General features: G+C 37.9%; 4 protein-coding genes across 11 annotated transcripts; 1 reads left to right on the plus strand and 3 right to left on the minus strand.

Moving 5' to 3' along the window:
- Nucleotides 1–12217: 12217 nt before the first annotated feature.
- LOC111024453 (patellin-3) lies at nucleotides 12218–15904 on the minus strand. The gene is made up of 4 exons (XM_022302148.2): nucleotides 14627–15904; nucleotides 14422–14546; nucleotides 14035–14170; nucleotides 12218–12639 (listed from the first exon to the last, which is right to left on the minus strand). Exons 1-4 carry the CDS (start codon nucleotides 15818–15820, stop codon nucleotides 12382–12384), a joined length of 1713 nt encoding a protein of 570 aa, XP_022157840.1. The 5' UTR covers nucleotides 15821–15904; the 3' UTR covers nucleotides 12218–12381.
- Nucleotides 15905–49382: 33478 nt separating this feature from the next.
- LOC111024672 (uncharacterized) lies at nucleotides 49383–49928 on the plus strand. Its single transcript, XM_088123142.1, has one exon. It carries the CDS (start codon nucleotides 49383–49385, stop codon nucleotides 49926–49928), a length of 546 nt encoding a protein of 181 aa, XP_087979268.1.
- A 6161-nt stretch (nucleotides 49929–56089) lies between these two features.
- Nucleotides 56090–114066, minus strand: LOC111024677 (RING/U-box superfamily protein). 8 transcript variants are annotated; one of them, XM_088119101.1, is made up of 15 exons: nucleotides 113909–114066; nucleotides 97736–97886; nucleotides 93534–93631; nucleotides 91948–92006; nucleotides 91756–91847; nucleotides 91550–91673; nucleotides 90868–90954; nucleotides 82599–82695; nucleotides 68081–68188; nucleotides 65831–65931; nucleotides 65546–65611; nucleotides 65373–65460; nucleotides 64399–64459; nucleotides 57771–57834; nucleotides 56090–56545 (listed from the first exon to the last, which is right to left on the minus strand). In XM_088119101.1, exons 1-15 carry the CDS (start codon nucleotides 113967–113969, stop codon nucleotides 56420–56422), a joined length of 1383 nt encoding a protein of 460 aa, XP_087975227.1. In that variant the 5' UTR covers nucleotides 113970–114066; the 3' UTR covers nucleotides 56090–56419. The 8 variants fall into 8 exon arrangements, with proteins under 8 accessions (XP_087975227.1, XP_087975228.1, XP_087975230.1 ...); XM_088119104.1 differs by lacking the exon at nucleotides 56090–56545 and adding an exon at nucleotides 56683–57042; XM_088119107.1 differs by lacking the exon at nucleotides 56090–56545 and adding an exon at nucleotides 57055–57504.
- A 10891-nt stretch (nucleotides 114067–124957) lies between these two features.
- Nucleotides 124958–125637, minus strand: LOC111024674 (uncharacterized). Its single transcript, XM_022302422.1, has 2 exons — nucleotides 125299–125637; nucleotides 124958–125143 (listed from the first exon to the last, which is right to left on the minus strand). Exons 1-2 carry the CDS (start codon nucleotides 125635–125637, stop codon nucleotides 124958–124960), a joined length of 525 nt encoding a protein of 174 aa, XP_022158114.1.
- Between the last annotated feature and the right edge of the window lie 17404 nt (nucleotides 125638–143041).

Genomic DNA, 143041 nt, shown 5'->3' on the forward strand with positions numbered 1-143041 from the left:
ACTAATTAACCTGAGGGACTCGGGGCGTTACATTCCATGAGTAGCTAAATTAATTTTTCAACCTCCTACGAATGGTTTAGTCATCTATTTTAAATTACATTTATCAGTGAGCACGACGTATTACGCTCTCTTTGCTTATCTTGATTGATACAATTTATCTAGTTGATTTTCTTGTTGGCCACTTGTTTAAATCACACTAGTTTGAGTTTAATTCTGAGAAGGTTAGAGTCAACGGATATCATCAAAGGTAAAACGGGAAGTTACTTAGAAATAAGAACTAAAACAATATCCTAGACATAGGCTCTCTTACCCATTAAACGTAAGTTGACATTTAATTCATTTAGGATTCTAGAGTTGCGTAGTCATTTGTAAACACTAGCCTAAACTTCTAAACAAACCAAAAGCGGTATGGAATATGAGTTGAACCAGTTTGCATAAATTGAACATAATTACGGGCACATTTGATAGGTGTAACTCATCATTTTAGAACTAAACAGAAGTAGGGAGTTAGCCTTTTAAATTCTATTATTTTCGTGTGTTTTTCGTGTTCAACCAATCTCACCAATTTTTATTCCCAAACTCAATTGCTCATTCAAGCGGTTTACAAAATCAATTCTTAAATAAAACTAGCTAGTCCCTGTGGAAAGAAATTTGGAATATTTCCAAATTATTACTTGTAACAGTGTGCACTTTCACTTACCTTTTAGCTATTAAGCTGAGGCGCAAATAGTTTTACGATCGAGATTTGAAATATTCTCGCTCGAGATCTATAATAAGCAGCTCGATTTGTTTTGCTCGTGAATTCTCGCCCGAGAAATATGGAATCTTCACCTGAGAAGTTAGATGTATAATTTTGTATATTGTTATGATTTTAAGAATGTTGTTGGTTCGTCATGCAGGATGTCTCGCCTCTTTGTTAGCTATGGTGGTATGTGGAATGAGTCACAATATGTCTATGAAGGCGGGTGGAAGTTTCGATGTGGACGATAGTATAACATATGACGAGCTCATAAGTGCTATGTTCAGACTTATCCGAATAGATCCAGACCAATTCAACATCTTGGTATACATTGTGTATACAAGTTCAATTTGCAGTACCAGGTTCCAAAGTATTATATCTTCAATGACTATAGCTTTCGATTTTTTTTAAATGGCCCTCCACATCTCTCTGAAGTCCTATTATATATATATGTCATACCGAAGGAAAGACATGGTAGTGGTAGCTAGGGGTGTACAATTGACTACCCAAAACCGAACCGACCGATCGTAACCGATCGAACCGACATCGGTCGGTCGATTTTTGGTAGCGTCGGTCGGTCGTCGGTTTTTGAGATTCCAAAATTTTCGGTCGGTCGGTCAGCGGCATTAAACCCCTATAACCGACCGAACCGACCGACATAAACATAAAAAAAAACCAAATTTTTTATATTTATTTATCTAATATTATAATTTATATATATTTTATAAAATATTCAGTTTTACAACTTTTACAACTTTTAATTTCTAGGGTTTTCATTTTCATTTTCCCTCCCTTTTTTCTTTGCGTCCCTCTCCTTCTCGAATCTCGGCTTCTCCTCTCCATTTTTCCTCTCCTTCTCCTTTTGAATCTCGCCTATGTCACCCTCATTGTCGCCGGCCGCAGCTCAACCTTCATCGCGACGGAAATCCCACTCAACCCCCCTCATCGCTGACGCTCTCTCCCTCAGTAGTCAGTACCCTCGCTTTCCGACGCGATCCAAACCCACCGGCCACCGGCGGTCCGGCACGGCGGCACCCATCACTCAAACTAGAATCGGAATCGGTGTAAGTTTTGATTTGATTTAGTTTTTTCTTTTCAACTTCGAACAGCCACCAGCCGGAGAAGGCAACGATGTTGGAGATGGGTAAGAACAGCCACGGGCGAGAAGAGTGATGAAGGTGGGTGGGAAAAAGTTAGGGAAGGCAACGATGGTGGGATTTGGTTTTGTAATGATGGCCGCAAGTGGTTTTCCAAGAAAACAGGTAGTTTTCTAGTTTTGTGCTTCTCTGATTTTGCTAACTATTGGGAGACCAAACTTGTGTTGACCACTTTACTCAACCCACGCACTGGCCTTTCTAGGTTCCAATCAACTCGGACTTTTTCCTTGTAGATTCAATTTCAAACTCATGTTTTCAGATACATTACTTTACATATTTATATTTATATATGAAACTGGGTATAGAATGATTTTTGTTTCGGTTGTTCTATCTGTTTTGTTCACGAATATACAAACTTTGGAATATACAACTTCTACCTGTGGTGTCGTGTGTAGAGAAAGAGAGATAGATTAACTTTATTTAGTTTTAACAAAACTTTTATATATTTGTATTTTGTAGGGTAAATATGAATTCTATAGAACATGGAATGACGATCGGAGAGAAAAAAGTTGATACTATCAACTTAGATCCAATAGAAGATTGTTCTTCAAGTCCAAAAAAAAGGAAGCGGAAGAATATCAAGAGCATTGTTTGGGATCATTTTGAGAAGTTGAAAGGTAATCCTTTTAATCCTCAAGCTAAATGCAAATATTGTGGAAATATGTATGCATGCCATCCTAAACGTAATGGGACAGGATCTTTGAAATTTCACATAGAAAATTGCAAGAAGTATCCTTACCAAAAGAAGAGAGATCCAACCCAACAATTATTAACTTTCAAAAATAAAGAAGTTGGTGGGGGTGTAGAATCTGATTCAAAACTTGTATGTGACTTATTTGATTTGGAGAGTTGTAGAAAAGCTTTAGCTGAGATGATTATTATAGATGAGCGGCCTTTTAGATTTGTGGAGGGTAAAGGTTTTCGAAGATTTATCGATAAATCAATAGGTTTGCTTGAGCCTAGGTTTGTTATTCCATCCCGAGTAACTGTGGCTAGGGAAGTTCTGAAGATATATTTTAGTGAGAAACAACGTTTGAAAGACATGTTTAAGGCACAAAAATATAATGTTTCTCTCACTACTGATTGTTGGACTTCTGGACAAAATATAAGCTATATGGTATTGACTGCTCATTTTATTGATTCTGATTGGATTTTGCATAGGAGAATTCTTAGTTTTAGTCCAATTGAGAATCATAAAGGAGATACCATTGGTAAGACTGTTGAGAAAAATTTGAAGGAATGGGGGATCGAAAGAGTTATGACTTTGACGGTTGATAATGCAAGTTTGAATGATAATGTCGTTTCGTATCTTATCAAGAGGTTCAGTGAAGGTTTGTTATTTCAGGGTGAATATATGCATGTCAGATGTTGTGCGCACATATTAAATCTTATTGTGTGTGATGCTTTGAAGGAGCATAATATTTGCATTACTAAAATTCGCAATGCTGTTAGATTTGTGAGGTCTTCTCCTGCACGTGCTTTGAAATTTAGAAAGTGTGCTAAAATTGCTAAGATATCTTATGAGAGATCTTGTAAGAGTATTGTTTGTCTTGACGTTTCTACTAGATGTAATTCTACGTATATGATGCTTGATGCAGCTACGAAGTTTGAAAAAGTTTTTGAAAGGTTAGAGGATGAAGAGTTTGCTTATGTAGTTGATTTACGTCCTAGCAAGGAGGATTGGGCGAATGCTAGGATGTTAGTTAAGTTTTTGAAAGTCTTTTATGAGGTCACTCTAAAAATTTCTGGATCTTTGTATACTACATCGAATCTGATTTATCATGAGATTAGCACAGTTCAAAATTGCATACATTTGAATTCTCTGAAGAGTGGAAATTCAATTTTTTGTAATATGGCTAAGAGCATGCAAGCTAAGTTTGATAAATATTGTGGAAATAGTGAAAAGACTAATGTTTTGTTGTATATTGCAATTGTGTTGGATCCATGTTATAAGTTGAAATTCTTGTCGTATTGTTTCAACAAGTTAGGACCAGAAATGGCTAAATCCATGACAGATAACGTGGAGTATGTTTTGAGGCGTCTCTTTGTCAAATATAGTCTGTCTTATGGTAGTAGTGGAAGTGGTAGTCCATCAATTGTTGCTTCACGTACCTATACTACTAGTACAGACTTGGATTCAGAGTTTGATGAGGGCTATGATTTAGGGTCTGATTTTTCAACTAAAGAGACTACAACTTTTAATAACGACTCAGAGATTGACATGTATTTGTTAGAATCTCTTACTAAGAATGATAGTAAGTTTGACATACTTAAATGGTGGAAGCAGAATGGTTGTCGATTTGAGATTCTTAGCAAAATTAGTAGAGATATTTTAGCAATTCCAATCTCGACTGTAGCATCTGAGTCTACCTTTAGTACTGGAGGACGTGTAATTGACTTTTCACGTTGTTCATTGGCTCCAAAAACAGTTGAAGCTCTCATATGTTGTCAAAATTGGTTAAATTCTGAGCCGATAGATGTTGATATTCATAAATATGTAGAGGGGGATTTAATGCTTGAAGAAGGTATTTATTCTACTCTTTTCATTTTTCTAAATGTTTTCTCTATTCAATTTTAACGTTGCTGTCTATTTTCTATTTTAATATAATTTTACAGGATTCAGGGCCATTATGGACGAGGAGAAAACCATTGAAGAAGTTGAAGATCTTTAGACTATTTTCACTTTTTAAATTTGAAGTTTGAAGTTTTACTATTATTGTACTTTAACTTTGGACTCTTTAATTTAGATATTCACTTCAACTTTTATGGACTATTTCATTTTCTATGGATTTTGAAATCAGATTACATTAGAACTATTTATTCGATTCTCATTATATTATTTATTGAAGCTAGTTTCGAAATTGGACTATGAAATATGGATTAGGATTATTATGGATTTTCAATATGAATGGGCTTAAAATAAGAATGGGCTGAATATGGATTTACAATAGGAATTGGCTAAAAGAACGGAAAATATAATAAAAAAAAGTAAGGGAAATATAATAAAAAAAAGTAGGGAGAAAAAAAATTCGGTGTGGCGAAAATCGACCGACCGAACCGACACTTTGGTCGGTTGGTTACATGTTCAATGGTCGATCGGTGGGTTTCCCATTTCTGGAAACCGACCGTTGGTCGGTCGGCGTCGATTTTTGCCCAATAACAGACCTGACCGACCGATGTACAGGCATAGTGGTAGCACTTCACAAAATCGTATAATTCCAGGAACCGAAGCATTTCATTCATTTCCACACCAGTTAGGGCAAACCATTCCATATTATGTGCCATCGGTTCCTTTTGATTCCACACTCTCGGATGTTGGTTCATCATGCTTTGTCCCATCAATAACACCGTTGATGGACAATGTGATCCCATGTAACTTGGGTGATGACGAAACAAAGTGTTGCGGTCAATGAGATGATAATAATTAGAATGACGTGGAGTATGAGGCCGAGGATGATGAGAACCACGATACTGAGTTCGAGAACGATGCTGATGTTGACAACGAGGAGGAAGTAGACCCAGGGGATGTAGCTGCTCCATCTTCTAATCCCTTGATCGAACTACACATCATTAGTACGAATGCACCGTGTGCAACTGGTCAAGCTTCTTGCTCGAGGAAAATCACTAGGATAGGTGATGAAGTTGGTTTGTCAACGAAGGACATTGCGGTAGATAGTACTTTTCGATCGAAAGACGAATTACTGATCAAGCATCTTTTCTAACCTCACAACATGTTCATCTTTTTAATGAAATGCTTTCCTTTGTTCTTTGTTTTTGTATCATGTCGATGAGGATTCTTAAGGGCATGAATAGGTTAGATTTCCTAGTTTTATGATCAAGCCATGAGTCATTTTCCATTCTTTTTGTTTTGGTTATAAAACTGTGTTATGCTTCTTTTTGTTTTGAAACCTTAACTTTTTCATTGCTTTGGAAGTCCTTGTCCTTTTTGTGCCAAAATTTTGCATCTCTCAAAATTTCTTTCCCCAGTGAGGACACTGCTTCGCTTAAGTTTGGGGGGGACGATGTGTGTCTTTTTGTTTTAAGAAAGAAAATGCATTTTATGTTTTGAAAAAATAGTCAAGAAAGAAAATGCAAGCAATAAAAGAGTCATATGCAAGAAAATTTTTTCAGAAGAAAGCGTATGAAAAAGAGTCCAAAAGAAGAAAAGCAAGTCAAAAAAGTGTCGTGAGTGAAAATAAGAGTGGGGGAAAGAAAAATAAAAGTGAGAGTAAGAAAAAAGAGTAGTAAGAAATATGAGAGGAAAGAAAACGCACTTACTTTTTCACGAGTCCCACTATAGACATTCATTTTCTTTGAATGGGTGGCATTAGCATCTTGGAGGGTAGTAGCCTACATATTAAGGTGACTTCGTGAAAACCATTGTGGACATCATTTTATGCCGGGTTGCTACCTAACAAGTTTCTATGAGTGGCTATGGTTTGAAACCTATGTTAGTGTGTTGAAAACCTCAGGGGCTAGTAGCCGGTCCACGTGATGTTAAAAATTTTGAATCAAAACGAAAGTGTGCATATTCCATGGTTTTGTAAAAGAGTTTTGTGTTTTAGAAAAGAAGAGGATTTAGAATCGTTTTTATTTTCAAAACAAATGATGGTTTATGGTTTGTTGGCTTGAGATTAAAGTTAGAACGTTTAGCTTGTGGAGCCTTTCCTGAGACTTATATGGTTCATTAATTTAGAACATTTGGATTGTTGATCATTCATATTTCTAGCATGTCGATTGTTTTAGATTTGTTGTCGCTGTTTTTGCTTGAGGACAAGCAAATGGCTAAGTTTGGGGGTGTGTTAGGGTTGACTTTTTACTGCAGAAACATGTATCGGTAGTCCTGTTTGACTATGTTTTTGACCCATTTTCCATTATTATTTACCAAAAATGACCACATATTCTTAAAGTACTACATAGATTATTTCTGCATAAAAGTCAAACTATGGTACTTTAGGAAAAATATGAGATAAATGCGATCAAAGTTGGAAGAAAATAACAGAATTATGTTTTTGCATAATTGCACCCGGCGCATTTTTGGAGGGCAATTTGTCAAAACTCACGTTTTGATTAATGAAGGGCAAGGAGGACATTTCCCACATGTTCAAAACCATGAGTCCAAGTCCAAGTGAGGTGGTTAGGTGAATCTCAACCCTTTTCCACCTAAAATGGAGGGGAGTTTCAACCAACCTATGGTGCTATAAAAGGAAGTCATCCATCTCTCAGCAAATCATCCCTTCCAAGCTTCATTTCATCTTCTTTTAGATGCTATCTGGTTGTAGAACAAGTTTTTAGGGTTTATGTTCATGTTCTAGTTGTTCATTTCTTCGTTTTTCACGCTTTTACCTTTCGTAGTGCTTTTAATTCAAGTTCTTACTTCCGTTATTTGTTCATTCTACTATTTTAAAGTTCTTTAACGAGTTTCAACTCCCCTCATGCTCGAAAGAGAAGAGGGTCAAGCTAGAACTCCTTGTACGGCTTATTTATTCATTTAAATTCAATGAAAAATACTTTCTTTATGTTTCTGTGCATTTACTTTCATTTAATTCTGTTCTAAATTAGTTATCAACCTCCTTGTGGAATGCCTTAATCAAATGATTTGATTTTCAACGCGCTCGGGATTTTGGCCAGATTGCGCCTGACACTTTTTTGGGTTGGTTTCTAAAAACTTCTCTTACGTCTTTTTTCCATTTGGCCAGTGGTAACTTGATTTATACACCAAAGCCCAACCTTGGGAAAGGTGAGTTAGGTAAAATAATAGGAAACCAATATGGGATGTGACTTAGGAATAAGCGCATAAAACATGGTCCTAGGCATAGGCCCTCTGACCCATAATGCAAATGAGTTGGTAGATATTTTCTAGGATTGTAATCACACATAGGAACATGATTGTAGGTTACCCAAAAGCGATAGTGAAATAGTAGAACTCAAATCCCAAGAAAAGTCAGGAATTGCGTCTGGTGCATTTTCCCAACATAATGTGTTTTCCATGTTTTGCATCAAAACAAAGGTAGGAGACAAGGAAGTTGAGTTTCATTAAATTGCTTGTTAGTTAAAACCCCAAACAACAACATTTCACCACTATATTCTTCCTAAATCACAATTGCATATTTGAACCATTTCACTACATTACTTGATTTTGAAAAGCAACAAGTCCCTGAGGATTCGACCTTGGATTACTTCCGAGTATTACTTGTGACCGTGTGCGCTTGCACGAGTCTCTAATCTTTTTAAAGGTAGAGAAAGTCCCAACACTCTCTTTGCTTATCTTGATTGATACAATTTATCTAGTTGATTTTCTTGTTGGCCACTTGTTTAAATCACACTAGTTTGAGTTTAATTCTGATAAGGTTAGAGTCAAACGGATCTCATCAAGGTAAAACGGGAGGTTACTTAGAAATAAGAACTAAAACAAGATCCTAGACATAGGCTCTCTTACCCGTTAAACGTAAGTTGGCATTTAATTTATTTAGGATTCTAGAGTTGCATAGTAATGTGTAAACACTAGCCTAAACTTCTAAACAAACCAAAAGCAATATGGAATAGGAGTTGAACCAGTTTGCATAAATTGAGCGTAATTACGGGCACATTTGGTAGGTGTAACTCATCATTTTAAAACTAAACAGAAGTAGGGGGTTGGCCTTTTAAATTCTTTTATTTTCGTGTGTTTTTCGTATTCAACCAATCTCACCAATTTTTATCACAAACCTGATTGCTCATTCTAACAGTTCTCAAATTCAATTTCAAAAGAAAAACTAGTCCCTATGGAGACGAACTTGTAATATTTCCAAATTATTACTTGTAACAATGTGCACTTTGTACTTGCCCTTTAGCTATTAAGTTGAGGCGCAACTACTTTGACGATCGAGATTGAAATATTCTCGCTTGAGATCTACAATAAGCATCTCGATTTGTTTCGCTCGTGAATTCTCGCTTGGGAAATATGGAAACTTCACCCGATAAGTTAAATGTATAATTTTGTATATTATTATGATTTTAAGAATGTTGTTGGTTCGACATGCAGGATGTCTCGCCTCTTTGTTAGCTATGGTGGTATGTGGAATGAGTCACAATATGTCTATGAAGGCGGGATTATAGAAGTTTCGATGTGGACGATAGTATAACGTATGACGAGCTCATAAGTGTTATGTTCAGACTTACCCGGATAGATCCAGACCAATTCAACATCTTGGTATACATTGTGTATACAAGTTTAATCTGCAGTACCAGGTTCCAAAGTATTATATCTTCAATGACCATAGCGTTCGATTTTTTTTAAGTGGCCCTCCACATCTCTCTGAAGTCTTATTATATATATCTGTCGTACCGAAGGAAAGACATGGTGGTGGAAGCACTTCATAGAATCGTATAATTCCAGGAACCGAAGCATTCCATTCATTTCCACACCAGTTAGGGCAAACCATTCCATATTATGTGCCATCGGTTCCTTTTGATTCCACGCTCCCGGGTGTTGATTCATCATGCTTTGTCCCATCAATAGCACCGTTGATGGACAATGTGATCCCATGTAACTTGGGTGATGACGAAACAAACTATTGCGGTCAATGAGATGATAATAATAAGAATGACGTGGAGTATGAGGCCGAGGATGATGAGAACCACGATACTGAGTTCGAGAACGATGTTGATGTTGACAACGAGGAGGAAGTAGACCCAAGGGATGTAGCCGCTCCATCTTCTAATCCCTTGACCGAACTGCACATGATTAGTACGAATGCACCGTGTGCAACTGGTCAAGCTTCTTGCTCGAGGAAAATCACTAGGATAGGTGATGAAGTTAGTTTGTCAACGGAGGACATTGCGGTAGATAGTACTTTTCGATCGAAAGACGAATTACAGTTCATACTCTCAGTGTTTGCAATGAGATTGAATTTTGATTATCGCATGAAGAAATCTACAAAGAGTTTGTACACTGTTGGATGCTCGGAGGATGGATGCAAATGGAGTCTGCGTGCAAGGAAGATTAAAGGTTCGGATACCTTCCTTATTTCTACGTTCTATGAGGTGCACAGTTGCATACGTGAGGTAATGAAATATGACCACTAACAAGCTCGAAGTCGTGTGATAGGTCAGATTATAGAGTCCAACTTCGAGGATGTAAGTCGTCGTTATAGGCCGAAGGATATTATTAATGACATGCGAAAAAATTATGACGTTAACATCCAATATGAAAAGGCGTGGCGTGCGAGAGAAAGAGCGTTGGACCTACTACACTCTCCTGCGTAAATATGACGAGGCGTTGAAATCTGTGAACCCGGACACGGTTTTTTCATTAAAGCTAGAAGATGATAAATATTTTCAATATGCGTTCGTGACCCTAGGCTACCACTACAAGAATTTATTGTTTTCCCAACTAAATTGTTCTCAACATTAAAAATAACAGAGAATCCACGTTTAGCCTGAAATCGAAAACGAGACTCACCTTCCACCACCTCAAACCACCATTTTACAGAAATCAAACCATATAACAGAGAATCCACGTTTGTTAAACCCTAAAACTCACTTCTCATGTTTACAACGGGAAACAACAAATCAACCAACGCAAACAGCGGTTCAGAGTATAAATCCACAGAAAGCCCTAACTAAAAGCATAAAATTGGGAAAATGTTTAGCTCGATTTCACGAATGAGACGCGAAAAGACAAGCTTTTGAAACTCACAACGGAAGGATAAGTGGGTTTTTAAGCAAAAACAAAATGGGAAGAAAGGAACCGAAAAGGAAGAAGAAGAAATCAAAAAGGAAGAAGAAGTTGAAACGCACGACGGAAGGAGAAGAGAAAGAGAGGGAAAGGAGGGCAATAGTTGTTTTTTGACTTGAGGGGCATAAATGTAATTTCAGTTACTCTTAAATTCATTAAAATAATGTAATAGGTCATTTAAAACAATTTTTGAGGTTTGAGTTGTTTGAGCAAAAAGTTCTTCCACGAAGGTCATTTAAGTCCATTTCCCTCACCTTCTTTATTGTGTTTTTTTTTTTATTTTATAACCTAAAAATTTATCAAACTCTAAATAGAAAAAGCTCATTTGTCACATAATTTATCAAATTGACAAGTTTGCAAGTCATATTAGTAGTTAACAGTCTAATCAATGTCAACTCAGTTCAAGGACCATTTGAAATCATTTCACAAACCTTAGGGACCATAAATGTCTCTTTTGAAACCTCGAGGATCAAATAGATACTTAACTTAAACTTCAGAGATCAAAACTATCTTTTTTAAAACTTCAAGAACTAAATATACACCTGACTCAAACCTCAAGGACCAAAAGTGTATTTTGCCTTAAATATAATATAAAAATTATGAAGGTTTAATTTAAAATTTAAGAAACATTAAACGAGAAATAATTGTCAAATTCTCGTATTTGTTTTTTTTTCTCTCAAAAAAAATAATAAGACATCGAAATAGTTATGATACATAGTTTTTTTCTTTTTTATTAAATAAGAGTAGAATAAAGAACAAGAAATGAGAAACGAGACCACAACATAGGCTCAATGAGCCTCCTTTGGACAATCACAAATCTCTAACAGAAAATTTGTCAACTATTTGTTCCAATACAAAATTTTAAAATAATAAATTTGTCTTTATCATTCTTTTTCTTCTCTTTATGAGAGTAAACCTTATAAATTGTCTCCTTGTATTTTCTTTTACTCTAATCCCTTGCTACTATAAAATATGTAAGGAAAAGTCTTACCATTATTCACATCAAAGTAAATTTATCAATATAATATAATTTAGCGGGTTAAGATATATGTATCCAATCATGAGATTGAAAGTTTGAATCCCCAGCCCACATGTTGTACTAAAAAATACTTTTAGCCCTCCAAACACTCTAAAACTACCGATAAATACAAGAATACAAATTTGAAGTAGAGAAGAACATGCATAGATTTTCAAGAAATAATCTAAACTTGAGATAAAAAGTATGAAAAGGAGAAGCAAGGTAGTAAATGTCGTCATCTTAATTGTATGAAAATATCGATAGAAATATTGATAAAATATCGATGTCAATGAATATTTCTATAAAAATTAGAAAAACAAAAAAATCGTAACAAACATTTAAATTGACAAATAAATATTTTTCTATTTCTAAATAAGAAAAATTATTAGTATTAATATACTGTATATAATAATGATATTTTGTTGATATTTTTCATATTTTATCAATTTACCTATTATATACATGTCAAACCTATGAATACATGAAAATATCGATACACTTGTTCACATATGTTTAATACCAGGAGGATAATAGATAAATAAATTAATAAAATTAATAAATAAGAAAAAAAACCCCAAAAAACATGAAGAAGCATGATTAGATTACAATACACCCATGAGGAAGAAAAGAAAAGGCATTGCTCACAACAAGGAATATAATAAATAATATAAAGGGAAAATGAAGTGTTTTTTTTTTTTATATATATAACAAAAGGGTTGTGAATGTTGAGGAGTTTGAGAGGATTTGTTTAGGAGGAGAGAGAGTTGGTCTTGAAGCGGTAGAGGAGCTTCTTCTTCTTGGAGGTGGGATTGTCTACGGACAGGACCACCTTACCGGCCTCGCCCGCCTTGAACGTGTTGGAAATAACCTGCTCCTTCGAGGTGGACCCCACTTTCCTCGCCTTGTCTATGATCACTGTGTAGCTTCCCTCCGCCCCCGGCACGAACTCTGCGCCGTAGCTCACATCCCATCCCACCACCCGCACCTCCCACGTCACGCCGCACGCCTGTCACATCATATCCAATTTTATTACATTACAACATTATTCTTATTATTATTATTCCTTTTTTTCTCCATCTCACCCTTAAAAAAATTTCTCTAACCATATAATATTCCCTACACAAGTGCATATAGTTTTGTTTTCCACATCACTTATTTATATAAAAATACATGTTCCTAATTTACCTATTATTTAGCTAACGTGGAACTTTTATTGCATTTCAAACAATCATCACCTGACCAAATTAAGCTTTATAGTTTGTAAACACAGTACTTCATTTTTTTGTCAATCTATATAAAATTTTGGTAATATTTTTTAAGAAAGATACTAAATCATTACAAATTTAAACTACAACTACAACAACTAAAGTGACTAGTTCATGACTTAAATTGTTATAAATTTAAAAATATAAAGACTATATTGTGGCAAACTATAGGTTAAAAGAGTAAGTTTTTTACAACCTAATTAAAGTTTATTTGGATCAAATTTGTTAACCTAAATTAAATTATTCGGTTCTAAAGTTTAGCTCTCTCTATAAAAGAAAACAGATAAAACAAAGTACTGAAGTTTGGAATCTAAATCATTAGGTCAAAAGAAGCATGGAGACCAAAAGTTATTTTTTTCCAAAAATTCATGCCATGCTGTCTATTTATCTAACCAGAAAATGCCTATAGGACACAAATGTTTGAAGTTACATGCTAAGAAATTGAGTGATGGGTTCAAATAATAAGTTATTAGTGAACATTTTTAAAATGAATTTTATATAAATTAAGAAAACATTTAAAGAATGAAGTAAACTAGAAAGAGAGAGAGAGAAAAATAAAAAGTGAATCATCCAAAGTAGAGTATGATTATTATTATTATTATTTTTAATAATCAAATGTTAGAGCTCTGCACTCTATAGGCAGAGTACTCTAAAGTAGATTTAAATTTGACCTCTAAATCGATATGATAACAAATTCAACCAAACTGCATCGTCCTATATGAGTAAAACTATTTAAAATTTGAAATCATAGGATGCCCCCTTCTTCCCCTTGGTTTGGATTTTGATAGAAAAGTGGACCACCACCACCCAGTCAAAAACAAACAAAAAAGAGAGAGAGAGAGAGAGAGAGAGAGAGAGCAGAGAATTTCCATTCAAAGTCTCTTCCTTTAAAATAAAGGGAGAGACATTGAGACAGACATGATGGGTCATTTGGGGTTGGTCTGTCATGTCCAGAGAATCCAATGAAAATGCACACCTTTCAACAAAAACCCACAGCAGCACAAACATTTTCAAACATTGCACAGCCAGCAGTCAGCACATCTTTTTTGGTTTTTTAACTTTTACTTCATCTTCACTCTTCTTCCCATTGAATGTCATTTCAAATTTAAAAAAGAACAAGAAGAAGCATCACCAACCTGAGTGACAGGATATTCTACGATGTGTTTGGCTGCTGGCTTTACTGTAATTTCTGTGACGCTATCACATGTCTCGAATTCACCATCTTTGCTCATTCCTCCATACTTCACAGGCAGCTGCTGCGCTGTTATGTACCTGAAATTGAAACCCCCACAATTATTTAAATCAATTTCCACCTTGCTTTTAATCCTGATTTTTCTCCAAAATTTTGGTTTCTTATTCTAATTTTCTATTCATAAATCATAACTAAAGGCAAAAGGGTTATATCAGCAGCAAGGATCCAAACAAAAAGTACGATTCTGCCTGCATCCAAATCAAATAAAGAGTTTGAAATCACATAATTTTGGAATCAAACAAAGCACTAATCCAGAGAAGAGGAGTACTACCTCAGAAGGGTCTCTGCAGATTTAGAAGGGCCGGCGAAGACGAACTTGCTCTTGGTTCTATGAGTCAGAAATGGACTAATCATTCGATTCACAGCTAAATACCACCACGGGACATTGATGAACACCTAATCAAAATCAATAATCAGTAATCAACAACTAATTACATAAAAGTAATAATGATGATGATTATGGTTGAATTAGGGACCTGTTTGGCTACGAATTCGGGGTAATTGTCCTGGAAGATCTGGAGGGCGTGTTTGGTTGCCTGTCTGAGCTCCCATTTTCCGAGCCCTGGCGAGTTCTTCAGATCATTCACCTGAACAATGGTGCAGATTCCACCAGGACTGAAATCCAATTTCCTAATGCTTTTCTCCAAGAACTGAATCCTCCACCGGAGGAATTTCTGCCGCTTCTCCTCGTCGGAGAACGTCTTCTGGTACAGCTCTCTTTTCTGAAACTCGCCGTACACGTTGTAGCAAACCGGATGGCCTTCCTTGTCGGAGCCGTGCATAAACGCCACTCCCTCTAAATCGCTCCCCAAATCTTCCTCTAACAGCTCCTCGATTTTGAACTCCTTTCTCCACTGGATCGTGTTCTTGATCATCGCCAATGCTTCCTTAACCTTGAAATCCCTCGCTCGGAGAAACTTCAGCAGAACGACGTCGCTTCGATCGTCCGCCAGTAACGGTATCCCCCAGATCGAAACCTCCTCCGGCGGAGTGTTGGCCTCCGCGTCGACTACGCTTTCCTCTTTCTCCTTCTCCGCCGCTTCCTCCGCTGGTACGCCGGAGGAAACTGCCACGATGGTCTCTTCAATTGCTTCCACTGTTTTCGCTCCGTCGTCGTCCACGGCTTCGGTTTTCACCGCGACGACCACTTTCTCCGCTGCTACTTCCACCGCTTCGTTTGCTGCCTTGTCTGCTTCTTTTTCTCCTTCCTCTGCACTCGTTTCGGCAGTTTTAGTTTCCGATTTCGGCGGCTCTTCTTCTTCGGAGCGCTTCTGTGCATCATCCGGTTCATCTGTCTTCTCCGCCACGGCCTCGGACGGAGCTTCCTCAACTTTGGCCGGTAATGGCGATCGAACTGTGAATTCATGCTTTCTGAGCGCTTCCTGAACGAGCTGCTTGAACTCTTCCAAAGCTTTCTTCTCGGAATCGGGAAGATCGGCGAGTTTAGTGCTCTCCTCCTTGAAGGAATCGGCATCCGCCGCGACTTTCTCATCGTCCCCGGGCTTCAAAACTTCAGCGCCCGTCACAGCAGCTTCTGGCTCAGGTGGAGAAACCGGCTTCAATGGATCCTTCTCCGGCGGAGGATCATCGTGGGCCTTCTCGGGGAGGGGAACATCGGTGATAACAACTTCTTGGTCAGCCATGGATGGTGCGGAAGAAGCAGAGAGCATAGAATAAGGACTAAGGAGGAAGGGGTTTAGGAGAAAACAGAGAAAATGTTGGTGGCGGAGATCGTGGGATTGAGACGCAATTTTAAAGACTGGGTTTCGTGCTGTAATATGTAATATTCTATCATTGAAATCTGAAAAAGAAATTAAAAAATAATAATAATAATAGATTTAAATACTATTTCGATACCATCCTCTTTTTTGGTTTGTTTAATTAAAAAGTGAATATTTTAATTTTTTAATTTTACTTTTTAATCTTATTTTTTCTACCTTAATTTTAACACAGACACCACACTCCAATGTAACCATAATTTTATATCAAAATATTTTTGTTAGGAGTAGAATTTATTCTAAAATTTTTCAAATAGAAATTAAAATTGTCGTTTATTAAAAGTGTATGCATCGAAACTAAAATTTTAAAATATAGAAAATAAAATGAATTCAATACCAAAATGAAAGAACAAAAATACTCAAAATACACGGAAATAATTAAAAAAAAAAAGAAAGAAAAGAAAAAGAAAATGGAGGCGTGTGGGTGGTGGGGGAATTAAGAGGATTATTGGGGCAGATTAAGGCGGGGCCCACTGAAAGAGGAGTTTTTATTTTATTTTATTTTATTTGCTGTCATTTGGATTTCGGAGGAGTGAGTCCACAATGTTTGCTTTGCCATAATGACAATGGTGCCGTTTTACAGAAATCTTCGCCGAATCTGCCGCCACCGCATTCTCTTCCTTTGACAGTTTTACAAAACCTTTATTCTTCCTTTTTCCTTTTTCCTTTTTTTTTCCTTTTAATTTAAATATTATTGTGAATGTATTTAAATTTCTTCGACGTATGTTCAGGAAAATAAATGGAAAAGTTTACAGATTTAGACTTTTAATCTAAATTTATTAATTAAGAATGAAAATATAACAAAATTAAATAAATAATTTATTTTAACCTTCTATGAAATCATGCAAATTTCATTTGATGGGTAAGCTTTTTTTGAGTAAAAATACCATTTGATATCAAATTCAAAATCATGAATTACCAAACAAATATAAATAACTCAAAATCCTGAGTTACCAAAAAAGCCTGAGCTAAGATCTTGTTGGAATTTGACCTTCATTAGCAAAATTTTAACACTAATTTTATATACCATAAAACCTTTAATAACCTTTAATTTTAATACAAATTTATGACTACATTTTAAAAAATTTAATTAATAAAGTATCGTTAAAATTATAATAAAAATAAAAATAAATTAACTATTAAAAAAATAGTCACATTTTAAAAATAAATTAACTATTAAAAAAATAGTCACATTTCAAGAACATAGAGACTAGAATAGACGTTTTGCAGGTAGAGTTTAAAATAAAATAAAAAATTGAAAATACATAACTCAAAATCAACCTTTTGAATATACCAAAATAGTTTATAAAATATATATATATATATATATATATATTACTAAAAAAAAAAGTCTATATATATTTTTTAATTTTTTATTTATTTAGATTATTTTTTTTCCTTTTTTGCCTTTACTTTTATCTATCTGGCTCTTTAGACGTGGGCGGGGTTGATGTGGGCCCAACAGTCACTCGTAAATCAAGGAAATTATTATTTTCCATTTTTAATTAAATTGGCTGTCACTTTTTTTTCTTTCTTTCTTTCTTCTTCTTTTTTTTTTTTTTTTGAGATGACAGGATTTCGGTTTTTTGACTTTTTGTTTTTTGGACATAGTATTTCCACTTTTTCTGTACTAAAAAAAACGATTTCCATTTAAAAAAAAACCCGATATAGCTGTTGGAAATTCTTTAGATTGAATCTTTTCTTATTTCCAAGTCTGTCAATATTTATGGACCTTATAAGAAACAATCAAATTGGTTGAAGGAAATTCCCCATTTGGCTAATTTAATCAATAGCAATCATGAACAACTTAAAAAAAATTGAGATTTGAGTTTTTTTTCTTTTTTTTTAGAATAAAAGTCCAAATAGGATTGGCAATATTCTCACTTATCTTATTTTTCTTAAATTAAGAAAAATCCAAATTTTGATAGCAAATGTTTTTTCTTCTAAAGTTCAAATAAGGAGGTGGAGTCATAATCTTTTTTTCAGAGCAAGAAAAGGATAAAATAGAATTATCTACTTTTTGAGGCAATAATATGTGTTTCATCTTCTAAATTATGTTATTAGGAGACTTTAAATCTCTTATTTGTACGAGAAATCATAATACTAATATTTTAAAATAATTGAGTCATGTTTGAGTTCATGGGTAACAATGCTCCCATCTTTTAAAAAATTCAAAAGAAGACAAGAAAAATTTGTTAGAACTTGACTTAAAAGAAAAAAACTAACGAAACTTTGTTTAAGAATAGTTTTCTTTTAATTAAGAAATAAAAATTATTATGAGATTCACATATTCTTTAAAAAATTAAAAACTACGATTATAATTGGGCTTCAATAACACAAGAATAATTTTTTTATTTTTATTTTAAGAGAAGTAGATACGTTGTATCTCAAATTTTTGCTTGGATTAACTAAGCTTTTTAGTGAGTCCCTTCGAGGGGTTGCTTTTAGCTCTGAGTTTGGAATTACGGTCGGTATTTTGGAGCCGAGTGAAATTCCTTCAACAAGAGGCCCTCCTCTCGGGCGATTACCCCTTTGTTAATAATCATAATCAATTCGCTCAATCTAAAAGCTAAAATACATTTTTAATTTCGAGGATAGGTTTCTATTTACAATACCTAAGTAATTTGTTCATAAAATTTACGAGATTGATATATTTGCGTTATTTTTTTTTCTTCTGTGTCATTCTCTTTTTCACTCAAATAAGAAATCAAAACAAAGTTTATTTCTTCGTATGCAAGTTATGGTCAGGAATAAAAAATGATGAGAAATCCATGAATATGCGTTTAAAAAAAAATCAAGTAACCGAGAAAATGTGTGTTAAGTCGTTTACTCCTGCTTGTTGTATTTTACTTATGGAAAATTTTTAAATAATTGACACTTCTCAAATTTTTTTAGTCAGATTAGTGCGAGTGATGAGAATTATTAAAACGTCTATTTTATGAGATAAAACATAGAAAATACCAAAAAAGAAAAAAACTTAGTGAGGTAAATATTGGTGGATAAAAAAGTCTAATTATATTAAAAATCTTAACTATTTATTTAATTTTTATATTTTTATACTTAAAAAAATAAAACTATGAAATTTTACGTGTGTTGTTTCATACTAGTAGTTCTAAATGGTCATTTGAGTTAAGTTTCCGTTTGTGTGACTAATGGAATAGTGACGTGGCAATGATGAGTTAGATATTTAATAATTTTATATTTGGTGTCCATTCTTTTTTCCATTTTCTATGTTATCTTTCTCTCTCTTTCCTCTTCCTCTCTTTGGTTTACGTTTTTTATGCCTCAATCAAGCACAACTCCACTTCTTCCTCTCAATCCCCGCAACATATGAGAGGTTAGGACGAGTGATAGTAATCTCGATGAAATTCCAACTCATCTTCAGTCCCAAATTGTAAATATACATGACATCACAAAAGCATACCCATCGAAATTGTACTTTCTAAGCTTCTCTACTAGACCGCCGTCCTGAGCCACCACCATAATTAAATATTACTAATTTAATAATATATATTTTTAAGTATTGGATAATTTCTTTTAAAGATAAGAGACCAAACTGAAAAGAGAAAAAAAAAGAGAATGGAAAATTTTGAAAATGAAAAAAAATGACACCAAATTAAAAATAATATAAAATTATTAAATATCTAACTCATCATTCCATTAATCACACTAATAGAAGTTTAACTTGAAATACCATTTAAAACTATTTTTTTAAAATGAGAGACTAAACTGTCATTTTTTGAAATATAGAGAACAATTGAAATGTATTCTCAAATTAATAAAACTTTACTCTAACAAAAATACTAATGAAAGTTACACGGCTGCTGTATTAAAAAAAAAAATTAAGTTTGTGATTTTTTAAAAATACGTACGTAAGGGAGTGAAAATACACCAATAATAATAATGATAATAATAATAATAATAATAAAATGTTAGGATGACAACCACATCACATTCAAAGTGATGCTAGGGTAAAAAGTGGATAATAAATTATCCTAATCTCTTTTGAGACAATAAAATTTAATTAATTGTACCTCTAACTTTGCGCCAAATTCTAAACTTTTGATCCATTAATATATAAAATTATTAACTTTTTGTCCAAAAAAAAAAATATATATATATATATATTAACTTTTAGATGAATTATTCAATTTTTTTAAACTAATAATTATTTACATTAATAACTTATAAAAGCACCAACTATAGTTTTCTTTCTAACTAGAAAAAGAAAATAGTTTTTTCCATAGATGTATGGGTTGACATGAGATATCCTGAGAAATTTAATATGTTATCTAAATATAATTTTATTGATTTTTGGAATCCGTACCATCTCTAATATTTATTTTTAATACTTTCTCTAGAATTTTTAGATGATCGACTCTGAATTTGTAAATCTTGTTTGATGATCCGCTTTTGGATTTATTGATTTTCTTCGATGATTGGCCTTTAAAGAATATATAATTCTAATTACGACTACATACAGTTTTATTAAACGACAAACTTTCTATGCCAACATAAATTTAACTTACCGATAATTGATATCTCTCCCTAATCAAAAGATCATGAGTTCGAATCTCCACTCCATTTATTATATTAAAAAGAACTTTCTATCAAAAAATATAAAAGAATAACATTTTTATTCCCATTAGTTTTAGAACTAAATTTGTTAACGTAGAGAATAATAAAAGGAAAAGAAAAAGTGGAATAAAATAATAAAATAATAATAATAAAGAAGGATCCATATTAGCGTTTTCCATGCGCATAAGGGTGGCTGTGCTGTGACCATGATTATCGCCTCCTCCAACGTTCACAGACAGCGCTGCCCAGTGGGCCCCACCATTCCAACGTTTCTGACCTGTGTCTTTGATGATGCAACCACGTCAAATCACGCCCTCCATTGGCTTGACCCATTCCCAATCCCAAAAAATTTCATACTATACTCGTATAATTTTATTTTTAATAACAATGGTGATGTCGTAGGTAATGAATATAGGAGTATTAGTATCTCTACGATGGTACTTCTCGTTCCAAGTGACTATACCCTAATTTAGATTAGGATAATAGCGTATCTACAATTTTAGAGATGGAAGAAAAAATTTCCAATAGAGTGAGGATGGGATGGCCCCTGTTTGGGGAAGGGAATACCCTGGACACGTGCATGACCCCCATTGGTGCTCCAAGATGGCTCATGAGTCATCCCAGCTCGGATAGCCGAGATGCCTGCCACCAACGCCGACGAAAGCTAAGTATGAGGGCCGAGGTGAACCTGGCCCAGGTCCGACCTACCGGGGAGCTCGGTAGGGGCCGATGTGAGCAACTGTCTGCGGCGTGATTATCGGGCGTAACCGTCGGTCCCGAGATCACCGGGTGTAACCGACAGTCCCGAGATTACCGAATGTAACCGTCGCGAGATTAGCGGGACCACCTCCCATAAGTAGAGGACCTCACTCCCCGATCAGGTACGATGATCTCTGGCTTCGAACTAAACTTGGAATCCGACCTATGCTGACTTGATCGTCGGAGTGCTCACCTTTTTGTGCAGGTCCGCCCAAGTGTTCAGGTCGGTCTGGAGGCCGAGTTCGAGCTACAATCAGGAACACACTGCTGTGCAAATCCTTGCATAAACATTTGGCGCCGTCTGTGGGGAACGACTGACAATCTAAGTCATCCCAATTCCTTTAAACCAACACGCGAGCGAACATGGTTCAACCAGCGAATTCAACCAATACGACAGATCGGAGGACTCTAGCTGCCAGCGATGCCCACCAGAGGGAGGTCGGAGCAGCGGCGGTAGAGGGGCAAGGTCACAACGGCCTAGCAACGGAACCCCTCCGTAGGTCGGCGCGGATCACCGCGCCTGCCCTACCGCCTGCGCACCCGAGGACGTCCAAGGCCACCCGTGGCCGAGGTGGGACCTCTAAGAAGGGCGCCTGGGGTCCAGCCCCGGCTCCAACAAGCGAGAATTTTGATGCGCTCCAGAGAGAGATGGAGGCAATGCGCACACAAATGCGCTCCATGGAGGCAATGTATAACGAAATGGTGCTGGCTACAGGCGCAGGGTCCCGATCTGAAAATCGAGTGACGCGCATGGACGTACGCGAGCAAAGGGGTTCCCACCTCGGCCCACTCGAGGAAGAATGTCCCGAAGACAACGAGAGTGAGGGGTACACTCGCCAGAGGGGAGACCTCCGTGAGCATCTCAACAGAAAGAGAGGCTCGTCTCTCCGAAAAGGGCAGTCACCGTCCCGCTCCCACAGGAGCTCCAACCAGCAGGCTGAATCTTCTCACAATCCCGCAGGGATAATCACAAGGGAGGAGTTCGACCAGCTGAGGGGGGAGCTCGATGCTCAAGTGGAGGCCTTAAAGGCCAAATGTGAGCAGAAAGACGATTCACTGAACGATGGCGACTTGGGAGAATCGCCTTTCACCTCGGACGTTTTGGAAGCACCAATCCCTCCGAAGTTCAAAGCTCCTACCGTGAAGCCTTATGACGGGATGAAGGACCCCAAGGACTATGTTGAAGTCTTTGAAGGCCTCATGGACTTCCAAGCGGCATCAGACGCCATCAAATGCCGCGCCTTTCAGATCGCGCTTACTGGCAGCGCGCGATTGTGGTACCGGAGACTGCCAGCCAGGTCGATCTCGACCTACTCTCAGCTGAGAAGGGAGTTCCTCGCCCAGTTCTCTTCTCGGCACTATGACAAAAAGACAGCGACCCATCTCACCACCATCAGGCAGAAGGAGGGGGAGACGCTGCGGGAGTATGTCACCAGATTCCAGGAGGAGCAGTTGAAGGTTGCACACTGCTCCGATGACTCGGCCATGTGCTATTTCCTCACCGGTCTAGCCGACGAAGCCCTCACGGTGAAACTTGGAGAGGAGGCCCCGGCCACCTTCGCCGAGGTGCTCCAGAAGGCGAAGAAAGTCATCGATGGACAGGAGCTCCTCCGAACCAAAACCGGCCGACCTGAACGAAAGATCGGCCGGGGCAGAAGTGGAAAAGATGGAAGGGCAGATCCCAAGTCCAAGGACAAAGGATCCTTCTCCAGTGGCCGAGCTGAGTATCGAAGGGCGGAAAACGGACCTACCAGGAGCCGACCTTACGAGCGCTTCACCCCAACCACGATTCCAATTTCCGAGATCCTAACGAACATCGAGGATTCTAGAATGGAAAAACTACTCAAGCGTCCGGAGAAACTTCGGGGAGCCCCGGAGAGGCGCAGCAAGGACAAGTATTGCCGCTTCCATCGGGAGCACGGCCACAACACGTCGGACTGCTGGGAATTGAAGCGCCAAATTGAAGATCTAATTCAAGACGGCTACTTCAAGAAGTTTGTGGGAAAGCCCGGGACCAGCTCAGCAGAGAAAGAGGAAGAGTGAAAGCGTTCAAGGACGCCACCTCGGCGCACCGACCGGCGGTCATCAATACCATTTTTGGAGGGCCAAGCGGGGGTCAATCCGGACATAAAAGAAAGGAGTTAGCCCGTGCAGCCAGACGCGAGGTGTGCATCATCAGGGAGCAGGGGCCGACCTGCCCAATCACCTTCGACGGTGCAGACTTAGAGGAGGTCCACCTACCCCACAATGATGCCCTTGTGATTGCTCCCTTGATTGATCATGTGGTGGTCAGGAGAGTGCTGGTAGACGGGGGCGCATCCGCTAACATCCTGTCCTTACCGACCTACCTCGCCTTGGGCTGGACGAGGTCGCAATTGAAGAGAAGCCCGACGCCACTGGTTGGGTTCTCTGGAGAATCGGTCATCCCAGAGGATTGCATCGACTTGCCAGTCACGCTGGGGCAGGACCAAACTCGGATCACTCAAATGGCCGAATTCGTGGTAGTTGACGGTAGGTCGGCCTATAACGCCATCTTTGGGAGACCCATCATCCACACATTTCGGGCCATTCCTTCAACACTTCATCAAGTTTTGAAGTATCCCACCCCCAATGGCGTGGGCACGGTCCGAGGAGAACAAACCGCTTCGAGGGAGTGTTATGCCGCCGCACTCAAAGGCTCATCGGTCTGCGCCCTCGAAACTCTCAGGGATGGGCCGAGGAGCTACCAGAGGTTCTATGGTCGTACCGGACCACCCAAAGAGAATCGACGGGTGAGACCCCGTTCTCCCTGGCCTTCGGCTCCGAAGCTGTAGTCCCGGTTGAGATCGGCATGCCATCTGACAGAGTAGAGCATTACGAACCCACAGCAAATGGGGAAGAGCTGCTCCTCAACCTCAACTTATTGGAGGAACGAAGAGCAATGGCCCAGCTACGCCTGGCGGAATATCAAGGCAGAATGGCCAGACACTACAACGCCCGCGTTCGACCTCGAACCTTCCAAGTCGGACATCTGGTCTTAAGGAAGGTCCAAACCCATGTGGGTACCCTTGATCCGACCTGGGAGGGGCCGTTTGAAGTCAAGGGAATAGTCCGACCTGGGACGTACATGTTGGCTGATCTGAAAGGAGACGTCCTCGCGCACCCATGGAACACGGAGCACCTGAAGCGTTATTATCCTTGAAATGCCGAAATGGTTTTCAATGGATTTGTAAAAACTGTTTCAATCGGAAATGTGATGATTTAATTTCATGATTCCGAGTTCGACCAGAAATTAAATGGGGGCCACGGACTCCCACACGGTCACATTCCAGCAGTCGGTTAAAATCCAATCCTCCAAAACCTAAGGGTACGAGGTGCGATGCCAAAACCATTGACGAACTTAAAATTCAAACCTTCAAGGTAAAGGGGCGATGAGAAAAGTTCAAAATGATCAAGTCTCTGAACTTGAGGGTATGAGGTGCGATATGAAGAACAGCTACGGACTTAGGATTTTTACCCTTTTAACGTTTCTTAAGTTAAGAGTGCGATGTTAAAAATCCAGAGTTGGTGCAATGCATTGAATACTAGACAGAGATTCGAATTCAAAATTTCAAGTATTTTTGAAGGCGTGACCTCAAAAGTACGAGGTGCGAGGTGACATTGGCTCTAGCTTAAAGAAAAAGCAAAGAAAGAAAGGCAACAAAATAAAAATGAACAAAGCTTCTTCATTAAATGGAGAGCAGAGCCAAGGCTTATAGACCTTGCAGCTTTGCCCTGACACTTCCAAACAAAAAAGAGAAGAGAAGAAAAATAGCGAAAAGCCTCTTGAAGGGTGGTCGCCTAAGAGCCTGCTTGAGGAGTGTCACAACCATACTAGTAGAGAGTAGGTTGTGATGCCCACGTAGTGTGCAAGTGTCAGCGACAAGCATATGTCGCCCATCGGGCCATGTCAAGGGCCGAGAGTGAAGTGCCGTGATGCGACCAAGGAGGATGGTGCATCACCTATCACACCATATGGATGTGCTCAAGAATGCCTAGAGAAGGCATATGCAGAATGCAAAGCGAAGGCAACGTCGGTGGTGTCGGTGACAAGCTTAACGGGGGCCAGTTGGGGCCCCGGGCCACGACCCTAGAAGTTGGGGTTTCGTCAAGAGTTTGGACGAGTGGCTTTAAAGTTAGATGCATATTAGTGAGATATGTAAGCACGCCAAGTTTCGTGTCAATCGGAGTTCAAACGTGTACTCTACGTTGGCGAGTGACTCCTCGCCACTTTCGACGTTCATGCCTGCCAAGTCAAGTTTGCCTTAGAATGTACCTTAGGGGGAGGCATGATGTTGGCTCTCCACCACCCCTGGGCCATGTCAGGGCCTAAGTGAGCCACCCCATGGCACATGCGTGTGTCATGGCGAGGGCGAGCGTCTACAAGACGAGTGTCTTGGGCGACTTCCATCGAGGATAGAAAACTCGAGGACAGTGTCGGGCGGCACGGGTGTGCCGGCATTGCGCCTCGGTCCATGTGTCGGAGGTTGCACCACGGGGGTCCCTATGCGGTACGGTATGCTCAAACGACACGACACGAGCGCAAGAGTCGTCGTGCCACGATAGTGTCCGGATGGCTGGATGTCCGGAAGGTCCCGATCATTAAGACAAGCACATGGGTCGGTTCTCGGTATGCGTGCCCAAGTGAGCAGTGAAGCCCGATGACATCCCGACGCTCGGGGTGACATCCTAAAGTACCGGTGGGCACCCGGTAAGTGAGAAAAAGCTAGTCTTGGCCCGGTAAGCGGCAAGACTCATCCCGGTTGCCAAGTTTAGTCATTCCTTGTCCGGAAGTTGGCAGGAATCATCCCGGCAGTACCCGGTAAGGCCGTTTAGCCCGTTATTGACTAGTTTCTCGGCAGGAATGGTCTTAGAGGCGTCCGATGGGCCCGATAAGCTAGTTCTGACATAGTTAAGCGACAGGAATGTCCCGGTCGTACCCGGTTGGCGTTTTAAGCTCGTTCTGGCCTCGTTATAGGTCAGAACTCATCCCGGTAAGGTCCTGGCTCATCGTAGGAGCGGGACGGTCGAGTGACCGAGAACCAAGATGGTCGAAAACAAGTTGCGACGTCGCGTTCAGAAGACCTTGGCCTAGAGTAGAGGCATGGTAGAGCCGTGGAACTTGGCCTAGTGTTGAGGCAAGCCGGCTAGAGTCGCGTTAGAGTTTAAATGCACGTACGGGCGACGTGCATTGCCGAGTCAAGTGAGAATTCCGCTGCAAGTGAAGCTCGGTCGAGGAAGAAAGAACCTCGCCTAAGGTCCGACGAAGCCACAAAGGGGCGCGAAAAGTGGATTGGAGCTAGAGTTCCTCGTCAGGCTGGCCATGGTCGAGCTTAGATCATGGCGCCACACGGTTGAAAAATGTACGACCGTGACAAGGAGCGCCCTCCTGAGTGGTGCCGACCTGGTCCTCTTCGAGATCGGAATAGTCAGAGTCCAGATCTCTGACATACTTATCCACCAACGCTTGGGGGCCAGGGGTGCCGCTAGGCCCAGACGCCCACTTCTCGGCATACCTCTTCTTCAGACCACCGAGATCGATCTGAAGGTCAAACATGTCGGAAGCAATGCCTTTCATGAGAAACTTGAAGCCCGCGTCAGAGAAGTCTTTGGCAAATCCATCGAAGTCGGGATGTTGCCTGAACGATTCTTCCAATAGGACTCCATTACTGAGACGCTCCTTCACCATCTCCAGCTCAGCAGTCGCGTGCTTCAGCTCCTCCTCCTTCGCTTCAAGCGCCTGGAGCATGTCGTCCTTCTCCTTGAGGAGTTGAAACTTCTCCTTCTCCAAGCCCCTAGTGATAGCATGGGCAGCTCGGAGCTGGGCCTTGCGTCTGTCTTCCTTCTTCTTCAGCAGCTCGGCCTTGGTCTCCACCTCGGCCTTCAAAATTTCCACCTCAGAATGAGCCTTCAGTAGCTCATCCTTCATGGTGGAGGAAGCGGCCTCCAAGGCAGCAGAGAACTCCTCTTTCTCCCTCGCTGCCAGAACTTCCCTCCCATCCAGCTCGGCCTTTACAGCCAGAGCCGATTGAATTGAAGCAACAAACGCCTGAGAAAAAACACCAAGAAAAAAATTAGACCGAGCTACCTGTTAGGTAAATTGAGCAAAAATGGAGACACCAATCTCACCTCAGCGGCGTAGTCGATGGTCCTCTGCAGAACGGACCCTGGGTCACTTACAAATTTGGAAGCCCTTCTTAGGCAGCGGTTCAAACTTGCAGCCGAGATGCGGGACACCTGGTCCCTCACCCCAGAACTTGACGGCTGAACTCTGAACCGTGCCGTCACGTCGGACGTCCCGCCCATCCTGGCTTCAGGGTCGTCCACCCAATCTACGAAGCCCGCAGGTAGGGCCCCACGAGCTCCGACCTCCAAGGGGGAGGTGGTCTTCTTCTTCTTCCTCCTCCGCTTCGAAGGGGCCTCCTCCCTCACCTCCTCGCCCAACGACGAGACGTCCACCGCCTCGGTCTGACCCCGTGGGCGCTTCTCCCGCGAAGGACCCCCAGAAGACTCCAGCTCGGTCACTGGGGCTGGATCTTCTGAGGCTGGCCCTGCCACAGCAGGAGTTGCGGGTTCCGAACTCTGGGCGGCCTCGAGAGCATGGGCTCGGCCCTTGGACATGCGTTTCATGCTACTCGCAAATCCGCAAACCATGGCTGCAAAACAAAGGAAAGAAATCAACACAATGTTAGAGGAAAAGGAGGGGGTAGCAAGCTCGGCATACCTAATTCGGAGTTCGGCCTTGAGGATTCAATGGGACGAACTGCAGGCTTGTAATCTAGAAGCCCGGACTCAAGCAGCAGCTTGTCGGTCACCAAGGTTCCGACCTTCCTGCCCCTCGGAAGATGCTCCTTGTAATATTTCAGCGTGTCGAAGGAGGCTTGAGTAAGCTCGGGGACCGGTCGGATTGATACGGCACAAAGACAAAGTCCGAGTTAGACCTGAGTGACAGGAAAGAAAATCACAAAAAGTAAGAACTACTCCGTACCTAGGTTCCCAAACCTAGTGGGAACGTCAAAGAAGGAACGACCTGACTCGTCCTTTACAAGCCATTCCCCAGAAGCGTAGAACCACTTCCTCACCCATCCCTTGATGGAGGTCGGCCCCTTAACTATACCTCCTGCGCCTTTCCTTGCGCACATATAGTACCGACCGGGCTTCTTAGCTATCCTTTTCGCTTCGAAGCACGCAAGGAGCTGGTCTACGTCCAGCAGCTCAGCCTCTTCGTTGCCCCGAGCTCGTAACCAAAAAAGGATGGCAAAAGCAAAAATGACACCCCACCCATTGGAGGCCACTTGAGCCGGAGCCAGCCCAGTTCGGAAAAGAAACTCTTGGACGAAAGGGTGAAGGGGAAGTCTGAGGCCATACTCAAACATCTTGAAGTAGAGAGTGACCCATCCCTCTGGAGGATTGTCAGCTCTCTCCCCCTCCTCCGGAATCCTAAGGAGGATGTTCTCAGGGATAGCGAACCCCCTACGAAGGGATCCGAGGTAGTGCTCAGGTATCCTAGAAGGGTATTCCAAACCCTGACCCGAGATGGAGGCATCGCTATCCTCCCTGTCATCGGAGAACCTAAAGTTTACTATCTCCTCGAGCTCGGACTCTAACCTACGAGCTAAATCCTCATCGGATCCTAAGTCGCTGCTAAAAGAGGACGACATGAAAACTATGTTCGAAAAAGAAAGTGAGGAAAGAGACCGACCTACCAAGGGTTCGAGCTGCTTTCAGATCGAACTCCAAGAATTCAGGAAGCGTAAGGTATGACCTGAAGGACTGGGGGTATTTATAGCTCGTCGGAAAAATTTCCCCACCGTACACGTGTAATCAACGAGCAGCTAGAATCCTCCGAAGATCCGAAGTGTCAGAATATTTGAATATTCCGACGATAAATCCACCGCAACGGTTATATTTTCCCACAAATAGGAAGTCGCCACGCGTCCAGCGCAAGTCGAATGAACTTCTCTGCCAGGTCGAAATCGGACCAGACAGAGAGGGGGCCAATGTTTGGGAAAGAGAATACCCTGGACACGTGGAGGACCCCTATTGGTGCACCAAGATGACTAATGAGTCATGCCTAGCTCGGACCGCCGAGATCACCACCGCTAGCGTTGACAGATGCTAAGTATGAGGGCCGAGGTGAACTTGGCCGAGGTCCGATCTACCGGGAAGCTCGGTGGGGGCCGAGGTGAGCTACTGTCAGTGGCGTGATTATCGGGTGTAACCGTTGGTCCCGAGATTATCGGGTGTAACCGACAGTCCCAAGATTACCGGGTGTAACCATCGCGAGATTAGCGGACTACCACCCATAAGTAGAGGACCTCACTCCACGATCAGGTACGATGATTTCTGACGTCGAACTAAACTGGGAATCCGACCTATACTGACTTGATCGTCGGAGTGCTCACCTTTTTGTGCAGGTCCGCCCAAGTATTCAGATCGGTCCGGAGGCCGAGTTCGAGCTACAATCAGAAATACACTGTTGTGCATATCCTTGCATAAACACATCTGAACTCATACCATCTACCTCCTCGACTTTGCCTAGTCGATCCCCCAGGAGCTTTGCCATATCTCTGGTCAAATACTCAAAAGGTATGCAGTGTATTTGAACCCAGAAGGCACAAAACCTAAAGTCCACGTCCAGAGGTTTGTCTGCAGCCGTTGGTGACACGAGAACAAATAGAGACTTATCAAAAGTCCAAGGACCTGAAGAAAGAACTCTTTTCTTCTCTACCATAGTCTTAAAAGCTATAACGTAGATGTTCAAACCAGCAGCCTCAATTCGAGTAGATTCATGAATTTTCCAAACCTGTTTCATTACAGACGCCAAAGCTTTAGCGCTTATCCTTTTACTTGTGTGAAGTTTACCAACCCCACAAAGTTGGATATTTTCAGCCGTCAAAATTGGTTGCTGATTGTCAACGATAAAGGTCTCTTCTTCTTCGTTAGTAAGGTTGAAATTTTCCCACAATTCTGTAATTTCATCCATCGTAGCCAAAGATAGAACCCCCTTTCACCCCACCAGAAAACACTAAGAATTCCATGCCTCCACACTCTCAGGTAGAGAGACGACTCTCAAGTAGAGAGAAAAAAACCCCTCAATTAATTTTAGAATTTAAGTATAAAAAAGTGTAATAAATATATATTAATTATTTCAAAATGAAATCGGGTCGAGACATGCATTTCCTATCTTTAGGGCCCGACCCTGCTGAAATTTTTGTCATCGTAGAGACATGAAAATACAAGTTTAGAGAGATGTAAATAAACTTTTGGAATATAAATTTTAGAGAGATAAATAAAAAGATTTAGAAAAAAAATTGTGAAATAAAAGTTAAAGACAAACGAGAAAAATTTTAGAGAAAAAAAGTAAAGTCGAGAGAAAAAGATATGTTAAATTAAAAAAAGAAATTATAAAAAAAGAGAAAAATTATAGTGGAATCAAATTTTGAGATAAAAACAAGATTCAAAATTTAATTTTAAGAGAAAATAAATAAATACAGAGATAAATAAAAGTTACCATGAAAGAAAATTGAACAAGAAAATAAGATATAATTTTCAAATAGATTATGAAGAGAAAGAAAAGTTATAAAAGACGAAATTTTAGAGAGACAAAAGTTAAGAAAAATATTAAATTTTTAGAGAGAAATGAAACTGATCTGTTAAAAAAAGAGAAAACTTTGGAGAGAGACAAATAATAATAAATATTCAAAATATGAAAATTTTAGAAAGAGAAAAATTAATTTTGTAGACAGAAATTTAGAAAGAACAAAAATTTAGAATGAGAAATAAATTTTTTAGTGATAAATATGAGAAAGAAGAAAATGGTTGAGTATTTAGAAGAAAAAAGTCAGATTTTGAAAAAGAGAAATCTGTTTTTAAAAACTATTATTTTTTTGAAATTTACGTAGAATTTCAAAATGGTTTTTGAAAAACAAAAAACAAGAAGTAGAATTGGTTATCAAACAATCCTGTTTTTAAAAAATTAAAAACTAAAAACCAAAAACCAAGAACGAAATGATTATGAAACGGGTCCTTAGGATTTTTTTCCCTCCTTCCCAAACAATTTGCATGCTTCATAGAAAATAAATTTTCCTACATTTTTTTAAAATAAATTAGAGATTGGTTTTTCTAATGTAGGATTTTTGCATATTTATCAAATTTTGCATATTAAGGAGAAACTTCTTTTAGTTCATTTTGTGGTCCTAGTTCACAAAGTTTTGGAAGAATGTCTATATTTTCTTAAAATCACAAATGTGGACTTAAACAAGATTTTGGAGAAGTCATCCGCAAAAAAAAAAGAAGATAAAATGAAAAATTATTTTAACTCAGGTCATCTCATTTACTCTCGTTGTTTGGGGGAAAGAATACCTTGGACACGTGGAGGACAGCCATTGGTGTCCCAAGGTGACCATGAGTCATGCCCCAGCTCGGACCGCCGAGATCACCACCACTAGCGTTGACAGATACTAAGTATGAGGGCCGAGGTGAACCTGGCCCAGGTCCGACCTACCGGGAAGCTCGGTGGGGGCCGATGTGAGCTACTGTCAGCGGTGTGATTATCGGGTGTAACCGTCGGTCCCGAGATTACCGGGTGTAACCGACGGTCCCGAGATTACCGGGTGTAACCGACGGTCGCGAGATTACCGGGTGTAACCGTCGCGAGATTAGCGGGACTACCACCCATAAGTAGAGGACTTCACTCTACGATCAGGTACGATGATTTCTGACCTCGAACTAAACTGGGAATCCGACCTATACCGACTTGATCGTCGGAGTGCTCACCTTTTTGTGCAGGTCCGCCCAAGTATTCAGATCGGTCCGGAGGCCGAGTTCGAGCTGCAATCTGAAATACACTGTTGTGCATATCCTTGCATAAACACTCGTCATTTTTGTTAATAAAGATTATAACAAAATTCATAGCAAATAGGACAAATCCATGTACGAAGGAAATGAACAAAAAAAAAAAAGGAAAAAAAGAAAAAAAACAAAAAAAAGAAAAAGAAAAAGTTGGAGTAATATGAATACCTTCAAACATGTGAATAATTTAAGTCTCTCAAGCATCTTTCATCTTTTTTAAGGACCTTATTCTTTCAATGGTCAAACTATTTCAATTTAGTTGTGTTATTGTAGTACCAACCCATGAATGAACCATTATATTGGGGCAAAACCAGTTGCTTTTCTAAACCTTCCCATTTTTGAGTCATGCACTCGAAATTTTTCACCTCGTATTACTTAGAAAATTTTTGAAAGTAATGAAATGATATTGAACTTTATAAGTTTTACAGCTCCATGATTCAATACCTTGTATTTACATCATCTGTGCTAGACTCTATATATCGACTCATATTCAAAAGCATGTTCACATCCTTCTTTCATGTCCTAAATTTATGCTTTCAATTTTCTTTTCCTTTTTCTTTGTCTTTCCGTGGAAATGGATCAATCCTAAATTCTAGACAATATTTTTGAGAATTTTGATAAGTAATAACTCGAGGAGTAATCTCAATATCCTTTATCTCTTTCAATGAGTTTGCTCAAGATACAACTTTATTTTCATACAAGCCGAGCATCAAGCATATGTGGATATCTTCAAGCATATGTGATTGAACGAATACTAGAGTTATAAGACGCAGTATGCAAATAATCAATTCTTTACATAATTGTATCCTATTTATCTTGTCTAAAAAACATGTCTTTGGCCGAGACAAAAAAAAAAGCAAAAGAAAAAAAAGAAGAAAAAGAGAAAGAGAAAGGTCAGGACAAGACTCATTTTGTATAATTTTGATCAATAAATGTAAGTGAATTGATCACTACCTTTTTGAGATGTCGAGATTTTTTGGACAAACTAAAGTTTCAAAAGATTGGTTTCATGCTTGCAAAAGATTGATCAAATTATTGGGGCAAAGTTATCATGCTCGCAAAAAAGTCATCAAGTTACTGGACAAAATTATTGAGCTCAGAAAAGATTCATTAAGTTGAAAGTTGTCTAGTCGTATCCTATTGATATTGAAAATCCAAAGAGAGACGAGAAAGAGCAATGAAAGGTTCTGATGCTTCAAAGTGGTAAGACATTGACCCTAACAAGTTCGAACACTACACTCCAACCATCGTACCCACCATATAAGTCATCATGGAGATTAGAGACAAGTACGTACAGAGGTGGCTGAGAAAGATTTCATTTTTTATTGAATAAACCGATCCACTTGCTTTTCCATCAAACATTTATTTTGGATTTCAATAATTATCGAAACAAAAAAAATCGACATATTTCATTTATTATGAAAATAAATCCTACTACTTCTTGTCCTGAAGTTTCCACGCTTGAAAAAAAACTTGGGATGTATCGCTCAAATCGGTAACGTCCACATATGGCTTTGTGAGAAGGACGGTGGACAGAAATGACCTTGTTGTACCTCACTCTCGTCTTCAATGGGGGCTGCTGTTTTTTTTTTTTTTGGGAGATTTTGATTCGAATCTAGGATAGGAGCACTACCAAAGTGTTTCAAAGAAGGGTTATCCTGACGTAGGTCTACTTCTGACCTAGATCAACTTAAGTTAAATGGAATCTCTGTCACTCTGCAACTGCTCAAAGAATATAAGATATGAAACTTCATACACCTTAAAGTTGTTCATAAGGCAGGACTAAAGATAACTTTTTTGGAGGTCCTGATACTCATTATGCCTAGTATTGAATAGACTGAGGTATTCACCTTATCAATATCTCAAATCAATGATGGATTTCTTTTAGTCCCTAAATGAGGCACTTGATTCAAACCGAACCTTTTGTCAGACTACTGTTCTCTTGTTTTGTTCCCTAAAAGTAATAGAGTAAGACATTGATTTTTCAATAACATCAACTTTTTTGATTACATGATGCACTTCTCTGAAAAACATTGGTGCACGTGTAAACGAGGTGCTTTACCAACTAGATAGTGATAACTCTCCTAAAGAGAGTTAATTGTGTCTAAAAGTTACATAAAAAATAGCTAAAGATAGTCTCATCTAGCTCCCAATTTTCAATGAGTTGTGCCTAATTTAGAAGATAAATCAATGTTCTCATATGGCTAAGAGTTTAATGTTAGCGCTCGTATAAATGATCTGATTTTAAGTATTTTGCTACAGCTTTAATAATGCTACAACATCGGTTCCATAAAGAGATAAAAAGCAGCAAGCTAATAGTGAAAAGACTTCTCAACAACATTTACCACAGTAACTGGAGGTTTCACCTGAGAGTGAAAGCTGGGTCTTACATGACTTGTTTTGTTGCCCTAAAATCGGAAGGAGGTATAAATGCCAACTATAAGAGAAGCCTCCACACACACCAAGACAATTCCATTGTTCATTTTTTAAGGAATCAACCCTCACTCCAAGAAAACCTCTCTAACTGTTAGAGAAAGTTAAGAGGAGAAGAAGACATTCATCAGTAGCTGAAAAGAGGCCGATAACTCTTATTGGGAGCTGATCTTCAGCTCCCTCTCTTCATTTTTAGCATCTTTGTATTGTTTTTATTCCTACATTTTTGAACCTCCTTATGATGTTGTATAGCTAAAAATCTTGTGTAAGGGGGAGATGTTGCGAACTCATTTTCTGGGCTGTAACCTTGTTGTTTTGCATTAATGATACTATGTTTTGAGTTGAAGTTGATGTATCACTCTATTTTCGATGTGCTTGATCACTATGTTGAAATACCTCTTTGATAACCTTTGGAAAAATGTATTAGGGAGTGAAAAACTTCATCTCAAGTTAGAGTCTACTTGAGTTTAGAGTGTGGTGACTTAGGGATAAGCATCACCTGGCTTGGTCATGAAAATTGTGCATGTATGCTGTTATTGTTTGTCTATGAACTTTAATGGTAGAAAATCTGGAGTGTTTGGAAGAAATCTAGTCTGTTTGACCACTGCATTGACTCCATTAATACTGCAACATAGTTAAGGTGGCCCAGAAAGAGTCGACGTTCTTTCCCCCTTGCACCCTTATTTTCATAAGAACTTACTTAGCGATTGTGGATGTTTGATAACTTTATCGAAAATTTTACTTGTGACCAATATAAGATATATATTTAAACAACTTTTATTTCGATGCATTTTAGCCATTATTTAGAAGAAAGATAACTTAGTTTATTGCATTGATTTCTTAAGTGAATATTGGGTGTTTGGGCATTTAGTCTCTGTGGATTCGAACTTTTTATTATTTGCTGCGACGATTGTGTATAATTGCACATAGAAGAATTGGTAGCATAATCAGTAGACAACAAGTTTTTGGCGCCGTTGTCGGGGACTAAATTGCTTTACACTTTGTATTTTGCTTTAAGAAATTCTGTGCTAGATCTTTGACCACTGTGTTGGTGAACTTTGAAGATGAATGCACGATTTGCAAGGGTTAGAATATTTGTTTGACAACAAAATTGAGCGCACATTCCACCAAAGAAGGAGAGAGCAGCGCCGCCAGTAACTGGGAATTAACCGAATGGATCAACCACCAAGGCTCCCCAACCTAGCTGTTGAGGAGCAAAATAGAGGAGAGATGGCTGAACCAGAAGCTGTGCCCTCTCTGAACGCCATTTTGTTGGCAGACGATGGAGATAGAGCTATTAGGGCTTATGCTGCACCCACAGTCCACGGTTTTCATCCAGTCATAATAGGGCCAGAGATAGAAGCTGAACGATTTGAATTGAAACCTGTGATGTTTCAAATGCTTCAAACAGTGATACAATTCTATGGGAACCCATCTGAAGACCCACATCTCCATTTAAGATATTTCTTGGAAGTAAGCGACTCCTTTAAGATGCAAGGAGTATCAAAAGAAGCATTGAGATTCTCATTGAGGGACAAGGCAAGATACTGGTTGAACTCTATGCAGCAGAATCCATTACTTCCTAGAATGACCTTGTTGAGAAATTCCTGATAAAATACTTTCCCCCAAGTAAGAATGCTAAATTCAGAGGGGATTATCAACAACTTCTAGCAAAGAGAAGAGAATCCGTGAGTGAGTCATGGGAAAGGTTTAAAGCTACTCAAAAGGTGTCCGCACCATGGCTTACCAAAATGCATTCAAATAGAAACATTCTATAATGGACTGAATGAAACAACCAGACTGGTTATTGAGGTATCTGCTAATGGAGCCCTGTTATCTAAATCATACACAGAAGCAGTGGATATATTGGAAAGAATCTCTTCCAATAATTACCATTGGTCAGACTCCAGAGCTATAAATGACGGAGGCAACTATGAGGCTGCTAGCAATACTGAGATGGCCTCTCTGAAAGATCAAATCATAAACGTAACCAACATGGTGAAGAACATGATTGCTGCTACAACATCATCCAATACCCCTAGATCAAGTCAAGTAATGACGATCTCTTGTTTTTACTGTGAAAGGTGATCATACTTATGACTCTTGTCCATGTCACAACGTCATCGCGACGTGGAGCGGCCGACGTCATCTTCTGAAAGGTCTCTTTTGAGATAAGGGTTTGGAGTCACCACCAATCATCTACGAGGTGTGATTGGTTACCTATTTTAAAAACTTGGTCTATGAAAAACAGATTTTGGTTCGGGAGTCGACTGAGCCTAGGGAAGGTGTTAGCACCCTACGACACCCGTCCGAAAACGGTATCACATTTTATCATAAATTATCCTATTATTTTATTTGGTCCAAGAAAAAAAAATATTTTTGTTTTGATTGAAATGCCCCATATTATATTAATTCAATTTTGTTATAAGATATGAATTAATAGGTATGAGTGACATGAAGATTATTAGAAAAATTAAGCACCTCGAGAATATTGGAGGGTTCCAATTCCCGTCATCGGAGTTTTCGAAATAATTATTTAGTAAAAGAAAAAATAATAACAAAAAAAATTTATTTTAGGGCACATTGATACTTGAATATGTGACTTGAGCGTTGACATTCAAACATCTCACCAATGTGCCAACACATTGGGATATATGCTATTTTTCCTTTTAAAATACAAACTTTATATTTTTGAATTTTGTTTAAAAAACAACTCTAAACGAAATTTTTTATTTAAAATAATTATTTAGTAAAAACAATTATAAAAAAATAAAATAAAATAATTTTAACTTGAAGCATGCAAAGACTAAAACTTGGGTCATATATATTAAAACCCAATCATCTTACCACTATACCAACACTATAAGATGCAAACATTGTACTCTTTTACAAAATCAAAACTTTCAATTTATTTTTTAAAACTAACAGAAAAAAAACTTACGAATTTTGTCTAGAAACAACTTTTTATTTATTTCTAAATTAAAGAGATTCTTTAAAAGAAAAAAACTTTCATTTAAAAATAAAGTCAAATTTACTTTAAAAAAAATTTATTTGCTAAAACTGATATTTTTGTTAAGATTCTTTTTCAAACCATAACCATTTATAAAAACTAAAAGATCATCTTGAAATCCTATCTTTTTATTTCCTCCATTTAAATCTCTGCAGAAGATAATTAAAAGCAAACTCAATGTTCGAAGAAAAAGAAAAAGTCAGACTTGGAGAAAGAGAAAAAAAAATTTACTTTTGCACTTTTCAAAAAAAATATTAAAAAAAAACTTACGTTTAAAGCTTTCTTTATTTACCTTAAAAAAACATTAATTTTAAAATAAAATAATTTCTATTTATTTAAAACTTCGATTTTGAAAGACTTACTCTCTTTAAAACTTTAATGTGCTATTAAATACAATGTTTTTATTTTAATTATAAAACTTAAAAAAAACATAAAAGTAAATTAAATTCAAAATCTACCTATTTAAAAAAGAACAAAAGAAAAATCTACCAATTTTAAATAAAAAGGGCCCAAAAACATATACTCAATGTATGAAATTTTTAACAAAATACAACCCCTAAATTAGCTCAAAAACTACCATTTATAACAAAACACAGATCATAAACCTTCAAAAATCAACAATGAAAACAATGAAAAACAACCTTAAATAATGGGGAAAAAGGATTCCAAAAGCAAAAGAAATCACAATGAAAATAGTGATTATAAAAACACAAACACAATTTAACTCACATTGCTTACCAACGTAGGAGAAAATGTGGATATAATCAATTGGGTGGAGGGAGATTGAGGAAGATAAATGGATGGTGATGAATTCTAGAGAGATAATGAGTGAAAATAAAGGGAGAAGCCTAGGAATGAGTGAAGGAAAAAAAAACTATTTTTTTCTACTTTATTCTGCACTCCTCTATGCTTGCTCTCTATATCCCTGCGTGCCCCCACTCTACAACTTCCCTTCCTCTTAAATAACAAAAAGTTAAAACGATAACATTTGAGAAAGTCAAGTAAAATTAAAGAAAAACGAGGAGGAAAATAAGGAGGAAGAAGAGAGGGTTTGGCGAAATAATTGAAACCATTAAAACAAATAAAGAAAACAAAATCTTTTAGTTAAAATAATTTTTTTTATTTCTTATTTAAATTTAAGTAAATAAAAACTAATTACTTTTAAATTTAATGTTTGGTAGTTATTTTGTTTTCTTTTAAAATGTGTAATTAAAAAAACAAATAGAAACTAAAATAAACATTTTTTAATAAGTAAAAAAATATATAAAATAAAGTGAAAAATAAAATAATACGATAAAATAAATTTTAAGCCGGACCAAATTTGGTGTCTACAGCTTGCCCCCCTTTGTGTATTCTTGCAGAATTAAAAAGATAGACAAAGACAAAAAGACAGTATTTGGGTAATGAAAATTTTATTAAAGCAAACCAAGATAGAGATGGACCCCACTTGACACTAGGTAGGATCTCAACATGCAAAGGACCTGTACTTGACACTGGCTTTAACCTCGATCTTGGATCGAGTTCTATTTAACCAATAGGAAATTAAAAGTTAACAGACCTGGCTTGACACAGGTTTCGACCTCGACTTGGATCGGGTTCGATTTAACAGAATGATAAAATGCCACGGACCTGACTTTAACATAGGCTTCGACCTCGACTTGGATCGGGTTTGATTTAACTAAAAGATAAAATGCGAAGGACTTGGCTTTAACACAGGCTTCGACCTCGACTTGGATTGGGTTCGATTTAACTGAAAAATAAAATGCAACGGACCTGGCTTTAACATAGGCTTCGACCTCGACTTGGATCGGGTTCGATTTAACCGATTGATAAAATGCAACGAACCTGACTTTAACACAGGCTTCGACCTTGACTTGGATCAGGTTCGATTTCATGGAAAAATAAAATGCGACGGACTTGACTTTAACACAGGCTTCGACCTCGACTTGGATTAGGTTCGATTTAACCGAAGATAAATGTTGATCACAAAATGACCATGCTTGCGAGCTCGACTCTGACGGAAGGATGAACTTGAGGTTGAACTGAAACGTGCTGAGCAGGACACGTGCAAGATAAAACACTCCGACGCCCAAGTTAGAAAGAATCCGAGTTGTATCTGAGAGAAAATACAGTGTTCGCATACCTAGGATAGAAGCAAATGGTTTCTACATATAGGCAAGGTCTTCGACATGACTTGACAAGGCCTCAACGACTCTTTAAGGTAAGCTGAAGTGATTTGGTTTACTTGAAAGCTCTTTACCTAAGTGTAAGAGATTCTTTTACACTTGCTAAGTGCATGAGATATACACTTGACGCATGATGATTAGACTAACAAAAACCACGTGTTCATGCAAATGCGAACTTCAAATGGTAGTATGGAGTACTTATCGTAGCGAAAGTCTGACATTCGAGCGAGAGGTCAGACCAAACTAATTCATCCTGGCAACCGACACTACACTGCGTATGTACCTATGCAGGTGAGGTGTTGGTTGATCCTAGAAACGACTGCAGCAGCGTGAACAGTTAACGACTGGAATGCTCAGAGATGATAAACAATGGGATATGAATGGAGGCAGTGGAAAACTGTACTAATATTAAATTGCATCCCCTTGTAAACGAAGAGCTCCTGCCAAATTAGCTAATGAAGATCGGGTACCCTGTCGTTGACAATTGAGTGTGGCCTATCAACTAGCTCTAACTCTAAAGGCCGAGAAAAAGCTAAAGAGATATGCAGGATGCTTCACGGGAAGCCGCTGCGCCACCTCTAGTGCAATAATCTCATGACGAATGGGTGCATCTACAAATGTGTATTGCCCCAATGTCATGAATGATGCTCCATTTTATTTTATTTTTATCACTTGAAAATGTGTGACAGCATATGATCTGTTTTTTATTTAGCTTAACCGATGAATTTGATCTTCAATGCATGATGCAATAATGTATATGCTTACTGAAAGCTAGAATGCAACATGTATGCATGATATTAATTTTTGTTTGGACAATGAAATGTGATTATGAATGCACAATGCATGATACTTAAAATCATAATCTAACCATGATATGAAAACTTTTTTTTTTTTTGAAAAATATGTATTCAAGTAATGTGAATGCATAATTTGTGAAAATATGGTTGAGAGAACAAGAAGTTTTTCCATACTTTGCAAAGATATTACTTTTTTGTCTACTCTCATTCTTCTTATTAGCAATTATTTAGCAAAGAATCAAATGAGAAAAGATAATGTCGACATTGGAAAAAACACATCAACTGTTCTTGATTTCCCTTGTTCATAAGGGTAAAAAGAAGCTATATGTGTGTTGTTTTCTAATGTTTTAAACTCGGAAACCGTATTTTAAGCTTATTATAGTATCCAAAACCTTTCATTTTAAGTTATCTTAGGTTATACATGCACATAGGACATTTTTATGTCATTTAGAGTTGATTTCTAATGGAAATTAGACTTTTGTGCAGAAAAATTCCGAGCTAGGTGCCTAGCGCCTTCCCCAATCCCGAGATTACCCTTAATGTAAAACGCACGTTTTGGTGTGATTTGAAGCCTTCCTAAGCTCTGCCACGTGTCTTCCATGCATTAAAGGTTGCCAACTCAACAACTACCATACCAAAAGGTGTTTGAAATGGATGACTCTCCACAAAACTCTCAACCTTCTAACCACCTTGAAGTTCCTATAAATTCAGCAACTCATTCTCTTCATTCATCATCCCAGAGTGATCATTTTAGCTTTAGACATTCCTTCTCAACTTATTTACGTTTTATCTTTTAGTCTTTGAGTTGTTATTGTTTTAAACCTTGTTTATTTCTAGTTCACCATTTATTTCTAGCTTGTTAGTCTTGAATTGTAAGCTTTAATCTTGTTTAATTAAAATTCCAGCAAGTTCTTTGTTACTCATCTCTCTCTCGTTCTCATTACAAAGTTGTAATCACTCAACCTTGAGGAATCGATCGAGTACTGCTCCCCAATCTTGAAAGAGAACGGGTTAGGGTCATTCGAGTTACAACTCCACCATTTCCAGCTTGTTTCAATTCTAATCATCTTTTAATCATGTCTTTTATTCCATTAACGTTCAATTCTGTTCTTCCTTTATTAGCATGAGCTAAATTTATTTTTCCCAAGCCCGGTTATGAATAGTTAGTTAAAATTTTTAAAACCCAACAAGGCGAAAGGTGTTCTTCTCCTCTTTTATCACTTAAAGTTGTTTCCATAAGTTAAAACTTGATTTGGCCAATGAATGTTTTAACCAAGCATCAATATTGAAAGGGTTGATATGTTTTCACAACTTTATTGATTTAACTTTAGAGAGAAATACTTTAGACATAAAGATTTCGCTCGGGTAGCCTAGATATAGGACCTCGACCTAAGGTTACAGTTGGTTTTTATTAAATTAAGTTCTTTTTTCTAATAGACATATTATGAATGAACTTAAACCTTCAAAATCACTTAGACATAAGAAAATGACGAAGTAAAACCGAATAAAATTTATGAGAGATGTATGGCGCCTAGTTGGAAAAAGTTTGCGTATTCTTAGCTACTTTGAAGTAACTGGACTGAGTTTATTGCATTGAGTTTTTAAATATCAAAACCAATACTATCCTTATTATTTGTCACCCCAAATTCAATTACAAAGTCACTGATCATTAACATTTCCTATAAAAAGACTTCATTTGTCCCTGAGGATGGATATTCGGAATACTCGTTCCGTTTTACTACTTGTGACGGGTGTACACTTGTGCTCTCATTTATTTTGAATCCAAAATCCCAAACAGTTCTTTTTTCCTTTTATTTTTTTTAATGAATGCTTTCACTCGATAGGGGATATACAAGGTAACTTCTCAACTATATCAGGTTTGGCGGGGAATTCTTTTGTAGAGGTAACTCATGTGCCAGTTTAGAGAACTATCAAAAGTAATTCATAGCATTGTACATCTTGCTTGATTAAACTGCTTCATAAACTCAGCCTTGTAGTTGACAAGAATGTTGGATACAAGAAAATAGATTTGCTTATGAACAAACAAGGATGAAAATCATGATTTTCCATCAAGCTTAACGATGAGAAAAGTCAGCGAGCTTCCTTTTTAAAGAATAGGAAACCAAGAATTCTTGGATATTTTGTCAAATCTCTTACGAAAAGAGAGTGGAATATATTTTTAAAAGCTTTGGTAAGAGATTAGAGTAGGATCAAATGAATAGAAGAGTAGAAATGACCCAATTTCTTTGGACAAATAACTTTGAGAATTGGTTGCGTAACTCCCCAAGAGTTTATCTCATGTACCTCACTCCTTTAAGCTTATCTGGAGAAATTTGATGAAATAATCTTTCTAACCACATGTTATTCTTCACGAAAATGTTGTTGTGGTCCACTTTGAAGGTAAAGACATTTTTAGCATTAGCTATGATGTAACAATCCGTATTTTCTAATATGGTCATTCTGACAAAATGCGGAAGCCTAAACAAATAAACACTAAATTAACGGAAAAACTTCTTTATTTAATTTGATACTATGACAAAAGATAAGGACAAGTCCAACTTTGAAACAAAAAAACCTACACTATAGTAAAGCCAAAGAATAACTACCAGAACTAACTAAGTTCTTATAAGCTAAAAACAATGGAAAATACTAAAGATTTCAACTCCTCATGCCAGAATGCTATACCTCAATCACTATTTGAGCAGTCACTTGAACCTTCATATGAAAACATTTAGAAAACAAAAAAAAAATGAGTACAAAAATACTCAATAAGCAATTTCCATATCGAATTTCAAAATTCATTTTCCTTTCAAAACATTCGTAAACAAAAATACGGACAGATCAAAACTTATAAAGTTCTTTAAAATATTTAATACAATTTTCAAAACTTTCAAAATAAACTAGATTTTCGGAAACAAAGTCTTCAAATAAGGTAGAATTTCTAGTCAATCAAATCAAACTTTCGTTCTTTCAAAACAAATTTCCATTCATTCAAGACAGACTTTTAATGATTCAAAACAATTTTCCATTCATTCGGAAGAAACTTTCTTTCAATCAAAACTTTCAAAATTCCTTCTAAAACATTTGGTACAACTTTCAAACTTTCGAATAAATAAATCATTCAAACATTCAAAGCAATCTTACATTCATTCATACTTTCAAAATCAGCGTAGAAGGTTGCATTATTTGGGTAGTCTACAGAACATATGTGGTTACCCGTTGGTAACAACAATCAATCAGAAGCTTCAATCAGAGTTGTTGAATTAATATCAACCAGAACATAGTTGTCGAATTAATATCGACCAGAACAAAGTTGTCGAATTAATATCGACCAGAACAAACAGAACGGTTACTTAAGTGTGAGGCAATGTGAGTGAATAACATACACATGAATCTTCATTCCCAAGGAATGCAAAACCACAAAAGTCTTCCCACAAATAAGCCAGAATATAAATCCATCAATTCCAAATTAGGCTACTACCCCAAATAAGCAAAACGTTTCTCAAAACAAAATCATAGCATATCCGGATAGCTCTATCAAATCAATCAAAATATCTTTCAAATAAAATGCAAAACAAATACTTACTTTTAATATTAAATTAATTCAAAACATTGAACTAATTTAAGACAAACTTTATCAATCCTCTAAAACATGATTTCAAATATTTCACAAATAAATAAAATATGAATTTCAAACCTTTAAATACTTTCAAATAAACATAATTTCAATTGCCAAATTAGTTTTCAAATCCATAATAAAACTTCAATTTCATATACAAGATATCAATTTCAAATCTTCCTATCAAATCGAAAATACATTTTAGTTTTTGAAGTTACATGACAAATTACTTACAATACTTTTCGAAGGGATACGATAAATCACTTACAATACTTTTCGAAGGGATATGATAAATCACTTACAACACTTTTCGAAGAGATACGGTAAATCACTTACCTCTCTCAGAAATCCTACGAATCTAATTAACTTATTCCATGATAGTTGCCAACTTAGAGGCCTAGAAACAACAAATATCCCAAATCAATCCTTAAATCCTATCCAATGATTTAAAATTCAACCAATTACTAACCAAATCTTATCTACCCAATTTTCCCATTCAAAACACTTTTTTATGCAAAATAATTAAGAAAGTATGGATTTGGTGCTACAAAACCAGATCTGAAAGTTGGGTTAAAAAGCCTCTAAAATCAACAATAACAAACTTTAAAATTACAAGAATTGGTACAAATTAATACGGACTAAATTTACAAAAAGTTTCTCAACAAAACAAGTTTAAAAGCCTTATAATCAACTGAAAATTTGGGAATTTTAAATCTGGAAAATTTTCTCTTTTATAAAATAAAACTTCCAAGAATTTTCCATAAAACAATTAACAATTTACTGATTTTTATAGAAAAATCAGATCTGAAAACTTTATAGAAAACCTTTAAAACTTGGTAAAAACATATATTTTTTCATGTAAAAATCATAACAACTAACTATAATTTATAGGATACAAATAAGTAAACTTTTTATGCAAAAAGAGTCTCAAAATAGCCCAAAAACAGTCTCATAAGAAAAAAGATTCAAACCAAAAGTTCTGGAAAATTTTTAGGGCAAAAAGTCTTTAAAATCTTTTATTTGAAAAAACAAAGACCTCAAAACTTTTCTCAATAAACTGAATTAAAGAACTACAGATCAAGAAGAATAAAACTAAAACAATGAGCAAGAAAAAAGCTTACCGATCTTTTGAGAGAAAATACCAAAATTATTCTTCTTTCCTTTTCTTTTTCTCTTGAAGAGCAAATTAGGTCTAACAGTTTAAGAAAATAAAATCTAGGATTTAAAGGCTTTTATAACAAACCCTAATGAATCCTTATTTAAAAAGGATAATAAAAAGATAAAGATTTAATAAAACTATTTCTTTTTATATTTTTAAATTCTAAGAACAATTATCTTTTAAAAATAATTTTTAAAACAAAATTTATATTTTTGAGAAAATAAAGAAAACAACTAAATAAAAAATAATAATTTAAATATATATATTTTTACATATTTTTTCAGTTGTTACATCTGAAGTGCCGTTCTTCACGGAAATATAGTTGCAGTGTACTTATTGAATGTAAATGACTGCTCCTTTTAGCCTTCAATTTCAAAATGAAGTTCTTTATGGAATGTTGTATAACAACCCACTTTGTGCAGTGAAGGACCCTCAAAATTGAAAGATTTCCTGCGAGAGAAACGAGACCTTCTTAGTTTGAAGACGACCTTTGTTTCAAAATTTTGTATAATACAGTTACAATTTTGCCCCAATGTAGAATTGCTTGACTTTGCCCCAGTTTGGAGATTTGTAAAAAAGACTTGAAGCCTTTGAAACTGATATCGTTGATCTACATTGATTGCCCCCATCATTAAACTAAAGTACTGTCATGGCCTTAGACGAACCTTTTTTTTGTATTTATCTTTCTTTTTTGGGCCAGACACAACCCTTTTATGAACAAAATAGGGTGTAATCACATATAAAATGTTGATCATGCGTAGTCACCTTTTTGCAACTCTAACTGTTGTTCCAAATTATGTCTTTGTTGCTGTTCCAGTAAAAACTGTTCTCAAACGAAACTCATCAAAGGAGACTAAGACCTTGAGACCTTGTCAGGTCGCTAACTTCCCAATTCTCAAAACTACTATCATCATTCTTGGAATCACTTCTACTCAAAAGAAGAGAAAAGACAAAGGATTGGGATAGGAGAACAATAGAAAGTGAAAAAAGGAAGTTATAGTAGGGAAATTTTGAGCAACTACAAGTACGAATTCATGAAGCAGTCAATCATAAGAGTTCAAAGTTCTCAACATTATGTGGATAAGGAGATTGCAACGAAATCTTTCATAATTTTATTTCGAGTAATATTTAGATATTCATCACAAAATTGTATGTGATGGACTGAGGAAAAGATTTTTTTCCAGTAAATGGTCAACTCTTAATGTTGACCATATTTACCATCTATCGGTAGGGTAGGCGCAAGATAGGTTAGACTCAAATCGGGATAGGCTCAAGGTGTTTTAACGTGCTGTTTTAGAATTTCACTTGAAAAGACATCCCTACCCCAGTATGAAAATTTAGTGGTTTACTGGTTTGCACATGAGAAGAAATAGGGAGGCTAACATAAAGCTGTTTTGAGTTAGGGTTTAGCCTGAGAACAAAGCTTGGTAAAATTATATCTCATTGAGGACCTTGAAGATATTCACAATTTTTCAAATTTTCAAATTTTTTTTATTTTTCATTTCTTTTTCACAACCATTTTATTATTATTATTATTTCACTTTTTTTTTTCATTTCCTCCAAGTGACTTACAATGATTGTTTGATTCTTGCTAAAGTCTCAAGTAACAAGAATGATAAGAGTAGACCATATTAAAAATATTATTGAGAAATTTCAAAACATGTAATTTCCTTTTTATTGACAGCCTTTCAAAGAAAACATTTTTTTTTTTTGTTTTTCAACCAATGATATGATATGAGTGATGCATGATTTGCTGAGTGACGAAATGCAAAGTGAAGAGCTATTAAGCCAGCTAGAGGATGAGCTAACTAGAATTTTCGAAGCTAAGGAAAAGGAAGCGAATTAGCTGATCCAAGATAACTTAATTGAAACCGTTTCTGATAGAATATACAAGAAAACATTTGAATCACTGGAATTGAAGGATAGAGCACAAGAGCCGCTACAACCATCTGTGGAGAACGCCTCCAAGTTGGAGCTGAAGGTTATGCCAACACACCTTAAATACACCTATCTTGGAGAAGCCGTGACATTGCCAATAATTATTGCAGCAGACTTAGCTGAAGAGAAAAAGTTTTGATTGATAGAAATGCTGATGAATCACAAGAGGGCCATTGGCTGGACTTTAGCTGACATAAAAGGGATCAGTCCAAGTTATTGCATGCATAATATCAATATAAAAGAGGGCTGTAAGATCTCAATTGAATACCAGAGAAGGCTGAACCCTGCCATGAAGGAAGTAGTCAAGAAAGAAATCATCAAATGGCTTGACGCTGGGATAATTTACCCAATAGTACACAGTGATTGGGTAAGCCCAGTCCAATGTGTACCCAAGAAGGGAGGGATCACAGTGGTGCCAAATGACAATAATGAACTGATTCCCACAAGGACCATAACGGGCACATTTGTATGGATTATAGAAAATTGAACAAGGCAACCAAAAAGACCATTTTCCACTACCATTCATTGACCAGATGTTAGATTGTTTGGCTGGGCAAGAATGCTACTGTTTCTTGGATGGATACAGTGGCTACAACCAAATTACCATAGCCCCTCAAGACCAGCAAAAGACTACATTCACTCGTCCATATGGTACGTTTGTATTTAGGAGAATGCCCTTTGGATTGTGCAATGCTCCAGCAACATTCCAGAGATGTATGATGGCAATCTTCTCGGACTTAGTAGAAACTGTGGTTGGGGTCTTCAAGGACGATTTCTCAGTCTTTGGAAGGGACTTTAGCTAGTGTTTGAGCAATTTGGAGCAAGTGTTGAAGTGGTGTGAGGACACCAATTTGGTGCTAAACTGGGAAAAATGCCACTTTATGGTGAAGGAAGAGATAGTGTTGGGCCACAAAGTATCCAAGAAGGGAATATAAGTGGATAGAGCAAAGATTGAAGTCATAGAGAAGCTGCCACCACCCAACTTAGTCAGAGGAGTTAGAAGTTTCCTTGGGCATGCAGGGTTTTATAGGAGATTCATCAAGGATTTCTAAAAAATATCTAAACCTTTATGCTCTCTATTAGAAAATGAACGAAATTTTGACTTTTCTTTTGATTGTTTGCAGGCTTTCACTACGTTAAAAGCAACTCTTGTCCAGGCCCCCATAATAACTGGCCGAAACTAGAAGGAACCTTTCGAGGTCATGTGTGACACTAGTGATTACGTGGTAAGAGTTATGTTGGGACAAAGGAGAGGGAAGCTAATTCACCCAATTTATTATGCCAGTAGAACATTGGTGGAAGCTTAACTCAATTACACTACCACTGAGAAAAAGCTGCTAGTAGTGGTCTTTGCTTTTGAAAAATTCAGAGATTACCTTATTTGAACGAAGGTAGTTGTATACACAGACCATGCAGCCATCAAGTATTTGCTCGCCAAAAAGGACGCCAAGCCAAGGCTGATTAGATGGTTGTTACTTCTACAAGAATTCCATTTAGAGATCAGAGATAAGAAAGGATCAGAGAACCAAGTGGTAGACCATTTATCAAGAGTGGAGCTTAAGGGAGCAGTGAAAGGACAGACGACTATACGAGATGCATTCTAGGATGAGCAGTTATTAGTGGTGACAGAAAAGAGGAAAGATCTGGAGCCATGGTTTGCTGATATGGCCAACTATGTGGCTAGTGAAATTTTACCACCTGACATGAAGAAGCAGCAGCTAAAACGGTACATTCATGACAGTAAGTTTTACTACTGGGATGACCCTTATCTGTACAAGCTATGCGAAGACCAAATTATGTGCAAATGCGTTGATAGTGCTGAAGCATCAATAGTGCTGGAGCATTGTCACTCTGCTCCTTATGGTGGACATTTGGAGGACAGCGAATTGCAGCTAAGATTTTTCAAAGTGGCTATTATTGGCCAACTGTCTTCCACGATTCACAGTTATATGCGAATACTGTGACAAGTGCCAAAGGGTAGAGAACATCTCAAATAAGTCAGAAATGCCTCTAAATTTTATCCTTTAGGTTGAACTCTTTCATGTTTAGGGGATAGATTTCATGGGATCTTTCCCTCCATCAAATGATAATCTCTATATCCTCATGGTAGTAGATTATGTTTCTAAATGGATGGAAGCAATAGCTTCTGTGACATGTGATGCGAAAACAGTTCTGAAGTTCCTGCACAAGAACATATTTATCAAATTTGGAACCTCTAGGGCAGTTATAAGTTACGAAGGATCTCATTTTGTTAACAAAGCCATGAGCTCATTGCTGGCGAAATACAATATCAAGCATAAAGTGTCCACCACATATCACCCTCAAACAAACGATCACGTAGAGGTATCAAACAGAGAAATTAAGGGAATTTTGGAGAAGGTGGCACATATCAGCAGAAAAGATGGGTCCTACAAATTAGACGATGCATTGTGGGCATACAGGACAGCCTACAAGACTCTAATAGGAACGTCCCCATATAAACTAGTTTTTGGGAAAGCATGTCATCTTCCACTTGAATTGGAACATAAGGCATTTTGGGCTGTAAAAAGGTTGAATATGGATCTATCAGCAGCGGGGGAAGTAAGGAAATTTCAACTGCTAGAATTGGATGAATTTAGAAGAGAGACATACGAAAACACAAAGGCTTAGAAAGAGAAGACCAAAGTTCGACATGACAAAAGGATAAAGCAAAGAACATTTGAAGAAGGACAGAATGTGTTGTTATTCAACTCAAGGTTGAAGTTGTTGCCTGGAAAGTTAAAATCAAGGTGGTCAGGTCCGTTTATAGTGGTGAATGTATACCCTTATGGAGCTGTAACTATCAAAGAAGAAGACACAGAAAGGGAATTCACAGTGAATGGGCAAAGATTGAAGCACTATTGGGGAGGAGAAGTGGTGAGGAATATGGATTCCCACCAGCTGAGGTCAACCTAAAGGGTTGTTAAGACATAATAAAAGGAGAAGAATCCTTGACTATTTGTTTCTCCCCTCCCTTTTAGTTTAATTCTTGTTTAGTAGGTTTAAAATTCCATAGTAGCAGTAGAAAGGTTTTGACTTGAGGCAATTTTTGTTTCAGGCAAGGGAAAGTATCTCCTGTTTAGTTGCTAAAAATACAAGAGTAGAACGGATAAAGTTGAGAAAAATGTGATCCACTTCGTCGATGCTGGAGCATAAATCAGAGGTTGCGAAAAATAAAGTTGGAAATTAGAAGAGGAAGAGCAGTTGGAGGAAAGAGAAAGCAATCATTGCTTGCAGAAGGCATATTTGTCAGAAAAGAAATCGTGGGTCAGAGTTTTAAAATTGAAATATTTTTAGGAAATTATTTCCTCCATGTTTAAAGAGTAATGAGGCACCCTTTTTTTAGGTAAGTAAAAAAGGGTGGGAGTTTTGAATTTAAAATTTTAAAGAAAAAGAAGGAAAGATAATTAAAGTAGTAGTTTGACATTATCTGAGCATTAATGAGGAGATTTGATACTGCATTTATTTAAGCAAATCGAATTTGTGAGAAAAGCATTATCACCAGCAAGATTGAAACCCTAATTGTGCGATAGCACTCCTTCCCCTCCCTCCCTGTTCCTTCTTCTCACTTTGTCCTTTACCCTTATCTCAACCCCAGGTCCCCTACAGCATCGACAATCCGTCAGCATCGCCATCCCAATATGCCTCGGGTTAAAGCGAAAGTGAAGAAAGGTAAGAAAACCACCCCCCTAAGAACTAACACCGTCCCCTTCACCGGAAAAAGTCACCAGAGCCAGTTCTAGAAAGTCCCCCCTAACCCGACCCGTTACCCGAAAACACCGCCCCAGAAAAAGAAATCCCTTCCTTGCCTAAAAAGAAGCCAGCCGCCAAAAGATGAAGTAAAGCCGCAAAAAGTAAGAATTCGCCAGCTCGAACAGACGATGTCGATAAGCTAGAACAGGAAAGAGAAGCCATTGAAGCTGACCAGAATACTGAGCACAAAGAAGTACCGCCTGCAGTTACAGAGGCAGAAGGAGACCCCGAGCTTGCGTTTGAGACCAGACGCAGAGTGGCCGATTCTATGAAGAGCTCTCCCAAGCAGACAGTTGCAATGAGCAAGTGGGCTGTGATAAGGATAATTTAGGGGAAGGCGGTGCAAACAAGGAAAAAGACGATGAAGGAGAGCTCTGGTTGATGAAGAGCAAATCGAGGAAGAAAGGGAAGAAGAGGAAGAAGCAGCTTCTGTGCCCCCAAGAAAATCACAAAGAAAGAGGAAGCACTCCCCAGTCATTGAGCCTGAAAAAAGGAAGAAGCCAAAACAAAAGACTGACATGCAGGCTAAGAAAAAGGGAAAAGAAAAGGTTGCTGCAGGGCCATCAGAGTTTTTACGATTTGTTGATGCTGCAGCGTCAGAAAGGTTTGAAAACCTCAAGGAGCGAACCTGCTAGGAGAAAGGGGATTCCCGTCTGACTCATCCATGCCCCCGTTTGTCTCCGCCACCGTCAATAAGCATGAGTGGCAAACCTTTTGCGCACAGCCCACGCCTACGATCGTCCAAATTGTCCAAGAATTCTACGCCAACCTCAACCCTAGTGACCTTTCCAAGGTGATGGTAAGGGATAAGAAAGTTTGCTGGAACGCAGAAGCAATCAACGAGGTATACAATCTCCCCAACTACTCTCATGATACCTTTAATGAGATGATGGTTGCTCTATATGAGGAGCAACTAAACAGGGCTATCAAATGCATCGGCGTAAAGGGCTCAAGATGGCAGCTATCAGCTAGAGGAGCGCGCACTTTTCTTCCGGCCTACCTTAAGCTCCAATGTCTGGTATCATCTGGTGAAAAGTAAGCTATTGCCCACAACGCATGATACCTCCATCACAAAGGAAAAGATGCTCCTCCTACTCTGCATTATGGAAGGGCTTAGCATCGATGTAGGGCAGCTCATTGAGAGAGAGATTTCAGAGGTTGAAAAGAGGAAGTAGGGCAACTTATATTTCCCCAATCTAATCACAGAGCTTTGTATCCTTTCGAGGGTCAAGATGGAAAACACAGACCAAACGCTAAATTTTTGGCGCCGTTGCCGGGGACTTAATTTTCAAAATCATATTATTTTTTTCAAATGAATTGTTTCATAGTGTGATTGTTGCATGCCTCTGTTCCTTGAGATTAATTGTTATATCTAACCTTAACGGGCCAATTTTTTTAGCATAAAGGCTTTCTTGCAGGAGTCCCTAAAGAGTTAAGGCAAGAATAGAGGTCAAGAAAACAAAAGAAAAACTGAAAAAGAGAAGGAAATGAAAAAATAAATACGAGGTTACTTGTATCGAGCCAACAACAAACAGGAGTGTTGGAAATGGAGTCTCAATTTATGTATAATCTTCCAATGGGAAGTAACATACCCATAGCTCCTGTGAATCAATTATGTTGTTTATATTGCGGTGATATTCGTCATTCATTGGAATATTGTCCATCTAATCCTTCATCTTTTTATTATCCAGGTCAACAAGGGAACCAAAAAGAATTCAACCATTATTCAAATCCATACAACCAAGATTGGAGGGATCATTCGAATTTCCCGTGGGGAGAGCTTCAACCTGAAAGTATATTCCATCCGTATGAGCATGCATTCCTACAAGAATTCCCGTCACAACCTCAACAGGAATACAATCAACCATGGATGCCAGAACAAACGCTATTATTGGAAATTTCTAGCCTTGAACAAACTATGATAAATTTTGTGGCAAGAACTGATGAAGTGTTACATAGGCTGCAGAGCCAAATTGAGCAAGCTAAGTGGCCGATGAGTTGAAGAATAGTCCACCAGAAGCATTGCCTACCAATATGGAAGAGCAAAGTGAGACATTCAATGAAAGGAGCTAGCTTGAAGATGACGAACTTGAGCTCCCAATAGACAATGATGATCCACCAATCCCTGAAGTGATAAATGAGGTATGAAAGAATAAGGAAGTTGAACCCGAGAAACCGATGGAGGTAATGGAGCATGAGCTTACAATGGACCTAAACCCGTCACCTCTAAATATTGGACCGCTTTACCCTTTCCCTCGATGCTCTTTAGAGATAACCCAATACATACAGAAGGAAGAGTTGACCAAACCTATCGAGGATCAAGTAAATGAAGAACTAGGAGAAGATGTGATAGGTTCAGATGAAGGATTCTACGTTAAAGTTTCATCCCAAATTCCAATTTTCAAAAATCAATGCATACAAGTCACCTACCCCTCGAGCTAGACCTTAAAGCATATTGTGCTCTGAAGGAGCGAAACTGTGACATGATAGTAGCAGAAGAGAGATCAAATGAGCTTGAGGAAATGAGTGAAAGTTGAAAGCCTCCAACGTTCTTGAAAGTAAAATCAATAGGAGGATTGAAGTTCCCAAGAAAATAAGCAAGGCATAAGGCAAAGAGCAGCAAGCATTATTCCATAAGAAGGAACAAAACAAGACTTAAATATGAAATGCCTAGAAAAAGTGCCACTTGGTGGCCCTTTTTTGTTTTTGTTTTACTCATCGGATTAATTAAGGGAGTTTTCTAACCCTTGTTTTGTTGCTGATATAATGTTGTTTTGTTCATGTGTGCTTAGTCATGATATTTTCTAGGTAGAAATATTTGCATAAGCTAGACAGCATGCTGAGATGTTTTGTGGATAACATATATCATGTTTAGTCTTACAAGTTAAGGTCATATAAGCATTAAAATTCTATGTACCCCAGGCACATTATCATACTTCATGCCTTGTGTGCTGCTGCTAAAACTACTGTCTATTTGTTAAGCATGCCTAATCATAAAAAAAAACAGTGAAAACAGTCCATTGGTCGTGTTGAGGGCATTTTTGTGCAAAATATTTTTTTGTCTTCTTTTTGCAAAATTTTTACATTTTCTTTAAGGTTTTTTTGTGTAGATTCCAAATCTAATTTTTGTTTTTGCATTTGAATTTTGCAGGATCAAGATCCGACCTTCGTCAAAATTGCGTCAGGCGCAATTTAAGAGAATTTGCGATTTTTGAGTTATGGATTAGGGCTTTCGTGGGCTTAATGTGGGTTATGTTTAAATGGGCTTTGGGTTGTTTTTAAATCAAAAGGAAACCCAATTTTAAACCCAATTATGTTTTTAATATGTTTTAAAACATAAAACAAAAAGCCCTAGAATTTGAAAACACCCCATTCACGATTTTTCACCATGATTTTCTCACTTGTTTTGAAATCTTCTCTCAAGAAATTTCAAAGAATCTCAAATAGGAGTGTGATAAGAATCTCAAAGAATCTCAAGAAATCTCAATGAGTTGGGTAGATACGAATATTGACCCCATAAATGGGAGTGTGATACTACCACTGTAGATTTGACAGTGAACCAAAAAATGGGAGTGCGACCAATGCAAACCACGGTAAATAATGCCATTGACCCCAAAAATAGAAGTGCGATACTATTGCAGACCATTATAGATACTGTCATTGACCCATTTGTAAAAGTGCGACACCAGTGTCGACCACAACTCACCATTAAGGTAAGGAGTTCAAAGTAATGATTCCAATTCACATTCATTCGTTTCCATCCAATTGCAGAATAGTCATATGCACTAATTTCATCCTTCATTACAAAGTTGATTGAGAACAATCCAACTATCATATAGACGCTCCTTGATACTTTATAATTTCGACATATGTGTATCTTTACCAAATATTATTTTGGGACATATACAACCCAAGAAGTTGACGCTAAATACAGATACAAATACCTTTTCATGGGAGATGTGAAGAATGGGAAGAGTAGGAAGAAATCCTTCAAAAGACAAATTAAGAACCCAATAATCTTATTTACCCTCCCACCTATGAATTTTAAATTTAAATGTTGGAAAAACTATTAAATTTCAAAATGTACATTAATAAAATTATAATAATTTTTTTTGTTTATCTAGTTTCAAAATTTAATTTCAAAACATAGAGCATCAATTTCTAAATTAGATTTTAGTGGTTTAAATTTCGTTCTTCATTATTTGATTAGTTACAATTCATTACCTAAGTCTATTTTTGTTAATTTAATTTTTAAATTAGGATTTAGTTGTTTAAAATCCTTAAAATTAAACAAATATACCTAATTTGTTAAAAAAGTATATTTATCTAAAATATTAGTCGAGATTCTAAAAAAACTCCACTTTAACCATTTGTGTAAATAAATATTAAAACACCTTATTTATTTTAATCATTTCCTATATTTAGCCTTCTCTATATGAATTTATAATAATATTAACATTCATTTTACATCAAATTACAAAAAGCTTGAATATTGCATAGAAGTTGTTAAAGGGCTCGGTCAACTTTTTATTTTCCATTTCCAATTTTTCTAAAATATAAACATTTTGTAACTATTCAGGTTTCTTATTTCTTATTTTGAAATAGTTTCAAAATTGTATAGGAATTTTAAAAACAAGTTTCTCGTTTCTGTTTTTAATTTATTCAAAAACATAAATAAAATCATTATTTTATCGTTCTTGTAACATGAGTAAATAAATACTAAAAAATAAATATAACATAAAAATTTTAGAAAATAAGTAACAATAAATGGGTACCAAAATATTAGGTTTCTTTTCTTTCAGCACAAATAAGAAAAAATAAGAAATAAAAAACAGTTTCCTAACACATCTCTATTTTTATCTATTTTCATTTATTTACAAGAAATAGAAACGTTACGATCCTAAATGATCATTCATGCTTTTGACCTCCCTTCCATGTCTCAACTTTCTTTAATTAGCCTTTAAATGAGGTTGGGAATCAAACGTAAAAATGTTGAGCTTCTATTTTAGACAAAACAAGAATGCAAAGGCAAACCCTAGTAAGTGAAGAAAAAATGAAATAACAAGGAATCTATGTGAAGGGCAACACAATGTTACATGGGCAGCCAATTTCCCACAAAGAGATGTATGTAACCATTTTTTAGCCAACATAAACATAAATGCCTAGAACATAACTCCAGTCTCCTAGGTGAGTCATAGAGATTGTCGATAACAGTTCAGTGGCTTCTCGAGAATATATACATATAAAATGTATACTTTAAACCATTTAAAAATACCAAAATGCTTGTAATTCAAAGATCACATGACTGAAGACTTTAGAAAAATATAATTAAAAGGAGAGAAATAAGTTAAAAGTGGAAACAGTTATTATTAACGGGATCTGGTAGGACGACAAACATGATTTCTCTTCCGAGCATGGTCTTCGTTATGGTGCTGAGTCCTACATGCATATCCATACCAACAATTTTCCCTTCCGGTTGCATCCCCTGGAAGAAGCTGCCACAGTCCACACAACAAAACAATGATTTAAGCCTCCTTGAGTGGAAGCTTGAATCTTATTCTAAAACACATTTTGTTCTCAAAATGCTTAAAAGCACAATAAATAACTCAAAAACTTTTCAATGCTTTCGAAGTTAAGCTCGAATAGTAAAATTGCAATCTTGATTATATAGGTAGATGATATCATCAAAAAAGAGATGATTTGAGAGAGACAATCTTACAAAGATCTAACTATTATGAACATTATCAAGTGATGTCTAAATAACCCTAACCCCATGTGTCAATTTCTTCTATTTGCTTAGTGTCTCCAAGTGTCGAGTTGACCCATATCCATGTGGAGAGGTTATTATAGTTGACAGGAGCATGTATCAAAGACTTGGGTGAAGTTAGTCTATCTTTCACATACTAGACCAGACATTGCACCAATGCTAGTAGTTGTCAAAGACTTGGTCATGGATAGTCGTCCATGAAGTTGTCGAGCAGTTGGCAGAGCCCTATATTGATGCTAGTTAGGGTGGAGAGTTAACTGATAAGAGATCTCAACTGGCTATTGCTCCTATTGTTGGAGCAAAAAAACGCAACTGTAGTGCAAAGCAGTGCAAAAGTTGAATATCGACGCACGTGCTCAAGCAATTTGAGAAGGAACATGAACTCAAAAGCTTTTGAAGGAACATTAAAAAATGTTTTTATTATAGTTGTTGAGACATCCATAAATGAATTAAATTTACCAAACCCATTAACTTAAGCTTTTGGGTCGAGTCGTGGCTTATTCATCTTTAAGAATAGCATCAAACATAGAACGGAATCCTGTGTATGAAGATAGAATGATACATGTAGAGATAGATCACAATTTCACATCACTGAGAAGGTAAACTCGTTCACATTCTCATCAATTACCAAGGACAAGCTTTGAAAAATCCAACTCCAAGCACTACTGAATCCTGTATGTAGTTCAACTTAAAGGGAGTGTAGATTTGTATTAAAAATATATTATCTTTAATTGAGTTAGTTGTTTATTCTAACTTGTTTAGTTATTTGTCAATCTTTTCTTTTATTTCATAATCAATATCGTTTTGATTGAGGAAATCTCTCTGACTATAGCAAGATTCTTTATTTTTTCATTTTACAGGGTATTACGAATTAAATATAGAATCACAACATTCCATGCAAAAAATTAAGAAAAATAAAGTGACATTGGAATTGCTACCAACATCGTACTCACATATTTTGGTGTTGAAATGCGAAACCAGTAGAGGAGAAATCCCACCAATTTGTCATAACACTCACTTCATTAGAAAAACAAAAAAATTGAAAGTGATTAGAACGCGTACTATACTGCACCAAGAAAAAGAAAAAGAGGCAAAAAAAAAGGATGCCAAACATAGCTTTAAAGTGGTACACAATACACATTTGAAATTAAGTATAATATATATATTTGCGGATTAGAATTTTATAACCTTCCTAATTCATACAGCTAATATTGCAAGACTCACAAAATCCCCAATGCACAATACGTTCCTAGTCTTATGGTGCACTACTTAGAAAAGAAAGCCAAGGTCGAGTAAGCCGGATGGCTAACTCATAGTTGCTGCATGGTGTCACAATCATGATTCAACAAAGTTTGCAATGCGATTTTGTGACACTTACCCTGCTTATAATCAAATCAACCAATTCGAAATGTTGCAACCAACAGCACAAGTAGTCTATTTTGCAATATCCACTTGCATTTCGAAAAACGGTTTTCAAAAACATGGTTGGAGAAAGGGTTTTCCATAATGAATGGAGTTAAGGTAAGTATGCTCTCCTCTCTCTTCTCTCTTCCCCCTCTTCGACAGCAGATGAAGCAAGCTTGTTTGGTCATTTCATCTTAGGAAATTTGTTTTCTTCATTGGTTTGCTTTGGTGGTGAAATCTTTGAGTTTTAGTTTACAGTAAGTTCTTCACCATGGATTCAAGGAGTTGTCGAGTTGCAAACAAGTCTTTTTTTCATCCATTCTTTGCCGAACAATTTTTTCAAGTTGGAAGAGTTTTTTGATAATCGGCAGTTTAATATTTCATTCCACAAGAGGCAGCTCATTTGGTTTGAAGAGCCTATTGTGGATTTGATGCAACATCCATTGGAAGCTAATTTTTTTAGACAAGCAAAAGGAGAATTCGGTTTTTGTAGACTTGTGAAAAGTTTTTAACAAGCAAGGTTGTTGTTTTGATTTGCATTTTGATCCCTAAATCAGGCATGAGAGGAAGAATTGTGGTCCTGTTAGACAAAAGAAAAGAGGATGGCTAGTCTTCCGGGAAATGATAAAGGTTTCTATCTCTCTTTCACTAAATAAGGCTGATATTCCGTGCAAGTCTGATTTTCAAGCCTTGGAGAGTTCTCAAAAGTCGCTTGAGTTGGTAGGTGCATCTATTCTCCGAAAAGATGTTGATTAGGGCTTTTGGGTTAGAAAAGAAAGGGGTGTGGTCAGAATGGACTGGAATTATTTGATGGTTAAAGCGCATGATAATTGGAAGGAGATAGCTATAGCTTTGAAAAACCACTTTAAAGTTGATTGTTTTGTTAATCCTTTTTATGGCCGATAAAGCCCTATTAAAAATGGAGGACAGGAGGGTCCTAAAATATCTGGGAGTTAAAGGAAAATGGAAGAGAATTAGTATCTTTCATGTGATATTTGAGAAGTGGTCAAATCTAAAGCATAGCAAACCTGAGTTTGTGATGGACTATAGTGGTTGGATTGATATTTTGAACTGACCTTTAAGTTACTGGAATCGTAGTTGCTTTGAAGCTCTTGGAAGTCATTTTGGTGGTTTGGTTGATTGTTCCTCTCAAACTTTGAATATGCTAAATTATGAATCGATCCGTATAGGAGTGAAGAAGAATTTATGTGGTTTTCTCCATACTGAGATTGAAATAAAAGACCCTCGTTTGGGAAGTATTTTTGTAATAGTAAAAGATTGTTGCAATTTGGAAACTGTTAGACCTCCAATTGTGAAGACTTATAGTAGAAAGGGTAAAGAAGTAATTGGAGGGTTGTTAGCCATAACGGCCAAGAGAGAGAAGGTACTAGCTACGAGTAGGGAGCGAGTAAGCTTTAAGGGAGGGAATGTCGTTAGGGAGGGATCATTCTTGTTTTCTGTGTTTTGTGGCTTAATAGCTAAGTCTGGAGAGGTTCCCCACCCTCTTGAATTGGTGGGTTGTCTTTTGTATTGCCTTCGGGCCTTATCGTTCATTTTGAGTAAAGAAATCTTGTGAGGTGATACCTCACAACTTGGTATCAGAGCAGTTTCAACCTGGGAAAGCGTCGGAAAATAACGCAGAAAGAGCTAGAGAAGAGGTGAGATGCTACCAAAAAGGATGTCGTTGGATTGAAGGACACAATTTCGGAGCTCAACCAGAAATCCAATGAATAGCGAAAATGACGGAGAAATTGCAGAAGACTTTGGAGGCGTTCATTACTGAAGTTACCAGGGAAATCGGTCACTGTTGCCGTCCTCCTCGATTGTCTGGTGAATTATCCGTACAGAAGGGAAAAGCTCAGATGGGAGAGATGCCCGAGAACAATCCGGGAAATCAGGGGAACGATCGAAATCGCTTCAATAAGGTAGAAATGCCGATATTCACTTTAGTTTTGAAAGGTATTTCACCCCATGGAGTTGATGGAATAGATCAACAATGATGGGCAATGGGTACTGTGAATGGTGAGTTTGTTGAATGGAGATTGCCAGTCTTTCTTCTTTTGAAAAAGGACTAAGGTTTTGTAAGGAGTGGGCACTTATGCAGTTGAGGCACCAAAGTACTGAGTGGTTGCTTCCAAAGCCATCCAAGAGGAAGACAAGCCATTTGAGAGTCTCGTATGAGAGAGGGTGTAGAATCCCTAGGGAGCATCAAGTTCATATGGGTAGGACATCGTTCAAGGTTTTGTTTTGATAGAAGACTTCGATACCTCTCATAAGTACATATGCTTTGAGACGTAACATGTATGGTGTCACAAGGTCAGGGAGGCTTCCTTTGATGAATTCAAGTGAAAAAACTGAGAATCAAATATAGATTACCTGCAGATATGTGAGTTGAATTAGTTAGAAGTTAAGATTATGTGGACTTAGTTAGAAGTTGTTCTAAAGTTGTTTAGATTTTGTGTTTAAATTTAGCAAATAAATCTCCTTTTTTGTGAGGGAAGTTAGGAGGTTATTCCTAGATTTTGTTTCCTCTTGTAACCTATAAATAGTGCCTCTATTCCTCATCTTTTATCAAATTAATTTGAGAATTTATTTCTTCTCTCTTTTCTCGTGTATGTCTCTCTGGTGTCTCTATCCTTAGTTTTTATGGTATCAGAGCTAGGTTTAGATTGACACCAGAATGGTTAAAACAGCCATGATGACTGATTTGCAGCAAGGGACAAGAGGACACGGATTGTGTTTAATTTTGCAACGGGTGCAAAGTCTACCCCAAAAGTCTGAGAGTATCCTTTGGCCACCAATCTTGCTTTATACCTTTCAATGGACCCATCAGCCTTATATTTGACAGTAAAGATCCATCGGCATCCTACCGTTGGTTTATCTTGAAGACGATCAACTACTGTCCACGTATCATTAAGCTTCAAAGCCTTCATTTCATCATCTACCGCATTTTTCCACTGTGGATTGCTCATAGCCTCTTGAATGGATTTTGGTACCTCATTGGCTTCCAGATTGAGAGCCAAGGTCTGAACTGCTGAAGATAAATGACTATAACATACATCGAGCAATTGGATGTTGAGTACACGATCTCACACCCTTCATAAGTGCAATAGGAAGATCAAGATCATTAGTATTGTCTTGAGGCACAAGGGTAGATTGTTCAGTACCTAAGGACGAGATGGATTCATGACTTTGTTGTTAAGGCTGTGGTGGCTCCACTCCTCTTTGAACCGTTTGTCGCTGAGAATAAACAAGAGTCTCAGGTTGCTTGTCACTTTGATTTGGGTTCACTTGATCATCTTCATTATTACAGGAAATAATAGGAATTGACTCTTCCATCTGAGTAATTGGGACGATCGGGATAGGTATTTTTGGCTGAGGTGACTCGGTATTTAGACCATCAATCTCGGGCATTTTTGACTGAGGGAACTCAATTCTGGTATTTAGATCGTCAATCTCCCAAAAATTTCCATCAAGACTACTTGTAATAGGCTCAGTCTCCCCCTGAGGGGAATTTAGGGAGAAAAAAGATTGAGACTCAAAAAATGTGACACCCATGGTAGTGTAAAATTTATTGGTGAATGGACAATAGCATTTATAGCCTTTTTGAGTAGGAGAATAACCAAGGAAGACACACTTTCTGGCTTTTGGCTCCAATTTGTGACGTTCATGATCATAAACATGAGTGAATGCAGTACATCCAAATATTTTGAGGGGAATTGTGAGGACAGATCGGATTTGCGGATAGATAGTGAGTAAGATTTCTAGTGGAGTGTTAAATTTCAGAACACTAGAGGGCATCCGATTAATGAGATAACAAGCAGTAAGGACAGCATCACCCCAAAAACGGTTAGGAACAGAATTGGTGAACATGAGAGCACGAGCAGTTTCTAAAAGATGCCTATTTTTCCTTTCAGCTATACCATTTTGTTGAGGGGTAATGACACAAGAACTTTGGTGAATGATTCCATTTGGTGTCGTGCATGTGCTTTTAGGGAGAGAAATTGAGATCGTATTCGATCCGTCGGAACTCTCATCCTTGCGCACATCAGTCATCAGACTTTTGGGGTAGACTATCAGGAGACATTTGCACCCGTTGCAAAATTAAACACAATCCTTGTCCTCTTGTCCTTTGCTGCAAATCTGGATTGGAAACTACAACAACTGGATGTCAAGAATGCATTCCTCAATGGAGATTTGGAAGAAGAGGTGTACATGGACCTTCCTCCTGGATTTTACATTGATAAGTATGATGGAAAGGTGTGTAAGCTGAAGAAATCTCTCTATGGTTTAAAACAATCCCCACGTGCATGGTTTGGGCGATTTTCAAAGGCTGTTTGTAAACAAGGATATACCCAAGCTCAAACAGACCATACAATGTTCTATAGGCACTCTCAAGGTAAGATCACCATCCTCATTGTTTATGTCGATGATATTATCGTCACAGGTGACCATCATGAAGAAATAGAGAGACTAAAACAGGCACTTGGAAAGGAGTTCGAAATAAAGGACCTGGGAACACTTCGGTATTTTCTAGGGATGGAAGTTGCAAGGAGCAGAACTGGTATATCTGTATGTCAAAGAAAATATGTACTAGACCTCTTGAAGGAAACCGGAATGCTTGGATGTAAACCATCTGATACTCCAATAAGTCTCAATCATAAGTTGGGAGAGAGCCTAGATGGGGCACCCGTTGATAAAGGGAGATATCAGCGTCTCGTTGGAAGATTAATCTATTTATCCCACACTAGGCCGGATATTGCATTTGCAGTGAGTGTTGTAAGTCAATACATGATGCTCCTACTGAAGAACAGATGGAAGCCGTGTATCATATTCTTAGATATCTTAAAGGAACTCCAGGACTTGGATTATTTTTCTGAAAGGATGATGATAGAAAGATTAAGGTGTTTACAGATGCTGATTGGGCAGGTTCTATTCAAGATAGAAGATCTACGACAGGATATTGTACCTTCGTACGGGGTAATCTTGTTACATGGAGAAGTAAGAAACAATCAGTTGTTGCAAGAAGTAGTGCTGAGGCTGAATTCAGGGCATTATCTCATGGTATTTGTGAGATAATGTGGCTGAAACTCCTTCTCCAAAAACTCAAGATCAGGTTTGATAGTTCAATTGAAGTCTATTGTGACAACAAGGCTGCAATTGCTATTGCACACAATCCAGTGCATCATGATCGTACTAAACATGTTGAGCTTGACAGGCATTTTATCAAGGAGAAGATTGAAGAGAAAATTATAAATCTGATGTATGTTCCATCATCAGATCAAGCTGCAGATATCCTAACAAAAGGACTCTTGAGACCCGTGTTTGAAAGGTTGTTGATCAAGCTGAAACTGTTCAATCTGTATAGTCCAGTGAGGGGGAGTGTTGAATTAGTTAGAAGTTAAGATTATGTGGACTTAGTTAGAAGTTGTTTTAAAGTTGTTTAGATTGTGTTTAAATTTAGCAAATAAATCTCCTTTTTTGTTAGGGAAGTTATGAGATTATTCCTAGATTTTGTTTCCTCTTGTAACCTATAAATAGTGCCTCTATTCCTCATCTTTGATCAAATCAATTTGAGAATTTATTTCTTCTCTCTTTTCTCGTGTATGTCTCTCTGGTGTCTCTATCCTTAGTTTTTAATGTGTCTCAACAGTTATCATCTCAGGTTTAGGATGTGATAGAGACATATCTGCAAGTAAGTCTATATTTGTTTACGTACATTCTATGGCTCAAATGTTTATGTGTTAAATATAGACTTAAAAGACACATATCTGCATACATATTCACATTCTATGTTATGTTTACGTACAAAAGGGTTCAAGGAAAATCCAAGAATGTGAATATGTATACACACATACGTCCGAACATATATAACTCAATCACAGATGAAAAGACATGAGATAAATACTACATTTGAATTTTTATACCTAAAACAATCAAACAGAAACAAAGGTAGGATTATTGAGCCATAGAATGAAACAGGTGAAGTTTTATGGGATGTGATTTTCTATTGCTTGACATCAAAGGGCATGCAATATAGACTGTATCGTCAAGCAGAAGAGAAAACAAGCAGAAGAGATAAACAAAGTCACTGTACTACTTTCAATATAGATAAAGATATCAATTTATCCTTTGATGAATTCAAGTGAAAAAACTGAGAATCAAATATAGACTCACTTGCAGATATGTGTCTCAGCAGTTATCATCTCCGCATGATTTAGAGGCATTCGTGTTCGATCTGATTTGCAATTTAAAATTAGTATATTAATACACTCATTTTTACTCAAAAAAAGAAGGAAAGAGAAGAAGAGGGACATTCTCTGACAACTTTTTCACTATTTTCTAATGAATAACAAAATCTGATGAAATGACAATCATGACAAGAAGAAGCAATAAATTTAAATGTCTTGAAATCTAGATTGCAAGTCATGATAATTGATATCTATCCTAAGATATTAATGTTCTATAATATTTTATGACTCTAAATTCTGCAGAATCGGTAATAGTCCAATAAAATTAGTAGAGAACTGCAGAAACTGAGCCTAGAACCCATGTTATTAAATTTAAGGGAAGAGGTTAAGGAAAAAGCAAGAACGGCATCCACTTCTACTCCTGCTTAAAACTTAAGAGTCAGCTGAAAATTATCATAGCCCAAGGATGTGTGAATGTGCAGGAAAAAAGGTTGGAGGGGCCTTAGACCTCCAATGTGTTTAAGACTGGTTCTAGAATTAATGTTTAACAAAACTGATGTAGTTATCTAACGTGTTTATTCGTTAGTTATGTAACCATGCTGTTAGTTTTTAAGTTAGTTAAAACCTCTGTTTACTCGGGTTTTAAGCTTCCGCCTACTAGTTAGCAGCATTAAGCCGTAAGCTCCCCAAGGAGTGTTGTATTAATTTAAGGCATAATATATTTCAGAGGTATTTGGGTTACATAAAATATTAATTTCGTTATAAACACTTTAGTAAAAAGTGCTTAATGACAAATCATTTTGATGTTTACTTCTATAGTCATAAAAGTGTTTCTCGGTCAACCACTGTGACCCTTTTTTCAGACCAGTTTATATATTTCAATAATAGCATTCTTATTTACTAATAAAAAAAATAGTAATACAGAAGAAAATATGTCTACAAAGTTGGAAAAGAACTTACCAATTTCTCTACTGTTAAACTTTACAACCCATTCAGAGATGACATCCTGCAATGTTCTTCCCATCTGAGTAATACACCTCTCTGTGATCTAAGATCAAAACGTGAGCCATATCAACTCTTTGTTAGCAAAACCGGTAAAGCTGCTTAATAAAAAAGTAGATGCAAATCTATACATCCTGCTCATGCTGATTATTTTCATGCGTTAGCCGTGGAATTATTGAAATGGTACGTCCAGAGATCTGCAATGCACGGCACTTTAAAGTATAAGAGAACCATCCAACTCTCGAACCATTCAACTCTCCAATTTAATCTGAACTTAATTCTAGATAATTACGAAGTAGAATGGGAAAAACAGATGAGGAACTTCATTTCAACCAGTAGTATGAGAAGAACAAGCTATAACAAGCTTCGACAAAAGCCTTTCAAAGAAGAAAAAGAAAACAAAGAACAGCACATACTGGTTTAAGGGTATCGGGATTGCACGTGGCATGAGTATCACTTCTATGTACCCTCTGGGCTTGCCAATATGCACCACAAAATGCTCTATCACATCCTAAACCTGAAAAAGGTTATTGTAAGTTTGGGCAAGAACATACTGTTCTCAATGCCAACACTACAATGTACATAAAAGCTGAAAACTAGACATACTAGGGATGGAAGAAGTCAATATGCAATACACCATCAATTCTAATGAGAACTCCAAGATTCTATCCAACACATCCCTCAAGCTAATCCATAGATATCATGCATTACAAATCCCAGTTTTGTTTAAGCTTCCTTGGAATGGAAACTTAAGCTCAGTAAATCTGTTGTAAAGAAATTTAGTAGTTCAATATTGGATGAAATGAAACGTTCAGCAACTTGAGTCGGCCTCCAACATGCTGCTACCTGATTAATTCAATCATTTTGAATTTAAGATGTTCTCATGGGCATACAACTCCTGGTACATGGAAATATATATATATACCCCTAGCTATCTTATACTTTGAAACATCCTTGAATGCTCAATGATAGGCATTTGATTTTGAAATATTTGCCCCTCTTTACAAGTCACCCCACCATTATCCACTAATGTATATTAAATCAAAAGTAATATTAATTAAGCTACAAATGATTCATTAAACTAATTACCATTACATTCATATCTGTAGTTCTTATTATTGAGAGAAAAATGAGAAAGTGGGGAAGTGTAAGTTTCATTCAATGATACTACATATTTATACAAACTCTAAGTCTAAAAATAGACTCAACTAATTCCACATGAAAAGCAACTACTCCACTAGCCATAAGAATAGTAACCTACCTAGTCGACTTGACTATACCAAAAATAACCCTAACAACTTCCTAGAAACTAGGACTTGGACCAGACAAATTCAAAAACTGAAAGAATCAAACTTGCAATTTGAGTTAACTTACAATATCTAAGGTTGATATATTCTCTCAATTCATAAAATATGAATACGTTGAACTGAACTTGAACTTGAACTAGTTTGGGCAAAGATTAAAGTATCTTACATGAAATTGAGATATTAGAATTAATTTAAAAGGCATTAATATGTTGAATAAAGTCACAAAAAATTTCTCACTTAATTTTGATTAAATATTAAAGTAATATGGAATAAAATTGATATATAAAGTTGAGCTTAATTTGGGAAATAAAACATAAGAAATCTATCATTTAGATCACCTATAATTTTAAACTAAACAAACACAAAGTTCACAGAATTACCATGCAAAACAGTTATGACCTGGAAAGTAAACATCTATGCTATCTGTACTTAAAAAATAATAATAATAAATGCTATCAATGTTGTAATATCAATTCTTGACGGAAATTCAAAAAACTTTTAAGAAAAACACAATAGTTTAGAAAAATATGTTCAGTTTAATCAATTAGTAAGAACACAACCTAACCATTCGTGCTCCTAATTATATCTCCCAAATCGTTCACACTATCAATTTAATCCTAAGATATGAAAATGCACAATTAACCTTCATCGCATAAGTAAATCCTAAGATTCGACAAGATACAATAGATATAAATGTCTTTTTAACCATATCCAATGCATCTACTAGGATACAAGAAGCGATACCAATGCAGTCAATGTCATTTTCCTACAAATTTTGTTAAATTGTAAAGCAAAGCATAAGTAGCTTTCTTAATATACTCTATCAGGTATTCTAAATGTATTTCATTTTATATAATGTATATCATTACAAATAATTAATTAATGAACTACCCTATTTGTATAAAATGCTTTGTTTATAATAAATAATCCCCTTTTTGATTTACTTAAACACAATTCTTCCAAGGGGTGAGAAAAACCATGTGGCATTTCCAAGAACACTATTGCCATAACCTTGGTGATTCTTTACATCAGATTACAATCTCTATGCGCTAATGAGAGAGACATAAAGAATCTAATTACTAATTAGTAATGTCGAAAGCACCAAACTGAAATAACCCTCTCCGACAGCAAATGTGGGCAGTCTTATGCTTTCATAAACTGATAAACATCATAGTTCCAAAAAGAATATAAAGGATTATTTAGTCTGTTGTTCTTTGTTGGGCTGTTTTTCTTCTCATTCGCTTCCTTTGGGAGTTCATATCTTGAACATTTCCTTCCTTTTTATATATCAACAAAAAGTTAATTTTTGTTCAAAAAGAAAAAAAAAAGAGAGAATATAAAGGAATAATGCATACATACAATGTTGAGGTATCCCAATATCAAATCGAGAAGGCATCATTCCTCCACATCCATGACATTGTAGATGAACCGTGTTTGGATTACAGCGAAATCCAGCATGTTCAGTACCTAGAAAATGTAAATCAACTTTAAATTGGTATGACTAGAATTTTGGAAAAAGGTAAAATTATTATATTTCTGCTATCTATCGAATAAAATACAAGGTCTTCTTATATACCAGAAAGACCACGTACAAATAAGTAAAAAATTAACACATAAATATTAACTTAAATATAAACCACTAATATTTACAATAAATATAAAAGAAATACAACACTCCTCCCTCTGGATATGGTTTGAAGATTTATTCCATAGCTAGCTTGTAAATTAGTTTCTCAAATTGCCATTTTGAAAGACCTTTAGTTATGCATATCAATCGTCTGTTCTATTGTTAGAAGATAAAAGATGCATATTACACTAATACCAATAAAATGTTTGTCAATTTCAATATGCTTTGTACTATTATGTACAACTAGATCATGAGTTATGGTGATGGTAGCATTATTGTCGCAGTAAACTCGTATAGGTGTCGTATGAGAGAATTTCAATTCTTATAGTATCATTTGCATCAATATAAATGTAGAAACTAAGGTTTGAGAGAACTATATTTTTTTTATTCTCATTACTGAAGTCTATATATATATATATAGACAAATATACAAGGTTGACCTAATCTTATAAGGAGAAGGTAAAGGACTAATATACTACATTACTACAGTATCTAAAATATACTAATATATATACTCTAACACTCCCCTCAAGTTGGTGTATATATGTTAATCATACCCAACTTGTTAGAGAGAGAATATATCCATGCTCCATTTAATGCTTTAGTGAAGATATCTCCTAACTGTTCTCCAGTCTTCACATATCCTATAGCCACCAATCCTTGCTGTATTTTCTCACGTACATAATGACAATCAACTTCAATGTGTTTGGTTCGTTCATGAAATACTGGATTAGATGCAATATGGAGAGCTGCTTGATTATCACACCAAAGTTTCATTGGAGTGGTGATGCCAAATCCCAATTCAGTTAGAAGCTGATATATCCATATTAATTCACACACTGACTATGTCATAGCTCTGTATTCTGATTCAGCACTCGAACGCGACACGGTTAAATTATAGTTTATTTTATTTTAAAGGTTTCCTATTTTATTTAGGTTGGGGCTTTATTGTTCTAATAGGTAAGTATTTCCATATCCTAATAGGCAAGAACTTCTTTTTAGTTTCTTCCTTTTGACTGCTATTTATATAGCCTTGTATCAATCATTTGTAGTCATCGTTGCCGCCGTCGTCCGCTGCTGTTACGTCGGGATTGGAGTTCGGGATTTGCCGTGGTTGATTTCTATTTCGCTTCCCGTCGTTACCCTTCATTGCACAACGCCGTCCGCCACCGCACATCACCGTCAGCTGCCGCCCTTAGCCGTCCGCGATCGCACCTCACCGTCAGCCGCCGCCGCCGTCGCCGTCAGCCATTACTTGGAATGCGTTGTGGATTTATCGTGGTGTCTTCCTCGCAGCGTATATTTCGCTAGGGTTTCAATTCTGCAACAATTGACTGGGCCGGTTCGATTCAGTTCGGTTCATCGAATTCAGGTTTGGGTCGGTCGGATCCAATCCACTCGGTTCGTCCAGTTCGGTTCAAATAGTCTGGTTCACTTGGTTCGGTCCAGCCAGTTCGGCTCCTTTAGGCTCGGTTCAATTCGTTGTTGGACTGGTTCATCGCTTTTCGGTCCGATTCAGTTCATTGTTGGATCGTTTCGACAAGTTTAAGTTCGTTTCAGTCAAATTTGGTTCAGTTCGGAATATTTTGGTTTGATTCAACTGTTTTTTATTCGGTTCAGCCTTCTTTCGGTTCGGTTCAGTGCTGATTTTTCAGTTTTGGATCTCCATTTTTGAGTTGCTGTTTAGTCTTGATATCAATGTCACAATCGTCCAAAATTACAAAAAAGTTGGACATAAATGAGATCAAACGATTAAGGAGCTTCTTAAAAACTTTGGATAATGCTTCTAGTCAAGGTACAGGTTCGGTAACTTTGACGAGTACAACTTCTCAGCCTAAACGTTGTACCTGGATTATTGATTCTGGTGCAACAGACCATATGACGAATAGTAGCTGTCATTTTATCTCTTATAGTATTTGTCCGAGCAATAAGAAAATTTCTACAGGAGATGGTACCTTGGTCACAGTAGCTGGTCAAGGAGACATCAAGATAAATTCAAATATTACTTTAAAGAATGTGCTTCATATACCATGTTTAACTATTAATTTGATATCGGTAAAGAATTTGATCAAATTTGATATCGGTATCTCTTTATCACTTGGTTCGGTCCAGCTAGTTCGGCTCCTTTAGGCTCGGTTCAATTCGTTGTTGGACTGGTTCATCGCTTTTCGGTCCGATTCAGTTCATTGTTGGATCGTTTCGACAAGTTTAAGTTCGTTTCAGTCAAATTTGGTTCAGTTCGGAATATTTTGGTTCGATTCAACTGTTTTTTATTCGGTTCAGCCTTCTTTCGGTTCGGTTCAGTGCTGATTTTTCAGTTTTGGATCTCCATTTTTGAGTTGTTGTTTAGTCTTGATATCAATGTCACAATCGTCCAAAATTACAAAAAAGTTGGACATAAATGAGATCAAACGATTAAGGAGCTTCTTAAAAACTTTGGATAATGCTTCTAGTCAAGGTACAGGTTCGGTAACTTTGACGAGTACAACTTCTCAGCCTAAACGTTGTACCTGGATTATTGATTCTGGTGCAACAGACCATATGACGAATAGTAGCTGTCATTTTATCTCTTATAATATTTGTCTGAGCAATAAGAAAATTTCTACAGGAGATGGTACCTTGGTCACAGTAGCTGGTCAAGGAGACATCAAGATAAATTCAAATATTACTTTAAAGAATGTGCTTCATATACCACGTTTAACTATTAATTTGATATCGGTAAAGAATTTGATCAAAGATTTAGGTTGCAGAGTAATTTTTTCTGATTCTTCTTGTATTTTACAAGATCAGGGCAATGAGAAGATTATTGGACTTGCTAATGAAAAAGATGGACTTTATTATCTTAATGAATTTGTCAGTCAGACTAGTGTTCCTGTTGAATTAGTTAGAAGTTAAGATTATGTGGACTTAGTTAGAAGTTGTTTTAAAATTGTTTAGATTTTGTGTTTAAATTTAGCAAATAAATCTCCTTTTTTGTTAGGGAAGTTAGGAGGTTATTCCTAGACTTTGTTTCCTCTTGTAACCTATAAATAGTGTTTCTATTCCTCATCTTTGATCAATCAATTTGAGAATTTATTTCTTCTTCTCGTGTATGTTTATCTGGTGTCTCTATCCTTAGTTTTTATGGTATCAAAGCTAGGTTTAGATTGACAGAATGGTTAAAACAGCCATGATGACTGATGTGCGCAAGGATGAGAGTTCCGACGGATCGACTACGACCTCAATTTCTCTCCCTAAAAGCACATCCACGACACCTCACATCTCTATCTCTGAAAACACTTCGCTCCAAATTACCTCTCCAAAACTCAACGGAAAAAATTGTCTGCAATGGTCTCGATCGGCCCTCCTAGTTATTCGTGGCCACAGTCGACTCGGGTACATCAATGGCACGATAGCAGAACCAGATGAAGCTTACCTTTATTTTTCCGTGTGGGATGCACAAAACTCAATGGTCATGGCATGGCTCATTAACTCGATGGAGGACATTAAAGAATCCTTCATCTTCTACTCAACAGCAAAGGATCTTTGGAATGCGCTCACTATGGCTTTTTCTGATTTTGATAACTCGGCCCAATTGTTTGAATTACGCAATAAGGCACGTTCCTTACGACAAGGTGAATCCGATGTCACCCAATACTACAGCTCATTACGTAGGTTGTGGGCTGAACTTGATTTATGTCTCAATCTCGAATGGGAGAACTCGAAGGATGCTGAACGCTTTCGCAAACACATCGAGAAGGAACGAATTTATGATTTTCTTGCAGGTCTTCGTCCGGAATTAGATGATGTGCGTGGCCGCTTACTTGCCAAAAATCCAGTCCCAGCCATTGACGAAATCTCCGCAGAAGTTCGCTGGGAGTCAAGCCGTAAACGTGTGATGATGGGTGATACACCCACAAAACCTTTGTCCCTCTCACTGGAATCATCAGCTCTGGCAGCACAAGGTCCACCACCACCTTCATCCCGATCTACTCGTCGGAACAACCTTTGGTGTGATCATTGTAAGCGCACAAACCATACAAAAGATCGGTGTTGGGAACTCCATGGTCGTCCTCAACGGAAGAATTTATAAGGGGATTATCGGCCACCTCCACCTACAAATACTCCACCTTCTCGAACCAACTCCTCCGGCAATCAAGTGGGCCCTAGTGTGTCAAACTCCCAAGATTTGGCCACCTCTCTCCCTCCATTTTCGAAGGCACAACTTGAACAGCTCTATCGCATCTTAACACTGCCGGTTGAGTCTACTCCTTCGTCAAGTTTTGTGGCACAACGAGGTATTTCTAGTGCAGCTTTAACAAGTCAGCAGCATTCCGATCAGTGGATCTTAGATTCGGGTGCAACTGATCATATGACCGCTTTTCATGATATGTTTACCATGTACTCACCCAACCCGATTCAGACACATGTCAAGCTTGCAGATGGGTCATCGGCCATTATTAAGGGCTTTGGTTCTGTTATTCTTAGCCCAAACATTACATTGCACTTAGTGCTCCATATGCCTAAATTATGTTGCAATCTAATTTCTGTTCAGAAGTTGACTCATGATTTAAAGTGTCAAGCCCTGTTCACTGACTCTAAGTGTTTTTTTCAGGACTTGATAACGAGAACGACGATTGGCAATGTTGATGGCTTTAAAGGGCTCTACTACTTCAGAGGACCAAGTCTAAGAAATAAACAAGTTCTCCAGGTTGGTAGTGAGTCGAATTCTAGGGAACAACAAATTCTACTTTTACATCGCCATTTAGGGCACCCGAGTTTTCAGTATCTTAAACATTTGTACCCTTCACTTTTTCATAAAGATGACCTTTTTACTTGCGAAGTGTCAACTTGCAAAACACTCTCGTACATCTTATCCTTCTGTTGAGTATATACCATTCAGTCCATTCACAATGATTCATAGTGATTTATAGGGGCCGTCTCGCATCAAAACTATGTCCGGTAAACGTTGGTTCCTTACCTTCACTGATGACCACACTAGGGTTTGTTGGGTCTATTTACTTAAAGAAAAATCAGAAAGTACATCAATCTTTCAACAGTTTCATTCTCTCATTCATAATCAATTTAATACGAGAATCAAAATTCTTCGCACAGACAAGGGGACAGAATATTTTAATCAAACATTGGGAACTTTCCTGTCTCAAAATGGAATCATTCACCAAAGTTCCTGTGTCATTACCCCCCAACAAAATGGTATAGCTGAAAGGAAAAATAGGCATCTTTTAGAAACTGCTCGTGCTCTCATGTTCACCAATTCTGTTCCTAACCATTTTTGGGGTGATGTTGTCCTTACTGCTTGTTATCTATTAATCAGATGCCCTCTCGTGTTCTGAAATTTAACACTCCACTAGAAATCTTACTCACTATCTATCCGCAAATCTGATCTGTCCTCACAATTCGCCTCAAAATATTTGAATGTACTGCATTCACTCATGTTTATGATCATGAAGGTCACAAATTGGAGCCAAAAGCCAGAAAGTGTGTCTTCCTTGGTTATTCTCCTACTAAAAAAGGCTATAAAATGCTATTGTCCATTCGCCAATAAATTTTACAATACCATGGATGTCACATTTTTTGAGTCTCAATACCAGAATTGAGTTCCCTCAGTCAAAAATACCTGAGATTGATGGTCTAAATACCGAGTCACCTCAGCCAAAAATACCTATCCCGATCGTCCCAATTACTCAGATGGAAGAGTCAATTCCTATTATTTCCTGTAATAATGAAGATGATCAAGTGAACCCAAATCAAAGTGACAAGCAACCTGAGACTCTTGTTTATTCTCGGCGACAAACGGTTCAAAGAGGAGTGGAGCCACCACAGCCTTAACAGCAAAGTCATGAATCCATCTCGTCCTTAGGTACTGAACAATCTACCCTTGTGCCTCAAGACAATACTAATGATCTTGATCTTCCTATTGCACTTAGGAAGGGTGTGAGATCGTGTACTCAACATCCAATTGCTCGATGTATGTTATAGTCATTTATCTTCAGCAGTTCAGACCTTGGCTCTCAATCTGGAAGCCAATGAGATACCAAAATCCATTCAAGAGGCTATGAGCAATCCACAGTGGAAAAATGCGGTAGATGATGAAATGAAGGCTTTGAAGCTTAATGATACGTGGACAGTAGTTGATCGTCTTCAAGATAAACCAACGGTAGGATGCCGATGGATCTTTACTGTCAAATATAAGGCTGATGGGTCCATTGAAAGGTATAAAGCAAGATTGGTGGCCAAAGGATACTCTCAGACTTTTGGGGTAGACTTTGCACCCGTTGCAAAATTAAACACAATTCGTGTCCTCTTGTCCCTTGCTGCAAACCAGTCATCATGGCTGTTTTAACCATTCTGGTGTCAATCTAAACCTAGCTCTGATACCATAAAAACTAAGGATAGAGACACCAGAGAGACATACACGAGAAAAGAGAGAAGAAATAAATTCTAAAATTGATTTGATAAAAGATGAGGAATAGAGGCACTATTTATAGGTTACAAGACGAAAAAAAATCTAGGAATAACCTCCTAACTTCCCTGACAAAAAAGAAGATTTATTTGCTAAATTTAAACACAAAATCTAAACAACTTTAAAACAACTACGATTCCAGTAACTTAAAGAAGATTCCAGTAACTTAAAAGTTGTTTAGATTTTGTGTTTAAATTTAGCAAATAAATCTCCTTTTTTGTTAGGGAAGTTAGGAGGTTATTCCTAGATTTTGTTTCCTCTTGTAACCTATAAATAGTGCCTCTATTCCTCATCTTTTATCAATCAATTTGAGAATTTATTTCTTCTCTCTTTTCTCGTGTATGTTTCTCTGGTGTCTCTATCCTTAGTTTTTAGTTCCAGTCTCCTTCACCTCAAAAACTCATCATCCTTCAAGTAAGCTTTTGTTGAATCATTATAGACTAGGACATCCTTCATCTCGAACTCTTAAAATATTGTTTCCTGATTTATTCCAAAATCTTAATCTTGAGTCAATTCAATGTGAAGTTTGTGAATTCACTAAACACAAGCGTGTACCCTTCCCTAGTAATAATAAACGAATCTCAGTTCCCTTCTCTCTTATTCATATTGATGTTTCGGTCCCTCGAATGTTCCAAATGTTTACAAATTTCGTTGGTTTATTGTGTTCATTGATGACTGTACTCGAGTCTCATGGGTTTATCTTTTAAAACAAAAATTTGATGTTGGTTCTACCATTCAAACATTCTTTCATATGATAGAAAACCAATTCGGAATCAAACCCAAACGATTCCGTTCGTTCTGACAATGCTCGAGATTACTTCAATCAAAACTTTACATCCTTCTTTCAAAAACATGGAGTCATCCATGAGTCGTCTTGTGTGGACACTCCTCAACAGAATGGAGTGGCCGAAAGAAAAATTGGTCACATCCTTTCTGTGACACGTGCCATTATTTTTCAAAGAAATGTTCCTAAATCCTTCTGGGGGGAAGCTGTGTTAACATCCACTTATTTAATCAATCGGTTACCATCTACTACTCTAGACCATAAAACTCCTATGAATATCCTATCAAAATATTATCCTGATTTTCGAACAACAAATAACTTGACTCCTCGAGTATTTGGTTGTGTAGCCTTTGTTCATGTTCACAGTTATCAACGAGGTAAATTTGATCCACGAGCACTCAAGTGTATTTCTGTCGGATACTTGAACACTCAAAAGGGATATAAATGCTATCATCCTCCTTCAAAAAGGTTCTTCATCTCTGCTGATGTTACCTTTTATGAAGACACCAGCTTCTTTACCTCACCTTATCTTTAGGGGGAGGAACTATTATTGGAAGATAAGGATTTGCCCATTCCCAACCTCACATTCCCTATATCAAATCCTTTACCACCACCCTTAGACATCTTACCAGGACCATCTAACCCTTCTACTACTACACCATTACAGGTTTATTCAAGAAGGAACACTGAAAAAGATAAGCAAGTCCAAGAGTTTGAACATATCCCTGTAACTGAAATTGACGAGAAAATAATCAATGATGCGTCAGACATTACAATATCTGCTAATGATGAGTCAGACCTGGATTTGCCGATTGCTTTATGGAAGGGAAAACGAACTTGTACTCAGTATCTATTGTCTCACTTTGTATCATATGACAAACTCTCAAGTCATTACAGAAGTTTTATGGTTAACCTTACTCAAATAAATATTCCAAAAACATATACGGAGGCAATACAACATGAAGAATGGAGTCAAGCAATGAATCTTGAAATGCAGGCTTTAGAAAAAAATAAAACATGGGAGTTGGTTACTATGCCTAAAGAAAGTATAAAGCAGATGTTACACTCGAGAGGTACAAAGCGCGGTTGGTTGCTAAGGGATATACTCAAACATATGGAGTTGATTACCGTGAAACCTTTGCGCCTGTTGCCAAGATGAACACAGTACGAATACTTCTATCTCTTGCTGTAAATCATGGATGGGACATGTTACAATATGATGTAAAAAATGTTTTTCTACATGGTGATCTTGAAGAAGAAATTTATATGGAGATTCCACCTGGATATCAGCAAGCAGGAAATAAAGTTTGTAAATTAAAAAAGACGTTGTATGGATTAAAGCAATCTCCTACGGCATGGTTTGGTAGATTTTCTCAAGTTACGAGGAAGATGGACTATAAACAAAGTCAAGGAGATCATACATTGTTTATAAAACATTCTGCTATAGGGGGAGTAACAACATTGATTGTTTATGTGGACGATATTATCGTCACTGGCAATGATAATAATGAGCAAGATAAACTAAGAAATTGCTTAATCCAAGAGTTTGAAGTTAAAGAACTGGGAAGACTGAAATATTTTCTTGGGATAGAAGTAGCATATTCTAAACAAGGCATATTCTTATCACAACAGAAATATGTGATTGACTTACTTTCTGAAACAGGAAAACTTGGCAGGAGACCAATAGGAACGCCGATTGATCAAAACCATAGATTATGTGCATCTGAAGAGAGTCCTCCAGTAAATAAGGAAACTTACCAGAGGTTAGTTGGAAAATTAATATATCTTTCTCATACAAGACCAGATATTGCGTATGCTGTAGGAGTGGTAAGCCAATTTATGCATAGTCCAAAAGAAATTCATCTTCTGTATCGAATACTCCACTATTTAAAGAACTCCATTGGGAGAGGATTGTTGTTTAAGAAAGGCGAGAAACTCAATCTAGAAGTTTATACAGATGCAGATTATGCAGTATCGATAGACGATAGAAAATCCACTTCTGGCTATTGTATTATCTTATGTGGGAATTTAGTGACATGGAGAAGTAAAAAACAAAATGTAGTTGCAAGATCAAGTTCAGAAGCGGAATTTAGAGCAATGGCATTGGGCATCTGCGAATTACTGTGGATAAAAATTATTTTAGAAGATTTGAAGATTCCATGGGAAGGGCCTATGAAACTTTATTGTGATAACAAGTCTGTCATCAGTATTGCACATAATCCAGTTCAACATGACATAATCCAGTTCAACATGACAGAACCAAGCATGTTGAAGTTGATAGACACTTCATAAAAGAGAAGTTAGATAGCGGCCTCATATGTACTCCATTTGTACCAACAAACAATCAAATATCAGATATTCTTACAAAAGGATTGAACAACAACAACTTTGAACATTTGGTTAACAAGCTGGGAATGGAAAATATTCATTCACCAGCTTGAGGGGGAGTGTTAAATTATAGTTTATTTGATTTTAAAGGTTTCCTATTTTATTTAGGTTAGGGTTTTATTGTTCTAATAGGTAAGTATATCCTTATCCTAATAGGCAAGAACTTCTTTTTAGTTTCTTCCTTGTGACTGCTATTTATATAGCCTTGTATCAATCATTTGTAGTAATAAATGAAGAATTATTTTCTTTTCTTATCAATTAACACCACATTTTGTTTCTTACTTTTCCAAGAAACTAAATTACCTCCGACAAATACACAATATCCTAAGGTTGATCTTCTATCTTCCTTAGAACCTGCCCAATCAGTATCAGAAAAACATTCAATATTAAGATGACCATGATCTCTATATAACAAACCACGTCCAAGAACACCTTTCAAATAACATAGAATATGTTCCAATGCGGCCCAATGGTCAGTCGTACGAGAACTCATAAATTGACTCATAATACTGACCGAATAGGTTGTGTCAGGCCTAGTAACTGTAAGGTAATTCAACTTCCCTACTAACCCTCTATACTTCTCACGATCTTTCAACAACTCCTCTTCCTTTGTAAGTTGTAAATTAAATATCATTGGAGTACTACGTAGCTTAGCAACAAACTTTCCTGTTTCAGTTAACAAGTCAAGTACATATTTTCTTTGTGACAAAAGGATCCCCTTCTTGCTCCTTACTACCTCAATTCCTAAGAAGTATTTTAACATTCCCAAATCTTTAGTATGAAGAAAAGACTTGAGTGATAGGATGCCTGATGTATCACTACCAGTAATCACAATATCATCAACATATACAACTAGTAAGATAACACCAGACTCATATCGTTTATAAAAGACAGAATGATCTGACTTACTCTTCTTCATTCCAAATTTCTAAATCACCTGTCTCAATTTTCCAAACCATGCTCCGGACTTTGTTTCAACCCATATAAGGATTTACGAAGGCGACATACCTTTTCATTCTCCCCCTGAGCAACAAAACCTGGTGGTTGCTCTATATACATTTCTTCTTGAAGATCACCATTGAGAAATGCATTTTTAATATCAAGCTGATACAAGGGCCAATAGTGAATAGATACCGAAAATGAATAACCTGACAGAAGCCAATTTAGCAACTCGAGAAAAAGTATCAGAATATTCAATTCCATAAGTTTGCGCATATCCTTTAGCAACAAGACGAGCTTTTAAACGGGCAATTGATCCATCAGGATGAACTTTAACCGCAAACACCCATTTACAACCACTGTCATCTAAGGTGACTAATCTCCTCCAACATAGCACCCATTTACAACCACTGTCATCTAAGGTGACTAATCTCCTCCAACATAGCAGCCCCCAACCAGGATGAGACAAAGCTTCATGAACAATTTTAGGAGCAGATACAGACTCAAGGGATGCAATAAACGAACAAGTAGGTGAGGACAAATGGTTATATGAAACAAAAGAAGAAACACGGTAAGTACACTTACGCTTACCTTTCCTAATAGCAATAGGAATATCATCACTCGTTCCTGGATCCACAGACGAAAAAGCTGCTGGTATAGGGCATGAGACCGAAGGAGATTGTCGTTGAGAATAAACTTGAGTAATAGGTGGGAGAGAATGATCAGTCATAAAAGTAGGGAGCATGTCAGTAGAAGTAGAGACAATGGAATAGACAAGAAAGTCATCATCTTCCTATGAATGCTCCCCCTGACTGGTACTCAAGGATGATGAAAAAGGAGTATCTTCAAAGAACGTAATGTTAGGAGAGACAAGATATCTATTGAGATCAAGACAATAATATCGATACCCCTTTTGAACACGAGAATAACCAAGGAAAATGCATTTCAATGACTTAGCTAGGGTCCAATTTGGTGAGCTGAGGGCAAACATCCCGAACGAAACAAGTGCAACCAAATATTTTAGGTTTAATAGGAAATAAAGGTTGCGTAGAACATACAATACGATAAGGTATTTCACCCTTAAGAACTGATGAAGGCATGCGATTAATCAAGAAGCAAGCCGTTAAAACAGCATCGGTCCAAAAGTATTTTGGAACATGCATTTGAAACATTAAGGCCCTTGCTGTTTCGAGAAGATGTCTATTTTTCCTTTCTGCAACTCCATTTTGAGACGGAGTATCAACACACAATGATTGATGAAGAATACCATGTTAACTTAAATAGGAGCCAAGAGCACTAGAAAAATATTATTTAGCATTATCACTCCATAGAACTTTAAGAGAGCCACCAAATAGAGTCCGAATTTCAGCATTGAAGTTACGAAAATGAGAAAGTAACTCAGAACGATGTTTCATCAAATATAACCAAGTTACATGAGAGAAATCATCGACAAAAGTAACAAAATACCGAAATTGGACTCAATAGGACACGGACCCCAAACATCATAATGGGCTAATTCAAAAAGAGCATTAGCTCGTGTATTGACTCTAAGATACGAACTGAGACGATGAAACTTAGCAAATTGACATAACTCACAGTCTAAAGAATGCAAACTATGAAATTGTGGACGGAGACTCTTTAGCACGGCGAGAGATGGATGACCCAAACGACAATGTTCTTTTAAAGGAGTTGGCACTCGAGTGCAAACAGTGGCTGTAGGTATTTGTGTATCAAACGTGTAGAGGCCATTGGATTCACGCCCTTTACCAATAGTCTTTTTCGTTGTAAGATCCTGACCAGCGATGACAGTAATTGGATTAGAGGATGATACCATCAATGACTCTTGATAATGTTGGAATTTAGCAAACTCTTTCGCAGAAATCATCACCATTGATTTCTTATCGATCATAACTTCAACAATATGGACACAAACAAACAAATAAAAAACTGCACTGAAACAGGTCAAACCAAATCTGGAAGAGGAAAGGGAATCGAACCAGTGACCGACCAGATGAATCAAACCAATTGAACAAAGCCAAGTGAACCAAATCAATTGAACCGAACCAGCTGAACTGAACCAAGTGAGCCGAACTGGCTGGACCGAACCAAGTGAACCGGACTATCTGAACCGAACCGGTCGAACTAGGTTGACTGAATCGGACCGACCCAAACCTGAACCGGAATCGAACCGGCCCGGCCCAATCAATTGTTGCAGAATTGCAACCCTAGCAAAATAGATGCTGCGAGGAAGACACCACAATAAATCCAGAACGCATGCCAACTAATGGCTGACGGTGGCGGCTAACGGTGAGGCGCGATGGCGGACGGCTAAGGGCGGCGGCTGACGATGAGGCGCAGTGACTGACAACAAAGGACTGCGGCGGACGGCGACGTGTGGTGAAGGGAAGTGATGGGAAGCGAAACAGAAATCAGTCACGGCAAATCCCGAACTCTAATCCTGGCACAACAGCTGCGGACGACAGCGGCCCCGGTGATGGTGGCGGCGATGAACGACGACGGTGACGGTGACGACAAATGAAGACGGCGATGGTGGCGCCGAGCTAGGAGATTAATGGACACTTGAAAGAAAGTGTTCCAAACTTCAAACCTTAATAAGTACAAAATCGTAATGGGCACAAAATCCTAAGATCCAAAAAAATTTAGAAGAAACCTAGAGCTCTGAAACCATGTAGAAACTAAGATTTGAGAGAACCAAATTTTTTTATTCTCATTACAGAAGTCTATATATAGACAAATATACAAGGTTGACTTAATCCTATAAGGAGAAGGTAAAGGACTAAAATACTGCAATATATAAAATATACTAATATATATACTCTAACATAAACATCAACTTTTGTAGATGACTACGTTTCTTGAATAATATATCTTTACACACTTCTTGAATAATATAAACTTCCTGCTCCTTTCAAATAATAGAAAGCCATAATCTCACGCTCCTTTCCAAAGGGAAATAAAAGTAATACCTGCTGCCTTTTCCTAGATACATTAAGATTTCACCGAAAACCCAAAAGACTCGTGCTTGAAAATATCAATAAAGTCACCCCTTCTTGATAACCCCTGCTGTCGTTTGAAAAGATGCCAACTTCAATGCCTTTTCTCAATCCCATTAATGCTCATCAAAAACCCCAAGAAACTCATGCATAAGAACAGTTAATAAAGCCTCAAACTTCTTCTTGACATTAAGTGCAACAGAGCTCAAAACTTGTTAATGACTAAAACGTTCAGACCAATTTCCAAGCCACATCGAGGAAAGACTCTTCATTTGCAAGGGAACATTTAATAAAACCTTGTCCACCTCAACAGAAACCTTGTCCATCTAATCCACCCTCATTCAAAAACTTTGGTCAACAGATAATGCCACCTTTTCCTTTCCTATTTTGTTGCACTAGAGAAACTGATCCAGGCTTTCTTTTTGTCACCTTCGAGTCATTTCCCTCTTCAAAAAGAATCTAAACCTCTTTCTCATAAGATTGCTCGGAGAAATATAGAAACCAATGTGTATATTGTAGAGGAAAGTACATTAACTTAATTAGGCACATAACTTTCAGATAACGGTAATGCTGACATAAACTGTCTCACAATGAGAATTAACAAAAAAAAAAAAAAAAAAAAGTGATGGAACATGACTTTCAAACTGATATCAAATCTTTACCACATTGAGGGCATGGAAGCTCTAAACCACCGCTCTCCTCCTGGCCAAATACTGAATAAGGCCTTTTCTGATTGTGCTTTTTCACAGACCCAATGACCTAGAAGAATTCCAAGCATAATCAAATTGAAGAAAAAACAAATAAATAGCACAACAAACTCGAAGCTAATGAGATAAGCATTATAAGTTAAACATCCAAGGAAAGATCGAAAACCAATTACATTTTCATCTTAAAGTAACAAAGATGAGAGTACAAAGAGATGAGTGAAAAAGTACAAGAACAATAAAAACAAAATGACACAGTAACCATCAAAAAGACCTGCAGGAAGTTCTAGAAGTATCAATAACTGACAAACAAAAATGGGGAAACATTGCAACCTGGAATGCCCACATACAAAGAAAACCATTAAAATACACACTACCAGGACATCAGCTTCATCTAAATTTCATTATCAAAATTATCCTATTTTCTCTGACCATGTATCCAAAAGAATAATGAAGATTTTGGATTAAAGTGACCTTTCTCTCCAATGAAAAGGGGGAGATACTGACATTGACAGCTTGAAGAAATTTACACCACGTACCAAAAGCAAAGGGCCAGAGAAGAAACAAGCGGCTCTTCCATGTCGGGAGAAGATAGTGATTCACATTAAGCCTCTCTCTAGTTGTACGAAATTTGTCAAGATATGGATCTACAACTTCCCCCTTTAAGAATATCCTTCGAATGCTGTATCTTTATTTCAAACTCTCTTTCCAGATCTCTACATCTCTCCCAAAATCACAGTTTCTCGATAAATTGGCAGCTGTTTTTATGGGTAAATTAGCAATGGTGTGGTGGTTTCTATTTACACTATTCATGATATGAAGTTTTCGCCGACTATCAATGGAAAATTTTGGAGCAAGGAGCATAGTGATTTCTTTCATGCAAATCTTTGCTTTTCCATCTCGAGTAAGGTGCGTAAACTTCCAAATCCTCCAATGTCCTACTAGGACAGAAAGGGAGTAAGAGCACAAGGAGATCAAAAGTCAAAGAGTGCTATGGGGGAAAGAAAAATAATTATAATTAGACAATAAAATTTCGAAGATTCAAGACTGTAAACTCTGAAGTTACTTGGGGATGTTTATCAAGAAATATTTTCACCTAAAGGTCGTCAGAGAAAATATTAACACAAAAAGTAAAAGAAAATCATAGGTAACTAATCTTCATTTTACTATGAAAAATACACCAAGTAGAATTTAACTTTGCAAAAAAGAGTAGTTAAATGGGGCATATAAGATTGACTTTGTATATGTTTCTAAGAAATAAAGGATATCTTAGGTTGTATTAGGTTGATGATCTGAAAACAAGAGATTCAATAAAAAACAGAGTTATATTCCATGTTTTCAATATTTTTTTATATGTATTTGGTAGAAGATTTGGAAATTGAATCTCAATTTTAAAAAATGTTCAAGGTATTCGGTGATATATTTGTAAACGAGTGATGGTTACCCACTAAATATTTAGTTCAATATTAATTAATTTATTAACATATATGTTAAAAATTTTGTAGAAATATTATTGTACAAAATTATGTAATTTATAATATATTATATTTTACATGTTTTAATTTTAACAAAAATAAATTGAGTATATAATATGAAATAGTATATTTATCAAAGTTTTTATATTTTCTGACGTAATCCTACATTTTAAAGTTTAAAATGTAAAATCTAAAACCATTGAAAATTTTAAAATGTTGCCTTCAAAATTTCCACTCTTTGGACACATAACCCAAAAACAATTTTCAAAAACAAATATGCCAAATAGATATTCATTGGATTTATTTGATTAAGTGAATCTAAAAACAAGAAATAGAATCTGAATTACATACCAAATATCTGTTAACTTTTCTCCACCTTTTTATATGACGGTTCTATCCTAAACCATATTCCATGTTTCTAATTTAAAAAAAAAAAAAAAAATAGAGCATAAAATTTTTAAAGTCTGGATTCACAAATTTAATACATTTTACCATCGTTAGGTAAATTGTTTTATTGCATTGGATTTTAATCATTCTCTTGTAATTATGGAAAAAAATGAGAAAAATACATCTAAAAGACAAATGGACTGAAGAAGCAAAATATTTACCTACATCCTATCATGTATGCATATTCCTCTAGTCATGGAATGGATTGTTCGATGTTGAAACAAATTATATGTGAAAACTAAAAATGGATGCTGCAAGGACAACACGGGTTTTGTCCCCTCGCTAGGCTCTGAATGCATTAGGGCAGAAAATTGACAAGTTTTCTCATTTAATGTTTTGAGCTGCAGTGTATAACAGGACACATTACTATTGCTAAATTTAAGAGAATAAAAATATTCTAAGATATTCAAAAAGTGCAACTTAGGTCTTCTTATATAGGAGAAAGACCTACTACAAAAAGAATAGTAAACCTACTACGTAGGAGACCTTGCTAAAACAAGAAAAGAGATAAAAAACATGACTTAAAACGACAACTAATAGATGTTTATCTATTCTAACACTCTCCCTCAAGCTAGTTTAAAGATGTCTTCCATAAACAGCTTGTTGATTAGTTTGTCAAATTGCTTCTTTGGAAGTCCCTATCAGCAACTTTCTCTGTCGTTAGGAGATAAGTACATATTGTACCTGTATCAATCTTTTCTTTAATAAAATTTTTGTCAACTACAATATGTTTTGTTTTGTCATGTAGAAGTGGATTATAAGCTATAGATATAGCAGCCTTGTTGTCACAATAAACCTGTATAGGTGTTGCCTGCGGAAGCTTCCATTCTTCAAGTATCCTCTTTATCCATATACCTTCACAACTTCCATGGGCTACCTTCACAACTTCCATGGGCTAAAGCTCTAAACTCTACTTCAGCACTACTCCTAGTGTCAAGGGGCAATTCATGGAGTAGAATTTTTCGCGCTCCGTGCACCCTAAGGACACTGCCTTAGTACAACCTAACCCATTTTCCAAGATCGGAGACATGTTCAGAGGAGCACAGCGTCATAAGGAACATAAGTAAGCACAGCATACGCACACAACAATGTGGAAGGGGCAACGCCCCCGATATTCCTTACCAACTTCTATTAACGTACGAATGGAAATACATAATAGAAAGGTATGGACGGGATCCTTTGACACTCCCCAAGTTCTCCCTTTTATAGAACTTCCATTAGCCCATTACATTGCCACTAACAAGCTATATTTAGCTTTACTAAATTTAGACCCTCCTAAATTTAGCTAAGGCTTGGAGTGCCCTCCACTCCTTATTAATAGCCCACTTCCTCAAGTCTCTCAACCACCCCCTATTAATAGTTCCTCAAGTCTCTCAACCATCCCCTATTAATAGCTCCCGTGACCTATTCTCAAGGGATGTTGAAATACCTTCAAGGATGACTTAGTCCATCCATGACTAAGTCCATGTTCGTGGCTTTATTCCTTTTGCATTCCACGTTTGTGCTCCCATCGAAGCACACCCAACATCTCAAGAGTCCGCTGTGTGCAAAGCCTGCGCACAGCCTTGCGCATGCCCACACGTTCCCGTGCACACCTGCGCCTGTCCGTGCACGCCCGCACCTGCTCGCGTGCGTGCACGCACGCCTGCCTGAGCGTCCACCTCCTGCGCGCGCCTGGTGTGTCACGCCCCACTCTGCGCGCTTCTACCGGCTCCCGTGTGCATGGGTTCACGCCCGCCTATGCGCACCTGCCTCCACCCGCTACCTTCATGTCATGCACATGTGCGTACCACCTGCGCGTGTCTGTCCGACTACGTGCCATGAGGCTGGCTGAACGCCCTCCTACGCCCAGCGCCTGCAACGTGCATTGCCCATGCCCACCGCGTCGTGTAACTCGACTCCCACACGTCGCCCTCGTCACTCTTTGATCCCATGTTGTGTCGCCATGCCAATGGCCTAGGCCCAATCTGCCTAGCCAACTTATGCTCAATTTCACCTCGTGACACCTGGCCACCACATTTTGTTTTTTGCTTCGCCATGTAACCAGATTTCCTCCGACAAAGGAATAGTAATCGGAACAAGATCGTCTATCCGTAGCACTTCCAGCCCAGTCTGCATCAGTTTAAACTTCCACTTGAGAGTGATTACTCTTTTTGAACAAAATACCTTTTCCAGGAGTTCCTTTTAAATATCTCAAGATTCTGTAGGCAACTTCAAAATGAGTCGGTCCAAGTGCATGCATAAATTGACTTATCATACTTACAGCAAATGCAATATCAGGTCGTGTGTGAGATAGATACATCAATCTTCCAACAAGTCTCTGATACCGTTCTTCGTCTTTTATTTTTTCTGCATTCGCTGCTTGTAATTCCAAGTTAGGTTCAATAGGAGTTTATGCAATCTTGCAACCAAGTAGTCTTGTTTCTTCAAGTAAGTCAAGAACATATTTTCTTTGATTAACGAAGATACCTTTCTTCGATCTTGCGAATTCCATCCCTAGAAAATATTTCAATGTTCCCAAGTCCTTGATTTGAAATTCACTTGCAACATTTTTCTTAAAATCAGTTATTCCTGTTTCATCATCACCGGTGAGAATAATATCATCTACATAGACAATTAAAACTGAGATTTTATTATTCTTAGAGTGTTTATAAAATATAGTATGGTCAGCTTGACTCTGAAAAAATCCATAGCTAGATACAACTTTTCCAAACCGCTTGAACCAAGTTCTCGGAGATTGTTTGAGGTCATAAAGAGATTTTTTCAATTTGCAGAATTTATTACATTCGAGTTCCTTTTCAAAACCTAACGATAAGTTCATAAAAACCTCTTCTTCGAAATCACCATTAAGGAAGGCATTTTTCACGTCAAGCTAATAAAGGGGTCAATTTGAATTAACTGCAGGAGACAAAAGAATTCTGATAGAGTTAATTTTGGCAACAGGAGCAAATGTTTCTTGATAATCAATCCCATAGATTTAAATGAAGCCTGTAGCTACCAATCCGACCTTGTATCTTTCAACACTCCCATCTGCACTACATTTTATGATAAATACCCATTTACAATCCACTGGTTTCTTATCTTTTGGCAGTTCCACTATCTCCCAAGTATTATTCTGCTTCAGAGCATTCATCTCTTTCATAACTGCTAGTCTCCAATTTGGATCTCCTAAAGCATCATGAATATTCCTTGGAACAAACAAATTAGTTATCCTAGATGTGAAAACTCTATGACTATTTGATAACTTTTGGTATGAGATGTAGTTTGCAATAGGACATTTAGTACACCTTCGAACACCTTTTCTAATTGCTATTGGAACATCAAGGTCAGAGACAACAGGTGTAATAGTTGAAGAGGTAGGAATAGAAGACGGGTTACCAATATTTTCAATTTCATTTCTCGAAGTCTCAAGTTGACTATGTGAAGGCTCGACTATCTGGTCAGAGGGATTATCAGTATTTTTTGTTTCATTTCTCGAAGTCTCAGAAGGATTAACTATCTGGTCTTCGTTTATTTGATTGAATTTCCTTCTAGAATAAAATTTAAACTCAGAAACTTGATTAGCGTATTTCTCCCCCCGAATGAGAAGTTTCCACACTAGGTATCAAAGGACTAGTAGAATTTGGAGAAATAATTTTAGGGAGAGGAATCTAAATATCCCAAAAGTTATCTTCCACAATTGCTTTCTCCCCTGAAGAGAATTTTGGGTAAAATATGGTTGTTTTTCTGAAAAAGATACATCCATACTTACAAAAAATTCCTTAGTCTGAGGATCAAAACCTTTATAACCCTTTTAACTTGAAGAATAACCCAAAAATATACATTTAATAGCTCTAAAATCAAGTTTCGACCGAGATTGACCAGTTATGTGAACATATGAGGTACACCCAAAAACTTTGAGAGGTAAGTCAGAATAAATACGAGATGTTGGAAAAACATATTTAAAGCACTCAAAGGGAGTTTTGAAATTTAAAACTTTACTATGCATCCTATTTATTAGGTAGGTAGCGCGGTAAGAATGGCTTTCCTCCATAAATAGTTTGGAACATGCATGGAAAACATTATAGCACGTGCTACTTAAAGTAAATGTCTATTTTTTCTTTCGGCAATCCCATTTTGTTGAGGAGTATCCCAACTAGTAGATTGATGAACAATCCCTTTTTCTTTCAAAAAATCACCAAAAATTTCATTGAAATACTCGGTGCCATTACCAGAGTGTAAAATGCAAATTTTGGTTTGAAATTGGGTTTCAATCATATGGTAAAAGTGTTTAAAAATATCTTTCACCTCAGATTTTTTGGTCATTAAATAAACCCAAGATAGACGAGTATGGTCGTCAATAAAGGTAACAAACCATTTTTTTCCACTATGAGTACTAATTCTAGAGGGACCCCAAACATCACTATGAATTAAATAAAACGGTTTGGAAGTTTTGTAAGGTTTTGGAGAATATGTGGAACGATGATCTTTTGCTAGAATGCAACTTTCACAATCAAAAGCGGAACAATCAACTCCCTTAAATAAATTTGGAAATAAATGTTTAAAGTAGGAAAAACCGGGATGTCCTAGTCTAAGATGCCAAAGCATAATTTGTTCTTTAATCGGGAGGCAACTAATACTATTGAGACCTTGAGTTATTTTATTACTAAAAGAACCTTCATCAAAGTAGTAAAGACCATCAAGCATCCTTGAAGATCCAATGATCTTCCCCGAGTCCTAATTCTGAAAAAACAATAAGATTCAAAGAAAGTAACACGGCAGTTAGAATCTTTAGAAAGTTTGCTAACAGATAAAAGATTACAGGTTATTTTGGAACATGAAGGACATACTTAGAGAAATAGTCTCAGTCAATTTAATTGTTCATTTTCCTGCAATAGCATAAAAACTGCCATCTGCCATTCTAATTTTTTCATTGGAGTATGAAGGAATATATGTATAAAATAGATGAGAAGAACTTGTCATATGATCAACGCTCCAGAATCTATAATCCACGGAGATGAGTTACTATACGAGAAAGTCTTAGGATAAATACCTATTTGTGCCAAGGATACACAAGAATTATTAGAAGGTAAATTGGTAGATTGCAATTTCAAGAATTGAAGAATTTGCTCCATACTAGATTCACCACCATTGTTTCCAAACATTCCTGTATTATCCTTAGGCGAAATTCGCACCATTTTCAAGAAACGAACCTACTGAGCCAAGTATTCTTGAACTGAACTCGTTCGGAACTTATTGAACCATACTAAGCCTTTAATTAACCAATTTGAGCCTCAAATTGAATCGGAGTAGAATAGGAATAAATCTAAAGGGCGGAACCAGATTGAACCAAACCGGGTTCGGTCCAGACCAACCTGCTCTTGAACCACCCGAACTAGAGATGGACCAGAAAGCAAATCAAAATTAGGGTTAGAATCTTTGTAGTTGTCGAGCAGCAAAGAGAAAATACCCAAACACCCACAAGATCAACCGGCGGTGACGACCCACTGCACAGATGGCAACGATCGGCCGACGGCGAACAGATGGCGACGATCGACCAACAGCGAACAGATGGTGACTATCAGCCGGTGGTGAACGGACAACGACGACCCCCGATGCGAACAGACAATGATTAACACGCGAAGACAACCTACTGGCAGCGATCCACAGGTGGCTCGAGTACTTTACAACCAAGAGTCACGAACTCCAGACACCAACGTAAACCCGACACCGAAAAGCTGCAAGTCGTTGAACCGATGACACACCAACGACAGAATCGTCGAAAGATAGTGATTCGTGATGAAAGAGACGGCCACTCGAAAACAACACCCTTATTGAAACAGAGGGACTTTGCCGGAAGTAGGGTGCGTCGATTGAATGCGGCGGCTAGTAGAAGTGATAGCGGCGACTAAGGTTTCAAGATAAATTAATGTATTGATTCTTTGATATATACAATTATATTTCTATGCTACATTTAGAAATAAATAAACTTTAGTCAATGATATAATATCTTAATTTATTTTCAATTGAAATCTAGTGTGGAATCTTTCATTCATTGATAGGAGGATTACAATTTCTTATGATTAAGAAAAGCCATAATACCTTCGACCTTGCTTAAAATATTGATATTCACATCCTGCCCCAGAATATAAGCCAAAAAATCTTTTAAAACACTGATATTCACATCCTTGACAATCCACTGAACATAGTCTCTTTTGCTATAGTTGAAAATGTTTCTCAAGTGAATAATAACCATTTAAAAATTGTCATTCCTATCCTTTCCATTTCATTAATGCACAAGTATGAACACAAATAAGATTACTTACCAGATTTGATTGTATTAATGAACAGGAATCCAAGATGGCAATTTCTTCATCTGAACGTTTAAGGGAAGAGTCAGCTCGTAGTATATCCTAGACAAAACAAGCAGCAAGTCGATGATGAGATAGAAGCTTAAAACATATAAAATTGTACGACAGGATTAAAAAGTTAATAGCACTGCTGAATTGATGTAATGGTATTAGGAAATCAAACATATTTAATGATTTTAAGGTCTTAAAACTACCACATTCAATTTTATCCTTTTTACCCTTCATCCAGAGAAAAGTATGATTCACAAAGATTGGAAAACTTATGATGCATTTTATATTCTATTATCTTACAATGTTAGGAAATCATCCTTTGTTCAAAAAAAAAAAACAACTTATCAATGATGTGCCCACCCTTGGTCGATCCCTAAAGTGCTATGGTGGAGTCTATTCCTGCAGTTTTTCCTTAAAATCCGTTTCCTAAAACTACACTTCATACTCTTTAAGTTTTTATATAACAACTACAAGTCTTCACTAAAGTTTTCATAACCCCATATTGAACCGGAAACTAATCCCAATAAATTTCATACAACCTACATCAAACAAAAAACTGTCGTACAAGACAATATATACTACAATGACAAAATCCTGCATATCAATTCACATTTTTCTTCATTTAGGTGCTTTAGTATAATCTTACCTCCGCAATGTTCTGCAAGAAATGGTTTCTTCCAGCAAATTGCACAACTGCTCTACACTGGGGACAAAGTACACTTGTATGCTTCTCTTGGGATCTTTTTAACCACTCCGAGAAGCATCCATTGCTGTGCTTAACAAATCACAACTCAATGAAAACACGTAAATTTAAAAGTGAAATGACCAACCAAATACAAATAAATAGCCCACCAGAAGTTGTGAAAGCAAGGAGCAGCTGTGACAACATCATGCCATATGTTTAAGCAAATACTACATTTTGCGTGCTCAACATCCACAGAAATCTGGACAAATTCAACAACTGCTACAATTGAGTATTTCTAAAATGATAGTTGAACCAAATATCAAATTTCGATAACCAAAACATGACCATTCGCCATTCACCTTTAAGCCCTTGCATATTCTTGAGTCTGACAAGATTTCAAATTTATAGCTCAAATGCCCTGAAGATTGAGATTGAATAACTCCATAAGGCATTAGGCAAAAGCTTTTACCGAAGGTAGTTCTACATTTTCATTCAAACCACAAGTAAACATTTGTGCAATTATCTTTATATTTGAATAAAAAAAAAATCATAAAAGGTATTCGAAGCCAGAAACAGGTGAAGATAAGATATTCTACCAATTAGCTTACTTGGCTTGTCTATTACGAAAGTTAAATAACAGTTGAAATGTTGACTTAATGTTGAACCCATCAGCTTGCAGTCTTTGCCTTTCAGCAAGAGAAAATCAATCTCGTCTATTTTTTCATTCTGGTTATAGCAGCAAGTTTAAGATTAAAATTATTGAAGTTGATCACTTGAAGATGAAGCTTCTTGCTAATGAGTTGAAATTTTGTCAATTTTGGGAGCCTTCTTTATCAAGATTCTTGATTCTTGCTTACCAGAATGCCATTTTCTTGTATTGTCTCTCGTATCTTCTGTTTTTTTCTTCATTTTCACATCTTTCGGTTGATCTCTTATATAATTTTTCATGTTGCTCTCTTTTACTCCTCGTAGAAGTTTGTATCTTTTGAACTTTGTATTTGCTTTTCATTATTTCAATGAGAAGTTCGTATCTTGAAACTTTTGCACCTGTTGCCTAGATGAACATGGTACGAATATTTCTATCTCTTGTTGTAAATCATGGATGGGGCATGTAACAATATGAGGTAAAAATAGTTTTTCTACATGATGATCTTGAAGAATAAATTTATAAAGAGATTTCACCTTAGCATGAGCAAACAAGAAATAAGGTTTGTAAACTGAGAAAAGTGTTGTATGAACTAAAGCAATCTCCTAAGGCAAAGTTTGGTAGATTTTCTTACGTTATGAGAAAGATGGGTTACAAAAAAAGTCAATGATTGACAACACCTGTTGGGAAAGGCGAATATTCGTTCACCAGCTTGAGGGAGGATTAAATTATATTGTATAGTTATTCCTTTCTATGTAGGTTCTAATAGGTGAGTGTTTCTTTTTTGTTTTTCTTCTTCTTTTTTTCCTTCCCGTTAATTGCTATTTAATCTACCCTTGTATCCACTCTTTGTAAGTAAGCAAGAATTATTTTTCTTATTGATCGACAAGAATTGAAGATTCCAGGGGAAGGAACTATGGAATTTGAATGCGATAATAAATTTGTCATTATTGGTGCACAAAATCTAGTTCAATATATATGATAGAACCATGAGCATTTAGTTAGCAAGCTAGGAATGGAGAATATTCATTCACCAGCTTGAGAGGAGTGGAATTATATTGTATAGCTATTTATTTGTATTTATTGATTAGTAATTGTTTCCTTGTGTGTTCTTTTCCTTCTTTTTTTTTCTCTATATGTTGCTATTTAGACTAGGGTTGTATCCATCTTCAGTAAGAAAGCAAAAATTATTTTCTTATCATTGACAGATATCACTCCAAAACTCGTGGTTAATCCAATTAAAATTCAATCTACGCAAATTTTAACTACTACCAAAGGCGAGTTCGAGAAAATGCTAACCATCTCGGGTAGGACCAGAAACAATTTCACTTCCAGAATTGATGAAAATATTGTCATCCTTTTGAACAAGAGCCTCATCGACAAGGATAGCATTTGAACTATAGCACCCAAAACACAAAAGATAAACAAATTATGAGATTGAGAAGGGGAGGATGTAAAGACAATAAATATTAGACTTCTCGTGCATCGCTGCATAATCTTAAATTCCATAGCTAATAATGACAAACTATTTTTTTAATAAGAAACACGGCAAACAAATTCATTAAAAAAAGGCGCCGAACCGAAGAACAACCTACGAGACCAAGGAATAACGACAACAATTTCACAATGGCAATAATTAATGACGTCAGAAAATTCTTTATTCTAACGTCTGACACTATTTTTTAATCAATGAACTCCTCCCATGCCCACTCCCTCCCCTGATAAAACTACCTCTAATGAACCCCCTTTAACCTTCCTGCTTAGATAAACATTAAAATAATGGGGGTCTATCACTAGCCCACCCCGAGCTACCTTTTCTTCAAGGTGGTAAATCTAGAAATTTATCTATAGTAGAGGTTGTTACATGTGGCACAGCAAAAAATAGCGTCCTCCCAACATATGAGATCTCATTACACTAGGATCCTCTGATACGCTTCCCAAGGTATTGATGCAAACTTCATGGTAACTGGTCACGTTCATTAACGAGGGTGTATGTGGGTTGGGAGGCTCCTCCTCTAAACCTAATAATTCTTATGCAAATTGCCCTAAAAAAATTCCCATCTTCTCAAGGAGTTATTCGCTTTTGAAGAAATTTCGCCATGGCCTTCACAAGTAGGTGCGTCATTTTCCTTGTGGATCTTGTAAGTACCGTCTCTTTACTAGCAAGTCACTTCTGTCGTGAACTCTTTTATGCAACAAACCAACCTAGCTCTAATACCACTTGTCTTGCCTTCGACCGTCATAACTATTTCCCATAGTATTTGTCTTTATCCATTTACTACCTTAGTATTCGTAACTTCAACCAACCAAAGCGCTATTATACTGAGGTGCAAACACTTTTTATGATTTCTCTTTCATGGAGCAGTATATTGAATACTTCTTACAAAGAAGAGATATCAAAACTACAGAGATTTGACTACCGAAGCATGTTTAACACTACTCAAAAGACTTCCAAACTTATTCTTGACATAATAATACGATTCCACACAAACATCTACCAATCGAAGAAATGGCTTCCAAGGCATATTGTTGGACATTCTCTGGATCCACATTTGAGAACATTGTTTCGAGAGTTAATCAGAAGTCCAACCCCTTATGCCACAGTTAGGTTAGCTACTTCCCATGACTTCTCTCCCTTCTCTCTAGCAACATATTCCTTGAGGTGTTCCAATCAGTTCACCATTTCCTTCTTCAAAAAATTGAAACTTTCAATCAAGCACCTGTGTCTACAATGAAACTCACAAAATATTACCTTGTTCTTTGCAAGCATATATGGTCCTAACCTTCGTTGACTTCACAAACTCTTCATCACTAAATCTCTAGACAAAGTTCAATCAAAGACACTAAGAGTAAGAGGAATAGGTCTATCCAGCACTCTGCCACATTATGTCCAAGTGCCACACTATGTCCAAGTGCCACACAATGTCCTTGGAAGACAAACTAATGGTATTGACTTCATTCTTGCCTAGCCATCTCCCTAAAGCCAGCTAGTTTGGCCTTTCTTTCCCACACAGTGGGTGGACGAAATCTACCTTCTGCCATAAATTTCATGTAATTGGCTCTTCTTCAAAGGCAATATATTTCTTGACTAGAGCACAGTGATGTTGCAAGGATGGGCACAATAGGCTATAGATGAGGGATTTTCATTGCATGATAGCAAATTGACTAGGATGAAGACGAGTAACATAGCTTTAGGGTACTTTTAAAGTAGGTTGAGGAACTTTGTGCAAAGGACACAATTGAAGTTGGTTGGAGAACACATGCAAAGGACACAATTGAAGTTGGTTGGAGAACACATGCAAAGGACACAATTGAAGTTGGTTGGAGAACACAGTTCGGTATTGTATAAGTGATGTACACAAGAAGGACGGTTTCTTGAAGGAATGATAATGATCCCTTTATTAATGAAACTAGCAGTTATTTATAGAAGCTGCTGGACTTTTAACTACACAGTAAACTAAGTTACCTTATGGTAACTATAAAACAAACTAAAGAAGAATCTAAACTGAACTAATGGGCCGAAAACTAACAACTTAACTACATCAATTTCCCTGACCCTTAAAAAATAAGTCGACCTCGAGTTAGGGAGTTATTGTAAACGAATCTGGCAAGTTATAATTGTAAAGATCAGCCACGTTGAATACAGGACAGATGTTATATGTTGCTGAAAGCTGAAGTTTGTAAGCATTAGGGCCCTCGATTATTTGAAAAGGGCCTAACTTCATTTTCTTCAATTTAGAGTAGGTGCCCGTAGGAAATCGGCTTTTCCTTAAATGAATCATCACCAGATCGCCCACTTGAAACTCTTCTGCTCGTCTCTTCTTGTCGGCTGCAGCCTTATATTTGGTATTTGACTGTGTGATGTGGTTGCGCACCTCTTGATTTAACTCTGTAATCCGACTGGTCGTTTCTTCTGCTTCTAAGCTGAGATCAATTGAGGAAGGTAGATTAGTGAGGTCTAAAGTTGACCTAGGAAGCTTAGTATAGACTACCTCGAATGGTGACTTCCCTGTGGTCTATTCTTCATGTGGTTATAGGCAAACTCCGCTTGAGCTAATGAGATGTCCCACTGCTCAGGATAGTCACCACTTATACACCGAATGATGTTGCCTAAGGACCGAGAGCTAAAGCCCAAGAAATATCAAAGAGCTAAAAGTACAGATGCTGAAAAAACTTCCCACAACAAAGCTTGCCAAACAAAAATTACTGTCTGTTGTGGAGAAAAGAGTGTCTGTCGAGGAAGAAACCAAAACAATCACTTAATCCAAATTGACCGCCATGAAGAAGCAAAGAAACTAAAACCTCCATTCATCAAGAAAAGACCAGAAAACCAAAAGATCTAAACCCTCAAAACTTGCAGCAAAGCGGAACCAACCAAAAATTTGATGCTCTTAATTAAAGCCTATCTATTCAGGGATTGGAACTAGGAGTAAGGCCTACATCTTCAAAAAAAAAAAAACTTTGGTTCTCAGCGCAAGAAGCCTTTTCAACTACTACAGGTTGTTCCCGAGAAGGAGTATCCGTTTTCTCAGAAGAGCGTAAAGGGTCTTGATCTTCTACAAAAGGTAAATTAAAATCTTCTGTAAGAGAAACCTCTAATAAATCTTCACTAACACCCTCTTGATCTTCCAAAAGTCCCGTTGAATCCTAACTACTGACACTAACATTGAAACCTTCATCGTCATCAAACAAATCGTTAACCTTAAAGTGTTTATTTGATTGCTCACTTGTTGAATTAATGATGCCATGGTTGAGAGGAGAATCACTCTTCTGATCCCTCCTCTTTCCTTCACTAACCTCGGTGAGTGCTTCTTTCTTTTCGAATAAAAAATGGGAAGGGAAGCATGGAGAATCACTGATTCATGTTTATTTCCCATTATGTTTTGAGCAGAGAGAATCATTGATTCATGTGTTTTTCCTATGTCCTTTGTTGTTGTGTGTTGCAGTTCATTTTTTCTCCTATTTAATCTGTCTTGGGTGTGGGCTCCTGACGTTTCAGGCCATATTCTTCAGCTTCTAAATGGGCTTTTTCTGTAACCTAAACCTAATTTATTATGGGTCGTGGCCTCAAAGCTATTTTTTTGGAATTATGATTTGAAAGAAACCAAAGGACTTCTGAAGGCTCTCAAAGATTATCCCTTGATTGCTTTAACCTAGCTAAGTTCAAAGTCTCTCAATGGCGTGCTCTTTCCGATTTCTTTTCTTCGTATTCTCTAGCATGATTTGTATGAATTAGGAGGCTTTTATAACTCCACTTTGACTTTTGCTTCTATTATTTTAGCCTTTCTTTCTCTTTTCACTCCTTCGGAAGTTTGTATCATTGAACGATTTTGTTCCTTTTCATTTATCAATGAAAAGTTCGTACCTTGTTCAAAAAAAAATATTAAAAAGATATAACTAATCTTAAAATACCTAGATCAAAAGTGTTCAGGAGCTATGAATTATAGGTAAGGATATCATTTGACTTTAACATTAATTACTTTGTAGGTACAGGATATTACCTTTTATTTTGCAGAGTGGCAGAATTTAGATCTGAATTCTTCATGATCTTGCACCATTCGTGTTTTTCAACACATGTGGATTTTGTCTCCGAGAAGATAACGGTCTCATCAGAATTTATATCAATATCTGCATAACTTTTATCAAATGGAACTGAAAAAAGGGGGGGATAGCTAATTAATTTCCAAACATGATCTCGTTATAGCTTGCAATATTTTTTTCTGTAAGAATATAGCAATGAATTTTAAACTTGAGTACTTTATCCTCTTGTTGTGTTGTATGCCAAGAAAGGCTTAAGAATAATTCTGCTGGCAAAGAAGTTATTATATCTTGTTTAGTTTTAAATTTTCAATATATCAAAGACAAACTTGGATAAACATATTCTTTTAAGTGTTTACCTATAGTATAACAATTTAGAGCATTCCGGTAATTTGCTTTATAAAGAAAACTGTAGAACTTTTAACTGATGATGTGAAAATAATACAAAAGACCCCTTGATGGAGCATACAAAAAGCCACTGCAACAAGAGCATATAGCAAGAAGGTTATAATTACAAAAACAATGATGCATATTCATGAGCTAAAGGTTTTATATCACAATTATTAGTAAACTTTCTTTCTCAACAAGTTAAAAAATTTTGTGTTCTATGTTCAGCAAGTAGAATTTGCCAAGATCATCTTTGTCTTTGCCCTTATTTGTTCAGGTAATTTGTTCCTCCATTTCAATCTTCATTTGGGTGTTTTCAAAATCATCTAAAGGGAATTTCAGCAGCTCCTCTGTGGTCCAATTCTTTCTCCAAAAGCTCATTTGTTATGGTCTAATGCGGTTACAGCCATTATCTCCAAATTTTGGTTTGAAAGTTTATCAAAGGATTTTCAAAGATAATAGGAGGGATTGGTTTGAATGCTTTGCTCTAGCTAAGTTTACAGCATCCACTCGCTTTCACATTTAGTCAAGGATTATTCTTCTAGTATCATCTGTTCCTCTTGGGATGCTTTTCATATTTCAATAGTTGTAATTTTTATTTTTATCTCTTTCACTCCTACGAAAGTTTGTATCTTTGAACATTTTTTTTTGTTCCTTTTCATTTTTAAATGGAAAGTTCGTATCTTGTTGAAAAAGAAAAATCTAGCTGACCTTTTTATTCAAAATCTAGATATGAACTTTTCAACTAATCATTTAATAAACTATAACAGATATATTAATCAATTATGCTCCGACAAAGATTTGAAAATAAATTTGAGGAAGGAAAAACTATTTTTTAATCAGAAGTAAGAAACACTTAAGTACTCAATTTTGTTTCTTATGTTGAATTGTAATATGTAAATTGTAGCCTCTCTTCTTTCAAGACACTTTTTTCGTTCATCAAGGCATTTATACTGAACTTATAATGGCTCATGTAATTCTTGGTCACATTTTTGTTCTCAAGTCTTGGTTCCCAAGGTGGTTTTTTTTTGTTACTCGTGTGTCCGGGTTAGCTTGCGCGTACCTCGACTATTCACGGGCCAACCACCTGACCCTACTACATTTGGTTGACAAGGAAACTCGCAGAATATTAAATCTTAGGTAGGTGGCCACCATGGTTTGAACTCATTCCCTCTAAGTCTTTTTGCTATTTACAATGGCCTCATTGACCACTTCAATCATCCCATGATGGTTCTAAGGTGGTTTATTATAAGTGGAAAATTTTTGGGGATTTGAGTAGTTTCTTTGCAGACTGCAATATTTGAAGTATCTTCTCCCATTTAAAGGTTTCATCAAGGTTGGTTTTTCTAGATATAATGGAGTCCATGGAACTTTTTTTTCTATGCGACGTCTTCTCATCCCCCTCATCCTCCTTACTCCGTCTCTTCTTTGGGATTCTCTTCTAATGAAAAGTGGGCTTACTTTGTAAAGGAGTTGGGAAAGAGGCTAAAAGATATGGCTTTTTGTGAAGAAGTTTTGTCTTTAAGAAGGCAGGAGCTACTTTCTAAGTTAAAGATGGAGTACGATATTATTTTTGCAAAGTTCAGACTAGATTCTTAAAGTTTGTTGGGTTGATGTCTCAAGCAAGTTGCTTTTCGATCCTCCCCCCTCTTTGAAGGTCTCTTCCCAATTTGAAGGATCCAGTTCAGTTTCTTATGGCGCATCTCATAGTCAAGTCTTTGGGTTTTCGCAGATTGGTTTCTTATTTCTGTATTTTCTTTTCGCTTGATCTCTTCTGTACTTCTCTTATGGCTCTATTTCACCCTCTTTAGGAGTGTGTATCTTGGAACATTGTATTTCCTTTTCAGTATTTCAATGAGAAGTTTTGTATCTTGTTCTAAAAAAATATGTAAATTGTAATTCTCATAAATTCATAACATGAAAATTTCAAAACAGAGGTAACAGATAATAATAATTTTCAAATTTCAAAAATAAAAAACAACACAGTATTAGCTTGCACTAATCATCGATGTTTTGATACACACTGAAAATTTTCCACTAATCCCAAAAATTCAAGCTTCTTATTTCTTGGGTTCCTTTTTATCCAAAGTTCTTCGAAGGGTTGTTCACAGTTCATCTTTTTTCAAGCAAGCTTCATGCGTTGTCTTCATTGGCTTCTCGGTCATATCCCTGTATAGACAAAATGCTTAGCTGTTCTTTATGGGTTTATTATGTCATTGGGTTTGGGATTTAAGTTCAACTGTAATTTTATTGTGCTCTTTGTATTCTAGTAATGGAAGTTCTCTTCTGCATTGTCTCTAAAAAGTGCGCCTTCCCAGAATATCCCATGAAGCAAGGTTCGCTTACTGAAGTTGCACCTCAACGCCTGAAGCCCACATTTTTTTTATGTATAATTTAACTTTATAGGAAGAAACTAAGAAAGTATTCTTAAAAATGCATTTCTCTCCACAATATCTTGTAAACATAATTTCTTAAACTTTTCATTATCTTATTCTTCATTGATGTAGTCAGCTGAGTTGTATGTTATTGTTCTAAAGGATTAGCTAATTATATCTTCAGTTTCCTTAAGTTTAGTAGTTACTGCACAGTAACTTGGATTTTATCTTTTTTATTCCTAAAGCTGGAAGCCTCTATAAATAGGCTCTCCTTTAGTAATGAAATGCAGATTGTTGATTCTTCAAAAAACTATTGTGCACGTTTGCATCATTCATAACACAGTTTTTTTTCATACATAAAAAAAAATATTTATATTTTTCTATTTTGCCCCTCACAAGAAAAAACCCTCACTTTTTTTGCGTCTTGGAACTTTGTAGGTAAATTGTTCTACATTTCAGCTCAAACTCACCAAGACCTTGAAACTTTATATTTGGTTAGAAACTGTAGAAACTAAAGTTTGAGAGAACTAGATAGATCTTATTCTCATTACTGAAGTCTATATATATTGACAAATATACAAGGTTGACCTGAATCCTAGAAGAGGAAGGTAAAGAACAAATGAATACATATTATTTACAAGAATGTAAAATATACTAATATATACTCTAACACTCCCCCTAAAGTTGGTGCATATATGTTAATCATGCCCAACTTGTTAGAGAGATAATCTATCCGTGCTCCGATCAATGCTTTAGTGAAGATATCTCCTAACTACTCTCCAGTCTTCACATATCCTGTAGCCACCAATCCTTGCTATATTTTCTCACGTACATAATGACAATCAACTTCAATGTGTTCGGTTCGTTCATGAAATACTGGATTAGATGCAATATGGAGAGCTGCTTGATTATCACACCAAAGTTTCATTGGAGTGGTGATGTCAAATCCCAATTCAGTCACAAGCTGATATATGCATACTAATTCACACACCGACTGTGCCATGGCTCGATATTCTGATTCAGCACTTGAACATTATACCACATTTTGTTTCTTACTTTTCCAAGAAATTAAATTACCTCCAACAAATACACAATATCCTGAAGTTGATCTTCTATCTTCCTTAAAACATGCCCAATCAGCATCTGAAAAACATTCAATATTAAAATGACCATGATCTTTATATAACAAACCATGTCCAGGAGCACCTTTCAAATAACATAGAATATGTTCCAATGCGGCTCAATGATCAGTCGTATGAGAACTCATAAACTGACTCATAATACTGACTGGATAAGCTTTGTCAGGCCTAGTAACTGTAACGTAATTCAGCTTCCCTACTAACCTCCTATACTTCTCAGGATCTTTCAACAACTCCCCTTCTTTTGTAAATTGTAAATTAGGCATCATTGGAGTACTATGTGGCTTAGCAGCTAATTTTCCTGTTTCAGTTAACAAGTCAAGTACATACTTTCTCTGTGACAAAAGGATCCCCTTCTTGCGCCTTATTACCTCAAATCCTAAGAAGTATTTCAACATTCTCAAATCTTTAGTATGAAATTGACTATGAAGAAAAGACTTGAGTGATAGGATGTCTGATGTATCATTACCAGTAATCACAATATCATCAACATATACAACTAGTAAAATAACACCATACTCAAATCTTTTATTAAAAAACAGAATGATTTGACTTACTCTTCTTCATTCCAAAAGAAGATGACATTTATTGGTATTACCTAAATCAGCAATGACAGTAATTGGATTAGAGGATGATGCCATCAATGACTCTTGATACTGTTGGAATTTAGCAAACTCTTCCGCAGAAATCGTTACCATTAATTTCTCCTCGATCATAACTTCAACAATATGGACACAAACAAGCATTGAAACAGACTAAACAAAATCTAAAAAAGAGGAAAGGGAATCGAACCAAACCAATTGAACAGAACCAAGTGAACCAAACCAATTGAACCGAAACAAACGAACCGGACCGGTATAAATCAGACCAAACCGAACCGAAATGTGATGAACCAGACCGAACCGAACCTGAACCGTATGAACCAAACTGAACCGGCCCAATCAATTGTTGCAGAATTGCAACCCTAGCAAAATAAAGGCTGCGAGGAAGACACCACGACAAATCCACAACTCACGGCAACTAATGGCCGACGACGACGGTTGACGGTGAGGCGCGGTGGCGGACAGCAAAGTGCGGTTGCTGACGGTGAAGCGCGATGAAAAAGGCAACGGACAACGATGGGCGGCAACGAATACCCATTGCGGCGAATACCCACGAACCAAGAATCTGAGAATGCGCTCGTAGACGGCGACAGCAGTGACGAGCGGCGGTGGGTGGCGGCTGCGGCAATCAGTGACAGCGACAGCAGCGGTGGCGACGGGCGATAGTGGCAGTGGCGGGTGAGGATACTACCGAACACTTCCAAGAAAGTGTTCCAAACTTCAAACCCTAATGGGTACAAAACCAACTTCAAACCCTAATGGGTACAAAACCCTAATGGGTACAAAAAACTCTATTGGGCACAAAACCCTAGCTCTGATACCATGTAGAAACTAAGGTTTGAGAGAACCAGATAGATCTTATTCTCATTACTGAAGTCTATATATATATAGACAAATATACAAGGTTGACTTATTCCTAGAAGGGGAAGGTAAAGGACAAATGAATACATATTATTTACAAGAATGTAAAATATAATAATATATACTCTAACAGAAACCATAGCCAATATATCTTTTATACATTTTTAGTTATTAGCTTATGCTCAAGAAAATATAATTAATTATGATAACAACCTAGTGGTATGTATTAAATATTACAAATCTTCCTATAAATTTAAAAATTAATTTTATTAGAAATCATTAATAACCCAGTCTACCCAACTCTTTTTTTTATATAAGAAACAGTTTCATTGATGGTATGAAATCACAAAGGGAGAGAAACAACTCCAGTCCAAAGGAGTTGAACAAAACCTCTCCAATTGGAGAAAAGAGATTAGAAGTTGTAAAAATGAAAGAGTGGAGACAATTTACACCAAAAAAACTCGGTAAGTTTTCTTGTAATTGAAAGATTTTTTGAATAACAATAAAACTTTGGTTGAGTATTCTACGAGATTATTCTCTTAGATGTAAAAATGAAAAAGTGTAGACAATTTACACCAAAAAAAAAACTATATAACTTTTCTTGTAATTGAAAGATTTTTTTTTTCAAGAAACAACTTTTTATTGATATATAAACAGGAGAAAAAGTTCAAGAATACAAACTCTCATAGGAGTGAGAGAAAAAGGAAAAAATGAAAGCAAAATATAGGCTCAACAGAGAGCAATACAATCAACATGAGAGTGATATCAAAAGCCAACAAAAGAAACAAGCTAACTTCAAATAAAAAGATCCACCAAGATGTGATGACACAAAAGAGAAATTTTAGAGGTCTTTAACTTTGGGTTCTCCATCTTTATTTTCTGCATAAAGATCTTTGAAAATCGGGGAGAATTTGTCTTGAATTACAGCTAGCTCCCTAGCCCGAGCGACTTCAATCTCCAACCTTCTTCTAGAAAATTCTTCTAACGTTAAGACTCATTCTTCTCGAAGCCTAACGAGTTCGGAATCGAGAAAGGCAAGATACTCATTCAACTGAGAAGGAGAAAGGCTCGAAATATATTTGAGAGAAGAGACGATGAATTCTTTAGAAACATTCAAAAGATTTTATAAATAACAATAAACTTTGGTTGAGTATTCTTCGAGATTATTCTCTTAGATACTAGATTGCATCATTTTGGTATTAGAGGAAGCAAAATAGCTAGACAAAGAAACATGATAGCAAGCAAAATTCCAATGGCATAAAATGATGCTTCCTACTCCAATGAGCTCTTAGCCATTTTGCTTGATCTATAACATCGTGTTCTTTTTCTTCATATGGATAGAATAACCCAAACCAGATAACTAGATTGGAAGTAGCTTTGAAGGACTACAAAGAGACATTCTAGATTTGTCCTATCAAATTGATTGCAAGATTGGAGAATGAAGATTATACAAAAGAGAGATGTTCCCATTCAAAACTTTCCAACTCTGAAAGATTCTCTACCTACCATTAATGGTGTAACCAATTGGAAAGGAAATTCTATTAAGCAAGATGATGATTACAAAGGAGGAGAGGAACTCCTATTTATAGATAGGATGATGTGAGGTAACTCCCTCACAACTAGTCACTTAGATTAATAACAGAACACAAAAACACAGAAACAAGCAACCGTTCGAGAGGGTTGCGCTCTCCCCACTAGTCTCACTCACAGAGTACAAAAGCAAAAGCATACCCTAACCTTGGCAGCCACAAAAACATATATCCTCCCTCCCCCAACCTAGGACCCACACAAAAGACAAAAGCTAAGGTCCTTCCCAAGTCACCCTCCTAATTGTAAGAAGAGGGGGAATTACCCCCTTTACCCCTGCGTACATAAGTATTTCTAATAGGAGGCCTAACATCACCCCCTGCGGGTCCAGACACCTTGTCCTCAAGGTGGAAGTCCGAGAATTGGAGTTTGAAAGTCTCGAGATTTTCCCAAGTGGCGTCGCCCTCATCCGTATGTTTCCAGTGCACTAGAGCTTCCAATTCTTCAGTGTCGTCATTGTGGCGAAAGGCAAATACATCCTGAGGTTCAGGGAGGACTTCGAAGTCATCCGTTAGGGGTGGCACGGTAGGGCATATTTCTTTGCCTGGGCCAATGACTTTCCGCAGCTGCGACACGTGGAATACCGAGTGGATGGATGCTTCCGTTGGGAGCTCTAACTTGTAGGCGACTTTGCCAATCCGCTCCCGGATGGTAAAGGGGCCGTAGAAGCGTGGGTGCAGCTTTTCATTCTTCCGTTTAGCCATCGAATGTTGCCTGTAGGGTCGGAGTTTCAAAAAAACCTATTCTCCCACCTCGAATTCCACCTCCCTGCGATGTGCATCCACGTACTTCCGCATACGATCTTGGGCTAGGGTCAGGTTAGCCTTTAACTTATCCAGTGCTATATCACGCTCCTCGAGTTGTTGATCTAGCGTGGCGTTGGTTGTCTTTTCGCTGCCATACAACACGAGTGGGGGTGGAGGCCTGCCGTACACTGCCTGGAACGGGGTGGTCCCGATGGAATTGTGGTACGTGGTGTTATACCAAAATTCAGCCCACGTGACCCAGTGCCCCCACTATTTAGGATTCTCACTGCAAAAACAACGAAGGTAAGTTTCTAAACATTTGTTCACAATTTCCGACTGACCATCGGTTTGGGGGTGGTAAGCAGTGCTACGGTGTAGTTTAGTGCCCTGCAAGCGAAATAATTTTGTCCAAAAGTGGCTGATGAAGATCTTATCGCGATCGGAGACGATGGTGCGGGGAAATCCATGTAGGCGCACAACTTCTCTCACAAACACTGCTGCCACCGTTTTTGCTATGAAAGGGTGTTTCAAGGGAATGAAATGGGCGTATTTGCTCAACCTATCCACAATCACATAGATCGAGTCCTGTCCCAATGACTTCGGCAGCCCCTCGATGAAGTCCATGGAGATGTCCTCCCAAATCCGATCTGGTATGGCCAAGGGTTGTAGGAGGCCGGCGGGAGCTACGGCAAGGTTCTTATTCTTCTGGCATGTGTGACACTGCTCTACGTACGCCTTGGTCATGGCTTTCATCCCCGGCCAATAGAGCTCCCCTGTTAGGCGCTTGTAGGTTCGAAGGAATCCTGAGTGACCCCCTACTACTGAATCATGGAACATCTGTAGGATGGTGGGAATGAGAGAGGAAGTTCGTGATAGGACCAACCTGTTCTTATAGTGTAGCACACCCTGCTACAGCGAATATCTTGGGACACTGTCGGGGTCTTTCTGTAGTTCCTCGAGGATTTTAGTGAATTCAGGATCCTCGGTCACTTCGGTCTTAATCACATTTACATCGATCAAGGTTGGTGCTGAAAGGGCTGCCAGCTGACTGATAGGTGGAAGGCGTGAGAGAGCATCGGCGGCCTTGTTTTCCAAGCCGGGTCTATATTGTATTTCAAAGTCGTATCCCAACAATTTTGTTACCCACTTTTGATATTCAGGTTGCACGATCTTTTGTTCCAACAGGTACTTCAGAGCTTGTTGATCGGTTCTCGCTATGAACCGTTGCCCGAGCAGATATGGCCTCCATTTCTGAATGGCTAAGACATTGGCCATCAATTCTCTCTCATAGATCGGTTTAAGCTGGGCCTGCGTGGAGAGGGTGTGGCTGAAGAACGCTATGGGTCTTTGTTGCTGGGATAAGACTGCACCTAACCCCGTACCTGATGCATCCGTTTCGATGACGAAGGGTAGGGTGAAATCTGGTAGCGCTAGGACGGGCAGGGTCACCATGGCATTCTTAAGCCCTTCAAAGGCCTCAGTGGCTTCGGATGTCCAATGGAAGGCATCCTTCTTCAACAGTTATGTCAACAGGGCCGCCATGGATCCATAATTGGAGACAAACTTGCGGTAGTATCCCGTCAAGCCTAGGAATCCCCGCAGCTCCTTGAGGTTCGTCGGTTGTGGCCATTGGAGCATTGCTCGAATCTTTTCAGGGTCTGCTTCAACGCCTTTTGCTGACACCAAGTGTCCCAGAACTCGATCTTTTCCTTGGCAAACTGACACTTCTTGAAGTTGGCACAAAGAGAGTGATCTCTCAGTATGTTGAAAACCACAGTTAGATGGTGGATGTGGGCATCTGCATCCGAGCTATATATTAGAATATCATCAAAGAAGACCAAAATGAACTTACGTAAGAATGGTCGAAATATTTGGTTCATCAATGCTTGGAATGTGGCAGGAGCATTGGTGAGACCAAAGGGCATCACCATAAACTCATAGTGACCCTCGTGTGTCCAAAATGCTGTTTTGTGCACATCTTCAGGGGTCATTCGGATCTGGTGATACCCCGATTTTAGGTCTATCTTCGAATACACCTTCGAGTCGTGGAGTTCATCTAGCAATTCCTCAATGACAGGAATGGGGAACTTATCCGGTATTGTAGCATTATTCAGAGATCTATAATCTACACAGAACCTCCAACTACCATCTTTCTTCTTTACTAAGATCACGGGGCTCGAATATGGGCTGGTACTTGGCCTGATCACCCTAGCCTCTAACATCTCCCTAATTAGTTTCTCTATTTCGGTCTTCTGAGCATGGGGATAGCGATAGGGTCGGACATTGACGGGTGGCTATCCTTCTTTCAGCTGGATTCTATGGTCAATGGCTCGACAAGGGGGCAGGGAGGATGGTGGTTGGAAAACCTCTGGGTAGCTAGCTATTAAATTCTCGATTTCCTGTACCCGGCGGCTGGGAATGATGGCCTCAGTGGCCTCCTGTCCCTCCGGTTGTGCAGAGACGGCCCTAAGCTCCACTAGGTACCCCTGATCATGTGTCTCCCAAGTTCGTGCTAACTTCTTGAGAGTCACCTCCAGTCTCATCAAGGTTGGATCTCCTTTGAGGATGATTCTGTTGTCCCCATTTCTGGTAAGTGCCTGCCAATCCACCTCCATCGTTCCTAGGGTGCTCAGCCATTGCATTCCCAGCACCACCTCCATCGTTCCTAGGGTGCTCAGCCATTGCATTCCCAGCACCACATCTAGGTTTCCCAGCTCAAGGGGAAGGAAATTTTCTCTGATGGTCAACTCAGGGAGGCAAAGGACGACTCCCTTGCATATTCCCTTGCCCCTTACGACTACGCCCGTGCCCATTATTACTCCATAGTTGGATGTCTCGTGTAGGGGAAGGGAGAGCGCATCAACTAGCTTCTGTGATATGAAGTTGTGGGTGGCTCCACAGTCAATCAAGATGACCACCTCCTTATTTTCGATCAGTCCCCGCAATTTCATGGTCCCTGGAGTTGAGAAGCCCCCGACGGTGTTCAGTGCCAGTTCGGCGACTTCCCCTACCGTGGTGGATTCTTCCCCTTCCATGCTCATAATCGGCTCTTCTTGGTCCAAGTCTATTCCTTCGTCGTCGTGCACTACGAAGACCTTCAACTCTTGGTTCTTACATCTATGCCCAATGCTGTATTTTTCCTCACACCGAAAACAGAGCCCTTTGTCCTTGCGCCGTTGGTACTCTGTTTCCATTAGCCTTTTCTGTATCTGTTCCCTTCGTAACGATTGGGTCGTAGGATACGACTTACCAGATAGGGTAACCGTGCGAGTTGTCACTATCTCTGATGTCTTGGGAGGCGTTTTTGGCGTATTCGTCGATGTCCTAGGGCCCTGACTTGGGCTGCTATCCCTCGTTGTATGGACAGACGAATTCCTATCTTCAATAAGTTGGGCTTTTTTCATGATTCGTTCGAGGCCCACCGGTTCCCAAAGTTTAAGTTCCTTTCTGATGTTGGGCTCCAACCCGTTGATGAATGTGCTTTCCATAACATCCTCAGCTATATTAGGCAAAGACGCTAACCAAGCTTCAAATGTCTGTCGGTATTCAGTAACCGTACCTTCTTGCTTGATGGAGAGGAAGCGGGAAAGGAGGTTTTGATCTTTGGAATCGCTAAACCGCTCAAACATTCTGGTTTTCAGGTTGTTGCAATCCGCGAATGGTTGCCGGTTTTCCGCCCAGTAGTACCATTTCATAGCAGCCCCTTCAAAGCTGATAATGGTCACAGTCATCTTCTCCTCCTCACTTAGGTGGTTGATCTCGAAGTATCTCTCAGCTCTAAAGAGCCACGAGTCTGGGTCGTCCCCTGTGAAGATGGGCATCTCCACCTTTTTAAACTTGTTTCGTTCGACCCCGGGTCCCTCAGCTCTGCCTGTTGATGTCTCGCCTTGTTGCTCACCGTTTCCTTCGGGTTGTTAAAATCCTCTTCAGGGCTGAACTTCCATTCTCCGCCGCCGCAGGCCGCGGGCTTTTCCCTTGGGACACCTCTAATATGAACTCATCCAACTTTCGTTGAGTTTCCTCATTCTTGCGACGTTGCTCGATCATCAGTGCTTCACTCCTCTTACGTTGTTCCTCCAGTTGGGAACTAATTTGTTGTAGGACCTCCTTGATCCCACTTACTTCCTTTTCGGTCGACTCGCACCTTTCCTCTAACTGTTTCTTGTTTGCCATTCGCACTCTTCCCCCGGACGAACGTGCTCTGATACCAATTTGTGAGGTAACTCCCTCACAACTAGTCACTTAGATTAATAACAGAACACAGAAACACAGAAACAAGCAACCGTTCGAGAGGGTTGCGCTCTCCTCACTAGTCTCACTCACAGAGTACAAAACCAAAAGCATACCCTAACCTTGGCAGCCACAAAAACATATATCCTCCCTCCCCCAACCTAGGACCCACACAAAAGACAAAGGCTAAGGTCCTTCCCAAGTCACCCTCCTAATTGTCAGAAGAGGGGGAATTACCCCCTTTACCCCTGTGTACATAAGTATTTCTAATAGGAGGCCTAACAGATGATTACAAAGGAGGAGACCTCCTATTTATAGATAGGAGCCTCGATACATAAGGCTGTTAAAAGAACTAGCCGTTGGAGCCTAATAACTAACCACTGGATTTTAACTGGTGAGGGACCGGCCACTGGATTTTTCCCAAGACCATCTAGAGACATTAAAGTCTCCTACAATGATCCAGACATTAAAGTCTCCTACAATGATCCAGAAATTCTCATAGAGACAGAATGAGGTCTTTTAGTTCATTCCAAAATTGAGAATGGTGCTCTGATGTAGAGGGGCCATAGATGCCTGACAGCCAAAAAGAGAAGCCATCAGCTAGTAAAAAGTTTAAGGAAAGGGAGAAGTATCCTTCAATGATCTCCTTTGAGGTGAAGACCGAGTCGTTCCATAGAACAAGGATCCCACCAGCCGAACCAACAGCATTTTAAGCCGCCCAATTGATCCCATCAGAGCTCCAAAAGGGATTTAATAGTGGTAGTGTCGATTTGGGACAGCTTTGTTTCTTGGAGAATCAACACACTGGGATTAATGCGGGAGATAGATTGCTTGATAAGGGCCCTCTTCTTCCATGAGCCCAAGCCCCTCACATTCCATGAGAAGATCTTCATTTAACATGGGATGGTCCCCCCTTCAGGAGCTTCCTTTTCTCATAGTTAATGGAGGAAGTTAAGTTTTTGAGCTCTCGTATGCCAGATTTTGGTTTTTGGTTCTTGTTTGGCTTTTTAGCCTTTGCTTCCGCTTGTGGAATGGCCATGATGCATAAACCCGACTCCTGTACGTAGTTGGCTAGGTAGCGTTGTATGTAGCTGGGGAAAAAAAGGTTTTAGCCAGCTCTTTGTCAGCAAATTCCGGGCTGGCTTGGTTGGCCAACAGGGGGGACGGTACTGTTGTGTCGGCCACCAATGGGGAAAGAGAGGGGTGGGAGGGAGGATTGGTGATGGGGGGAGTATCAGGAAGAGAGTCGTGTTGTACAAGGGTAGATATGTTAATAGGAGCTGCCTAGGTTATGGGTAAATCACCAAAAAGAATGGTGGGGATGATGGGGGTGGTGGGACTGTTGCAGATAGCCAGAATAGGGTTGTCATCGAGAAGCAGACTAGAGAAATAGTCAACTTCATCTAGACCAACAGTGGTAGGGCTGCTTTGTAAGGGACTAGGTTTCCTTCTTTAGAGGAGAGTGAAGGATTGGGTTTTATCCCTGACAGTCACGTGCTTTCCTTTATCTTGTATAGAAAAAAGCTTATGTACCATAGCTTTGGGAGGCGGGTCATAGGGAGCAAGGGTGTCAGTAGCTTTATCTTTCCCTCTTGTCAAGAATAAGGGTGTTTTAGGCAGGTCAACATTTGTTGTCAGCAGGTCAGGAGGTGCAGGCATGATGGTGATAATGCTATGCTCATCTAGATGAGTATCGCCGGCAAGTTTTCTGGAGGCTCCGATGGAGGCCTAGCGGCAAGAATTCAGTTTTCCGGTCGATATCATGCAGTGTTGTTGAGGCGCACCCGGGCGTTCGCCTCAGACGAGAGGCGAGGCGATTTTGCCCAGGTGCGCCTTGCAAGGTGCCCAGGCGAGCACCTTCAATCGGGCGCTCGCCTCGTTGAAGCAAGGCGATCTGCCTTTTTTTTTAATGTGTTTTTTTTAAAAGAACCTTTCTCCCTCGCGAAATACCTCAATCCACAAACCCTAACCATTCTCTCTACCTCTCGACATTCACCTTCACCACCCTCAATCTCCAGCCATCGCCCGCTCCCGTCTCCGACCATCACCGTCGTCGCTCCCGTCTCCGACTAAACTTATTGAATTTGGTTGTTTTATGTATCTTGTTGACATTTACTATGACACTATTTTGGTATTTATTTTTTAAACTATGTTTACTATATAAATTTATGCACTATATATATAGTTTTTATTTATTTATTAAGGTGTGCCTCGCTTCACTCAAGCGTCACCTTTGTATCGCCTCTCGTCTCAAGGCGATCAAAGGGCTTGTTGCCTTGAGGTGTGTCTGGCGCCTCGAAAACACTGATATCATGTGGCTGTGTTTTAGTGAGGCATTGGTATTACCTTGATTCCCCTGTACTCTGATCAAGTTCTGGTCTCTGAAGAAGGGGTCGATGAGGACTGTGATGGCACCCTCCTGTGTGATGGATGGTGGAAGCTCAATAAGGGCAGGAAGGAAGCCTGTGTTGTTTCCTTTCACCTTAATCTTCAATTCCATAAGATTTCTAAGGCTGGAGGAATTCTTGGAGACTTCTATAAAACCACCACATTGTTCCCCAATAAAAGGATTGACGATGTCATTCCAAAGATGAAGAGGCAAATCTCTAATGGTGATCCATCCGCCAAAGGGAGGGACTTGCCGGCTTGAGTTGATATTAAGTGTACTCCATTTAAGAAACAGGAGTTTGAATGTACCAATGGATTGCCAGTCATCGATAAACGTGAGGGATGTTGCTTGATTCCCATCTTCACATCTGAGGAGGGCCTTGTCGGCATGTATGGGGCTAATGGAGCAAAAATCACTAATCGATGCTTGTATAGACCAGAGGATTGAGTGCCAGTCGTCATGGAAGGAATGGCGCTGCACTATGATCCATCTGCTCCAAGCAAAGATCTCAAGGAACAAAGTTGACTTAGTGGCCGAGTCCGTGGTATGGGTGTTGGACGATTCGGTGGATTTGGGCAGGTGAGGAAGAGAACTGTGAGAGTGGGGTTGATGCGGATGGGGCTTTGGTTCAGTTTGAGAGGTCTTGGATGGTTGGTCTGTAGATGGGTAGTTGTATAAAAGGTTTCGGAAAGCCTTCCAGCCTCCTTCCTCCACACCAGAGGGAAGCATAAGCTTGTTCGAGCCACCATTGCAGTCAAGCTTATTAATCTCCAGCCAATAACCCTTCTTGTTGCTCAGTTTTTCAATCCACAGTGTATAATCGTCACTGCGATGCTCCTTGAAAAACTTGTGGGTGAGAGGAGAGTCTATGAGAAGGTTTAAAGCGGAGAGAAGCCAAGAGGTGGATGTCCATGTAAGTGAAAGGGAGTAGGTGGTATCCTTGCCAATCTCTGACAATCTAGCTCGACTACCACAGAAGAGTTCATCGACCTTGATAGTGAAGGTTTTTTGTTCGATCTTGATTTTCCGAGCTGGATAGTTCTAGGGAATCATGATGGCCAAGTGATCGGATATGGGGGTAAAGGAAGTTAAGCAGAGGAAGTTCCATCAAGGGTGGCGGTGTGGTGGCGGAAGAGGGAGGTGGGTGGGAAAGGTGGGGAGAGGGTAGAGGAGAGCATCTTCTTTTTCTTACTCACTGTGTCAACTTAATGACAGATGTTCCATGAGAAATTTGGATTGGAGAGAAATATAGATTTTGAGCTACAAATTCAGAGTGGTTACAGACGTTGAGGAGAGGAGATCAATCTTCTATTGCAGCTAGGTGGTGTCCTTTACAAGGAGGGTTTCATAACTAAATTCACGCCAACTAGAAACCTTTTTTCATCCTTCTTCACTAAGGGGAGGAGTACCGTTCCTTATGCTCCCTCTCCTCTCCTCTCCTCCTATATATTTTATGAGACAATTATATGCTTGTTGTCCCCATCATAAAATTAATTCTTGAATTCTTACACTGTGAACCCATTTTTCCTGAATGCATAATAAACCACCGAGAGGAAAAACATTTCCTTGATGACATTGTCTTCCCAAACCAATTTCAACCCAGACTTCAAACAGAAGAATAACAAATTTTGAAAAGAATGGAATGGAACAAGAATATAAAAATGGCTCATTTCCAAAAGCTCGGCACAAGCAAATCAAACAGATAATCCCAAAATGCAATACGAAACAACCATCGGATCATTCGAACAAGAGAAAAAACGGGAACAGAGAAGCATAAACTCGGGGGGAAGGGGAAATGGAAGAAAGTGAAGGCACCATACTTAGCTTCGCCCAGTTTTCTGCGGAGGAATTTGAAGCAGAGCTCTCTCCAATTTCCACCATAACCGGCAGTAGGAGAAGGGAAGCGCTAGCGCCTGATGGCTGATAGATTTTGAAACGAACGCAATTACAATTATAAATACAAACGCCGAAAAGTAAAAATAATTAATAATAATAATAAAATAGAAAAGTATTCAAGTCTAGAAGCGTGCAGCGGAAGTTGAAGTAAACGCCTGATGACTACGTCATACGTGGAGGCACGCACGTATTAAACTTGGGGAATTATAATCTATATATAATATTAAACGCTAAATTATTCAAAATTATCTTGATGTTTGAGGTCTGTTTCAATTATACACCCGTTGTTTCAATAGTTTATTTCTGCTCTCTTTTTTTTTAATACATCTCACTCGCAACTTCTTGATTTGAGATAAATTAATTACTACTGAACTATGTTTATTTTGACAATTTATTTATACTCTTAATTTTTAATGTTGATTCAAATATGGCTTTTGAATTTTATCATTATATGATCGATACTCATATAGTTTTTTATTCTTAGTTCAACCACATGTATGGGTGAGAATTTGAATTTCCAATATTTTGGTCTATGATATATGTTTTAACTCGTTTGACTATCCTATGCAATAGCATATTGGTTTTAAAAAAATGAACCACAAACGTAGTAACTGCCCATAAGAATCAGGACCGTCACTTTTCAACTTTTTTGTCAGTTTTCTTGAAACCACCCCCAAATAAGTGATTGTCTAATGGTTATCGATACTTGTCACATTTATCGTTCATTTTTCAAAGTCACATATGTCACTGCTCCGAGTACCTCTTGTAAGCTACACCATTTCTCAATTTTGTATGGCAGCTACATACGGTTCAAGATTACATTTATAACTTAAGATTTTCACAAAATTGGATAATAGGTATTGTGGCACATAATCAAACCAATCAATGGAGCATAAATCCCAAGAGCACTTTGTTTTATCCTCTAGTTGAGACGAAGGGAGGGAATTTGTACAACCTATTATATTTATATAGTAGATGACTTTTAGAATTGTCCCATACATTTTCCCTTTTGCACCCAGGGATTTTCCGCACAAAATTTTGGTGTCTCAATTTTCTCTTGTGGTAAATTTTTGGGAATCAGTAAGGAAAAATATGTTTTACAAAGTAAATTGGTTATTTTGCAACGAAGGAAATGAATTTGTATTTAGAAATTTGTAAACTGAATTTATAACGTAATTACCTACAGACAATATAGATACTTCGCTTTGCACAAGTTGCTAGTAGACTATAACGATTGTCTCAGCAGGATACAACAACTAACTTCAATAGAACAGTAACCTCGAACTACTCGGATCTATAGAACTTTTAGATACTTGGTCTCGACACAAACAAGAACAAAGTGAAAATTATTGTGAGAGGAGGAAGAACTCAAATGAGAAAACTTAATACCTCAAATGAGAAAAACCACAATCATATATAATTGTCCAAATATATAATCTCATAAGTATCTTTTAACACGCATGTAACCTTTTTACATATGTAACTTTAACACGTATAAAGTTACAAATGTGTAACTTTGTAACTTTAACAAAATAAAGAAACAACTTTTCATTTAAATAAATAACTTCAAGTTTAATAAATAAAAAAACAAAACCATTAAAATAACAAACATATCACAACGTAGATGTGAATAAATTTCTTTAAATTTCGCTTTCATCGAACATGTATAACCTATTACATTTATAGTTAATGATTTTCAGGAGTGTCCCATACTTTTTTTCCTTTTGCATGAAGGGTTTTTCACACAAAATCTTGGTGTCTCAATTTTCTCCTGTATGTTTGTGTTTTATTTTTCGCAAATAAACTACCAAGTATACATTAAAAATCCCAACAGTTTTTTTTTTTAATGAATGACTACAGAACAGGAACCAGTTAGAATGGTTTGAATATTTTAGGTTGTGGGGAGTTCTATGTGAGCTAGTTCTGCTTCCATTTTTGTTGGAAGTTAACAAAATAACCAAAGAATGTGTTTGGGGAAGAGAATACCCTGGACACGTGGAGGACCCCTATTGGTGCTCCAAGATGACTCATGAGTCATGCCCAGCTCGGACGGCCGAGATTACCACCACTGGCTTTGACAGATGCTAAGTATGAGGGCCGAGGTGAACCTGGCCGAGGTCCGACCTACCGGAAAGCTCGGTGGGGGCCGATGTGAGCTACTGTCAGCGGCGTGATTATCGGGTATAACCGTCGGTCCCGAGATTACCGGGCATAACTGACGGTCCCGATATTACCGGGTGTAACCGTCGCGAGATTAGCGGGACTACCACCCATAAGTAGAGGATTTCACTCCACGATCAGGTACGATGATTTTTGACCTCGAACTAAACCGGGAATCCGACCTATACTGACTTGATCGTCGGAGTGCTCACCTTTTTGTGCAGGTCCGCCCAAGTATTCAGGTTGGTCCGGAGGCCGAGTTTGAGTTGCAATCTGAAATACACTGTTGTGCATATCCTTGCATAAACAGAATGGGGTTTTTTTTAGAGGGAAGTAAATAAAGCATTACGCATTAAATCACCTAAACACTCATTTCTCAACCCATCAGTAACTTCATGAGGCCAATATGGAAAGAATGGTTATTAATATACTAATAGAAGAGCAAAATGCAGTTACAAGATTTCGAACTTTGGACAGCTTTATAAGAAGATGTCATGTGTTAAACTAGAATGTTTTTTTTTGGTTAAAATGAAATATCATTCTAGTTCCTAAGGTTTGGACACATAAGTTCGTTGGCTTACACGGCCATTTCTAGCAACAACGCCGCTACCGTTGCTCTTTGTAGTTTGGACACTACGAGAAACTAACAGCATTTTCGCTCTTTGCAGTTTGGCAACCTTGACAAACCACAACATTTTCACTCTTTTCAGTTTCTAAACCATGAGAAATAATGGCCATTTCTTTGCCCTTCGAAGTTTAGACACCATGAACATGAGCCGGCATAGCATTGCCGTGGTTTGGAATTCCATGACCATGACCATGAGCAGGCATAGGATGGCCGTTGTTTGGAATTCCATGACCATGAGCAGGCATAGGATGGCCGTGATTTGGAATTCCATGACCGTGAGCAGGCATAGGATGACCATGAACAGGCATAGGGTGGCCGTGGTTTGGAATTCCATGACCATGAGCAGTGTGGTGGCCATTCTGTATAGTTTCGTGAGCATGAGAAACTACGGTGTGGGTGTGTTCGTGAGCATGAGCAGTTACAGTGTGGCCAGCATGTGCATTTCCATGACCATGAGCAACCGTAACGCTCCTTTTAGATTCCATAGTTTGTGACGCACGAAAGAAAAACGCAGGACTATTGCGGTCCTCGGTTGGGACGATGAAAGTGTTAAATGTGGTAGCACCGATTGTCGCACAAAACTGCCAAGCAAACACTAAAAAAAGGATGTGAAAGAGCTTTGAGCCTCTCGCCATTGGCATGGTGAATTATACGAGTTAAAGTTTGAGGCACAAGCTCGCTTCACAGAGGATGGATTATTAGGCGGTAATGGCGAAGCTGTGGATGCTTGAGATTTTCAGGTTCATTTGAAGCCTTTATATATCGTTTGATGGAAGACTATGTTTAGAAAAGTCCTACAATTTTAGATTGGTTCGATATTTTGGGTTCTATTCTATTATTGGGATGTTTGAACACTTATTAATAGACACTTTTGTCTATTTTAATAATAGTTTTTATTTCACCACCCCAAGTTTTCTTTATCCATTTTTTTATTATTTTTTGTAAGAGGGTTGTCCTTAATTTTATTTTATAAATTGATAGTTATTTTTAAATTTCAGTGGTAAATGAGGTGGATCCTTGGGTTGTTTTTTCAAGGTTCAAATTGCTATATAAATAAAGTCATGTTCGTCGTTTAACTCATGCAATAACTGGTATATATTTCCAACCAAGAGATTGTAAGTTTGATCTCTATCCCACATGTTGTACTAAAAAAAATTAGTTGGACTAGTCCAATGCTCAAGTTATAAATTTATTTAATTTAAATTAATTTTAATTAGATGATGGATCAATCCAACTCTACAGGCTCGGTTGATTTAGAGTTCAGTTAATTGTAAAAAAGTACAGAAAATCTTTTTAATAAATATATTTATTAATTTTCAAACATTGAATTAAAATAATAACTCACTATTAATTAGTGTATTGTGAAAAATAAAATATTTGAGAAATTATTTTCTAAAAGTTAGCTAGGATAGAGTAGAATTGAATTAATAAATGAAATTGAACTAAAAAAGATATATAAATGAGTCACAAAATTATTGGACATATTTACCGATATAACGCAGATGGAAGTAGAAGAGATGATACAACTCATTCTAAAGAAGAAGACAAAAACGCAGATGGAAACCACTAGCATGCTAAAGGGATCGAATCTTGCAGCGGAAGCACGTGTGCTTCGATCTTGATTTAGAATTACGACAAAGAAAATGCATAAGCATGATTAAAAGGAAGTTAGTGAAACATACAACAAGACATTTTTTCAATGTAGACACCAACACCACCAAAAGACCTTTATCGCTATCATGTTAAGAACTGCGTTTGTGGGAACCGTCTTAAAATTGAGAGGGAATCAAGAGATTGAGAGAGCTGTTTCTTGTTAGAGTTTCGGGAAACTCATTCAACCGACGTTAGGGGAACCGAAAGAAAAAAGAGAGAACCTCCCTTTTATAAGGGAGGAAGAGTGAGGGATAAGTCACAACTCCCCCACTCACCACCTCCCAATTCCCACTATTTTTTTTATTTAATTTAATTAAAACAATTTTAATTAAATTAATAATAATTTAATTAATTGTAGAAAATAATTATTAATTTAATTTAATTTAACCAAATTAATATATCCTATTAATTTAATTAAATCATATTTAATTAAAATTAAATTTAAATTAATCATATTTAATTAAATTAAATTTAAATTAATCAACCATTTTAAAATCAAATTCTAATATTCATCTCTCTCATAATTTTGAATCCAATTCAAAATTAATGTTTTATCATAATGTATCAACATACATTATATTAATTGCATCTCATACAATTAACTTTAATTCTATTGAACTAATTTGAACAATTTAAATTCTTTTCAAGACTAAATGCTCTTAACTATCATTAACGAGTTAGCAAGGGGACCTAATGGCCCTACAGATCGAAAACTCAAACGATATGATGTTAATTGATTAAACTCATTAACCATATTAATCAACATTCGTTAACTGTCGGTCACTACACTAAAGACCCCACAACTGCACTCTTCTCATTGTAGAATATTTTACGTCCACGGATTTTGACCATTAATGGTAAGTCAATCCTTCAGAGTATTCGTAACCAAAGCATGATCCGACTAATAACCGCAAGTCCCTCTCGGGCCAGTGAGAGGGTGGGGCCCCTTGTTCAAGTTCCAGAGTCAGCACTTAATAGAACGCTCATCTATTTACCCTAAAGTCGGGAAGGAATGAATTTCATCTTGTGTAGTTATGTTCCCAGCTCCTCACTCTGTCTCGCCCCCAAGATGGTAGGAATATTGAGTCGGCGACTTGGGTCACTTTCACCCATACAAATCAAAGGACGAGCCCTAACAGGCAGGAGTCAATCACTCACTCAAGATTGAGATTGAGTTAGTCATCCTATTGAAATATTAATCTATTATTTTGCGATCCGGTCTTATACAAACTCATTGTATAGGATACCCCCACTCGCATGTCTTCAAACAAACGACCTGGATCAAGTCATTTGTAACTATTACATAGTGGGTTGTATCCATAGTGTTACCAGGATAAGGTACCCAACCTTATCAATATATTACAGACCCTTTAGGTTACTACTAGAACATTATCCACCTGTATATCGAATATGTATTGTATATATATACAATGTATGTCAAATATATACGTTGTACATTAAACACGGTTCGAAATGTCGATGTCGATGGAAATGTCGAGGTCTCGATTTTACGGACATGTCAATGGAAATCTAGATGTCGACGAATAGTTCGAGAAAAATCATGGAAATTGTGGATATTGATGTAAAATTTTGAATGAATAAATAAGACTTGAATGGTAGCTTAATTAGCATATAACTAATTAGTTTTAACCATCATATCTAAATATATTAATAATATACTTATGAAAATGTCGTCGCAATGAAAACGTCGAAAAAAATCATGTATAGAAATTATTTGAATTAGTAAATTAAAGTTTAATATTATTTAATTATATTTTATTGATAATTTCTAATTCAATTAGTTACATAATTGAAAAAGATATTATATATATATATATATATATATATATATATATAAATATATATATATCTATATATATATATAGATACATACATATATATAGATATAGATATACATATAGATATACATATATGTATGTATGTATGGTTAGGGGTAGCGTCCGAATAGGACACGCGTTCGTCCCTCCGCGAGCGTGGGCCCACTAAGAAACCACCTTCTCAAAGAGGATGTCGCTAAGCAGAAGACGTGTCTGTTCAAGAAGGGACGAAGGATGATAAACGGTTACTCCCCGTACGTGGCCACAACTGGCGGTGCGTGTTATCGATACGACGGGCGCATCCTGCAACCCTGGGTGACATATACAGAAGGTGCAGGTAGTGGGACTACCCTGCCGCTGTTGGGAACGCGCCTTCCTCTGTCCAACCGTACAGCATGAGATGTCCCTGCCACCTCCAACCGTCGTCCTTCCTGGTCGGCCCTCCAGGCTATAAAAGGAAGGACGATCATCCTCACCAAGTAAGTGAAAAAACTGTCATTAATATCTCCGGTGTCTTATTCTATCTTTACTCCGATTACTAACTTGAGTGTCAGAGTGTATTAGACGGGACACTGTATCAGCGTCGAGTTCTTTGGTTTCAAGTACAGTGGATCTAATTGGACTGCTTATCCTCTTCTTCGATTCTTTCCTCAGGCTGGCTGTCGGCATTATTCACTGGTCGATCTTTGTCTTGGGTCTCTTTATCTGGTGAGACTCTTTTCTCTTCTAGCTCTGTGGGCTTTGGCACAGGTTTCGCTTTGGTTGGCTTTCTCCCCTTCCTTGCTGGCTTTTTCTTTTTCTTGGAAGGGGAGGGAACTTCCTCCTGCTGTAACTCTTCTTCGGGTTGCTGCTAAAGGAGGTGGAGATTTTTCACGGACCTTTTCTGGAGATTTTTTAAGCGAAAGCGATGGGGATGAGGTGGGGTTAGGTATTACCTTCTTCCCTTTCATGGCTCTCGTCTTAACCCTAGGCATGGCAATACACTGATGCTATTGGACTGGTTCTACTGAAGGATAACATGAGCTTTTGGTGGAAGTAGGATAGAAAAACAACTTAGGAGGATGAAGCAAAAAAATGAGTCCTTAGGGTTTCAATCCACGAATAAAAAGAAAAAAATGAGACTTAAGTTTCTCTTTCCTCGAAATACCCTGACACGTAATCTCTTTATAATGAGCGTGATCTTTTTCAACTGCCCCACTTAATCACGTTCTTTTTAAATTTCAAAACTTCCTCCTCCCCCCTCCCTTTTTGACTTTCTCAAAAGAACTAATAAATAAATTGGGTTGGAAGAATTCGAGATTTCCTGGCTCACTCTTTTCCCTGACAGTTTTGTCTCCTAGAAGACAAGGCCAATATCCTCTCTCTAAACTAACGGCCATTCTCTTTTCCTAAATATGTTCAGCACTTCACCACTTGAAAACTATGCTCCAGCATTAATAGAGTTGCCCTCAGCGTCAATGACTGTTACATTTTCTGACTTCTCGCTCTTTCACTGCTCCCTCTTACGTTAGATTCCCCCGCTCAAAATACACACAAAAAATTCATTTTAATTTTACTAAACAGACTTCTTAAAACAACAAAATTTAAATGTACTCGCTACAAAGTTAACTAAAGGGAAAATGTAATAAAGATAAGTATTTAAGGATTCCTTCCCCTTTTATTCCTCTTTCTTTTCTATCTTCAAGTTAACTTGAGTTGGTGAGACTCCACTTGTCTCACCACCTCTCCTCCCCAATAATGTTTCAATCTTTGCCCATTCACAGTGAACTCCCTTTCAGTATTATCCTCTTTGATAGTTATAGCTCCATGGGGATATACATGCACCACCGTGAAGGGTCCTGACCACCTTGACTTCAGTTTTCCTGGGAATAGCTTGAGCCTTGAGTTAAATAGCAAAACTCTTTGTCTTGATTCGAATGCTCGTTGCTTTATCTTCTTGTCAGGCCACACTTTGGTCTTTTCCTTGTATATTTTTGCATTTTCATATGCTTCTCGTCTGAATCCATCTAGCTCTAGAAGATGGAATTTTCGTATTTCCCCTACTGCTGATCGATCCATGTTTAACTGTTTGACTGCCCAAATGCTCGTTGTTCTATCTCTAATGGCAGGTGACAAGCCTTTCCGAAGACTAACTTATATGAGGATGTTTCTATTGAGATTTTATAGGTTGTCCTATAGGCCCACATTGCGCCATCTAGCTTAAAGCACCAATCTCTCCTACTGGTATTAACAATTTTCTCTAATATGCCTTTGATTTCTCTGTTTGACACCTCTGCTTGTCCATTTGTTTGCGGATGATATGCTGTGGATACCTTATGCTTAATGTTATACCTTGCAAGCAGGGTAGCCATAGCTCTATTAACAAAATGAGTGCCTTCATCACTGATAAGTGCTCTCAGTGTCCCAAATATGGTGAAGATATTCTTGTGTAAAAACTTTAAAATAGTCTTTCAATCACAGATTATACAAGCTAGAGCTTCTACCCATTTAGACATGTAGTCTACTGCTAGCAGGATGTAGATGTTATCATTTGATGGTGGGAATGATCCCATGAAGTCTATTCCCCAGACATAAAAAAGTTTCACTTCCAAGATAAAGTTCGAAGACATTTCAGACTTGTTGGAAATGTTCCCCACTCTTTGACACTTGTCACAGCTTTTAGCATACGTGTATGCATCCTGGAAGATTGACGGTCAATAATACCCACTTTGAAATATCTTTGCAGCTGTTTTCTGGCCCCCAAAATGGCCACCATAAGGAGCTGAATGGCAATGTTCGAGCACTGTCAATGCCTCAGTGTTGTCCACACATCTGCGCATAATTTGATCCTTGCATAGCTTATACAGATAAGGTCCATCCCAATAATATAATCTGCTGTCATGGACGAACCTCTTCAACTGTTGCTTCTTGATGTCTGGAGGCAAGATTCTACTGACTACATAGTTGGCGATGTCTGCAAACCATGGTTCAGGCTCTTTTTCCTTCTCTGTCACTACGAGAAATTGTTCATCAGGGAAGTTGTCTTGTATGCGATTATGCTCTTTCACTATTCCTTCAAGGTCAATTCTAGATAGGTGATCAGCTACCTGATTCACAGACCCCTTTTTATCTCTGATTTCCAAGTCAAATTCTTGCAGCAGTAGCACCCATCTTATCAGCCTTGGCTTGGCATCCTTCTTAGCTAGCAAATACTTGATGATTGCATGGTCTGTGTATACAATCACCTTTATGCCGATCAGATAGGCTCTGAATTTTTCAAAGGCAAATACCACTGCCAGAAGCTCATTTTCAGTTGTGGTGTAATTGAGCTGAGCCTCCACTAGTGTTCTGCTGACATAGTAGATAGGATGAATCAGCTTGCCCTTTCTCTGACCCAGCATACCGCCCACTGCGTAATCACTAGCGTCACACATGACTTCGAATGACTCATTCCAATCCGGTGTAGTCATTATGGGCGCTTGAATTAGAGCTTCCTTTAGTGTTGTAAAGGCCTGCAGACAATCAGAAGAGAAATTAAAAATTCTTTCGTTTTCTAATAGAGAGCATAAGGGTTTAAAGATTTTAGAGAAATCCTTGATGAATTTTCTGTAAAACCCAGCATGCCCAAGGAAACTTCGAATTCCCTTCACTGATGAAGGTGGCGGTAGTTTTCAATTACCTCAATCTTGGCTCTGCCCACTTCTATTCTATTCTTGTAGACTTTGTGGTCCAGCACTATCCCTTCCTTCACCATAAAGTGACACTTTTCCTAGTTGAAAACCAGGTTAGTGTCTTCGCACCTCTTCAGCACTTGCTCCAAATTGCTTAAGCACTCGCTGAAGTCCCTTCCAAAAACTGAAAAATCATCCATGAAGACCTCAACCATGGTTTCTATCAAGTCAGAGAAAATAGCCATCATACACCTCTGGAATGTGGCTGGCGCATTACACAGTCCAAATGGCATTCTTCGAAATGCGAATGTTCCATATAGGCATGTGAAAGTAGTCTTTTGCTGGTCTTGAGGAGCTATGGTAATTTGGTTGTACCCGCTGTACCCATCCAAGAAACAATAATAATCTTGCCCAGCCAAGCGATCTAACATTTGATCAATGAATGGTAGTGGGAAGTGATTATTCTTTGTTGCTTTGTTTAATTTCCTGTAATCCATACAAGTTCGCCAACCTGTCACTGTTCTTGTAGGGATCAATTTGTTTTTGTCGTTTGGCACCACTGTGATTCCTCCTTTCTTGGGTACACATTAGACTGGACTTACCCAATCGTTGTCTGCTATAAGGTAAATTATCCGAGCATTAAGCCACTTGATGATTTCTTTCTTGACTACTTCTTTCGTGGCAGGGTTGAGTCTTCTCTGGTGCTCGATTGAGTTTTTGCAGTTCTATTCTAAGTTGTTTTTATGCACACAGTAGCTTGTATTGATCCCCTTGATGTCTGCTATAGTCCAACTGATGCCTCTCCTATGATTCTTCAACAATTCCAACAGTCGAGATTCTTTTTCTTCAGCCAGATCAACTGCAATAATGATCGGTAGTGTTTTAGCTTCACCCAAATAGGCATACTTCAGGTGTGACGGCAGAGCTTTCATTTCTAGGTTAGGTGCCTTTTCCACTGAGGGTTGTAGCGGTGCTCGTTCTCTGTCTTTTAATTCCAGTGGTTCAAATGTCCTGCTGAACACTATATCTGCGGGTGTCCCTCCTTCATTGAGCTTGAGCAATTTTGCTTCTTTCTCCCTTCTCGAAGATGATGCGCAGCTCCTCTTCCAACTGATCTAACAACTCCTCAAGTTGCATCTCCTCTGTCAGCAAGTCATCTGCTATTCTCAACAAAGAACATTCTTCCATGTTAGCATGATACTTAATAGCATTAAAAACAGAAAATGTCACCTGTTGGTCATTTACTCTCATTGTTAATTCCCCATTTTGTACATCTATTAAAGCTCTACCAGTCGATAGGAATGACCTTCCTAAGATGATTGGAATCTCTTTTTCAGCTCGTAGTCCAATATGATGAAGTCAGCTGGGAAGATAAATTTATCCACCTGTAATAACACATCTTCTATCTTTCCCTCTAGACGTGTGATGGACCTATCAGCCAGCTGCAGTGTTATTGTGGTGGGGCGTGCCTTCCCTATTGTAAACTTCTGATACAAGGACAAAGAGATCAAGTTTATGCTCGCGCCTAAGTCACATAGGGCATTTCCTACATTCTTGCCCCCTATTGACATAGGGATAGTGAAGCTCCATGGATCTCCCATTTTCTGATGAAGTTTACCTGTTAAGATGGCACTGCATTTCTTTGTTAGAGCTACTGTTTCAAACTCCTCTAGCCTCCTCTTCTTGGCTAGAATGTCATTGAGGAATTTAACATAATTTGGCATTTGTTCGAGCGCTTCTACTAGAGGTATGTTGATATGGAGTTGTTTCAGTACTTATAAAAAACGATCAAATTGCAGATCTTGAGTTGTCCTTTAGAGCCTCAGAGGGTATGGAGGTGGTGGTTTGTACTCCACTGGTACTTTTACCTTTTTCTGCAACAGATTTTCTATGGATACCTTTTATGCTGGCTCTGCTTCTACAACTCTCTTTTCTCTGTTTATTTCTAGCTCAGGCTGTCTCTCTACCTCCTGTTGCTCCTTTTGTCCTTGGTGTAACTCATGCTCTTACGATGCTCCAGCACCGTCAGCTTTGTCTTCATTGATTGGCATATTCTCCATAGCATCATCTTCTGGACTTTCTAACTGTGGTTCCGCAGGATGTTCTACTTTGTCTGTTTGCCTTTGCACAGGATATGGTGGTGGTAACGCTTTTCCACAACGCAGGGTCAAGGCTTGACACTGCTCTTTCCCTTCCCTTTTTAGGTTTTCAATATCGCTCGGCAAGATACCCTGAGGTCTGCTCTTTAGCTTGCTAGCTTTTTGCCCCATTTGAACTTCTAAATTTCTTAGCGTTGCAGCTTGACTCTGAATCAGTGCATCGTTTCTGGCCATATATTCTCTCATCATGGCTTCCATTGAGTTGGAGGAAGTTGCTGCTGGTCTTGTTCCTTGTTGCTGACTGGGCATTAACAATCCTGGTTGTTGGATGACCTTTTACTGATATTGAGGAACATTCTGATGCATTTGGTTCCCTTGGTTTCCTCCCCAACTGAAGTTGGGATGCTGTCTCCATCCCGGATTATAGGTGTTTGAGTAACGATTTTTTCTGTTTGGGTTTTCTAGATAGAAAACAGATGTTGGGTTCCCGGGGCATGAATCATAATGGTGTTCACCCTCGCAATAAGAGCAAAAGATGGACATCACTTTACTCGTTGTAGGATTATTCGATGATGTTGTAGCTGTGCTCATGTGCTTTAACATGTTGGTTAAATTGGCAATTTGATTCATCAGTGCAGCCATTGCCTCATTATCATTAGCTCCATGATTGTTCCTCTCAGTTACCGCTTTGGAATCTGACCAGTGATAATTATTAGCATAAATTCTTTCCAATATATCAACTGCTTCTACGTACGACTTAGATGACAATGCTCCATTATCTGATGCGTCAATTACCAGATGTGTTGCATCACTCAGTCCATTGTAGAAGGTCTCTATCTGAATACACATTGGCAAACCGTGGTGGGGGCATCTCCTTAACAATTCCTTGAACCTTTCCCACGATTCGCTTATAGATTCATCTTGTCTCTACTGGAAATCATCAATGTCCCCTTGATACCTTGCATTCTTGCTTGGGGGGAAGTATTTCATTAAAAACTTCTCAGCGAGGTCATTCCAAGATGTAATGGACTTAGCCGACATAGAGTTCAACCAATATGTTGCCTTGTCCCTTAGCGAATATGGAAACAGTTTTAGATGCAATGCTTCCTTGGACACTCATTGCATTTTGAACGAGTCACTGACTTCCAGAAAATACCTCAAATGTAGATGAGGGTCCTCAGATGGGTTTCCAAAGAATTGCCCCACTGTTTGGAGCATCTGGAACATAACCGATTTTAATTCAAACCTCTCAGCTTCTATCTCTAGGCCTGCTATTACTGGATGAAACCCATGAAATGCTGGTGCAACATAGGCCCTGATGGCTCTTTCTCCATCATTTACCAACAGAATGGCGTTATGAGGGGGAGCAGCTGCTGGCGCAACCATCTCTTCCTCGTTAATTCTTTCAACCATTTGGGAGCCTTGGTAGCTGATCCATGGGGTTAGTTTCCACTTACTGTCTACGTTGTTCTCTTCTTCTTTTGTAAAATGTACGTTCAATCTCGTTGTCAAGTAGATACTCTAGCCCTTACAGATCACGCATTCACCTATAGAATCCACCACACAGTGATTAAAAGAAATCCTTATAGCAAAGGTTTTCTTGATCAAAGATATAAAGTGTACAGTTTAAACAAATCTCTGGAAACGGTGCCAAAAACTTGTTGAGCGAAAATGTATCCTTATGTGCAAGTGTACACTATCGTTATAGCAAGTAATAAAAAGTTTGAATCCATAGGGAAATGTTGCTTACACATTCTAACAATGTTTCGAGAAAGCAAAAAAATATAAAAAACAAATAATTCTTGGTCAACTCAAAATGAACAGAATGTCACAAAAACTAAGAACTACTATGCACACTGACTACTGTAAACCACACCATAATTAGGTTCGAATAACTTATAATAAAATGGTAATTAATGAGTAAGGTTGATTACTTCGTTCTAACAAGGTAAGGGGGAAGGTTTAGGTATGAATTTTCCTTGGTTGCTTAAACAATGATGTAACATTAACAATGTGAGTACTGACCAAACAGACATGGATCATTTCTAGGTTTCCCAGATTTCTGTTGTTAGGGTTTATCAACAAACTTACACAGCAATTAAAAACAGTTTGTAGCCATGCTAGGTGAGCCTTATTCCTAAGCACTCACTCTCTAACACAAGCAAAATCTAGCACAAGCTGAAGTTTATCACTCCGGATTACACTTTTCCAAGAGTTAACAGACAGATATTCCAACAATGGTGATCAAGCCTACTGAAAATAAGATTAAGCACATCAACAACTTAAAACCCATTCATCATTAGTACCAAAAGCACAGTATTTAGCTCTAAAAGAAGTTCACAACCCTTCCCCCTTACAAATCTGCTTAGCTACGCACAGTCATGGGAAAAATAAAAAGAAACATAAAATCAATGAAGTGGTATAAAGAGAAATTGGGCGCAAGAGTGAAACAAAAGAGCTGAAAGGTTCAGCTCCTTGTGGTATTCTCTCTCTTCCTCTGCTCTAGCTCAACTTTGGAACTTCACCTTCTTCTTGTCTTTCTCGAATGGGTTTCTTGGGAGATGTTTTGAAGTGAGGGATGATTGATGTAAAAAGTGTGTTTGGAGGCTTCCTCTAATGATGCTTTTATACCCTCTTTTGTTTTTAGTGCAAAAAACAGCATCCGTGGGCCCCCAACTCTCACTTCCAGGTGATTCTTCAATTACTGTGGTAATTCCCCTCTTTTGACCGTTCTTTCACTGCCACTGTCAGTTTGCTGCATTTTTGTACTTTTTTTTATTGCGATGTTGTAGCATAGTTGGTGCTGAAACAAAGAACCCAAAATTAGAATTTATGACAAAATTTTGCAAAGCTAAGAAGAATGACAAATATTAATTCATTTCTGCCATCACTAAGTTTATAATTGGTGATGTAGTGGCTATCCTTAGCTAAAATATATTGAATTTCAAGCCCAAATAACTCTCTTTTGGAGAGTTATCAAGTAGGATATCATCCACATATAACACCAAGAAAGCTACAGTGTTATTACACAACATCAACAATATGGTCAAAACCATAAGGCTTGATTACAGTATCAAATCTTATATTCTAAGATCAAGATGCTTGTTTTAATCCATAAATGGATCGTTTAAGCTTGCAAACCTTTTGCTCTTGACCTTGTACCCTTCTAGTTGAGACATACAAATACTCTCTTCAAGATTGTCATTCAGAAAAGCAGTCTTGACATCAATTTGCCAAATTTCATAGTTATAAAACGTGACAATGGACAAAAGTATTCTTATAGACTTTAGCATGAGAACCGAGGAGAAGGTTTCCTCATAGTCCACCCTTTCCCTTTGGGTGTAACCCTTTGCCACGAGTCTAGCCTTAAAGGTTTGTACCTTTCCTTCGACGTCTCGTTTTCTTCCACTTACAACCTATAGGTTTGACCCCATTAGGTCGATCTACAATGTCCCAGACGGAATTGAAGTACATAGACTCCATTTCAAGGTCTATAGCTTTGACCCATTTGTCTTTATCAACATCTTCCATTTCCCTTTTGTAGGACAATGGATCCTAAACGTCATCATCAGGTATGAAGACCTGGATTTCTATTAAATCCATGTAACGATCAGGTTGTGACACAATCCTCCCACTATGTCGAGGTACTCTCAACTCTTGAGATGGATGTGACTGACGTGAAGTACTAGCGCCATCAACAACTCTTGTTGAAGTGCTAGCTTTATCAACAACTCTCGTTAATGTATTTGTAGCTTCATCGGAAATCTCATTTAACACAACCTTACTTCGTGGTTTATGATCTCTCATGTGGTCTTCTTCCAAGAACGTAGCGTTTGTCGATACAAACACTTAGTTTTCTTGTTGGTCGAAGAAGATTCAACTTCTCATTTCCTTCAGGTAACCTACGAATAGGCACACGTTTGAACGAGGTTCCAATTTCTTTGTGTTTGTCACTAACACATGTGCTTGACATCCTCAAATTCTAAAGTGATGTAAACTAGATTTATGTCCTCTCTATGGTTCAAAAGGTGTTTCAGAAACACTTTTTGATAGAACTGTATTCAAAATGTATACTGCAATCTCCACTACATAATCCCAAAACCAGGCAGGCAATTGAGCATAGCTCATCATAGATCGAACCATGTCTATCAGGGTTCTATTTCTCCTTTTCGATACACCGTTCTGTTGAGGTGTACCAGGTGCTGAGAGTTGGGATGTAATTCCATTTTCTATCGTATAGTCCTAGAATCTTAAGTCCATATACTCTCCACCTCGATCAAATCGAAGTGTCTTTATCGTCTTACCTAATTGGTTCTCAACTTCAGTCTTATACTACTTAAACTTTTCAAGGGCTTCAGACTTATGTTGCATTAGGTAGAAATATTCATACATTGAATAATGATTTATGAAAGAGATGAAATACTCATACCCTCCCCTCGCTTTAATATTCATCGGACCACCAAGGTCTGAATGTACAAGCTCGAAAGGTTGTTTGGCTCTATAACATTTTCCAGTAAAAGGTCTTTTAGTTATCTTGCCTTCAAAATAAGATTCACATGAATGTAAAGAGTCATTTTCTAACTCGCTTAGAAGTCCATTCTTAACCAATATCCCAATCCTATTGAGATTTATGTGACCTAATCTTAGGTGCCAAAGATAGGTATTTTCTTTAGGAGAAGTTCTTTGTCTTTTGTGTTGAGTTTTAGTATTTTTAAACAGTCATGTATTTAAAATTGCTGTAGTTATGATTGGTCTTAAGACATATAAATTGTTTTCAAGTTTTGCAGAATAAATATTAACACCATTTCGTGAAATGAACACTTCATTTAATGAAAAAGAAATAGCATTACATTATTCTAGTAGACAAGAAATTGAAATTAAGTTCCTCGTTATTTTGGGAACTACATACACATTATCTAATAATATAATATGTATTATTGTCTAAAAACAACTTTAGGTCTCCCACTGCGGCTGCTGAGACGACATCTCCCGTTCCGACCTTGAGAGTCATCTTTCCAGCATCAAGTTGCCTCCGGGGACTAATTCCCTGAAAAGAAGAACAAACATGATTAGTGGCCCCTGAATCCAGTATTCAAGCAAAATCATCATTCTCTACTAAGCAAGTTTCAAGAACAAGTAAATCATATATACCTTCTTTGTCTTTCTTTTTTTTTGGCCAAGTATTTCAGATAGTTTCTTTTCCAGTGCCCATCCACGTTGCAACGAAAACATTTTCCTTTGTCTACAACTTTGGTCTTGCCCTTATTGGTGGCAGTAGTAGCAGTAGGGTCAACTTTCACCCCCTTATCACTGTTTTTCTTCTTGAAAGTCTCACTTCAAGAAAAAGAAAGTACAGATTTTGTTCTTGAGGTCGAACCTCGATGGAACCGTTTTGAGGTGGCAACATTTGTCTCCCTTTCCTGTCCCTTATTTTTTATAAGAGACTGAAAGATCTGAAGCTCATTCAAGAGCGTGGTAAGGTTGTACTCTATCTTGTTCATCACAGCATTGTTACAGAATTGTAGAAAATTCTTCAGAAGAGATTCCAAGATAAAGCTGACCTGGCTCACCTTGTCTATAATAGCCACATTCACTTTAGCCACATTAAAGTGGACCATCAGATTGAATGGATCGAATCCCAAGTGGAAGCGGTTGATCCCTTATGATTCAATTCGGTTTTAGAAATGAAATGATACCGGTTTTCAAAAATAGAACATTTCTTTTATTAATGAGGTTAAGCCTCTTGGGGAGGAGAAAAAACTCACATTTGAAGACCGTTGACAGATTCTCTTCCTCGAGCACGAACGTTGTGACAACACGTACAATTCTTCACAACCGAAGTTAGACACTACCACAAAGTTACCTTGCTATTCTCTTTAGGATCAAGAACATGATTGTGGGATCCTTTCTACTTGGAACAAAGAGGAAAACACAAGGAATATAATTAGAGATTTTTTAGAGAGAGAGAATTGATTTACAGGAAAAATCAACCACACCAAAACATAGAGAGGATCTCTGTGTTTTGAAGGTTTGAGGAAAGAGAGAGAGTGTGGGAATATATATATATATATATATATATATATATTTAATTTAATTATTAAATTTAATTAATAAATAATTAAATCATAATTAATTAATTAATTAAATAAACATAATTTAATCAAATCACATTTAATTAAATTAATATTTGAATCATATTCAACTATACCTTTCCCTCATAACCTATGATATTTAATATGAATCTAATTCACATTAAACTTTAACCTATAGTATTTAATATGAATCTAATTCACATTAAAACTTTAACCTATCGTTTTAATATGAATCCAATTCATATTATTCTCTCATAATATAAAGTTTTATAATGTATCATCATACATTATATTAAATTGTGTCATACACAATTAACTCAAATTTCCTTTAATTAAATTTGAACAATTCAAATTTCTTCCAAGACTTAATGTTCTTAATTACCCTTTACGAGCTACCAAGGGGACCTAATGGACCTATAGATCAGAAGCTCCAACGTTACGAGATTAATCGGTTAAGTTCATTAACCACATTAATTAACATATGTTAACTACGGGTTATTCCACTAAAAACCCGCAGCTGAACTCTTCTCACTATAGAGTATTTATGTGTCCACGAATAGCGACCATTGACGGCAAGTTAATCATTCACGAGTGTTCGTAACCACAGATGAGTCAAATTATCGTTTTACCCCTATGTTACATCTTGTACCTTAAGTACCGCTGATCCTATAATGAAAAACCCGATTAAGGTCCGACCAATAATCGGAAGTCCTTCTTGGGCCAATGAGAGGGTGTGGCCCCTTGTTCAAGTCCTGGAGTCAGCACTAAAGGAACACTCATCTACTCCCCTAAAATCGGGGAGGAGTGAATTTCATCTTGTAAAGTTATGTTCCCAGCTCCCCACTCGGTCTCGTCCCCAAAATGGTAAGAATGTTGAGTCGGCGACTTGGGCAACTTTTACCCATACAGATCAAAGGACGATCACTTACGGGCAGGAGTCCACAACTCACTCAGGATTAGGAATGAGTTGCCTGGTCATCTTATGAAATAGCAATCTGTTAGTTAATAGCGTTACATCTAAAGATTGGATGTTTCGTGGTCCGGTCTTATACAAACTCATTGTATATGAAACCCCCACTCGCATGTCTCCACATGAACGATCTGGATCAAGTCGTCTGTAACATTTACAAAGTGGACCATTTCTATAGTGTTGCTAGGATAAGGAACCTAGTCTTATCCATATACTTACTAGGATAAGGGCCGTTTCTAGACCCTTTAGGTTATTCCTGGGACACTATCCACTTGTATATCGAGGGTATATCAGATATATACCCGCTGTATATATAGTGTCTCGGTTACGTTATAATAACCTTGGATGTTTAGTTTATTGAATTTCGACAATGCAATGCTATAAATTCAACAACAAATTGATTGAATAAAACTTTATTGAATATAAATTTGTTTTTACATAAATACAAACTACGAGTGTAGGGCAACACACCCAACACAGATTGAGAACATGTTCTCGCACTGATGTTCCCTCTTTCATGTGGGAATTGTAAATGAACTTGAGGGCATCGTACCAGGCTTGAAAGGACGGTTGTCCAAACATGTCCTGCAATGAGTCAATGATCTCCCTTGCGGTAACCATGCTTTCATGCTTCTTGGCTAGCACATTAGATATGCTTCCCAAGATGTAGACATTGACCTTGCCATTGGCCTTGATCCATCTGTCATAGGCATCCCGACTGGCTCGGATTGCATTAGGTGTGGGAGCCTGAAGACACTCTTCAGTTAAGACGAACATAAGATCATTTACCACGAGTATCATGTTAAGGTTCGTTTTCCACTGTGTGTAATTTTCTCCGTTAAGTTTTTCGGCGGCAAGCAGAGCAATACTTTTAGACATGTTGAAATACAAACAAATCTATATTAGACAGTTGCACTACCTATTAAAACCTAATCAATTTTAGCTAAAAGTAATAATGCACCCTATAATCAAGATTATTTTTGCAACGATGCTTTAGTGATTTAGATCAACAACTATCGTAGGGCAGTCAGCTACTCTTTCTCTGAATTGAGACATTCTAAACAAAATATTACATAAGAGTTAAATATTATACAAGAATAACTCTTATTCCTATAACAGTTAGTCATCGTTTTTTTGGTCAAGGAGTTACTAACAAACTTAACGACTTCCCGTAAGTGTGACCCGACATTTCCAAACCCCAAAGGTCAGCCCCAATAAGCTTGTCGTAGGGAAGGACAAATATTGGTGCAAAACCTAAGAGACCTTATCCATTTCTGGAGTTCGCTCTGATTTTGATTCCATACAACAGACCCTCCGTATGGGTGGTCACTCCAGGACGACACGCAGGCCGTGTATGAAATCTCAAGTTGTAAACCAATGGAGGAGACCGCAAGATGTGTTGCCACATGTCCTTCTCCAACTCACTATAAATACTTTCTCCATTCACCTTGCTATTGAGCCATGTAAACATCTTCCCTAGAGAGACCGCACCCAGGGCGACACGAGGCCGAGCATGAAACTCACGATGTCAACTTATATGAAGAACGTGAGGGAAAGAATATATATTTATATACCGTATATATCTTATATACTTTGTATATTTTATATATACATAATCCTCCAACTTAGTATTTTAAAAACTAGGGTTTATTACTTAGGTAAAATCCGGCTAAATGCAATTATCTAAGTTTATTAGTTTGCCCAATATAACTTTTATATTGGATTTGTTTAACACAAATGTTTTAGTTCATTAAACACTTTAATGAACTAACCACATTATTGCATGCTATAAAATATTGACTAATTCAACCCTCTGGTCGGTACCCAAGTAGAGGTGTTCTCTTACGGTCAGCTTAAATACCTCAACCTAGGTAGAACCTTTCTTAGACAGGGTTCCTTTATAGGCAATATTTTACATTAACCTTTTATTTCGTCGTTTTAAACATATTTAAAAACGAAAATAAAAAGTATATAACCTAAGATCAAATCAATTTCAAACCTCTTTAAAATTAATTATTAAAGACCTAGGGTTTTGAATGCAACTCTTGATTATAGGCTTTAATTTCAATTCACCAAACTTATAACTCTTATAAATTTAAAGAAATTAAAATTACAATCATCCATCAATGACATACATAAATATAACATTTATATTTACTAAAGTAATGTCATGCTCAATGTAACTTTATTTTCATCTAATTAATACAACATTTATATTAATTAATTATAAAAAAAACATGCTTAACATATAGTGGGATTTTAAACTATATGACATATTTTATGCAACATATATTTAATTAAACATACATTCACAATGCATAATAATTACATAGCACAATAGACCGGTCTTTGACATCCTATAAAAAAGAGAAAAAAAAATTCTTCCAGGTGCCTAGACGCTACCACACTACAGCGCCTCAGCAGCTCTCGGGAAAAAACTACACAGGCAGCACCTAGGCACCAACTGACTGGCGCCTAAGCCACTTATTAACGCCTAGACGCTGCACAATGTGCAATGCCTCGGGTTTTTTGGACTCCTAGCAGCGGATAGGAGCACGGGACAACGCCTAGGTGCCGCCCTAGTGCCGAGGCGCTGACCGCTTGGTTTCTCTAGTTTTTCTTCACTTCTCTGGTACTCCTTCACGGCAACTCCTTGCCACGAACGACATGGACTTACAGACTCGATTTACAGGATTAAACACTAAAAACAACGGACCTTTACATTGATCGAATCAACGGAAAAACTGTAAATCTAATACCAAAACCGAAAAAGTTTATTTGCAAACCACATACATCAAATCTAGAGAAAAACACATACATTATATTAATTGCATCTCATACAATTAACTTTAATTCCCTTTAACTAATTTGAACAATTCAAATTCTTTTCAAGACTAAACGTTATTATCATTTACGAGCTAGCAAGGGGACCTAATGTCACGAGTGTTCATAACCACATCTGGGTCAAATTACTGTTTTGCCCCTGTGTTACCCTTTGGACCTTAAGTACCGCCGATCGTCAAATGAACAATCCGGTTGTGGTCCGACCAATAATCGAAAGTCTCTCTCGGGAAAATGATAGGGTGGGTCCCTTGTTCAAGTTCGAAAGTCAGCACTTAAGTGTAACGCCCCAGGACTTCCTACACACTTCTAAGTCACATTAACTACCCACCTGTCTAAACTTAACCCCAAACACGAGATGACAACTCCCTGTGAAATATTTATATAAAATAAAGCTTTACCTCTCATCAATTTAACGATGAATCAACTCTATAGAATATCAATTAAACATCATCCGTGGACAACCTCATTAGGCAACTTTATTATTCCAACTAGGCAAACTCAATGAATGGAAGAAAACTAAAATAAACGCTTATCCAGCAATAAAGTAAACAACGAGTGGGAACCTCCCAATTATTCAAATAAGAACAAATAGTTTATTGACCAAAACATAAGGTCTTAACCATCTAAATTTAAGCTAAGCAAAAGTAACTACGCAGCTTATGGTCCTCGCTCGTCATGTCTCCTTCGTCTCATCACCATGGTCGCCAACGAATCCTTCACCTGAAACAATAATTGTAGAGGGGGGGGGGTGAGTATATAAAATATACTCCGTAAGTAGCCCTCACCAACAACACACACACATCATGCTCAACAGATTCATGAAACATTCATAGTCATGCTCTTCATCACATTATGCAATCAAACATAGACACACTTTATAAGATTCGGCGTCAACCACAACCATGAACAAATTAGTTACCAACCTCGAGTCTCCCTAACATCTCAAGCACCTCTACGCTTATCACAGTTATCCTAGCCTTTCACAGCTAACTTCTTCGAGTAGAGTCGGCCCCTGACCATTTTTACCCAGAGCCCCAACACTACTGCATCGGCCCTCGACCATTTTTATCCAAGGCCCCGATGACTTGACCATCTATCGACCATTGACCATTTTTACCCAAGGCCCCAATAGTTTTCCTTTCAACAGACTCCTCACATCGACCCTCGACCATTTTTACCCGAGGCCTCGATACTCAAATAGTGACGTATCAGCCCCCGACCATTTATACCCGAGGCCCTGACACTCACCCTTTCACTTTCCCCAAGAATCCAACGTTCCTTATCATAACCCACTCCACATCAACCCCTAGCCTGCGAACAGGGTCCGAAAATATACTTCTATTACACCCACATCTCATAAGAAAATAATACGACTCAGACCTGCACGCTCGCATCATAAAGAAACGTTTATATATGCTCAACCAGCACGCTCACATCATAAATGAACATTTATATAAACTATACAAGCACGCCCACATCATAAGAAAGCATAATTACAATATTTCTATTTTAACGTGCATCCTTTGTAAACATACATTAGTCCTGCTAAGATTCTATCCCGTGACGTTCAAGCCACGTACCATAAGGTCTCCCAGTAACAAAATCATTAGTCCTGTCTACCACCTCAGACAACTCACAACAAACAAAGCAACCAGTCTGTCATATCACTTCAAATAAATCACAACTAATCTCTTCAGGGTATCGACAAGTCATTTACACCTCTATTCGCAACACCATTTTTAATATGCTTTTCATTCATACAAGGACAGAAATAAAATCCACAGTTTTCAAACTAGAATGTACCTGTCTCCTAATTCAACAATTATCATGTCCCAGTAATGATAGAGCTGGCACTCACATCTAGATTCAGAACATGCATTCTATCACCCAACATGACCACTTCCAACCATTTTTAATCAGAAACCACCAACTACATCCAACGATCATGACTCAACACATTTACGTAATTTATAGGAACACAGCAAGATGCAAAGCCAACCGTATCTAGCAGAATTTCTCCAACCACGACCCACATCTATAAATATAAATGACACATGATTCATATTAGAATGCAACAACAAATCGTTCCAATAACACAACACAACGCACACACCCACCCCTGGTACTACTTACGCAATGGCCCTAACGCTACTAAGCTCGCCGAAGGATTCTCTAAATCAAAGGCAACCAAGCTTGTGTTAGAGACTAACTAAAAAAACACTTAGTTTGCACCAACACTAATTTAGGTGAGTCGTTACCTACTAACTCACACCAAAACCTCTTGAGTTAAGAGTGGGTCAACGCCAAAGAGGTTCGGGCTTCCAAAACTGAGTTCGAATGTCCTTAGGCTTGATGTTCCGATGTCAAAAAGCGATGGATAATGCTGGTTTGAGTCCAAATAAGGGTGGGTACCGCGAATCAAACTCCAGATAGGTGTGGGTGTGTCTAAAGTCGTCGGAGGGGAACAAAGGCCACAAATCGGAGCTGTTTGTGGTCGTCGGAGTACACACGGCCAAGGGTCACCATCGGGACGCAGCAGAAGCGCCACTGCCACTGCAAGAACGCCAGAACCGCCCTGGGTTTGGGTTCAAGACACCGTTTGAGACACCGGAATTGGCTGGAAACGCGCCGCTGCTGCCGTCGACGATTGCCGAAGGGGTTTCGAAGTCGCACCGTCGCTGAAGTTAAAATGCTGCCGTTGCTCGCGAACCGCCGCCGATGGAGATCACCGAGGGGTCGCGCTGCTGCTGGTTCGAGGAGACGTTGCTGCTACCGTTGCCGCCGTGAGGTGTGGTCGCCGGAAAAGAAACTCAACGGGGGGGGGGGGGGGGACGGCGACTAGGGCAAGAAAGGAAGAAGAAGATGGAAACCCTATGTGTTTTCTTTTTCTTTTTATCAATATTCTTTTCCTTTGTTTTAAAACCAAACCAACTCAAAAACCCAACATAACCAAGCCCAAGAGAAAAAAAACTCATCCCAACTTAAGATAAAACCAACCACGTGGAGCCCGATATATATAAATTTAATTAAAGTTTAATTTAAAATTAAATGAAAATCTCCTGATTCGAGACTAACTAACCTGAGGGACTCGGGGCGTTACATTAAGAGTACACTCATCTACTTACCCTAAAGTTAGGAAGAAGTGAATTTCATCTTATGTAGTTATGTTCCCAGCTCCCCGCATGGTCTCGTCCCAAAAATGGTAGGAATATTGAGTCGGCGACTCAGGCCACTCTCACCCATACAAATCAAAGGACGAGCCCTAACAGGCAGAAGTTAATTTTTTCAAACTGGAAAATATCCTGATTATGGAGAAAATCAAAGCGAAATTTAAGAAAGAAAATGAGAGAGAAGAGAAAGAAAACGATAACAGAGAGAGAAAGAAAGAGAGAGAAAAAAGAAGAGAGAGAGAGAAAAGCGAGAGAGAGAGAGATGAAACGAGAAAGAGAGAGAGAATGAGAGAGAGAGAGCGAGAGAGAGAAAAAGAATCCCGATTATTTGAATTCTATTACTAATTTGAAGCAGAGATTAAGAAATCCTATTCCAAAATTACAAAATAAACACAATTTTTAGTCGCTGTATAATTTTTTTAATTTAATTTTTAATAAATTTGAAACTTCATTGATATTTAGTTTTTAAAATCACATTAATTGGAAAAATTTTCCATTTGAACCTGCAATCTAATATTAAAATAAACTATGAGAGGTAGAGAAGAAATATATTGTAGAGTGAAGGATAGGTGATAAATAAAAGAAAATGTTTTGGATGAGAAATTAAACTTTAAATTTGAACCTCAATCACAACAAAAATTACGGGAGAGAATAAAATAGAGATAAGAAAACCAATTAAAAAAATACATTTGGATTAAATTTTAAATTTGAATATCATTTATGATTAAAGTTAACAAGATTGAAGAAGCAAAAAATCTTTAATCTACGGAGTATTTAAGTTGATTTACGTGGATAATCCCTAGTTTCAGTGGGGAATCCCACGTTTCAGTTTTTATTTTTCTTTTTTTTTTTAATATCAGTGCATTTATGTGGAGCATTTAAGTTGATTTACATGGATTTTTTTTCCTTTTTTGAAAAGATTTGCATGAATTCTGTTATTGGAAGATTAAGCTATATATGGGACGATTTTTATTGATTCGTTGAATTGATAATTGATTCTCAAATTAAAAAGTTTCTCATTTCAGTTTTTAAAACTCATTTCAAACGTTTTCAAAATTAAGTAGTCAAATTTGGATTTTTTTTCTCCCTCTTTCACGCTCTCTTTGTCGCTCTCTCGTTTACTCTCCCATTTTCGTTTTCTCTTTGATGTAGTCGTTAATACTATTTTAGTATTTCTAGTTTGTTGGTTGTTAGTTGGGTTGTTTAATTGTTTGTTAGTTAGTTAGGCTGGTTGGTTAAAAGCTTTCCTAGGCCTTTTGCTTATAAATAGCAAGTCTTGCCCTTTGTAAGGATCATCTTATCTTTCTTAATAAAAATCCTCCCTTTAGAGTTACACCAAATTGGTATCAGAGCGACAAATATCTTGGGCTCCTTTTGGATATGGCCGGCAAGAAAGTTATTCCAGTTGAAGGGGATTCTTCTCTCGTCGACAAAGTGGCGGAAAATGCAACCGTCCTCTCTCCACGATCATCAACCAATCGTTTACTGATGGTTGAAGGTGTTGTAGAGAATTTGCAGTGGAATATGGTAGAGATTAAGCAAATCTTGAGTGTTTCGGTGGACAAGATTGACAACTTGCAAGAACAACAAGATCAGCCAAGAAAGAGGAATGGTGAGGATGTTCAAGGTCAAGGAGTTGCTGTTGGAAGATAGGTACAACAAACAGTTCCAAGAACGTTTCAAGAACCCGCAACGACATCAACCTTAACATGATCCGGCACTTGAACTCCCACAAGATACCCAAGTATGTTCCATGATCCTTTCCTTTTCCTTTTCGTTACCCAGAACCTCATCAACGTTACAACAATCCACGCCGAAATCGTATGACCAACCGACGTAGGGGCACTCCATTTGAGTCCTCTAGTGATGATGATGAGTATCAAGAATGGGAAATGGATCATAGGGGCAACCAACGACATAATCAAAGGTATTGAGAACCTAACGATTACAAAATGAAAGTGGACCTACCTGTTTTTTATGGTAAACTTGAGATTGAGGGGTTTCTTGAATAGATTAAAAGTGTGGAGAGTTTTTTTGGTTATATGAATACCCCTGATCATAAAAAAGTCGACCTTGTCGCTTTAAAGCTAAAAAGAGGGGCTTCCGCTTGGTGGGAGCAGTTAGAGACAAATCGACAAAGGTTTGGAAAACACCTCATAAGAACATGGGGAAAAATGAGGAAATTAATGAGAGCACAATTTCTTCCTATTAACTATGAGCAGGTTTTATACAATCAGTACCACAATTGTAGGTAGGGAAGCCGATCGATTGCAGACTACATTGAGGAGTTTCACCGATTGGGGGCCAGAACAAATTTAGGGGAGAATGACCAATACCAAGTGGCATGGTTCGTAGGAGGCCTCTGGATTGACATCAAAGAGCGGCTGCAAGTGCAACCCATTGGATTCTTGGATGAAGCCATTGCCACAACTATCATTATTGAAGAACAAATTGGCAATCGGTTTAAGTACCAATATTAGCGGCGCTCTACTGATATTAATGCCGTTGGATTCAAGAAAGGAACAACAACGGTGGATAAACCTTTAAACCAAGGTATGACTTCTAGCTCTAAAACTAAGGGCAGTGATGATGCTAAAGTAGGGGACCAAAACAAAAAAACATAACACTTATGCCCGGCCCACACTAGGAAAATGCTTTCGGTGTGGCCAGATGGGGCATTTGTCTAATGAGTGCCCTCAAAGGAAGACAATCAATTTCGTGGAAGATGGTGACAGTCTTGATCACGATATTGATATCATTGAGGATGAGGAGCGTTTAGTGGTTGAACCCGATGAGGGTGATCCTGTTTCTTGTGTTCTAGAACATGTCTTCCTCACACCTAAAATCGTTTCGTTTCCTCAACGTCAGTCCTTTTTTAGAACCCGTTGTATTATCAACGGGAAAGTATGCAATGTTGTCATATATAGTGGTAGCACCGAAAACATTGTCTCTACCAAGTTAGTAAATGCTCTAAACTTGAAAGTTTCTCCTCATCCAACCCCATACAAGATTAGTTGGATTAAAAAAGGGGGAGAAGTACAAGTTACTTCTATATGCACAATCCCCTTATCCATCGGAAACAACTATAAGGATGAAATAATTTGCAACATATTAGACATGGATGTATGTCACATCTTATTGGGTAGCCTTTGGCAATATGGCACTCAAGCAATACATAAAGGCTGCGAGAATACATACGAATTTCTATGGATGGGCAGAATAGTAGTTTTGCTTCCTCTACCTGGGGTTAACGTTGCAAGTGATAAAGGGAAAGAACAATTGTTTCACCTAGCTAAAGGAAAACACTTTCTTGTCCCATCTAACGAACTAATTCCTGGTTTGGTCATCAAGAACTTTAACCCTACAAATACCACCAACTTTTCAGACATTCCCTCTGAAATAACAACTTTACTAACCAAATTCCCAGATATCTCCACACTACCAGACCAATTACCTCCTCTCTGAAATATTCAGCATCATATTGACCTCATACCGGGGGCTACGTTGCCTAATTTTCCTCATTATCGCATGAGCCCAGCTGAATATAAAATTCTTCATGAACAAATAACCGAATTATTGGACAAAGGCTATATTCAACCTAGCTTAAGTCTTTATACGGTGCCCCCTCCTCACCCCAAAAAAGGATGGGTCGTGGCGGATGTGTGTTGATAGTCGAGCTATCAACAAAATAACCATTAAGTATCGTCTCCCTATCCCTCGTATTAATGACTTATTTGACCAGCTAGGAGGAGCATTCATCTTCTCTAAAATAGACTTGCGTAGCGGATATCATCAAATACGCATCAGATCGGGAGATGAATGGAAGACAACCTTCAAAACAAACGAAGGACTGGGTTATCCAATGGCTCGAGCACTTTCATGAGGTTAATGCATCAGGTTCTTCTCCCTTTTCTTAATAAATTTGTGCTTGTCTATTTTGATGATATTCTGAT

The sequence above is a fragment of the Momordica charantia genome (genome assembly GCF_013281855.1).
Source record: "Momordica charantia cultivar OHB3-1 chromosome 1 unlocalized genomic scaffold, Mcharantia_2.0 BLBB01000001.1, whole genome shotgun sequence".
Classification (NCBI taxonomy): domain Eukaryota; kingdom Viridiplantae; phylum Streptophyta; class Magnoliopsida; order Cucurbitales; family Cucurbitaceae; genus Momordica; species Momordica charantia.

Bases quoted from the DNA above. Each gene is read 5' to 3' on its own strand.
- LOC111024672 (XM_088123142.1), top strand. From the start codon at position 49,383: ATGGTAGTAGATTATGTTTCTAAATGGATGGAAGCAATAGCTTCTGTG.
- LOC111024674 (XM_022302422.1), bottom strand. From the start codon at position 125,637: ATGCCAAATTATGTTAAATTCCTCAATGACATTCTAGCCAAGAAGAGG. The intron at 125,144-125,298 runs GTGGATAAATTT...AATGACCAACAG, and splicing joins TAGAAGATGTGTTATTACAG to GTGACATTTTCTGTTTTTAA.
- LOC111024677 (XM_088119101.1), bottom strand. From the start codon at position 113,969: ATGGTGGAAATTGGAGAGAGCTCTGCTTCAAATTCCTCCGCAGAAAAC. The intron at 92,007-93,533 runs GTTAGCATTTTC...CTCAATCTTCAG, and splicing joins TTCTGGTCCTACCCGAGATG to GGCATTTGAGCTATAAATTT. The intron at 65,932-68,080 runs GTATGTATGCAT...AACCTTTTTCAG, and splicing joins TATTGGGATACCTCAACATT to GTTTAGGATGTGATAGAGCA.
- LOC111024453 (XM_022302148.2), bottom strand. From the start codon at position 15,820: ATGCTCTCTGCTTCTTCCGCACCATCCATGGCTGACCAAGAAGTTGTT. The intron at 14,547-14,626 runs GTCCCTAATTCA...GATTTTGATTAG, and splicing joins CCGAATTCGTAGCCAAACAG to GTGTTCATCAATGTCCCGTG. The intron at 12,640-14,034 runs GTTGGTGATGCT...ATGATGTGACAG, and splicing joins TAGAATATCCTGTCACTCAG to GCGTGCGGCGTGACGTGGGA.